This window comes from Podarcis melisellensis (assembly GCF_964234715.1).
Source record: "Podarcis melisellensis genome assembly, chromosome: 2".
In the NCBI taxonomy this organism is placed as follows: Eukaryota; Metazoa; Chordata; class Lepidosauria; order Squamata; family Lacertidae; genus Podarcis; species Podarcis melisellensis.
The window spans coordinates 54926028-55035402 of NC_138529.1; the positions used below are offsets into that span (position 1 = coordinate 54926028).

Here is a 109375-nt window from a genome sequence, read left to right on the forward strand (position 1 = left end):
TATAATCTCTGGATTCAGGGGTAATGGAACCACTTATGAATTTCTAAGATGGGTACATATTTTAGTACTATTGTAACACATGTGAGGTAGACTGTGGAACCTACTGGGTGAAAAATGGCCTTAGAAATGGAGTTGAATAGGAAACAAAAGGCACTGGTCTGACATGTCAAAAATGTAGGTCTCACATTATGTGAGAAAAAGCTGGTTGCATGAGGCTTGTGACACATTCTCTGACCGAGATGTAGGTGGATTCGTTTGTTTACAAACTTCTACTATTTCCTATTTTCTGTCAAGCAACCATATGATTATTATTACACATGCATTAGATGGGGGCCTTTTAGCGCTCATGTTCTCTTGCTGCAAATAGCTGAATAATGAGAAAATAAGTCCGATGAAAATGAGATATACGATTGGCGTTTGTAGCTTTTAAACAGATAATAAACATATGTAAGAAGGAGAAGGAGAAACAGGGTCTTCATAGTCCGAGCAAACATGGTGAAACATATGGTTGTGTCTTTTTATTGTATGGGACCATGCTGTGAATTCCTGAAAGAAAGAATTGTTTCAAGTGAGAGGAAGGGACTCGAGGTCTGGTGAAAGAGAAGCAGATTTGATTAAAAAGAAAACTTTGCATTTCTGTAAAAGATTATAGCAAGGCATATGGGAGGCAGGGCCTCCCATCAACTCCTGTAAAATCATGTTATTGCCATCATAGGGAGAATGCCACAAGTCGATGTTGCTAAAAGTTTGCCAGGGGCAGTCACTCAATAGAATTCCAGGATTACAACTGAAGGCAAAGTCCTAGCTGTACGAATGAGAGCTTTGATATTATTGCCATGGGTTTGCAGGGGGCAAGGATTGCCTAAAGTTCCTGGGTGCCAGACCTTAGATTTAAAATGCACGCTAAACAAGGAAATCACCTGGGGACAAGGGCCATCAATGGACAATGGCCAGTCATTGACCCTCTGCCTGAGCTCTGGGTAAATAGCAAAGATGGGAGGGAGAGGTTACACAGGAAAAATGCATCCTTTTGAAATGTAGAGGTTGGGGAAGAAGGGAGAGGACTCCATGAGCTGCTGTGAAGGCAGAGCCATCTTGGCAGGCTGGGACAGAGGCATGGAGATGGAGGTCAGACTGCCTTGGGAATCCATTGCTGCACTGCTGGGAGAGCAAGCTCCTCAGAGATGTAATGCTCTGAACTCTCTCCAAAGTAGACCCACGGGTAAATATGGGTACAATAAAGTCTCCACTGTGCCTTGATTTCCCATTTGAAACACAACCCTGGGTTAGTGCCTAGAACATGGGTAGGCAACCTAAGGCCCGGGGGCCGGATCCGGCCCAATCACGTTCTAAATCTGGCCTGCAGACAGTCCGGGAATCAGTATGTTTTTACATGAGTAGAATGTGCCCTTTTATTTAAAATGCATCTCTGGGTTATTTGTGGGGGCATAGGAATTCGTTCTCCCCCCCCTCAAAATATAGTCCAGCCCCCCCCCACATGGTCTGAGGGAAAAGGTTGAGGGAAATATAGTCCGCCCCCCCCCGCTGAAAAGGTTGGCTGACCCCTGGCCTAGAACCACCTGGAATCTTGCTACCACTCAGCAGAGATTGGGGGTGGCAAACAAACTTTGTAACATTAATTTCAATGAATCTCTCCCAATATATTCTAGCTCCTACAATACAAGATTAATGAGCTTACTTTCTAATGGCAATGAATGAAAGATGGAAGATAAACTTTAAGGACAGGTTTGCTTAGGAATGATCAGTTACCTCGCAAAGGGAATATACTGTGTATTTGTTATTGAAAAGAAATGTACATAACCAGTATGAAAAATCAGAGGTTCATAAGATGCATTTTCCAGTGCTAGTTAATATAGAAACCCACAAAAAAATAGCTTGGGTCCTTGAGGACCAACAATGTTAATAAACAAAATTAAAACGAATGTTCATGACTGTCTCAAAGAAACATGTTTCTGTTAGCAACCAGTAAATAAAACAGCAACAATATTTTTATGCTATTAATAAATGATAAACATTTATAATTTTTCAGTTCATTTGTACTGATACGGATCCATCATCATCAACAAAAAACCCCTAGACCAGCAAACTTAAACTTCATCGGTGGCAAAGCTGCCATCAATGTGGTTACAAGAATTTCAAAGTAGAATTTCAACCTGACGTTAGATTTGCTCAGACATAATGTGAAAATATTAATGGTTCCAATGCTTAGTAAATCAGTTAGATTAATCGACAAAAATGCTGACTGACTAAAAAGGAATCACCAATTAATGGGTCAAAAGAATTCTAAAAACTGAAATTATTTTTAATAGAAGCACTGTATAACAACTGCAGATGACAAGTTTCACCATAAGAGGAGTCCCTTTTGGGAGAAAGAATGACTTCTTTGAAAATTATCCCTGTTGTGGCAGATGTATACATCATCCAAAGGCAATTACGGTATGCTTTTTTAGATCTAATATTTTGCACAAACTGTACAACTTTGTGCATATTTAATCAATCAATTAATGAGTTGAACCTCATCTGTTTAATTAGCTATGGTAACTGGGTAGAAAACACAGAACTGTATTCACTGTAAAGAGCAATCTGGATTAACTGACAGCACGCAATTATTTTTTAGCTTGTTGCCACATTTTTTCCTCTTAATTAAGTTATATTATACCTGTTCACACAGAGCAACGTGGATTCACACTTGTTCTACTAGCAATGGTGTTTGTGAAATGGATAAGCAATACTGTTTCTAAGCAAAGTACACGTCTTTCCCTTTGGTTTAGGAGTTTATAGTTCCTGAAACAAATGGAACCGTTCTGTTTGCACAAAACCTTAATTGCTTATTATTATTATTATTTTTAATTTATACTTGCAGGCCACATAGTGGAACCCTTGGATAATAATGCTGTGAGTGTTGCCTTTCTCTACCCTGAGTTCTGTTGATGTTCCACTGTCATAAATCTAGTATGGCAAACAGTGAACTCTTCCATCATTCCCATCGGGGGGGGGGGGGATTTAAGCAGTCCTGGTTGAATTTCTTATATTTCTGTGTTTTGAGAAAAAGCCTATGCCCCCTCAAAGAGCCAAACAATATCACTGATACAAAGCTTGATGGATCATTCTTTATATTTTTGGGTATTGCATGTGCCTAGCACTTAACTAGGAATTGGGCTCATAGCATTACTTGTGCAGAGCCTTCCACTGAACAGAATATGCCAATGGTTTCATTAGAGATTTACATTTCTATGCCACCTTTCCTTCAAGGAGCTCAGGGTGTTCTGCACGGTTTACTCCATTCCCACTTTATCCTCATGACAACCCTGTAAGGTCGGTTAGGCTGAGAGACTGCGACTGTCTCATGGTCACAGAGCAAGCTGCATGGCTGAGTGGGGATTTAATCCTGGCCTCCCAACTCTGAACCACAACATCATACTGGATCCGCTTCCATAAGGTGACCGTATTGCCTAAGATGTAATGCATTCTGTCTTTTTAAAAAATGGTGTATAAGCTGTTGCCAAAACGCAGTTGAGGCTTAAACATTTAGACATAGAAAGTTTATTCCCCCCCCCCTTTACACTTAGGATTAGCAGTTTGGCTGCCCAGGACAATCACTGTTTTGGAGAGCACAAGGGCCACTGAGCACTCCACCCTCATTTTCACATCTGGATTGTTTATACTTGAGTTCAGGAGTTGACTTCTGTAAGGTCTCAGTCATATCCTTCTATTCAAAAACTGCAGGGGTTCCCTCCCCCAATAGCTCTGTAATCAGGATTGGTGATGACATAATTCCTCTCAAGAAATGAACAATTTGTGTCTATCATGACAATTTCAAATGTAACAAATGAATAACAAATGTGCAATTGTTGTGCTACACAATGATTGTCTTGAAAGCTCCTAAATGTCTATGATATTTAGGTCTGATGCCTTGCCCTAAGAACAGAATCTGGAATGAATTATTTTTCTTTTCATCCTAGGCTGGATTTAGATGTTCTGCACATAGTGTTGACCAGGTCAACTTCATTGTATCTGAAAGCAGTTTTAAGCAAAGTGTTTATGGCTGGCGTGTAAAGCCCTTTGTTCAAAGTTTTATTTAAAAAAGAAAAAGAAAGAATAAATGCAGGTGCCTAGATGATTCAGTAACCAAGAATATCTGCAAAAGAAGCCATGTTTTCTCAAAGATGAGAGAGAGAAAACCACATGTACAATATATATGTGAAATCTTTCTTAAACATTTTTATGCAGGGCACAACAGTGGTTTACACAGTTATAGTTTGTTGCCACAATGGAAATTATATTAGGGTCCCCTTGATCTGGAAAGACCTGAGGAAACTTAACAGGGTCTCCAGCCTGTTCATTACTACCAGTCAACGGGGGACCATCCATTGGGATTCCCAGGATATTTTCTCTGGTATAACAAGAAAGGCAGTATTGGAGCACAAGTCCCAGTGGATAGCTCTAGCTGCTGCTGACAGATATCACCAGAATGATAAATGGTAATGATTAGTCTTACATGTAATAAATAGTATTGTTTGGAAATGGCAACCAGGACATTACTTTATATATATATATACTGTATCTGTGTTCTTACGAGTCTTTTACCTGTTCATTCCCACAATTCTTGGTGAAACTCATGCAGCCAGCTTCATATTTAAAATTCTCATTACACGTGGCCTCAGTTTTCTATCACTCTGAAAGCCACAAAGCTATCTTTGTGGCATATCTCTATTACTGACAAAAGTAAATGTGATGCAACACTTTAAAATGTAAAACGGCAATTCTTAAAGTGCCTTCTTTTCATGGAGCTTTCATGCAGTCTTCTTTATATTTTATAATGAGACAGAGGCTGGATTTAGACACATCAAAGAAGCGTTTCAGTTTAAAAACGTAAATTTAAACAGGGAAAACAGATAGAGAAAAACTGGACTCCACCTCGCCACCTGGTGACAGAATGTTATATCGCACATACAACACATATAAATTGTTTTTTCTTTACCAGTTGAGCTGAGTCCAGAATAAAAGAAATACTGGTTTTATATGAAACAGTGTTTTAAAAAGCACCCATATTTACACAGGTTTTGGACTGGGGTATGATGGAAACTATGTGCAGTAAAAAATGAAACAAAACAGAACCCACCCAAACAGCAACACAGCAACCCAAAAGCAAGTGTCAAAAGGAAAGAGAAATCCTTTTCAGAGGCCTTTCAGCACTATCCCCTTGAGATCCCAAGTGCAAACCATTTTATCTCTGAAAAGACATTTTACTGAGACTTGAATAATCAGAGTTGATTACAGCCATGCTTTAAAACAGTGCCTGTGCCTGTGGGTGGGTGTGCCACCTCTTGACCTCTCCAGGAAATAAGAGTATCTATTTAGACAAGTTCAACTTTAGCATTGGGATAAACAGCAACCACATCATATCCTTCTGGCGGCTTAACCCTTTCCTTGGCATGCATTTCACAGTACAGCTGTTCCTCAATGAAGAAGTAGCCCCTTTGCTTCAAGTTGAGGCCGCAGTCATCACACATGAAACATTCCGGATGGTAGAGCTTGTCACGGGCTTTCACTATTGTGCCACTGTCGCAGGAAAGAAGATAAGATTAGAATGCAAACATTTCAAACGATTACTATTCGTTTCAGGTTTTTATTAGTGGCTTGCCTTTTATGGGTCCCACAGAAGGGGCTGTTTACACAAATCTCTCCCCATTTGCAACACAGTATTGTTTCTCCTGTATTGTATAACCTGCTTTAAAGGAATCTGGTGCAGATTTAATATATGTGTGTGTGTGTGTGTGTGTGTGTGTATATGTGTGTGTGTGTATATATATATATATATATATATATATATATATATATATATATACTGTATATATAGGAGCTGTTCCATTCTGAATGCCGTAAAATGCTGTGTGTGAAGCACTGCCAGACATGTAAGCGAGCAGGACAGTTCTTTCTTGTATGGAGCTTCCATGTGCACTTTGGAGCAACCAAGTGGCTTTGGATCAAGAGGATAACATTTATTAATATTAAAAGCTCGTTGTAACATGCAGCACAAATGCCATGTTACATGTGTATCTCTCCCCCCCCCCTTCAAGCAACATTGCCTTATGGAATTACATTATAACAAGATTTTACAGTTAAGCAGGTGGTGTGTTCCTTATTTAGCTTTACCAAAAAGTACCGTACTTTTCCGTGTATAAGACGTGTATAAGACGCCCCTATTTTGGGGGGACTCAAAATATAGAAAATGGGGGGAGATTGTCCAGAGTTCTTGAGCTTCTTTGGGGGGAGGATTGCCCAGAGTTGTTGAGCTTCTTATGGGGGGGGGGGAATTGCTGGAAATCACTCACCTGCCTGAACAACGCTTCCTATCGCACACAACGCAAAAAAACACCAAATGTTCGGCTGCTCGTCTCCAGCAGCAGCCAATCAATGCAAGCCCATGTCGCAGCCATCAATCACTCGCACAGCCACCACTGACAATCTCCTGCTCGCGGCAGCAACCATTCCCCCGTTCCAACACGGCACTACCCATGTATAAGACGACCCCAATTTTTACTCATTAATTTAACTTTAACCACCCCCCTTGTCTTATAGGTGGAAAAGTATGGTATATTAAATGTCAAGGCTCTTGGGGAGATTCATGTACTTACACAATTCCATTGCCACATCTGGTGCACTCGGGGAGCATCTGTAAGCCAGGAATGGCTCCACCCAATTTGGATACTGGAGATTTAACATGTCTTGGACTCGTCAGCCTGTCATGTTTTTCACCTGCCAAGAATTTAAGATGGCGTTTTTGGAGTTATCTGTTTAAGGGATGCGGAATGTTGCTAACACACAAGCTTCTCAACTGAAGGGGTGATTTATGCTTAAACTCTGACAAAGGATGCACTCCACAGTATCATTACCTGGAAGTAAATTTTCTTGGAATCAGTGAGATTTATTTCTGAGTGAGCATGGTTAGGCTGGGGCTGTAAGTGCTCTGATCCTAGTAGTGCTAGGTAAGCAGGCTCCATATGCTAACAACAGTACTTGAAAAAATGAAATGATGGAATGACCATAAGAATAATAAAAAGGCATGCAAACATATGAGCTCTGATTTAAATGGATAAACCAGAGATTGACCTTTCAATGGGAAGTATGCCAAGGAAAAAGAATGAGAGCTGGTACAAAAGAGGCACATACATGAAACCATAGAAGAACAAAAGACATTGTCTAACTTAGTAAGATTTTGATATATGCTCAACCCCATGGAAAAAAGCTTAAAACCTTTTGCTGTGCAAGGGGGGAAAAGCCCAGCAATAACACTGCTAAAGTGCACTTTTACTACTTGAGAGATTTATTTGTTTTATTGAATGTCATGACTCAGGAAGACCTTTAAGAGTCTGTAACAAAAGTAAGGCAGCATGTTAGACGCTGGCTCTTTTCTTGGCCTTCGGTTTTGCTTCATATGTGTTCAAAAACAACCAGAAAAAGGGAAGCAATGAAATCTTTATGTACAAAGGGGTATGTTGGCAAGCTATTAATGCATCCTGTAATGTTCATGTATATATTCACACAAGTGCATATATTTGGAAATTCACTGCAGTGCTTTTTTAAAAAGGGAATTTTCACTGGTAGGGAATAAACTCAAAATAGGACACTTACATTAAACTTTCATTTAAAAAGAAATAATGATGCAGCATTATGATAGCTGCATTGTAACATTAAATATGGTTTAAAGAAATGTAGCCCTCCAGCTGTTGCTGAACTACAACTCCCTTCATGACTATTAGCCGTGCAGACTAGGACTGATGGGACTCCAACATCTGCCACACGATCCCTGCTGCCTCCTTTTTTGAAGTAAATTCACTCAACTAATTTGCTTTAGGTGACTATAGTTTCTTGATACATTTACTGCAAAGATTCCCAGAAGCTCTAGTCAATGATAAACAGTGGCGTAGCGTGGGTTGTCAGCACCCGGGGCAAGGCAAGTAATTTGCGCCCCCTAACCCGTGGATTTGCGCCCCCCAAACAGGTGGATTTGCGTCCCCTAACCCTAACCCCCAGATGTTGCGCCCGGTGCGGCCAGCCCCCCCTGCACCCCCATGCTACGCCACTGATGATAAAGGCTTCAAAATGGCAGGCAATTTACAGAGCACTTAGTGAAAAGTCTCTTCACCAGCTTAGGGAGTGAGAAAAGAGTTTAAAAGTAATGCTGGCTGTTTTTCTCCTTTGTTTCTGCATGCCCACACTTCTCGCCCCCAAATTTATGTCCCTCAACTTCTCAACTAGGCAGCTACAAAACTCTGTAAAAAGTGATTGAACAACCCCAAACATTCTTTTCTCTGCTTTGTGGTTTGAGGGCTCATCTTTCACGGCTGAGGGGCACCTACCGAGGTAACTGTTATGTTGCCTTACAAATCCTGTCTGATTCCCTGCAGGAAACATTTCTTATTAAAGACACAGTGTGTTGCTGCTCATTAAAAAAAGAAAAGAAAAGACCCTAGAGCTCCTGGGAGAGAAAAATAACATTCTAAGGAGTTTCTTAACTTCTTTGGGATTGCGCATAGGTACTTCATAAGTGGCTTTGCATCAGAGAGGTTAGACGAATGGAAGATTTAGTTTTAAAGCAACAGAAATGGAAATCCATGTAAGAAAATTGATAAATTAAAACTGAATAATTTAAGTACAAACAATGCATGGGGTGTCATCATTCCAGAAAGCGTCCCTTCCATCATATTTATAAAGCAGATGGAACCCTCTCCCAAGGGAGACTTGGCTGTCCTGCACATTGGTTTCATTCAGGTGTCAGCTAAAAACTCATTTATTTATGCAGACCTTCAGAACATAGAGGCTCTATTTGCCTATTTTATCAATGACTGTTGCATTGCATTTTAATGTGTATTTGTGACTTTAACAGTGTTGCATTTGTTGAATTATTGATACTATTAGTTTCCCTGAGGTTTTTTGTGAGAGTAATTTTCTGTCTCTCTCATAAAAATTTAAAAATCTTCTTTTCAATCAGTTCAGCACAATTTGAAACTGCTTGTAGGACTTGTAAGACATATTCAGAAATACACTGGCAGTATAGAAAGGGCAACAGAAGAGCAAAGTCTAAATATGTGTCCGATCACATTCACCTTTTCTTTCCTTGTCTCTCTCCTCCATCCCATTTGCTTTTAGCTGTGCCCCAAACAAAGAGCAGCCATGGAATCTTAGCCACTTAATAATAATAATAATAAGTAGTAGTAGTAGTAGTAGTAGTAGTAGTGGTAGTAGTAGTAGTAGTAGTAGTAGTAGTAGTAGTAGTAGTAAAATATTATTTGTACCCCACCCATCTGGCTGGGTTTCCCCAGCCACTCTGGATGGCTTACAGCACATAAAAATTGTAAAATATTAGCCATTAAAAATTTCCTGATACAGGGTTGCCTTCATATGTCTTCTAAAAGTCAGATAGTTGTTTATTTCCTAGACATGTGATGCGAGGGTGTTCCACAGAGAGGGTGCCACCACCAAGAAGGTCCTGTGCCTAGTTCCCTGTAACCTCACTTCTCGCAGGGAGGGAACCGCCAGAAGGCCCTCAGACCTGGACCTCAGTGTCCAGGCTGAATGATGGAGGTGCAGACACTCCTTCAGATATACTGGGCTGAGGCCACTTAGGGCTTTAAAGGTCAGCACCAACACTTTGAATTGTGCTCGGAAACATACTGGGAGCCAGTGAAGATCATTTAGGACTGGTGTTATATGGTCCCAGCAGCCACTCCCAGTCACCAGGCTAGTTGCCGCATTCTGGATTAGTTGTAGTTTCCGGGTCACCTTCAAAGGTAGCCCCACATACAGCGCATTGCAGTAGTCCAAGGGGGAGATAACTAGAGCATGCACCACTCTGGTGAGACAGTCCGCAGGCAGATAGAGTCTCAGCTTGCATACCAGATGGAGCTGGTAGACAGCTGCCCTGGACAGCTGCCCATGTGCCAGGCTGTGCACCTGGTCCTTCATGGGCACAGTTACTCCTTGTAAGCACCTTTGAAATTTAAAAAAAAGTACGGGGGGGGGGGGAAATATTAAACATTTTTTTTGAAATGAAGATGTTCTGTTCCTTACCATTTTCCCCTGCTTCCAACATGCCTTGCAGATATCGGAAAGATCCTGACTGCTTGGGTTCTGAAACAGGTCTTTCATAATCCTGCAGCATTTTGTACACATCTGAGTCCATGTCAATTCCATTTCTGTTTCTTGGTAGGGACCTCAAAGGGTCAGCACTATTTAAATACAAAATGAAGGTCAAAGGATTGTTGTACACTAGAGAAATAAAATCAGTTCTTTGGGGGGGGAAGTTAATCCCTTGTGAACTGTGAGGGGTTATTTAAACAAAATTTTCTAGTGCTTCTTGCATCACAAGGCAACAGCACAAGGCAACAGGTCACCCATAAGCAAACCCTATGCTTATTTTAATAGGGATTTAGTTAACAATGCTTCCTTTTCCTGAACTAGCTTTTTATTAATGTAGAGATCATTGTAGAGACTATGAAGGACAAACTTTGTAGCCATACTCTACTTGCCCCTGTGCAGTGCGGTTTGAGTGACCTGTGAACATACGCACCGCAGACAGGCCAGCTGCTGCTATTCATTGTGAATTACTATGCCACACATGGATCTTTTTTTTTAAAATGCATTAAATTAAATTACTGAAGAACCTGGAAGCCACCCAACCATTGAAAAATATCTGGCAGTTAGGGCATTATGTGTTTTTTTGCCAAACATGGTCTCAAGGGTACTTTTTAAAAAATCTTAGAATACTTCCTTGTAGCACATTTCCTCTTGGATTAGTCCACATTTTCTAAAGTACCCATAATATATATTTATTAAAAAGCCTCAAGATTTAAACAATGCTAAAATACCAGGGGTGGGATTCACGTAACCTCTCCTTCCCCTCCAGGCCCCCTGAAATTGGCTTGTGTGGGTCGGGAGAACTCCCAGAACTGTGTGCAGGGGAGGAGAGGGGGTCATTCCAATGTATGTGTTCTGCCATCTCTGAACAGCTTCCTGTGCTCATTCTTAAAATGTACAAAGCAGCCTTAGGGCAAATTTGCCTAAACATGAGATTTAGCACTTTTATTGGCAATCCTACTTTATGTTGATTCTTTAGTTAATGCATTTGTCTTTCCAGTGTGAATTTCATCTATTTGTCCCTATGCAGCCTTTTTTAAAAAAAGTTTTTAAAATCCATTTTAACAGTATGTTCTAGCAAATTAAACAAGTTGTTTTCTTCCAATGAAATGGGTATGTTTTTGCATGAATGGGTCCCTTCTGTGGCAGTGTTTTGGTCCTAATAATCTGATATAGTTATACTGTATAAGCATGTCAGCCTCTTTGTTGCTCCACATGTTTTTCAGTTGAAGCAAATAGCAGCTTTGGGGTGGCTGCATGCAATTTTCACTGAAAGAATAGTTGAAGAGAAGGGATTAACTCCTGCCACAGTGTAGCCCTCTCTCCACCCACAGCAGCTATTCATAAAAATAATCTTCATCACAATGTCTTGTTTGACTCTCATACCTGTGGGGAGATGTGATATGCAGACTACTCATCTGTGATGGTAAACTGGAATCTGCATTGTTGTTTGTATATAGCCGTGTGGGGTTATTGTACTGCACATTTGATATCTGTTTGTTGTCTGTTGGACTTCCTCCAGGTGAAAATGTCGCTGGTCTTCTATTTGGAACAGGTCCATTATCCTAAACAGGGAAAGAAGCAGAGGTTTTGTAACACTAGTTGTCATTGCCAATATTAAGCAACCTCTTCTGCTAAATGCCGCGCCTGTCTGCAACAGTAGTTTGTGCGTAGAGCCTCTCAACGGCTAACAATACTGCTTTAGTATTATGCAGCCTGCTATTGGTAGATAAAGAATATACAGAGAGAAAAGAGAAAAGAGGAGGAAATAAATGTTTGTTGCATTTAGTAGCTCTTGTGGAATGACTGCTGCTGTTTTTGTTGAGGTATTGCATTTAGTTAGGCTTTGGCCTCAATACTCAAGTTTTAACAGCAAGTTTGTATCTGAAGAAGTGTCTTGGTCCTTGATTAATGTGAGCAGACCCATGTGGGATTAGCTGAGCTTCATAAACACTGGGAAGCCAACACAAGCCATTGTTGATATGGGACATTAAGTATGTATATGAGAGACAATTTTATCTTACTATATTTTGAGGAAACATTATGTTCTTCAACAGTGCTAGCTAGTGCCTGTCAGATTTTATGGGTGGAGTGTAGAGAAATTCTTCAATTCATCACTCCCATCCTAACATACCTCCCCCTTGAATGTCCCAATTCCCTCTCTTCCTTCTACTACACTCAGTTTCAGAGGCCAGTTCTCCACACCCATCCCTCTGCACCAACTTCTAAGGCCTGTTAATGCATCGAAGAAAAAATACCAGAAGCAAAAGATAAACAGCAAAAGGGATAACAGAGTGGGCATTGCTTATGGGTGTTTATGGTTGCAATCAGAACTTAGAACACAAGCTTTAAAAATACTTTGTTAACTATAGCTTATTAAACAGAGTGGCTGTGTTTTCAGCCATTCTTGAAAGTACCCAATCAGGACCAGTGCGAGGAGGTTGGAAACTGAGGCACTTTTTCAAGGCCCGCACCCCAACAGGGAACTCACTGCAGACTCCCAGAGCCTCCTGACTCTCTTTCTCTTCCTTGCTGTTGCTACTTGTTGACCTGATCTCTCCCAGTGTAGGTGGTGAAAGGCAGGAGGAGGAGCCAGCATTAGGCTTCCCCTTTTCACCAGAGCAGTGCTGCTGACTGGGGTCAGAGGGAGAGGGAATGTAGGGTAATGGTGGTGACAGAGGCAAAGAGGTGGCTTTACTCATGTTAGGGGTGGTGGTGGTCACTGATAGCATCATGCCCAAAGGAGCCCAACACTGCACAATAATAGAACAGACATGGTTACAGAAAACTGCTGAATTATTATTATTTTTACAGCTGATGTACATACAGCATTTCCTCACATTAAAACTAATCTGACAAACCTCCATACCTTCTGGTGGAATAAAGAAACCCCACAATTGATCCTCATCCATTTTTACATTTTCATTTGCCTCCCAACCACACAGCTTTTTCTTTCAATGAGATATTACTTTTTTAAAAACCTTGCAATGACATTAAACTAAAATAAATTGTGTTGTAAATAATCCAGAGAGTCACATTCTCTGTGGTTAACTTTAATTCTAGGCATTTTGTAAACCACCTAGTATTAAACAAAATGAGTTCTGAATCCACACTGAACAACTACAAAACTATAATTATTGCTTCTATTTTTTTCCAGATGGCATAAAACTTCACTGATATGCATAAGGATGCTAAGATCAGTGCTTTTTTTCCTGGGGGGACGCAGGGGGTACACATACCCCTAAACATGTGTGAATCCTTTGTACTTTTGTCCATTTACTGTATTTATTTTCCCTGATTTGAACTATAAAATGGTGATTTTCTTGAGTCAAAATGAACATACCCCTAAACATTTTTTTAGAAAAAAAGCACTGGCTAAGATTATTTTGGAGTTTTGCTCAAATATGCTACACTGTGCAAATTAAAAAAAACATTTACCTGTAAAGAAATACCAGGTCTTTTTATACACCTTTACAAGGGATGACTTCACCAGTTGTAGGCCTTTTTTGTGGCCAGACAACAGCAAATCAGGATCATTTGAACATGAAAAACAACCTCTTAAACTTTGTGTCACTTCCAATCCCAGAGTCCTACTATAAATAGCAATGGAGCATTTCATCTCAGCAGGTATGGTTAGCAATTTCACATAATTCCCTATTTCAGGAATGGGGCGCCTGTGGTCTTACAGATGTTGTGGGACTCGAAATTCTATCAGCTCCACCCAATGGTCATGGATGATGGAAGTGATCATTCAACATCTGGAAGGCCACTGGTTCCCCTGCCCTATTTGATGCCTCAAAATATCTATTCTCTCTTGTAAAAGTAGCACAGTGTGGTATCACACAATTCCTCTGTTTCTTGAAGCGTACCCTGCTCTTTGCGAAACTATGAAATAAGAAGCATACCGTAAAAGAGATTGGACCTTTCTTGTCCATTGGTTTGGGGCTCAGCTGGAAGAGCTTTGTCTGCCACAGAGACCTTCAGGATCAACAGCAGCAAGCAAAGGGAAGTATTATCATTGCCACCTCTTTAAATAAGTTATTTAAAGACAATGTGCAGTTTGTGAAGTCACAAACCACTGGATACATAAGTTTGTATGGTTTAATGATTTGTTATTATGTTTATTGATCTTATGTGAGCCTCTCTGGCAGCCTTGTTGGCTGAAGAGCAGGATTTATTATTTTCAGATTAATAAATTAATTTTGTTCCCACTACCAAATAGCCATCATAAGCAATCACATAAAAGATCTTAGTTTTACTACTACTGTTTGCTCAACGGTACTAACTTTGTAGAAAGGTGGTGGGAAAAGCAACTATGAGAACTGGTTTATGAGAAGTGATATGATTTCATATTTATCTGCCAGACTTGGAGCTATTGGTTTCAATATCAGCTTTTGTCCCTTCCATTGGAAGTGTCCAGTTTCTTCATGTTTTCTCCCCCATGTGTTCCAGCTTCCAAACCCATTGAGATTTTCCCACTCCCTGTGGCTCTCTTTCAACTTAACTTTGTCTGCATATGTTTCCTGTTCTTTGCCCCTGTTATATAGCAGAGGAGCAGGGAAGGCGAATGGAAAGATGCAGAAAATATGGCTTTTAGTCATGCCTAAATACAAAGCTTTGTACAAGAAAGACCAACTAAGAAATCTATGTTTTTAAAGTGTTTGGGATATCACGTTTGGTACATGGCAATTTGCCTAGGAGTCTAGACTGGTTAGCCCTTACCCCTCATTATATTGGTTACCAAAGTAGACTTCATGAGTCTCTTTTATGATTCATTTTGTCTTCACTGACCATTATAAACTAGATTTATTCCCCCAGAAGAAAACCTTTCTTATGTTTTATCGTATTTCCTGCTGAGTCATGTCAACTAGTACGCAGCACTTTTATAACTGTAATAGCTTTGCCAGATACTTGGCTTCTCAAGTGAAAGTTAACATTTCTTGACTACACAGCCAAAATTCAGCAACTTTGTTTCAAGTTTTTCTTTGCCATCATCATAAGCAAAAACCCTTTTGGTGAGAGTCCCTGATAATCCAAGGTTTGGGATTAATTTAACTTTAAAATAAATTTATTTAATTGTATTAGTATTAGTACGGTAAGCTCTTTTAAATTGTTTTTAATGCTGTCACCCACCCTGGGACCTTAACGGTGAAGGATGGGCAATAAATAAATGGCAGGCACCTGATAATAAGAAAACAATGGCTTTCGAAATATCCAGGGAACCATGTTTCAGAAATGGGATGCCCTGCAGGTTTTCTTATCCATGCCTTTTGCCTATTCTCCTTCGTGACTTCCTTCTTGGATTGTGGTCCCTTTGCCCCCTTCCCATGAAGCAGCTGCAACATATTGAGATGTATTCTTCTCTTGCTTTCAAAGTTTAAAATTACAGACATTTCCTCAGTCTGGAGACTAACTGATCTGACTTGTATAAAATTTCTGGTGCATTTTCCTTTTCCCTTTCCTTTAAAAATGAAAAATATCTTTTTTAAAAAAGGAGTTTGTGCCTTGATTTATTTTGTTTTTAATGCTTTTGAGAAGAAACTTAGCAATGCCATTCTTCAAATTAAAATTAATCTTTTTGCACACAGAAAGGTCAACCCACCACACCTAGCTAGAGAAATGTGTGTGTTTGTCACACACAGGAGTGCTGAGGAGCTCAGGTAATACACTTTCCAGGAACAATAATACAGTGGTACCTCGGGTTAAGTACTTAATTTGTTCCGGAGGTCTGTTCTTAACTTGAAACTGTTCTTAACCTGAAGCACCACCTTTAGCTAATGGGGCCTCCTGCTGCCACCACGCCACCGGAGCACGATTTCTGTTCTCATCCTGAAGCAAAGTTCTTAACCCGAGGTACTATTTCTGGGTTAGCAGAGTCTGTAACCTGAAGCGTTTGTAACCTGAAGCCTATGTAACCCGAGGTACCACTGTACTTGAGCAGTATTACTGCTCAATATGTATTACTGCTCAATATGTATTACTGCTGTGGTAAAAGCAAGCTATATTCAGGAGATCTACTAAGGCCTTGTTCACATTTAACCTCAAAAGGGATGGACATCTTATAACACACACATATTTAATGAAGCTACTGAATGCTTCATTCACACATGGGAACCATTCCTCTTAAAAGTATTAATATGTCACGGTATTGGCTGTTTGCTTTCAGGATCCAAGTTGCCATGCCAGTCACCCTCTGACCTGTTGGAGCTGTTGCTGAATGCCAAGCCTGTCTGCAATAAATCAAAATTCATTGAAAAAATTTTAATGATAAAGAGGTGGACTTGGTGTTCCACATAGAGACCTGGGCTGGTGGAGAAGTTAATCTGACCTCCACTGTTGCCCTTGGGGTATTCATTACAGCATCAGCATTGCCCAGAGGGCTGGGGCAGGGGAAGAGTTGCTGTTGTCTATAAGCATTCGATCACCCTTTCTAGAAGGCACATTTGCCTTGGATATGGGTCAGAGGTTCTGTGCCTTTGGTTAATACCATCTTTGAATGACACCAGAGGACCTGTGACCTGCCAGAAGTTCTTCTCTGCAGTTGGGTCCCACCCAGTTGGGGAAAGGCTGGCACCCAATTTCTCCACCTGTCAGTGTCATCTGAAAATCTTCCTCTCCCGTCAGACATATGAAGTGGAAAGTCTGCACTGGGACAAATGTGTGAGATTCTGGCAGTTTTATCTCTCTATGAATGAATGAAAATAAAATGGTAGTTATCTGTACTAAAAGGTAAACTTACTGCAGAATCAAGAGTTAGAAGTTGTGGTTTCAAATGCAATGTTCCTGAAGTAGTGAAGTTTCCCGTATGAATGCAACAAGCAATTGTTATTTCATAGTGTTTCAAATGAATTAAATGAACACTACTAGCTCTCATGCTTCACCACTAGACAGCTCTAGGCTAACCCTTTACATATCATTTTTGTCTCCCCATTGTTTGAGAAACAGTCACATACTTCTTTACCTCCAAAGGTATAAACTATTCTGTGTAGGAAGACAAACAAAGACACTGAGAATGTTTATAGGAAAACAGATTCCTCCACATCAGTTTATGGGTAGATTGTGCCAGTTTCCCAAACTAACTGTTCCAGAGCAACCAAAACATTTTTTTTAAAGAAATCAATTTTACCACTGCTGTTTACAGCTCAAGTCCCACATAGTGTATAGTCATTGTTTTCTCCTTAAGCAACGTTTAAACTTGTTCACAGTTTTCTTTTTTAAGATACATGCTGTGATTTATTACTCACTCACCATATAAGTTTGCATTCGGGTGATAAAACCTGGGTATCCTGGAGGTGTTTTGTTTTTTAAAAAAAGTTTTGTTAAAAGTTATAGAAAGCAGGGACTACCAAAAATGTGCATCTACTGTTTTTGGCTGTGCACAAAGTACAGTGATACCTTGGGTTACATACGCTTCAGGTTACATACGCTTCAGGTTACAGACTCCGCTAACCCAGAAATAGTACCTCGGGTTAAGAACTTTGCTTCAGGATGAGAACAGAAATCACATGGCAGCGGCGCGGCGGCAGCGGGAGCCCCATTAGCTAAAGTGGTGCTTCAGGTTAAGAACCGACCTCTGGAACAAATTAAGTACGTAACCAGAGGTACCACTGTATATGCATTTTATAGTAATAGCAACACTAGCAGCAAGCAGGTACTGTACTTGTATCACAGGCTGACCTAAATGCTGTCTCTGGAGTGGTACTGTATTGCCTGGTGCATTCAAAGCTACTGGATTTCCTCCCAATAAATCCATTCATTAAGGTCTATGTTCTGCACATTTTACACATGTTCAGCAGCATCTTACTTGAAAGTGTGGTAGGCTTCCAAAAAGGGGGGGGGGGGGAAGGCTCGTGATTACTTGGCCTCATTTCTGTTTGAACTGAAAAAGGCTTTGGGTGTATACCTGCAATTTCCTTTCCTATTAGAGTTAGTGAGGTCATCCAACATCATATTACAAAAACCTTCAGGAAAGAAAGAAAACAATGAATCAATTGTTTTCACTCAATCAACTTTAATGCAGGGGATGTTTCAAAAGGTTCAAAAATATGGGTGAATGCAAGAAGCCTCTTCTTTGTGGCTTTGGGCAGCAATTCGATGCTCACTTACATTTAGTTGGACTTAGGCCATTTCCAGACAGTCAATATTTGTGGGTACGATTCAATTGCATACCAGCAAATTTAGGATGCACCACTAAAGTGAATTTGGTTTTGCACAACGAACGAATTAAAAACAATCAAACTGAAAAGGGACAGGAAGCTGTACTGGAATGTATGGGATAGCAACAATGTCAAGCAATGTCCAGTAACCTCCCTGCAAACAAATCAGAATGAATGTTCAACAAACAGTAATGCTGTATAAACTATACACAAAGTTTTGTGTAAATGAGTCAGAATGAATGTTCAATTATTTGAAAAGGCTATTCATTCTGTGTTGACATGCATAGGATTGAGCTACACCAGTAAAACCTTTAATTTTGCAGAAGTAATTTGTGAGTGAAAGAGAATATACTAAATATATATGTGTATTTATATTGCATATAAACAAATAAATAGATCAAGACTACTTCTTAGTAGTCTTTCAGCAGCAGTTTCTGCAGGTGTATATAACGTCAACTGAAATGCCATTCATTGTGTTGATTACTCGTTAAAAGGTCAGCTGAATCAAACCAGTTTAGCTAGTAAATGTAAGAGCAAACAAAGGCTTTGGAAGCTTCTTTCAGTAATGTAGCACATATGAGATGAGTTAACCACATATAAAAGGCAAATCAGATTATACAGGAGGTGGCTCGGAATTCTGCTCTGTTCAGTGTTTATAGTCATGGAATCTCCCTCCTCTCTCAACTCCCCACCCCAACAAGAAGAAACACACCCTCTGAAAAGCACACAGATCCAGCCCAGATGGCAATTCTGGAGAGTCAGTCTCTCATTCTGTGTGGTATCTCGTGTGCAGACATTCACAAAAAGAACAACTATAAGGGCAGCTGTGTCTCTCAGAATTTTTAGAATCTAAAGCTTGAATAATGTGTATTCAAAATGTGTTTTTGCAGATGATCAATGGAAAAATCAAATAACCAGAAAGGAACTTTGGCTCTAGTAGCAGCATTTAGGCTCAAGAATTTTATTTGTTAACATAAAGCTTTCTTAAATGGTGGCTCAACAAAAATAAAATAAAAAATACCTCATTTCTGAAGCAAATGGAAAGTCTCAAATGAAGAGACAGTGTTGCTGTACAAGTGCTCAGAATGGTCTTATTTTACTTTTCAGAGAGATGACATATTTTTATGTTCTGAATTTTAAAATTAGCCGCAGACACAGTTGAACTTTACTATTACTATTGTACTATTTTGTAAGTATTCAACTTCAGCACTCTGCTTAGGTGCCAATGCTGTTCACTCATAGCATCTTCATAGTCATCCATTTTAGCAGAAGGGATAGGCCAAGTAATAGAGAAATATACCAGAATAATTAAGTGGGGCAGGAGAGGGTTAAAATGCCCAATGAGAGAATATAATCTGGCTCTTATTACATTTTGAAACAAACATCCAAGAGGAATGTGTGTTCGGCTTTTTATTAGACTATTTAAGGTTTTACAATGACCTCTGACCTAGTTGAATGAATGAAGCAAATATATATTTAATAATCCCTATGATTCCTAATTAACATATGAAATCCAATCTTTAAGCAAAGCATTTGCATCAAGCGGAACAGTTTTAATATTAATATCTGGGTCCCATAATTGGGATGGGGGGGTCATCAGCAAGGAATTTGGAAAAGGAGTAGAAAAGTATTCTCTCATACACATTTTGAGAATGGAGTACTTGTCATGTTTTATAGACTTATTTATGTGGAATCAACACAAATATAAAACATATTAAGGTTTAAAAATATCTGACATCGAGAGCCTGAGACCGAAAGACTGTCTGCCTAGGGGGAATCCTGCTGGATTCAAAATTTCAAAAGATCTTAAGTCAGGGATTTGCATTTGAAATCCTTTTCTTGGCAATCAGAGCTACTCTGTCTTCCTAGTTAAATTACTAACAATGAGATGTGGAGGGTGCCAGCATTGTATCTCACCATGTTCATGAACTATTTCGGTGCTATTTGGCATGTGTTCTCCTTGCTTGGAAGGCTTTTTAATCAGATAACTTTTTCTAAAATATTTGGAATAAGTAGCACTTTGCTTTTTTGTCCTCCTAAATCTCTATCAGTACACATATAGCTAGCAGATGGGATAGTCTTTTGAAGGCCTTGTCTGTTACTTCTTTCATAGAGCTTACACTTCCCTGCTACCCCACCCCGCCACCTTGTTTGGCAGGTCAAGCCATCCTCAATGGGACTAGGGGTCATTAGACTGGAAGAACTTAACCTGGGGCCCAGCTGGTTCCTGCCTGTCAGGGCAGAAGATGTGGGTTGGGGTTGGTTGTTGGCCATCCATTTTTGCTGCACTAGCTCATGTGTCACGTCCCTTAGGATCCTGCATGTCTAAAGCTTCCAGTGCCCTCCAAAGGCCCATTCTGGACTTTCTGCTATCTGCCCCTGGTGGGAGGACCTTTGGCAGTCGCTTGCTTGGGTGGAGATGAGATCTGATGAGGATCCAAACTTAGCTACTTGGTGGTGTGACTATACCATTGTAGACTTTGCACAAATGGTGTGCACATTCCATTCTTTTTGCCCACCTGCATTCTTGCTTTAAGCATCGGCCTCCATTCTACCTTCCCTTGAGTTCCCTGTCAGATATAACTCATCCTGCGGCCATGTTGCTAACGTGTGTCTTAAGCAGACATTATACGAAGGCTGGAGAACCTCCAAACTTAGTCTGCTTGGCCGCCCCATTGTGCCAGCAAGGCCATGTTTGGCAAGCCATGCCTGTTCACCATACAGGCAGATAAGAGCTGGGCTTCAAAGGAACATGCAGGACCTCCTGATCATAAATTGAGCGCACAGTTGTTTCTTTGATGTAGCAAGACATGTTCCCAGCACCCATGAGGCAATGGGCAGTGCTTGGAAACTGCTTCTCCCTCTCAGGGTTGCTCCTTGAACCTCTGGTTTTGAGCAGTTTTGAATAGTACTTGAAATCACCTCCAAAACCCTAGCTCATAAAGACTTAGTGCAATTTAATTCTCCTGCAGGGAATTAACTGTGTATATTCTGTTCAGGAAAAATAAATCCTTATAAGAGACAAAACTTGGGAAAGGAAACTACGATGATGTGAGCAGGGACTGAAATGATATACACTCCCCCATGCTTCTGCACTGATGAATTGAAACCTTACAAGCTTTCCCTCAGGCACAGACAAAACGAAAAATGCCCCCAAATTGCAGCAATGTTTGATTCCTAAAACAGAAAGGAACAAGTAACCAAGAGAAAAGCAATTTCTATATGGTTTAGAGAACTTTTTCTTCTTGCCTTTTGAAATAAATGTGCTTCAGCTGTAGGATTTTTCAAAAGGAAATAAATCCAAAACAGCTGAAATGTAAATAGGTAAAAAGCAACTGTACCCAGAAGGCAAAGCTTAAACTGAGTTGTTCTAAAACCTAATCTTCTAATATGGAGGCTGTTCTGAAGTCTTGGCTTTCTCTCTACATCAGGGGTAGGGAACCTGTGGCCCTCCAAATGTTGCTGGACTACCATCACCCCGACCTTTGCCCATGGCAGCTAGGGCTGGTGGGAGTTAGAATCCAACATTCAGAATCTTATGTTTTATGTTCGAGCAGGATCAGTGTAATATCATTTTCCTTTACCCTATCATACTTCTTTACTATATGCTACTGTGCATATTCAAGTGCAATGTAACAAATCCAGTAATACAAAATGAAGCTTGGCTTCCTTTTCCCACCTATACTTCCTATCAGACTTCAATATTCTATTCTAAAGGTAATGATAGCCATAAACTTTAAAAGAGGATTAAATCAATTTATGGAGAATGAGGTTCATAGCTGTCAACGTTTCCATTTTTAAAAGGGAAATTCCCTTATTCCGAATAGGATTCCTCGCAAGAAAAGGGAAAGGTTGACAGCTATGATGAGGCTATCTATGGTTATTAGTCATGGTGGCGGTGTACTGTCACCAGTAGTAGAGGCAGTGTGCTTCTGAATACCAGCTGGTAGCAAACACAGGTCGGGAGAGAAACAAAATTTTAATGGCCTGGCCATCAGTGAACATTACTCCATCGGAATTGTTTAGCTGTTCCCAGCCTAATGAATTCTGAAAAGAAAAAGAAAATTGATGGCCTGAACATCAGAAAAGGTTCAGTATTTCCATATGACAGGGTATAGGAGAAAAAAATGTTCACAGACCATCTAAAAATATTATTGTTAAAATAAGCTGATGGGGTTAGGATGCTGTTATACCAGCCCTGCCATTAGGAAGAGTGAGGCAACTGATTTTTCATGAAAGGGCTGCTTATTTTATTTATTATTATTGTGCTTCTGCTGCCAGGGAAAGGGAAAAAACACTCCTGGGATGTTTAGCCTCCGGTGTTAAAATAACTTGATTTGCCTTGGCAACTCTGCACCTTGAGTTTTGTGGGGGTGGGAAGCAATTTACCGATCTGCCTCAGGCAGCAAAATGTATTGGGCTATTGGAGGTGGGGGGACACGGAAAACTGAACTGCTTCAGATATATCCACATCAAACATTCATAGCTGAAAGAGCTTCAAAATACATTTATAGGACCTTGAACGGCAAAGCCAGATGCATCAGGCTTACATTTTGTAATAAGAATATATAAACAGAGTGAGTTAAGTCCTGGCTGAAGAATTTGATCTGGGATGCTGGGATTTCCCTGTTTAGGCTGGTGTGAAAGTTATGAAATACATTTTTCAGTGATCTGTGGTTTCACCCATGAAACTGAAATCTGCAATGCAATCCTTATGTGTGTTGTTCAGCAGCTTGATTATAACAAAAGTGGTTTCTGCATACTTGCATGTTAGCAGAATATTAGCAGGTCAAGTAAAAGTTTGAGAGGAAGCTGTGTCAGGAGATCAGTCTTCATATACATTATGAAAGTGGAAGCATAATGAAACTAGCTAATCTCAATTCCCCCCCCCAAAAAAAAAGATGCTGTGCTTTACATAAATAAGGACTGTCTTCACTTTTGCTTAAGTTGAGATACTGCCTGTTCTGATAATTACATTCACTATGTGATTTTCATCCTTGTTCAGATTGTGGCAAGGTAGCCACATGCACACTGCTGCCCTGCATGGAACAGAGCATGAGTTGGCCCTCGGCCTGCCAGCACAAGCGTAATGAAATGTGTGTGGTGGCATGACAAAAGCTGGTCTGGATTGAATTCAGCATCTTGCAAACACATGTATGCAATTGTCTTGTCATGGGTAGGTGAAACTGGAATTCCACTGGTGCTGAGCTCCCCCTCCCCATCATTTCCATATGCTGAAATGGTCGGGGCAACACAGTATGCCCATATATTTTCAATAACTTTGAAGCTGCTACAATGTATGAAACATCTGGGTGTGAATTGTGTGTGATAAATCAGTCTTATTTTGAATGCACTTTCTGGTAGAAAAATAATTATTCACAAGAGTTGCCTGCACCTTTCATGCAACTTTTGTAAACATTTTTGGCTACCATACTTGATAGGAACATTGACAAAACCTTTGAAAGATGACCAAGGAAACTAATACTTTGGAAACAAAGAACCAAATAGTGATGTTTACAGTCTGAATCCCTGTAACAGCTGGAATAATCTTTCATCTTTAACAAAAGCTGAAAATACTTATATTAATGTTGTTGTAAATTGAAATAACAATAATAATAATTTTATTATTTATATGCTGCCCATCTGACCGAGTTGCCCCAGCCACTCTGGGCAGCTCCCAAGAAAATAGTAAAAAACACAATAAATCAGGAACCATAAAAAACTTCCCTGTACAGGGCTTCAGATGTCTTCTAAAAGTCATATAGTTATTTGTCTGTTTGACATCTGATGGGAGTTCCACAGGGCAGGCACCACTACCGAGAAGGCCCTTACAACTTCTTCATGTTGTCTACAGGAAAATTCTGTGGCTGAAAAATTATAAGATGCTAACAGTAGAAAACATTGGTCATTATTTCCCATTGTTACCAACTTTCCCACTGTTAACCACTGTGTGTAGTACTGGGAATAATCTCAGCTGAACTATTTGGAAGACCATTCCAGAACTCACTTGGCAGGGCTACCTCTATACTGACATAATGTAAATGGTTGTCCATTTGGATTCTTCAATGTATATATGAACTGGGCTCTTATACAGCAAAAAGAAAAGGAATTACAGTAACACCTTTTCTCAAACAACTTCATTGCACCAACTCATTTCTGGAAGCATTCAAAGTTTTTGAACTGAATAAGCGCTTATTCAGATGAAGCATTCACAGTAAAATAAAATGGACCAAATTATGACATGTTAGGCTGTTGGCACCTTGGGTGCTAGAAGAATATGCATGGCATGTTTTCAAATAACTGTAACACAGTACACAGTGTTTTATTTAGGCTAACTTTTTTGCCCTGTATGCTTGCAATGCTTTCAAACAAGTATTTGATCCATGACGAGATAAAATTTTAGTGGTGTCTCTCTACACCCTTGAAAAACATAATTAACAAAGAATTTTCCATTCCATTTCATTCAAATAGATGTATGGAATGGAACAACCAAAGTCAGCTCATAGGCTTTTCAATAAATATATATAAACCTTTTCTTCCTAAAACATGTTTGAAGATACTAGTATATACAGTTTATTCCCCACCCCCCATGAAGTTGAAAAGCAACCAATAATTTCTCCTATTTGCTGTGCTCTCCTTTTGTTTCTGACAGGAAGCCAACCTTTGCCCTGCACCACTAATAACAAAAGTCTTTTTTATTCTGTTATTTGCCTAGTACTTTATTTTTTTTTACAAATCTTTGCCGCATCTCTAGTGAAAGAATGGTCTCGAAAGAAAAGTCATTCTTCTTTGCTTAAACAATCGTGCTCTGTTGCTGTGCCTCATATATCTTCAGTACTCAAATTCCTGCTGAGAAAACTCCAGTACTATCGTAACATGGGATACAAATCTACCAAATGCTGCCTAACCATCCTTAACTCCAGTAGGGCTTGTGTGGTTGTAATGCTTAATGAACTGTGATTTAAAAAGGCAAAATAGGTTTCACAAGCTTTGAAGTGGGATGGTGGATGATTGGAAGATTTAGACTGATAGCCTTTTTATTAAAAATTATTTATTAAAATAAACTGCATTAAAATATTTCACAAACAAGTTGTAGTAACATTCATATTATATTTTTCTATTTTGTACATCCCAGTGGTTAAAATTATTTTTGATATGCAATATTTCATTTTCAAGGAATAAAACAGTTGGAAAATAAGTTTAGAATGATTTTAGAATAAACCTAGATGGTAATTGTAAAGGGTATCTTTCTATGGATAAAATTATGGTACTATTCACACCAAATCTACAATCTTTACAGAACAATACATCTTATGTCCAAAGATAACTTAATTATCTTTGAATTAATAAATACCGCAAATAATGTAAATGTTTGCTCTAAATAGTTTTGCAGAACACGTTCTATGGAAGAGAATGAAGGCTGTCCCATCCAGTGGCGTAGCGTGGGTTGTCAGCACCCGGGGCAAGGCAAGTAATTTGTGCCCCCTAACCCGTGGATTGCGCCCCCTAACCCGTGGATTGCGCCCCCTACCCGTGGATTTGCGCCCCCTAACTCTAACCCCCAGATGTTGCGCCCGGTGCGGCCGCCCCTCCCGGCACCCCCCATGCTACGCCACTGGTCCCATCCCTTTAATCACTGACTGGAATCCAAAAATGGTAAGAATCATGATAGTAATTCAAGATTGCTTAGGTTCTGCAACCATGCTGAATAAGAGAATATCCCTCCTACTCAACTCCAGGTACTCAGTGAAATCAGGAATACAAAACACCATGCATAAGCATAAGGTTCTCACTTCATTTGGCTCTTAAATCTAGCATATATCACTTCTAAAGCAAAATACTGCCATTTGGACCAATGTTACAGAATCCAAGCAAGCAGGCCTGCACTCATATGTAAGTTTCCAAATGCACAGAGTTGTGCCAAATACTGCATTCCTTGCAAGCATTGCTCTGGATGTGGTCTGGTTATCCTCTGCAAGATGGGACATGACATGCCAAGTCACACCGAAGACACCAAACAAACAAAACAGTAACTTTTCCAATGCTGTACTTTCAACATTTATTTACTAACAGAACATTCAATCTTGGGTGCAACTTTCATGTCACCGGGATGCTTCAGAGGTTTGTTCCTGCATTGAAATGGTTCTAACAACAATCAGCCCATAGACGGCAAGAGCTACTTATATAAGAGTTTTAGGAGGAGATGAAGGCAGTGGTGATCTAGGCCTAACCTCCACTCCCATTGAAGACTTGCAGAACATTCTGCTGCCACCTACAGTCATTGCCTTCCCCACGTACATGTAACGCATTTATATTGACCAACTGCCTCTGTATTGTCAGGTGATCAAAGCCAGCCCACCAATGAGGCAGGGTAAAGCACCCACCTCAGACAGGGGAAGTGCAAGCAGTAGTAGCCAGCAGCAGCACCTTTCCTACCACTGCCAGAGCACCCCTCTCACTGGTGAGAGGAAGGTGTTCTGGTATGCTGTGTTGCCTCTCGTCTTCCCCTCCCCAGGGTAGGGAAGAGAAACAGCAACACCTTGCAGGTTCAGTGAAAAGGGGCGGCATTACAGTGGGGGCAGAAGTGGTGGGGTGAGGCAGAGTGGGGGACAAGAGGACATATTTACATTACATCTCAGGTGGTGAAGCAGAAAGGGGTGCCCCTGTAGGTGGGATTCCTCTGAGGTTCAAATTAGGCCATCAAGCCTTTAGTTACTGGTCCCTATATATGGCATCACACCACCGTCAGTGCCTGGTTCTAGATATTTAATTTTCAGTTTTATAAGGACTTTTCTATTCCATTTCTGTTCAACTGTTTTCATTCTACTTGTACTTCACTGAGTATATATCATTGAGTATATATTTAAACACAAGCACTTTCTATTGTCCATCTGGATCTACCAATTTACTAACATAAAAAAAATTCTGACAACTGCTAGACTGAAATGGCTGAGTTACAAAGATCATTTGTGGCCGTGTTTGTTTGTGGGCCCGATGCTCAGTTCCTAAGAGATAATAAATTCTGTAGTCATATTAAATGAAACTGAATATAGCATTAATTTCTTAAAATCTGCATGTTCATCTTTTGCTGAAAAAGTTGTTTTAATTATATTTTTTCTTCCTTTATCAAGATTGCATGGAATACCATAGCCAACAAGCAGTTTTTATTCAAAATTCAACTATGAATCTGGAATAATGAATAATGAAAAATCTCTATATTCATATTGATAAAGTTTTAAAATTATGGTGTGAGGAACCTAAAGTTCTAAACTAGATTGTGTCAAACAGTCAGAGAAGATAATAGAGTGGCCTAAATGTTAGCTTTCAAGTTTGTATATGATCCTGTTTTAAAAATAAACCACCTCTGTTTTTACTAGACATTCATTTGCATTTTCCTAGGTCCATGACATATATTATACCAATGTTTTATTTCAAGTGACTCTGACTCCAGGTGGTGGTAGTTGGTTTTTTTTTAAAGTCTTAAAATATATTAATTAAAATGTAGCCCATGAACATATGGTAACCTTAATGATTGGATAATTGAAATAATAATTTAAAATGCATATCTAGTAAATAATCATATGATTTGTACGTAGAGCCTACTGTGAGAAACAACTTTTCTTATCTGGGACACAGGACAAATTACCCTTTTATATTATTATGAAAAACAGGATTTTCCAAATGATTCAGCGCCACATTAAAAAGGGGAAGGGGGAAAAAAAATCGCAGAATTTTTTCCCCTGAAGAACAACCAAAGTATTGCACTGTGATCAGAATTATTTACCTACAATATTGGTTGCTTGGTTACAAATGGAGCTGTATGAAAATGGTAACAAATGACTACACAGTGCTTAATTCACAGGAAGTGACTATGTGGAAAACAGAGAAACATTATTAACCAAGGCCTTCATTATGTCTCCCATGGGCTTTGGCCACATAGGTAAAGCACAGCAAAACTAAGGAGCTGAACTTTACACAACTGTAGCAATTTTAGCAACAGAAAGCATACGAAACTCTTCTCCCCAAATCTATTTGCAAGCAGCACGTTTGCCTACAATTCTAGGCCAGTAATACTTGATGAAGTGGCACAGCCAGGACCACATCCACAGCCCTGCCTACTTATTGCAGCCAGGGCAGGAGGTATGGAAGCCAGGAAAAAGAACTGACTACGAAGACATTTCAGCTGGAAACAAGTCTTTCCTGATCTAAATGCTGCAATTTTAACATATACTGTAATTATTTGGCATTAAGATGGTTGATTTGAGAGAAACTGTTGTATAGAATAGATATCAGTTGTAGCAGATTTAAAATGGCTTAAGTGACAGCTTATACAAATTCACTGTAATGTAACTGAAAATCTAACGTTCATGAGATTCAGCCACTCCAGATTTTGCTTATCTGGGGATAGTTATGGTTAAATAAGATGAAAAAACTTGTGATGGTCAACCCCACTGAACCGGGTCTGAAAATAATATAGTGTTGCTGCTCATTATGAAGAATATCCATGGGTGTGGCCAGGATTTTTGTTAAGAGGAACAGGCCTTTTGTTAGGGGGGGCAGAACCTCAGTTAGCTATATTTTTTATTGATTTTTACTGATTTAGGGGAGCAACTGTCCCCCCCCCTTGGCTACGCTCATGAGAATATCAGCTAAAACTCTGGAAATCCTCTAGGAGATATGGATTATTCTAGGACTAGACACCTGAGGTGCCAACCATGTTAATAATGACAATGACAAACCCCTCTTATTTGTGATCATGGTGGCAGCAGCTGCATTTTAACCCAAGAAATGTAAACCCAAGAACTCCCCCAAATTTTCACGTTGAACCCAACAATCTGCTCTTGGGTTTCCCCCCATTTATTTTAGCAACATTCCTACTTATGGTATGTGCTGGTAACAATAGCCATGTGCAGGCATTAAATCAGGGGGAAGGGCAGGGGTGGGCACACAAACCCCATTCCCCACATCCCGCAGCAGACCAGCTGCTCTTGGGATTTTTGAGTGATTAGCAAAAAGGTCTGAAGATAGCTTTCAAGCACATTTACTTGAATGCACTTAGAAATGCTCCCTTCGATGGCTGTGCTCTTGTAGGAGATGCCCTACTGACTTTCATTCAACAGAGAGCATGCCTTAAGGCCCCAAAGAACCAGGTTCCTCAGGAGTAAGAGTCATCCTTGGGAGAAAAGGACTCATTGGAAGCAAGGAACCTGGAAGTCTGAGATAACCAGTTGCAGCTGGGCCCGAGTAGGGTCTGGGTGACCACAGCTGCAGACTTGTTAGCTGCTGGATCAGTGCAGGACCTTAGCTCTGTGCACCCCAGCTTCTTGCTTCTGATGCCTGTCCTAACTGATCCTGTGCTACTGACCTCTGCTAGCACCTTGCTCTTGGAATCTTTACTGCACCTCAGGCTGCTATGCTGTGTTTGGCATTGTCTCACAACCCTGCTGTTACATTGTGCCCACTTTTAAACTGTTTCACTCTACTTGGCTTTGGCCCTCTGTTTCTGGGTTGCCCTGATACTGGACTGCTTCCTCAAACCTCTGGAGTTGGCTATCCACCTGTACAGTATGTGGATATCTAGCTTCCCCCTGGATATCTAGCTTCCCCCTTGGCTCCTGCCAGAGACCAAAACAAGACTAAACCAAAACAAAAAAAATTCCTTCCAGTAGCACCTTAAAGACCAACTAAGTCAGTTCTTGGTATGAGCTTTCGTGTGCATGCACACTTCTTCAGATACACGAAGTGTGCATGCACACGAAAGCTCATACCAAGAACTGACTTAGTTGGTCTTTAAGGTGCTACTGGAAGGAATTTTTTTTGTTTTGACTATGGCAGACCAACACGGCTACCTATCTGTAACTAAGACTAAACCAAGGAATTCAGCTCAACTCACTTAAAAACTCTCTTGCAGCTTGAGGAAGTTGGGGGGGGGGGATACATACCCCTGTCCATTTCCCTATTTAACCCTTCATGAGTCATATGATGCTCAAATATAGCAAAACAATGGGATGCGGGTCGTGATGCAAAAGCTGAATAGCCTAGTTGGTTAGACTAGTGTAGTGGGGATAATGCCACGATTGCAGATTTGATCCCCATTTGGGACACCTGCATATTCCTATATTGTAGGGAGTTGGGCTAGACTAGATGATCCTCAGGGTCTCTTCTAACACTACAGTTCTATGATTTTATTGACATTACACAAATAAAACTTTCCTAATAGTGTCAGCAGGCTAAACTATATAACTGAGATTAATTTAGTGGTCTTGCCAGTACTAGCAAGAACATCATGATATTAGACTATTTATCCTGCTTTGATGCAATATTTAATATGCTTTGCCACCTTTATGAAGAAGCAAAAATCTGTTAATCTTTTTTGTTGCCATTTTTTCACTCTAGCAATTTGATCTGAAGGAATTAGTTGTCTCCAAAAGAGTAGTGCCATTGAATGGTTGTGGTATTGGGGTGGGGGGTGGGGAGAGAACTCTGTACAAATTCCTTCCATTCATGGTTGATTTGAATAACAGTAGCTGTAATGCTTCTGCATGTTTCTACCATTAAATCAGCCCTCAGTCAAGCCTGCAGTTCCCGTGTGATTGGGAATCTAGGACTGTGCCAGGGTATTATCTCATATTTTGTTTTCTCAAAAGTATGAAAACTATTTTTTCTCTTTGGTGATGCATTTAACTGAATTCATTTGGAGATTTTATGCAGTATATGCTGTTTTTGTTTGATACTGTATAATTCCCCAAAAGATTCATATACAATACTACACCACCCCAGCTTGTATTTTATAGGAAGGTCACTATAACTAAGAAAACTATATTTGCCCAGGAGGATGGTACAATTAATATATCAATTCATGCTGGCAATATTCCTAATTCCTGAAGTGCTGAAGAGACCTGGGGCCAGTGCTTCAGGGCACAGTTTCCTTGGAATGGGACAGCTCTTAAGACTTACATTATCTTCATTATTTTATTTACAATTATATAGGTAGAATGTAGTAGAAATGAATGGACACTTACAACATGTAGCACATCCACTGATCCTGCCTTTGATTTCCAGAGAGGTAACTCCAACTAAAAATTATTATTTATTAGAGCTATATACCGCCCTTTACCAAAATATCCCAGGGAGGTGTACAACATTAAGAACACATTTTACAGAGCATAAATAATGAAAACAAATAAAAACCATTCTTCTGTGTTTAGCCAGTCCATGTCACCAAGCCATTCCAAGGTGGCTCTGTTGAAATCTCTTTAAATATAATTTCCTTTTCCTTACTGTCTCCCACTGTCATATCTAGTTGTTCAGTGAGTTTTCACAGGGTCCCAAAGCACCCTAAAATCCCCTAAAGTTGTTAGAAGTGGTAGCAGAGGCAGCATATCCAGTAAGTTGCCTGTCACTTCCTTATTGACAAGGGCTTCTGCAGCACTTGGAAACCTCAGTATGTTGTTTTTCCTGCTGCTTCATGCATTGGCTCCCCTTAGGAACAATCAGGAGAGATCATATCTCTCCATCAGCAACTGGAGACAGCTGATGCCAACCAAAGGAGAGAACAAGCATTCAGAGGCACCCAAAGGGACACTGAACAGCAACTTTTAAATAGCACAATTCAATGTAATTTAAGGTCACTGCTTTGTAAAGTGAAATGAGTAAACAGGCCAGTGCTTTGTGAAATGAATTTAATTATGTGGGTGGGGGAGGTACAGGGTGCTTATAGCTCAGAAGTAAATTGAAATGAAATTAATTGTGTGAGTGAGTAAGAGGGAAGGCAGCTTCCAGCTATGAAGTGGAATTAAAATAATTATTTGTTTGGGGACGCTCTTAGTTTAGTGGCTAGTGCTTTCTTAATAAATTGTTGAATTTAATATTTAATGTTAGTAATGAATAATGAACAAAGTGTATCCTGTGAAGCCTTATGGTTGCAAAGAAATTATGGATGGTATTCAGTGCCACGCCTAGTCAGAGTAGACCCATTGAAGTTAGTGGGCACAAATGACTTACGGTAGGTTTATTGACCTAACGTCAACATTCTCCAACTGTTAGTGCAAAAGTTGTTGCGCTAGCCTAGCATAAGGACAAAAAGAAAGGTTGCACAATATGAAATGCAGGGCAGTGGTTGTGCTAGTGGAGGTTTGTTGTGTGACGTTTTGCTCAACAGAAAGTATCGGTTGTGCAATCAGACACAAGGACCATGCTGACTTCTTGTGCCTTTTCTTCCACAAGCCATTCTGCTGGTGCAAGCCATTCCAGAGTAAATAGTACACTGCTAAGTGACTTCAATTAGTGTGCTGTTGAATTCCTCCAATTAAGTTTAATGGGTCTACTCCGAGTAGGACCATCTCCTACTCAGTGGACTGAAAATTTCAGTCCACCATCTACTACTCAGTGGACTGAAAATTTCATAGTCCTTTCTATGATTATAGTCACCAATCCTGTTTAGATATCTTTTTGGACATATGGACTGTTTATACATTTAAGTTACCACTGGTGGAATATTCTTATTGTCAGTGTCAGCTGGCAATGATTTTTTTTAATCTCCCCTCTCTCCTATTATAGTTGCAAAATAGGTGAGGAATAAGAAGAATGTGTCAGTGGTTGAAATGAAGTCCACTTTAAAAAAAAAATGGCTAAGGCCATGCATACTTATATATGGGCCCTAGAGAGCTGGCCTGAGGTTTACATAGCTCTTGGGCTGAAAAAGGTTAGCTGCTCCTAGTGTACACAGTAGTTAGGCAGTCCTGTCACCTTTGATGGCCCACATATTATGTACTGTAGTGGTTCCTAGTTGCGAGGTTGGCGTAACCCACCCAGGGGGTCCGTGGCACCATTCACATAACAAAAACAACATAGAGATATCAACATTTTCAAAAGTAGGGGTAGGCTTAGTTTTTGAAAAACAAGGATACTTAGCTGATTGGGAACCACTGATGTAGTGTTATGAGTTTAGGCAGGGGAAAATAGGCTGTATACCAAGACCCTTCTAAGCCCTGGATCCAGCAGGAGTTAAAATACATGCTACGCTAGCTTCCTGGTAAGGCAATCACCTGGGTGATGGGCTATTAAGAGGAACAAAGGGGCTCTGTGTGAGATGGCAATTGAGTGGAGCCCCTCTCCCAACTTGCAAATAGGTAGAAAGACAAAGGCAGAGTTGAGACCAGAGTCTGGATAGGAACTAGAGGAAAAGCAAGCTGGAGAAAGTGTAGGAACAATGTTTGATTTGTGTTTGAATCCAAGACTATGGGAGAAACAAGACTCTTTGGAGTGTTAATGCTGTGAACTCCTCCATTGTAGGGTCAGGTTGTATATATGTATAAATACGGTAAATAAAGCATATATCATAAAGATGCCACAGTCTCTACTATTTCTCATTCCAAAGGAAACACAAACCCCTGGAACTCCTGGAATCTCACACCACTCGGAGATTGGGGTGGCCGGCAACACTATGCTGCTTGAATTTGACTCTGTGGGATCTTCTCTATACCACCACTATAAAGTATATCCCCAAAGGGACCACCACCACTTCCATATCATGGGATCATTTCCACATCAGCTAATACTGGAAGGTTGCTAGAACAGAACACTCCATACAGATGGGACATTCTCATTCCAATTGTCAGCTAATAACGGAAATCTGTTCCAAAGCTCCTTAGTGAAGACATGTGGATGACAATCACAATTAACCTCTATGCCTTCCTCCAAATTAACTGCAATGAAAATTATGAAAAGTCTGCTACCACTGGGAAGTAAGAGAACAGAAAGAATAACCAAGGAAGCAATCCTAAGTAAAAGTCCATTCACATAATCACATGGGCACATGGTGACCACTTGGAATTGCTGTGCCCACTGATTCTGTGCAGTAACCATCAAGGACAGGAACCCAGTTTTAGCACACAGCTACTCGTACCCCAGGATGGAATTTTAACTCAAGACAAAGGCAGGCCCCAAATAAGTGGGGGGACCATGGTTCCCCACCCTGCATTCCATCCCATCTAAATATGGATTTAGGGTGGTTTTTCCAAGGTCATGCAGAAAATCTGGTCCCATGTGTGTGGCACCTGCAAAGAACTGGGGCATTAGTGTGAACTGAAATAAACCAAATATGCATTGCAGCTTCAAGTGGTAAAGGAAATCATCCCTAAGGTTCTATGACAAATTCTTTAAAACCAGCTATGTTTTAAAGCCTTGCTTTCAAAATACATCTACTACATATGCAACCAATTACAGTTAGCACAGCAGAATGAAACATACGTTAGATGTAGTATTGTAAGTGCTTGTTTTCATATGAAATGCAGGGATAATTAGGCTTGCTCAATTTTCATGAGTGAAGCAGGAATTTGTTTTCAAAATGGTTTAGTGGCGTCTCCCAACCTGCCATTTATTTCAGAAACGTCATGGCTCATTTATAGCTCTCTCTTTTTTACTCTATGTTAAGAACAACAACTGAAAACATGCTTTAAGTATTATCTCTAAATGAAACATTATCTTCTTTGTCTGTCCAAGAGGAGAAACTGGAGCTACATCTATTAAAAAATAATTAATATTTAACTCATTGTTTCATGGTGCTTCCACTAAGAGAATTCTGTTCCATAGGAAATAAACACAGCTAAGTGGCATGTTAGACTAGTAGAATGACACTAATGCTATAACTATTGTCCTGTAGGACTTCAAAAGGTCAAATGAAAAGAAACTTATGTGGGTGGTATGACTGGCCCAACAAAAAGTAGCTGTTTATTTCACCGGAAGCCAAGAGTGATGTGTACTTTAAGCAAACAAATCTGGGCTCTGTGTACTGCTTTTGAGACCCCAAGGCCTTTCTGATAAAGCTGTAATCAAGAGGAATGGATAGTTAAATACCAGGTTCCATTGGCTGGCTTTTATTAATACTATCAGGGATCTTTGACCACAGGCAACCAAGACTAAATTCACCAACCTTTTGATCACTTTTATTTTGGACTGGAAACGAACCAGTGTCTGTGCAGTGAAAGGCTCTGCAATGTATTGCCAAACCCTTTTTGTTCCCGTTTCAGCCTTGTGAATTTCCACAAAGCTAATGCCCATTTTTCTGCAATCTCTCCCCTCCCCAATTCTCCCTAATGACCACGAATCAGCAACTACTGTCAATTAACAAGAACAGAGTCTGACCTCACAGTTTGAAACATGAGTTTCCAATCTCTGTTATGCCAGCAAGCTGTCAAATCCGGCACTATGCAAGTGGTCAAGAAAGCAAACAACCCATTCTTTTATTAGCACCATGTGGGTGTATTTTGACTAAAAAAAAATCTATAAGAGACAAAGCACAGAAGAGTTTATACTAATGATTTCCTTTCCTCAGTGGCACAGGCATTCTTTCTATTTTAGAGGAGAAAAATGGTTGTGTTCGGGTACAGAGATAGGTGTTGTAGTTTTTAAAGGATAGTTGTTATGGTTACATTCGTATTCCACATTTCCTCCCTAATTTATCCACACACCACCCTAGAAGGTAGGTAATGGCTGAGAGACAGCGACGGACTCAGGGTCCCCCAGTAAGCTTCAGGGCAGAGCAAAATGGTGATTTGAATCCTGGTCTCTCAGGACCTAGCCCAACACTCTAGCCACTACACCACATTAGGAGCATTTATATACAGTGGTACCTCTGGTTAAGTACTTAATTCGTTCCGGAGGTCCGTTCTTAAGCTGAAACTGTACTTAACCTGAAGCACCACTTTAGCTAATGGGGCCTCCTGCTTCCGCCGCGCTCCCAGAGCACAATTTCTGTTCTCATCCTGAAGCAAAGTTCTTAACCCAAGGTACTATTTCTAGGTTAGCAGAGTCTGTAACCTGAAGCGTATGTAACCTGAAGTGTATGTAACCTGAAGTGTATGTAACCTGAAGCGTATGTAACCCGAGCTGTATAGTGCTTTAGAATTCTGAAAGCACTTTACACACATGATTACAACAACCCTGCAGGGTAGGTCAGTATGATCATCTCAGTATTGCAGAATATGGAGGTTGGGAATAGTGGCTGACAGTATAGTGGCTTTCCTAAATCCATAGCAGAAGCAACACACTCCCTGGTTTACAGCTCAGTCTGTTATAGCACAATCCCATGTGTTCAGAACAAAGTGTCGCTGAGTTCAGTCAGATCACCTAATATTCTTCAGTAGGAATTCTTGAGGGATTTGATACTTACAAGTTTCTATCTGGAAAGACCTGATCCGCACCTCTTGTATTCTGGTAACTTTTTTTTTTAGATTGTTAAAAATAATGCAGAAATTGAATGCAGTTATGGGTAAAAATGTGATAAGGACCAGAAGTGGACAGACTTTCCTGTTCCTGCTTTATAACCAGCCTTTCTTCCCCCCACCCTAGGGTGTTACTCCAATCTGTCTGATGGATTAACTCCCATAAATCCAGAGATTTACAGTCCTCACCATCTCTGCTGTTTCCCTCCCCCTTCCTCATTTCAGATTGTGCTGGCTCCACATACAAAGTCATTGTACATATCACCAAAAATACTAAGAGGGAAATGTAAACTGAAAAGCAAGAAATGTAATGACTTAAAGCACACACACCCCATGTACACATCATCATTCAACATCTTGTGCATAATGGCCATCTGATTTAGTGACTAACCCTCTCTCTCTGTTGAGTCCCTTGCGCATTTGGTCAGCAGGAGCTCATTTAACTGAGTGGCAAAATATTATGTTAAAAGGTTGTTTGTGCACTTGGGCTTTTGGTATTCTACTGCAGCTCTGTTCAGGCAGAAATGTTGAGCTGCTTTGGCTAAAGTGTCACTGAAACTGAACTTCCTACTCAGTCTAATTTGCTATCAGACATTCATAGCAATTAGCACAAGATGCACTCAGAACCCCATTTTGGCACCAGCAGTCAAATTCTCCAGTAATCCAGGAACTACAGTGAAAAAGTGAAAACTGTTAAAGAGCAAATCAGTTCTTATCACCACCATTTCCTATGCAGGTAGTAGGTGGATTAATTTCAGCTGTCACTCTAGCCACCACAACATCTTTAAATGCCACTTTGCTTCTCATGTTAAATCACCAGAGAAGCAAACCTGATGAAGAACAAAAGATTTGACTTTGTATGTGTGCGCGCGCACGCCAGTGGTGCTGAAAAAGAGAACTGATAGTATGCCAGGCAAGTTTGTCTTGGGCAGAACTACAAAGACAAGGTGCCACAATGGAAAAGCCCCTGCCTCCCCTTGCTGCCCACCTCACTTCAGCCAGAGGCTTGGAGGAGAGCCTCATAGAACAATGTACCATTAGTCACTGAACTAATTGTGTGTTGTGACATGTGCTTGAGAGAACCACGAATTGATTCCAGTCACACATCATGAGAAAAGCAAGATTTTTAGCTCAGTGTGGCATGGTAGCTAAGCCAAGGCTTGTAGTAAACATGAATGAAATACAGTAAATGTTTTCAACTCCCTTGCCCTGTTAGGGGAAGGATTTCTGCTTGTGCAAGAGGACTCCCCCCTCCTACTGCACACTCCCCAAATCTGCTCCAGAGGGTTGGAGGAATCCAGAACAGAACCCAGACCGGGGGGGGGGGGAGAGAGAGAGAGAGCAGTGGCGTAGCGTGGGTTGTCAGCACCCGGGGCAAGGCAAGTAATTTGCGCCCCCTAACCCGTGGATTTGCGCCCCCTAACCCGTGGATTTGCACACCCTAACCCCCAGATGTTGCGCCTGGTGCGGCCGGCCCCCCTACACCCCCCACGCTACACCACCGGGGGAGAGTCCTGTTGCATAAGTAGAAACCCTTGTGCACAGTCACTTGGCACTACAGTGGTACCTCAGGTTACAAACACTTCAGATTACAGACGCTTCAGGTTATAGGCTCCGCTAACCCAGAAATAGTACCTCAGGTTAAGAACTTTGCTTCAGGATGAGAACAGAAATCGTGCAGTGGCAGTGAGAGGCCCCATTAGCTAAAGTGGTACCTCAGGTTAAGAACAATTTCAGGTTAAGAACGGACCTCCGGAACGAATTAAGTTCTTAACCCGAGGTACCACTATATATGGGATACGAGTGAAAGCACTTTGTACATTAAAAATGTTATCTTTTAAAATTTCATCTCATGTGTCTATTTATTTGTTGATCAGCTAATTGGTGAAAGGAAGTAGTCTCCTGCTTTATCTTATAAAATGGCACAGATAGTATAGTGTCAAAGGGTCACATACCTGTGGCTCTGGTTCTACATTGACTCGATAAGCTTGTGCTTTTCCATCTTCTAAAATATTAGGGGGCCAAGCCTTGCTTTCAGCTCTGCAATAAGAAATACAAAGTCATATATTTATATCACTTATATATTTATATAACAATATAGCTTGTTATTTTGCAGTAAACTTGAAGTTGAGCAGAGTTAAGATATTGGTGTTCTTCTAATGAAAAAAGAGTCAAATCAATAGCCTGGAGGAGACTGGCCCAGTTTACATGCTGTAGTAAGCCATAGAATGGTTTACTGTGAATGTGAGGATACCTCCTGCTTCATTTCCCCCCTAGTGTGAGCAGGAATTGAAATACCCAGAACAGAACCATAATACAACAAACACCAATCACATAGATGTATGGTCATGGGCAGCAGCCCTTTTCCCCCATCCAGGCTGCTGCCGCCGGAACTCTAGCTTTTGCTGAGAAACTGATACAAAGGGTTGGTGAACCCCTGAGAAGAACATGGGAAGGGGTCTGTGGCAAGGGATGGAGAGAGGGATTAACAGAAATTGCCTGGATTTTGAGATCTTTGGGGGAGGCCCTTCTTGGTCCTGCCATCCTCACAAGCAAGCTTGGTAGGGACGCGGGAGGTGGCAGCTCCCAGACTTCGGAATTCCCTGTAATGAAAGGGCTGGTGCCATGCTGTTTGTATTTATTATTATTAATACTGTAATAATTGTCTCCTTTCCCATTCTGCTGATGGAAGTCACCGCTGGATCAAAGAGCTTTATCTCAGACTTCTGCCAACATACCCCCCCCCCAAGACTGTCCTGAATTCAGGGTAGGCTAAGGAGAAAGGGGGATGAGTAGGAAATGGGGAACATTGAAAACTGGGTTCAGGCACCTCCTGTGAGTAGCTCCCACCCACCTCCTTCCAATGGCACTTGTCTGGATCCAAGCCTCTGTATTTCTCATTTTGGCCATGAAAGTGAATCTAGGGAAAAACTGGAATCTTTCTGTGTATAACATGTAACTTTCCATTCATCCTTAGGAGACCTATGCATGTCACTTTGGAAAATATGGATCTTCTTGTTCCTGGTAGGTACAGCTTTACTGTTGTAGCCCATAATCTTTTATTTAGATTTCAGTCCCAATCTGCCCAACACTACAGTTGTATTTAGCATGAATTGATGGCATTTATTAAGCAGAAAGGTTGTAGGACACATGTGCAACTTAAGCAAGGAAATTTTACCGAGGGGCTTCTATTTCAAAACTAATGTGATTTTTGCTTTAACTTCAGAACTCTGAAAAATGCTGAGTCTAATAGAAGTGCCACTGAAACCCATGGGAAGGGTTCTGATGCTTTAAGCTCCTCTTGAGTGAAGTCTAACACAGTTGAATTTTCATTTATGTAACTTATTGAACAGAAACCACCCAAGTGCTTTATCATTCTTGGCATTTAAAAATGAAATAATCAGTTGCAAGTTGCTGCTTTGGTTTCAGCCAGCATTTGCAAAAAGAAAGTCCTTGTAGTTATAGGTAAGCAAGTGTGTGTGTGTGTGTGTGTGTGTGTGTGTGTGTGTAACTTTCTCCTTTTAGACTGGCAGTATGTATATACAGTATTTTCATCCATCCACTTGATCTGGCTCAAATGTAATGCTAAACTATGTTTCAGTGTCATATGTACCACCCTTGGTCTAGTGCCCTCCTCCCTCTCTGGTTGGATGTAAGAAGCTTTCACTTCCATTTTCAATTATTTGTGATTTATAGTTAGGCATGAACCTGAAGACATGATTAACCTTAACGATGGTGTGCTCTGGTCCATGGGGTCACAAAGAGTCGGACATGACTAAACGACAACAACAAATGGTTTAGAAATGCAAACCAGGATCATAAACCATGATTTGAAGTCGGCTTGTTTCCCTAAACCATAGCTAAAACCAACCAGTTTGTCTAGAATGTGGAACACAGAAACTCAAAGCTTGTTTACCCCCAAATAAAGTCCGTGGTTGCAGGCTACATCAGAATGAGCCCAATTAGTTTGATATTTGCTTGTGGCAAGAATCAGTGTTTGTGTTCTGATTGCAATCAAACGGCAAGTAAGTGGTTTTTTAAATAATCAAAATCCTTAAATAAATCTTGCTAGTAAGCAGAACAGGAAATAGACACAATGAAAGATACAATGAAACACACAAATAAACTCTTCCACAGCTGCATGAAGAATTTATGCCCACAACTGAGTTCTAAACAGACGTACAGTATTTGGAAGCAAGTTCTACTGTGATCAAGGAGAACTTCAAATAAATGTAGTCAGTAAATGTATTCAGAATTAGGTTTAAAGCCAGAACAGCAGAGACATTACTGTACGGGTATTATAGAAATTTAGATTTTGGGCTTGCAAAGAATCTGTATAGCTGTGAATGTTGCTGCCAGGGCCAAAGCTGACACATTTTCTCCCCATCAAAATTTCTACTTAGAAGCACTGGAAAACAATCTGATTCAGTGGTATACAAAAATGCTCAAGGAAAGCAAGGACAATGCTTCTGAGTTTTATTACAGCTGTCTGAAACAAACTACTGTACAGTGAGACAATTCTTCATCTCAGTTTGATTGTAAAGTTCTTGGTAAAAATATTACTGATTTACAACACTGTGAAAAAAGCACTGGAGAACAACCATGAAAGTTCTTCCAACCAGACACTTCTGAATCACCAGACAAATGCATTACTTCAGCTTAATTCTATTCCATCATGAGGTCTGGCTATTGGCAACTGCACATCATTGGGGCTGGACACGGAGATCCTTTCTGCCCACTTTAGCAGCCCTGGAAAAATTGGGGGGGGGCATACATCTGCAGCGCTGTACCTTCACATGTGGGGTTTCCAACTCACAAACCCTAAGTCTTGGTCTAGTATAAAATGGGATGCAAATTGGTCACATCATAACTTAGTCCTCATCAGAGAAGAACCACATGTACATGGGAGAGTTCCTTCATGGTAAAAAGAATACACAGAACTATTGAGATTGCTTGTCCAAATCTGCTTACTATTTGAAATGCCCATCAACTTTTTAGAAGGTAGTATCTCTTTTTCTCCTAATAATAGGTTTTAATTAAAATGGTTGATTGATAGCTGCCTATATTGCCCTTAGACCATTAGTTGCATACTTTTAACACACACACACACACACACACACACACACACACACGTTTATTTGAGGAGTTACAAGAAGAAAATTGTGTGATTCACTTTTTCAGTGGCACCTTCTTTGGAAACTTGAGACTGTCATGCATAGTAACACTTTCCATACTCGGCACAGAACGAACATAATATAGGGCATCCCTGTCAAAGGAGCCTTGCTTTATACCCAAATGTGCTGCAAACACACTGCCCAAATTAATGGATTGGGCCTGTGGTTTTCAGCTGCCATGAAGTGGAATTGGCTCCTGCCTCCTGTGCTCCTTCTGCCAGGAAGTGGGCTGGCAAGGGCACACAGCACAGAGTGCGGCATTCCCTCTACTCATCCCAATGACAAATCACTGCCCTCACATACTGCACCCCTTCTGCGCACTACACATCATTATTATGTGACCACTGTGCTCAGTAGTACCCTTCAGAGTTTCAGCCTAAGGAAACTTGGAAGGTCAATTCCTAAACCCATATTGTTTCAATTCTCTGCATTATATCATGCATTCTTTACTGGTTTGGAATGCTTTTCTTTACTTACTGATGAAAACAGCTTCAGTTGTCCATAAAGCTGACATGCAAGAAGAATTATTAAAGAAAATGTTTTCTTAAAGTCCCCTGAATGCATCATTAACAGCTAAACAGCAAATATCTTTACATCGCATTTCTGTGAACCAGGATTCATAGAGAATCGTGTTAGAAAACTTTCCTTAAACATCTGCTATAAACTTGACATTTTAGTCTCTTTTGGCCACATCAGAGTAATAAATGAAACCATGTTCTACGCTGGCTCAAAGAAGACACAGAAGCAAATAAGTTGATTTATAGCCTAAATTGCTCTGCTAAAACTTCACCTACCCCCATCACTTACTTTCTCCCACATAAAATGGTTGATGTGTGCTACTCCTAGCTCACCTTACTACTGTATTGCCTTGACGTTTTGCCCCTGCGTCTAAAAGGACTTTAGACCTACCATCTGCTAGCTTTCATGGTGATGTCTAGGTAATTCCTCATCTATGTCAGTTACCACAAATGAATCACTTCCATAAGCTGGACGTGTTTGGAACTGGTCAGAATTTTCCACTGCCTCATATCTGAACAAATGGGCTACTGTCTTACCCTTATTCAGTCAACACAGTAGTCTCACATATCTATGGCTTAATCCTTATGCTTTGAAGTCAGTGGGTGTTCTACCTGTGGCCACCTCACACATTCAGATGTACACCAAGGATGCTTTTAAGCGTACACCTTTAAATATAATGTATGAATACAGCAGGTCTCTGAGATTTGTTAGTCTGGCGTCTGTTTAATGCTTGCATTGTCCCTGCAGTGCTGTTCTCATTATTCCTAACTTTAATGTTTATAGTTTCATTGTTTATAGTTTCATTTACACTTAAACGAATGTGTGTTTGGGTGGAGAGAAAGAGAGAGAGAGAGAGAGAGAGAGAGAGAGAGAGAGAGAGCGCTTCTCTGAGAATCCTTGAAGAGCAGAATATATGAATAAATACAATTGAATTTTATTATATGAAAATATATCAAAATGATAACTAAGGCACACTTCTGAAATTAGAACAATGATTCTGGTGTCTAACGCAGCCACTGTTCAAAACTAAAATCCTTATTTTACTGGTAACATGGAAATATTCTGTCACTTTGCTATTTTCCTACTGAACTTTCCAATGGGAGTGAAAGGGCATTGGCTGAACATAGTATGAAGAGGGGCCGCGGGAGGGGCGATTCTTACATATCACAATGGGAATAATTCATTTAATGAAGGATAGTGGATGGAAAAACAATTGCCAGAGGATGAAAGATGTTCATTGAGACATGTCCTTTCTCTTGACACAACCATTAATCACATGGCCATAGCTGGGTATCCATGGAACCTTATTTGGCAAAGAGTGAGCAGCAACAAATTCCATGAGGATTCACTCAGCATATATAAAGAGAAACAAAATCATAAACAACTAGGCTATTTGAATTGGTCTACAGAAGTCCCCCCAGCGCTTTTTCTTAACTCTCACTAAATGGAAAATAAGTAAAGTGGGTTTTTTTATTATTATTTCACTTCTCTTCTCCCTTCCTCCCTCCCTTCTGTCTGGTAGAAAATAAATTAAGAAAATAAAGTAGAACATGTCAAGGACACAAACAGGAAAGCAGAAACATAATTCATTGATAGGAATGCATGTGTGTGAAAACACAGTGTCTCAAAACTACAGGAACTACTTATCCAAACTATTAAGAACAGCCAGCCTCCCTGTCTGTGTTTTCTTAGAAGTTTAGCTTGAATCCAAACCTAAAGGGTACATATGCAATCAGTGAAAATCTTAGTACCAAGTAAGCTATCCTAATACATGCCAGCTGAGAATTTGGCCTACAGGACTAGCCTTTTTAAAAAATATAAAAATATAATCATCCTTCCAACCTGAAGGAAAACCAAAGCATCATACTTCCAATTGGCACGGGAACTTAATATCTCAAATCTCATTGAAGTCCCTGAAGTCAGTCAAGGTAGGAAATAACAGAATTTAAAAAATATAAAATGAGAAGCTATGATATCTGTTTTGTGAAGTACTAAGAAGAACAACGTACTTCATTAAGAGGCATCCACTAGGTTCCAGAAGGCTATTATATTAAAACATAAACAGGAATCCTTCAAAAATCATTTTTTGAATCACAGAATATAAATGACAGCTAACTGTTAATGCTCTTAAAACAGTAGCCCCCACTTTATAAGCTGTGGAATGTGTATCGCTGAACTCTTAAGTACTTGCAAGTTTTATTCCTTTCAGTGAGGTCCAAACTGAATAGAGTTTCTGAAGACTGGGCCTTAAATTATTTTTTTACAATGATGCAGCCAAGGCTGAAGTCCAATTGAACTCAACAGGACTTACTTTGGAGGGAAATGCAAGGTATTTGTAGGTTACGCCAGTTCCTAACAGTAAGCTGAACATTTCTCCTAATCATCTAACAAGTGAAAGTCAGCTCAGTGTAAATGCTAAATCAGTTTTATGTAATAGAATGCAATATTTTTTCTGAAAGTAGGAAAATGAAAGCAAATGCATTCTGTGCTTCTGATGTCTGAACATCACAATGCAGGAATTTTGTGGACATAAAACACATATGTATTTTTTTTGTAAGGAATGGATGTTAAACATGCTGATTTTATAGAAGTATTTGGATATGGGAGGTCTAGATTAATTATCAGAAGGGTAGCTTCCCATTTCTTTTGAGAAGCGTTGCTATGCAAGGATGACTCATTCTCAGTGACAAAATAGACCTGGATGTGGCTTGAATAGTGACTAACTTTTATTGGCCAGACAGAATGGTTAGGAATTCAACAAATTGCTAAATGTTGAGTGGAGAAATAAAAAAACCCACGTTACCCCTATGTTTAATTTGGTCCAGTCTAAAAACAGAATCAATAAAAATGTTACTGTAGTGCTTTAGCTGAAGCACAAAATAAACAAATTGAGTTTCCCCATCAGGAAAGACCTTGCTTTTTACAAAGAGGCAGTTGTTCAGTTTTGGAGGCAAATATATTTTAGATTTAAATTCTTTATAAAGCATTCATAAATGCAGCAATGACCTGCCATGGAGAAGTGAAAGGAACAAAAGAAACCCCAACTGCTGTATCATCCAGCAATGTTAGTAGGTCCTGGACAGTAATCAAATCCTTACAAAAAAGAGCAGAGTACAATGGTGAGGAACTGCGGAAAAGTAACAGCTCTATTCTCCAACAGATTGGAGCATTACAGAGCAAAAGATTTGTGATCAAAATTAAAACTATATTGAATTTTCATTCTCACACATTTTTGCGAATGTGTACATTCCTCCAAATTCTACTTTCCAGTTTTAATTATGTTTGCAGTCATTGTTCTTTGGTTGCTTTGGCACTTTAAAAAAATACTTTAACTGGGGTTAGTCTTCCTAAATACGTAAGAGTCTGCTGGATCAGGCCAATGGCCCATGAAGTGCAGCATGCTGTTCTCACAGTGGCCAACTAGATGCCTATGAAAAGCTCCAAAGAAGGACCTGAGCACAACAGCACTCTCCCCACTCATGACTCCTAGCAACTGGCTTTCAGAGGCATACCGCCTCCAAGAGTGGAGGCAGAACATAGCCATCTTGGCTAGTAGCCATTGATAGGCTTGTCCTCCATGAATTTCTCCTTCAATAATTTATAAAATTTTCAGAGACCATGTAATTATTGTGATGACTTCTTGGGGCCATAGAGCCAACCTGATTTAGCTACTCAGTGGTATCTGGTCAGTGCAAATGCAGGAGGCACTGGGTAGCAAAAATGTCAGATGTTCTGGTTACCAATCGGCTGGAGGTCTCCTAGAAAACATGGCTGCGTAAGCACCTAGATTTTAGTTCCTCACAGGCCAAGACTTTCTCACTGGTTCTGAAGGCAGATGGAGCAAAGATGTTAGAAGCTGCCCTCCCAGTTCTCAGATATTGCAAGGGTTACTCCTCCCCCAGGGCAAATGCTTTGATATCCTTTCTAGGGTGGTGGTGTTGGGATGAAGCCAAAATGGGAGGCAGTTTCTGAGGGGTGCACAAATGTTTACAAAACTCATTTCCCTGGTTCAGCTAAGCTTTTATCAAAAGGGCAGAAATCTACTTTAGCCACAATAGAGTTTATTTTGGTGCAGAAATATGCTAGTTAGTTATGTGAAAACACATGTGGTGTTGAAAGCATTACATCATGTTGTCTCTGAACAATGTGGTCTCATTCAATCACAGTTATTGGAGACCTGCTGCACTAGAGATAAACACCCCCACATAGCTCATTGTCTTACAATATGAGAATGATAGCAAGGAACAGGGCCCCAGATATCATCTGGCGTATCTGTAGACTTGCAATACTCAAATTCACTGAAACTGATGATAATTCAGTTTGCATTTTAAAGCTTCTCTATTGAGTATGTTCTATTGCTAAGCTATCATTAGAGTTGAGACGCTTCCCTATAATATCCTCTGTCTACTACCGCTCTGATCTTTTCTACATTTCTACAGAGCCAGCCCTACCAAGAGGCAGAGTGAGGTAGATGCCTCAGGTGGCAAATATTTAAGGGCAGCAAGTGGAGATCTGTGTGTGTGTGTGTGTGTGTGTGTATGCACGCACACACACACACATGCTATGCAACCTGTCCTGCACCCATTAAACTAAGCCGCTGCCTCTGGGGTGCAGCAGAGGATGGTTTCCCTTGAACTTGAAGAATTGAGTGCTATACACACCACCATGGAATATATCAGGTAGGATGACATGGAGCTCAGGAGAAGTACCTATCTTCATGAGGGTTGTTGCTTTAAAAGACTTGGAGCAGATCCACACTGTACATTTAAAGCACATTCAACATACATTTAAAACACATGGCATCCCCCAAAGAATTCTGGCAAGTGTAGTTTCCCCCTCACAGAGCTACAGTTCCTATCATCCTTAAAAGACTACATTTTCCAGGGCTTTTTTTCAGCTGGAACTCAACGGAACTGAGCTCCAGCACCTCTTAGGTGCGTTCCAGCAGCCCTTTAGGGTTTGACTGTACAGTGTGACAATTGGGTTGCTGCGGTGATCGTGTTGGCATAGTGATTGTAATTGTGGCTGCGTGCTGGAGGCGGAAGTCAGCAGCAGGGTTGCCAAAAGTGGCTGTTCCCCCTAAAAAAAAAGCTCAACAGCTTTGTGTGGGTGCTCAGCAAGTTCCAACACCTCTTTCTAGAAAAAAAAAAGCCCTGACAGTTACCATGATTCTTTGCTAGAATTCATGCGCTTTAAAATGTGCATTGAATGTACTTTAAAAGTATGGTGTGGATCTGCTCTAGTTCTCCAAAGGTGGGAAGAGTCTAGGAGGCAGAGGCTCAAAAGGCCTCAGCTTCACTTCCAACCCTTGTTGGGGCAGGTTGCTCACTTGCCCTGAGAGCTACTCCTCGGGGTGAGAGGACAGGCTGCACTTGAAAATGTAGTGTGATAAAAATCCATTTTACAACCCACAAGTGTGTATCGTGAACATTAGGTAGGAAATGACCGACTGATTGTGCTCTGTCAGTTGCTTCATACATTCTGATATGTCTATGCACCCTATGCATGTTGACTTTTTTTAAAGGGTTATCTTTACTCCTAGAAAGTAAAAAGTTGGACATTTTGAGAGAATGGGCAGTATTCAACTAAGTCTTACTCAGAGTGGAACCATTAAAATTAATGGGCCTATCATGTTCATTTATTTTAATGGGTCTACTCTTGAGTAAAACCTGCTTGAATACCACTCAATGGATGTAGGAATGTACTCTCCAACATTTAGGGTACTACACTTGGCACATTTGTGAGTGAGGTGCAAGCAGATGCATAATCCCACTGTCCAGCCACAGGTTCAGTACATACATTTTGGTGAATATGTGCACAGACGTAGTGCATCAGCATGAAGAGGCAAGCACAGATAGTTTACCTGTTCACAGATAGGGTCAGCTGATCCAGGCAAGCTTTGATCTTGTTTTGTGCTTCTAGATGTGTCATGTTTTCTGTGCTCTCGCCATTAATTGACAAGATGACATCACCTGGGCAAAGGCTGGCAAGGGCGGCTTTACTTCCAGGATTAATCTGCATGAGAGAAAGAAAAGTTTAATTACTATGAAGTTTTAATAGCGAGCGACTCAGATTTGTTCCTCAACATAAACTGCATGTGGAGAAAAAGCAGATGCAGGAAATTTATTGACTTTTATTCTTGTTGGGGTTGTGAGAGTAAAGAAAGCAGAGTAGAAACTGGTAGAACAGTTTTTAGAGCTTCCCTGAGCAAGCAGCTTTGAACTGAGAGAGCCAGCAGAAAAGAACAGAGAAACCCACAGGAAAACTGCTGATCCATTACAAACGGCCAAAGTCTCTCTGCAATGATTTCCAGCTCATTAGGATTGTAACTAAGGTTAAAATGTATGGGCTTATTTCTTTCTCTTTAGAGTACCATATGTTATGTGGCCAGCATCATGCCTACTTTGAGTTAAACAGCTCGGTGAACTTAGTCTCCATTGACAATACTTCAGGTTAGAAGCTTGAAACCCAGGCCATGATTGTATAGCCAAGTATCACTGGAGAATCACTGGAGTCAATAAAGAGTGTTAAGGATGCTTATGGAATTTGCGTCTGCTGGATTTTTGAGATTTTACTCTACTGAATTAGGTTTCACCCAACAATGTTCTCATGCTCTTTGATCCTGTAGAGACTTCCAGCACCATGTATTCATGCTCCTTGTTTGCGAGCACATCCGGCGGTTGCCATACAAGAGTCCACCAGTGCAGCATTTGTACTCCCACACAGTTCCATGGCCTGGTGAATAAGGACCATAGAGTAGTGGGAAGTCAATGCTGCATTATGGGGGAGGTGTGTACTAGCAGAGACGTGATAAAGCATATTTTCTGTCCAATATGTAGCTGAAGACAAAGTATGTAGATGTTCAAGTTGGGCATTCCAGCACCAGACAACAGCCACAGGGATAACTTGCACCTTGCTAACTTATTAGTGATATTCTGGGGGGAAATGTTACAATTGAGACTCATTCAGAAGCTAGATAAATCCAAGCTGAATCTTATACTGTGAGCAGACTGCAAATGCATTTGGCCCTTGGAAACCCCCGTTTTTATTACCAAGGTTCACTGTTTTGTCACATGCTTTGGATCAGCTCATTCAGTTCAAGGGACAAATGAGAAATTGTTTCTGTAATTGAAAGAAACAGTCAACATGGTGGCAACTATTCTAATAGCCTTCTGCCAGGGTGTTATCTTCCACAACAACTTTCCCTGACTGCTGTTCAGATTACCTGTCACTTTCCAGTCATGCATGAAATATCATGCTGTTTATTAAATCTTTATCGCTTCCCCTCCTGCTGTTTTTGTATTAATGCCAAAATCTTGCAAAGCTTGTAACTCCCTTTGAGGGAGGCTAATGACACATCCTGTAGTTTGAATTTGTAGTTTGAATTTGAAAGAAAAATGGGGAGTGGATTCTACACTCCAAAATGAAACAAAGTTTTCCTTGAACCACTGGGTATCAGAACAAATAATCTATTATGATATAATGGAAGTAGATCAGTGGCCAATGAATTTGTGAACAATTTAACTCCATGTTTACCCTCTAGCTTTCTCCACAGTCATTCACAGCATCTGTTATTGCTTCCAAGCACAATTGCCATGAAAAGCTAGACTCCTATGGTAATAATAATAATAATAATAATAATAATAATAATAATAATAATTATTATTATTATTTTATTATTTCTACCCTACCCATCTGGCTGGGTTTCCCCAGTGTTAGCTAATGACACATTTCTCTGGAGTTTTGGTTAATTATATCTTGCTGCATTAAGAGATCATTCTTATTGCAACGACCATAATTCTGTTTCCTCAAGAGATGTGTAACTTCTTTTAAATAAGCTGAGAATGATTTTCTTACAAATAAACAAGCACTTGCTGCTTAATATGGATCATGGATCATGGATCACTTGCTACTTAATATGGATCATGGATCAAAACTTTCACTACAGTCGTTTTTAGTTAATAGCTTACTGTAACTATATACGACTTTTCTGTTAATTCACAGAAAGCCAGTAATAATTTAAAGTAACAGAACAAATAAACAACAAACAACAATAAAAGAGCAGAATTCTCTGAAGCAGGCTTTTCAGAAACGAATTGCATAGCACATGAATGATGAAAGATTGGAAACCTGTTTTCTTTAGGTTAGATGAGTGTTTTTTATATACAAATGATTGAGGGTGCCATCACAAAACAAAATTAAGTATAAAACAGAGGTAAGGTCCGAGCCACAAAACAAAAACCCAGCGTTTTCTGTTTGAATTTAGCAAACCCCTCAATCCACAGAAGGCAAGCATCCTCCTTGTCTTTCAGACCATTCCCCTCATCTCTCTTTCTTCCCCTCCCCCATTAACATCAGCACTCAAATGTGTGCAAGATTGGCACTGCAGAATTGTCAATTAGAACTGTGTCAGGTTAGGACTATAATCCTGCCCAAGATTAAAAAGCCTTTCTATCCATACCTTCAGGTACTCCTAAGGCAGTGTTTCCCAAACGTTTTTGGGCAACGGCACACCTGTTTACTGAAAAAAAATCTCGCGGCACACCACCATTAAAGCCCCGCCCCGTGACGTCAGCGCGCAGCGTCACGCCGGGAGGGACGCACAAAAGTGAAAGTTTTTTCCCTCCCCCTTGCTGGGGAACCTCCAAGCTTTGGGGGTGGGAGGAGGCAGCAGAGCGAGGGACTGAGGGACGGCGGCAACTGAGGCGGCGGCGGCTGAGGCAGAGCTGGGAAGGGGGTTTCCAGGGGACACGGCAGCTCCTCGAAAGGCTTCTCTCAGCTGCGCTCAATCCGCCTCGGAGAGGATTTCCCCTCCGGTCCCATGCGTTCGTTTGGGGCATCGCTCCGGCTGCTCCCTCTCCCGCCGCGCAGGAGCGATGCCTCTCTCTGGCTCTCCCTCCGCGCAGGCTGAGGGAGGGAGGGAGGGGCGCGTGTGACCCGTCTCTGCTGGGAGACCAAACCCAGCGAGGCAGAGTCGCGCGGAGGCGCCCAGGCAGCGCTGCCGGCTGCGAGGAGGAGCGCCAGGCAGCAGCAGGAGGCGCGGCCTCTCCTCGCCGCCGCCGCCCCGCCTCTCGCCGCCCGACTCGCCCGCCTCCCTCCAGGCATCTCGCGGCACACGAGGCAACGTCTCACGGCACACTCGTGTGCCGCGGAACACCGGTTGGGAAACACTGTCCTAAGGTGACAATACTCTACAGGTCCTTTTCTGTGATGGCCCACCACCTCTGGAACTTTCCCCTGTTGAATAGCTCCCTCACTCCTTACATTTAAAAGGTAAAGGGACCCCTGACCATTAGGTCCAGTCGTGGCCGACTCTGGGGTTGTGGCGCTCATCTCGCTTTATTGTCCGAGGGATCCGGCGTACAGCTTCCAGGTCATGTGGCCAGCATGACTAAGCCGCTTCTGGCGAACCAGAGCAGCGCACGGAAACACCGTTTACCTTCCCGCTGGAGCGGTACCTATTTATCTACTTGCACTTTGACGTGCTTTCGAACTGCTAGGTTGGCAGGAGCAGGGACCAAGCAACGGGAGCTCACCCTGTTGTGGGGATTCGAACCGCCAACCTTCTGATCGGCAAGTCCTAACCTCTGTGGTTTAACCCACAGTGCCACCTGTGTCCCATTCCTTACATTTAGGAAGGCACTTAAACCTTTTTTTTTTTAATCAGGCTTTGGAACTCCCCTAGCTACAGTATTTTGGCTGCTATCTAATCTGCTATGGTTTTGGGTTGTCTGTTATATTCCTACTTTATATACACCTCAGCAGCTGTATAAGAAGCATTTTATTCAGCTTCTCAAGCTTTCTATTTCATAAAAAAACACTCTCATGCAGCAACCCTGGAAGTATGTACTGAAAGAGTCACTTTTCTATTCAGATGATGTACTACATAACTTAACAATATTACATAGATGCTGTGTCATGAAACCTAAACATTCAGCCTGCCCCTTCTAGCCATTGCCTTTTATTAAACCCCTTATAGGCCAGTTTCTTTCAGAACTGAGATGGTGATGAGAGGAAGTTGATGAAATAGCTTATTGATGACTTTTAAAGAATTAGATTTTTAAAAAGCATAAAAAGAACACCTGTGTAGCAACATATTTTTATTAACCAAAGCACAAACACTAAAATGTCCCATAAAATGGTTTAAGTTTAGAATTGTCCCTAACTAGCAGTTCCTTAAGAAGGAGATCAGACAAAAACTGTACAGTGGTACCTCGGGTTACAGATGCTTCAGGTTACAGACGCTTCAAGTTACAGACTCCGCTAACCCAGAAATAGTACCTCGGGTTAAGAACTTTGCTTCAGGATGAGAACAGAAATCGTGCTCCGGCGGCACAGCGGCAGCGGGAGGCCCCATTAGCTACAGTGGTGCTTCAGGTTAAGAACAGTTTCAGGTTAAGAACGGACCTCCGGAACGAATTAAGTACTTAACCAGAGGTACCACTGTATATAAATGCTCCTAATGTGGTGTAGTGGCTAGAGTGTTGGGCTAGGTCCTGAGAGACCAGGATTCAAATCACCATTTTGCTCTGCCCTGAAGCTTACTGGGGGACCCTGAGTCCGTCGCTGTCTCTCAGCCATTACCTCCAGCCTGGTTCCTTGCTTTTCATCTGTTTGCGTGATTACTGCGGTTGGGTTGACACATGAGGGAAATGAAGTCATGACCTCCGAAGGTAAGATATATTGTTTGCATTTTCTCTGGTTTAGCATAGTGTTAGGGACTGAACTATGAATCAGAAAGAGTTTACTGCGTGTCAGTTAGCAGACACAGGGTACCCAATCTGGATTGTAACCACAATGAGGGGCAAAAGGTTAGAGCCACCTACTATCCCTTTAGGGTTCCAGCATAGATCAAACCCTCCTACACATGCTGTTTACTGTTAAAAAGCCCTTCAACAATTGCTTGTTTTGAGAATGGTACTGCATCTAGTTTGGCTGTCAATGATAATACAATTTTCTGTGCTAATTATTGCTGTAATTTTTCTCCTTGCTTTTTTTTTTTTACAAAATATAGAAAAGAGTCCTGAGTAAATCATATTTCAGTACAATGCATGGCTGGTATTTTATACTGGTTTGTTTGCAAACACCCTGTGCTGTTCCAAAGGGTCCCTCAACTCCCAATAATGTCTTTTTGCAGGGTGCATGTGGGTACAATGGTGGAAGGAGCCAGGAAAGCCTTACTGCATGAGTGGAGTTCTGCTTGCTCTTCTTTGAATCCAACCCAATGAGTGGCAAAGGAACACTAAATATTTCCAGTTAATTGTGCGAGCTTGGTAAAGGAAAGGCAAGAGTTAGGGTTGTGTTTTTGATTTTTTTTATAAGGTCTTGTAATCCCATTATCCCTCCAACCTTCTGAACGCTACTACCCACAACTTCTCTTCTAGCCATGAATGTGGGAGAACAGGATCAATGACTGCCTTTGTGAGGGCTGCTTCCATCGGCTGATGTGTGGAGTGCTCAGCTCTGTCCCCTGGAGACTGACACATTTCCTTCACATTCACAGTATAAAGCTATCCCTCTCCAGAGATTGCAAGAGCCTGCTGCTAAAATGTATGGTTTTAGTTATGAATCTTGTTGCCAGCCAAGAAGAGCTGAGTTATCTCACGAGTGAGGAAAAGGGAAGCAGAGCACCACAGTGCCTGGCTTCCCCCATCCATGTCATCTTCTAATGGTAGAATTATATGTTTCGGTTACAGGAATCATATGGCTGTTGCCAAAAGCAGCAGCCTTACAGCTCTTTCTCCCTCCTCCCCCGCAAACATTTAACAGTACAAAGCATATAATGTGCCAATCCCAACCCTTGAAAGCCAAGGGAATCAATTGGAGAATGGATAAAGAGACTCTCAGCTCAGTGACATCATGTCACACATTTTGTACCAAAGGTTATGGGAAAGATAGGAAGTGGAGACATAGGGCTGGTGTTTTTGAGGGCCGGTGGCAAGTATGAGGGCTGTAACCAGGGCTGGCCCAAGACATTTCAGCTCCTCAGGCAACCCCAGAATGGAGCTACCCCTCTCACTGCCAGTGAAGGAGTGAGTGAAGGTCAACATTAGGAATGGATTGGGGGAAAGAGAGGAAGATCAACATCGGGATCTACTGGCCCTGGGTACCTTGCCACCTGAAACAATCGCCTCACTTGGCTCCATGCGTTGGCCACCCCTGACTGTTAGGGAATGCACAAATGTAGAGCATTTTCCTTTCTCAGTGGGCCTTCTTCTATTCAGGGATGAGCCCTAGTGGGCCCATCTGGTGACTGTGACAACTTGTTACAAGAACTTTTCAAACCCATCTGCCAATCTCAAAAGCCAAAGCAGGGGACCCTTATTTACAGGAATCTCTATTCCTATTAGAGTGTTTACCCTGTGCCACCCAGTGCTGAAAAAATATTTTTAAAGAGAGCCCAAGAGGTACCACATGCACCCAGCCCAATAAAGCCATTGTGCTTGTCTAATTAAATTAAACAAATCTCCCTCATTTGTGAATCATAAAATTAGGACCTCTTGATGCACTCACTCAGATGTCTCTAACAATATAAATATATTTGTATTCTTTGTGTATCAATTTATCACTGGCAATTATATATATATATATATATATCTTAGTGCCATTTCTGTAATTCAATTCACTGCCTTCTGTTTATTCCCTTTTAGAGCTTTTGCACAACAAATGGTTGAGTATGAAAACAATCCTTTTAAAACTGGATGTTGTTGTTTTTGCTTCTTTTGAATAAATATAAGCAGAGTAGCTGGACTGATCTGATTACTATACCAAGCTATTAAATTTACATATTGTAAATATACTTATGTGTTAGCAGCATCACTGTCATAAACTGGGAACCTGTCCTATTCCCATTTTATTTCAGGTACAAGGTTTGGACTCAGTGACACTTTCTATTTTAAAATGTTTTTGGTTGTTTTTCTGTTGAAAATGTCAAATCATGACAGTCTACTTGAGAAATGGATGAAATGGTTTCAGGCCTTGGTTCAAAGTGGGAACCTTGATGTTTGCATATTATTTCCACAGAAACTTGGAGCACCTGCGTCAGGAGAACAATAGTTTAAACTTTGTTTTTAAAATACTGATGTCATTACACTAACATTGTAAAAGTTCTGTAAATCCCCTCCATTAGGCTGAATGTGTTTTGTTTTGTCCAGCTTGGCAAAGGCTGAAAATGTTTAGGGTGTGTGAGGTTTATTTTGTTAAGCTTCCACCAAGGTCAGACCTTGAAGGAATGGAACAACATGAATCATTCCTTCCGTCTGATTTCCTATCCCAGATTATCAGTGGGGCTGATTAATTAAAGTAATTCATTTTATGCACAAAGTCAAGATTATCTTAGTTTTCTGTGGGGGGGGAAGCACTATTAAGTGCATAAGGTAAGGGTAGTTCATGATGATGTTCAAAAGCAGGGAAATTTAAAACTGAGCCATAAAGACCCGCACATTGCTACTTAAGAAATAGAACTGAATTTTCTACAGTAAATCCAAAACCTAGTAATTTATCAGGAGCCAACCACTGTTAAATAGAGGAAATAATAACCATTAATGCAGCTACACCGTTTTTGTTGAGAAACACCACCCATGCTGTATTGCATGATTAAATTATACACATGGATTACATGATAGTGCACAAGTAGATCTACAAGCATATTCCAGCTATAAGACACAAAGGCTTCTTTTGTAGTCTCTACAACCATAGCAGGCGCTGTAACTCTCCAACAGTTTGACTTCACCCCTGTCTCCCAAGACAGATGGATGTCAGCCAACCAATATTTTCCTTGCTTCAAATTAACACTCAAAAGCTACATTTGCTCTGGTGTATATATCTGTAACGTTTTATGGCATTGATAGTTGTTGGCATATGTTCCCAACCTAAACACAAATGACTGTGATATTCATGAGCTGGAAACATCTCCCTTTAGCACAGGGGGTGCTCATGGGCATCAGTGTGCCCACCAATATATCCTATGATACCCATGAAAGGTTTCAGTAAATATTCCCTCAAAAATCCACATGAGAGACTGCTTGGACTTCCTGCTCAGCTCCTGTTTGCATTAGTTCAGCTCCCTTAAACATGATCACATTTCATGGATGCCAAGATTGGACATTCATCCTACCATCTCCTCTGGCAGTGGCTGATGTACGCGCATTTCCCCCATTGATGGCGAAGGGACAAACCTGCATTATTTTATGGTTCTGTCTCTTTTTGTGCTTTCTTTGATGAAGCAGCCATTACACTATGCCACCATGGCAGCCATGTTTGTGCAATGTCATGTAGTGGGGGGTGGGGCCAGGGAGACCATGGCCCCAGGCGCAAATTTATGAGGGAGCGCAACCAGGCACCTCCACATCAGGCTCCTATCTTGAGCCCAGAGCTGTAGGGAGGCAAGCCACACCTGGACCAGGCCTTTGGTGCTGGGCAGTGGCAGTGCCTCCTCATGGCTGGCAGAGGGACAGCTGCACTTGTGCCACCACCACCCACAGAAGAGCCAGGGAGGAAGAGGAAGGCGGGAAAGCTATGCCAGAGCCACGTGTGTTGCCCAGAGTGCCTAGCTGCAAGGACAGGAGGTCAAGGTGACACAGGTTGGCGCTAGTTTGCAAGGAGAGGCTTCCTTGATTAGATGCTGGCCAGCAAATGGACTGATTGCTGCCCAGTCCACCAGGGTGTCAGGGAGCCGACAGGGAGAGCAGGTTGTTCATAAGTCAGAGAAAGAGAGAGAAACACTTGAACAAAGAACACACAGAAGGTAATTCTGTCCTAACAAAGCAGTTGTTCAGTGGGGCACAGCAAGCTGTCAGCGGAGAAACTGCCAGAGTAGCCTTGAAGGAGAACTGCAGGTTCTATCTTCCCTCTGTCATCACTATCAGCACCTACATCAAAACTGGGAACCTCCTCACCCTGTCCTGTCTCTTTGCTATCCCTCAAGCACTCTGCTTCTAGCAGATCCCTGCCTGTCCTCTCCTCTGAGGTGAGACCAGAGTCCCACCACTAGTCCGCAGGCTTGAAATCCTCTTCCTCTGTGCCTTCCCTCTTGGTTGAGTGGATTCCACCACTCTTCCTCATCCAGCCAGTTCTTAACACAGGGGGATGCAACACTTGCCCTGCCCCAGGCTCCAGCTACCTGTTCTACACCTCTGACACCATGCTCCAATTGCAGCAACTTTGTGACTAGCCCTTTGTCCAAATTCCAGATGTGCCCACTGGCCTAAAATTTTCACAGTGCCTGGTTAGTGGGGCTTAATTCTGAGTAAACATTTATAGGATTGCTCTGTAAGGCTGTGGTCCAATGCACATTTGTTGGGGAATAAACCTCACAACACAGTGAGACTAATTTCTGAGTGAACCTGAACAGGATCACACTTAAAACCGCTTAAGAATAGGTTATCTGATGGTTCTCTGGATATGATAAATTCCATTAAGACCAAAGGGTGGCAAGGAGAATGGCAGAGAGCTAGCAAACATTTTTTAAATAAACAAAAAGTTTTGATGCCTAGAGACCAATTGCTTTCCCTCTGGGCATATCTATTATGTGCTTGTTTAACAGATGTCTGTATTATTTTACTCACTCCTCATCAGTACCTTGTCACATGTTCCTTGCCTGCTACTACTCAAGGTCTGTGTTATTAAAATCCCCCCATTAAAGTAATGGGATTTGGGGAAAGCCTATCTAAATTAAGAAGAATATATAGAGTTTTGCAGCCAAATATATTCAAATTGACTGTAACAATTACAAATAGAATAGTTTTGAAAAGTTATTCATTTGCCTGTCTTTGACATTTTGTTTTAGGATTGCTGGATGTGATTCCCATTTACTGCAGCGACTTCTTCCAGACTGAATGCAGCTAAAGGGAATGAATTTTGCAGGCTGCATGGGGGGAAACACCTTTTAGCAGCTGTTTCTCCTTGCAATGTATGTGACAGCTTTATGAGCCATTATGTATACCTATCCCAAACACAAAATGGCTACAAAAGTGATATAAAAAAGGCAAGTTATCTATTTGGCTTCAAAGAGAAATGTTCAGTCCTTTAAGACACTCCCAAGATCCAAAGTTCACAAACTTTTGCAATGAAAAGACAAAGGAGGTCAGTATTTTTGACACAACAAATACTCAAAATGGAATGGTCTAAATAGTATGTCTAAGTACCATGTTTGCTAACTCATTTACCAAATTCTGTATTTTTGTGATAAAATACTGTTTTAATACTAAAAAAAAATTCCTCGCTGCTTTGTAATATACATAAGACTTTTACGTATCCATTTTTCAAGGCAGCCTGAAGAAGAAATGGGTAACAACTTATTGTAGGATTACTTTATATTTCAATTTGAGATTAAATGTTCCCTATGTCTCTGGGACAGTAGCTGATGTTCTATATTAGGAAAAGAGCTTGGGATGTGTTGAATAGCTTAGCTTGAGCAGAGTAAACATTTTGTTGTTGGGGGAGGAGGATTCAAAGTTGATTTTTATTAACTACTAAAATGGTCATAATCTCAGATGAAGTTGCTTCAAAAGGCCTCTCTGAAAGGCAAAATGCAGCCCTACTCTTTAATTACTAACCATTGGGTTAAATCATAGCAAGGTTAACTTTGTATTAACAAGCCTGTACCACACAACGTGCCAAATTCTGCACTGTCTCCTCTCCCTGAAACTCAGTTTATGAAAACAAGATTTCAAAAGTGTTGCTGCAGGCGGAATCTAGTGCGACACTGGAAAGCTGCTGGCCAGGTGGTCACATGTCATGTGCTTTGTGTTTCCAGGTGAATAAGAAATAGTACCTCAATTGTTTTCTTATCACATGAGATTATTGTACTGATTCCCTTTCTCAAGCTGAGGTGGGGAAGAGACTTTAAAATATAAAGCTCGGTTATTTTAAAACAGATGATTTGTTTTGTATTCGAAAGCACTGTTGTTTTTCTCCTTAGGGGAAAAAAAAGAGTGCTAGGATTTGAAAAAGATGGCATGACTCCAGCCATGACTATAGCCACCACAATGTAAAGTCTGCCCGGGTTCCTTGCATAGCTTGCAGTAGGCCTACAAGAAAAATCTTTACAACTACCCAACCATTTGGCACCCTCCTAAATAGTAAGGGAGCATCCCTCCATGCTTAACAGAAGTTGAACAAGCTTTGATCTGATTAACAGGACTGGCAGGTCCTGTTGATCACTGACTGGCAAGATGGCTCATGATGGATAGCTCGGTCAGTAGAGCAGGAGACTCTTTATCTCTGGGTCATGGGTTTGAGCTCCATGTTGGACCAAAGATTCTGGCATTGCAGGGGGTTGGACTAGATGACCCTCGTGATATCTTCCATCTCTACAATTCTATTACAGTCATTCTTCAGGTTAAAGTTGCTTCAGGTTGAGCGTTTTCAGGTTATGCTCCGTAGAGACCCAGAAGTAATGGAATGCATTACTTCCAGGTTTTGCCGCTCGTGCATGCACAGACGCTCAAAATGATGTCACGTGCATGTGCAGAAGTGGTGAATCGCGACCTGCAGATGCAGGTTGTGTTCCGCTCTGGATGCTAATGGTGCTCCAGAACAGATCCCATTTGCATCCAGAGGTACCACTGTATTCTATGGCTCATTCCGTTTCAAAGTGCTCCAAGCTGCCCTTTTGTTCTCATTAGCCCCAGCTCTGTTGACATCACCTGCTGCTGGTCTTATCACATGAATTTCTATCCTCCAGCACAGTGAAATCACCTTTGAGATAAGTTCAGGTGTCTAGAAGTTTCTTGCTTTTAAGGCCTCCCTTGAGCTTTTCTTCTCATTAGATCTGGCTGAGAGCCAGCTTCAGTCTCCTCCGACCTGAAATTTTCAGCTCACAGAAATTTCATTCATATTCTGTTCCTCTCTCATCTCATCTTCAGGCCAATATGCCTAGGAACATCTGGTTGGCCTCTGTGACACTAGGATGCTGGACTCACATGTGGCCTCAACAATAAAACTAAGGAATATTTCTAGCACCTATGACCCCCATACTTCTGTAACATCACAACAGTTCAGTTCAGGGGGCAAAAGTTGGTCAGCGGCTGGCAACTACAGTAGCTCAATAGAAACTTCATATTTAGAAGTACGGAATGCTGGATCCTGGGCAGAAATGATAGATATCCCCCATCAGCTTTCAAATTTTCATATCACAGATTTATATGAACCCTGGTCTGATCTAGCAATTCATATCTTACTTTTTAGCTTCCTTAATATCTGTGGAAAACTCAGTCTGACAGGTATTGCTTAGCCTGGCTGTACCTTTTCTTTCTTCTCCCAGCAAGCCCTGTTACATTTTCCCCTTGAAAACTGACAACAAATACATATTCACTGCTTTTAAAATACCGTTATAGTAGGCACCAGGAATGGTTTGCAGAAAGAGTCAAACAGGGAATTAATTAGCTGGAGTGGGTGGGAGGAGTGCCTGAAGGATGCTGGTTGGATACTCTTTGCATTTTTATGTAGGAACATAAGTAGAGCCTGATGGATCAGGCCCACCCAGTCCAGCATCCTAGTGTCACAGAGGCCAACCAGATGGCTATAAGAAAACATGCAAGCAGGCCATTTGGCTTGTGAGTGGTGTATATGTGAAAAGGACAAATGTAAGAGCAAAAGAGAAAACTACCGGTACATCCACAAATTTGCATGGGTCTCTATTTATGTATTTCAAATTTGAACCACTGAAAATATTTACAGCATTTTGAATTGACATTTGCATCCAGAGCCTATGCATTGTTTACTCAGAAATGTATTTAACTCTGTTTAAAGGGGTTTACTTCCAAGAAAGTGTGTATAGGATTGCAGTCATTGTGTGGGGGATGGGGGAGAGGGAAAGAATCAGATGCTCCCTAGTATCTAAATATATGGTTTCTGTTAGAGGCATGTTTTGAAGTAGGCACTTCAAAAATTCCAAGAGAGTAGGACACCTTGCCAGTTACTGGACTCCTGTTGGAAACAGTTTCCTCATTTCTTAAAACCACTGTTTCCCTGTGGTACATTCTCTTGCTTCATGAAGATCAATAAGGGTTCATATATCCATATCTGGGAGAGGGATTTTTGATTTACTGAACTGTGGGCCAAACACAGGACATTTTTCATTATAATAAAGCAAAAAAATTAAAATAAATGCCATTTTCACAAGGAAATCCAGAGATCTTGTACGGAGCAAAAGAACTAGGAATACTTCAGGACAGGATCTCCAATATATAACGCCACAATCCTAAAGGTAAGTATTACATTGATAGCTCAGGAGTAGCTGTGCCAGAACAGAACATAGTAGGAATAGGGCCATGCTATCTACAGTACCCAGATGTGGATGTTTTCACAGTGGCCAAACTGACTGAAGTGTAATGCTGCCTTGGGATAAATAAAATTAAATGGTGAAATAACTATCCCTACCCGTTTTTACATTATACAATGTCAGACCTGTGTTTTTCTGAAACACTTCTAGTAATCAAACATTCTGATCAGTAGGCGCTTTATTGGCATTTCAAGCCACCCTTCAATCATATTCTGTTGGTGGTTAATAGTTAGTAATGGTTATTATGCATATGAGTCCAGAATTATCCTAAGCTTGTTTCTCAGACATTTTAGGACGCTGCCCTGTTGTATGCTTAGGACTGTAAGCTGAGGTGAACAGCCCAATCCAAAACAAGTTAACTTCATAGCTAAGACCCACGACTGTCAGGAAAACTTACTTCCCAGTCAACATGAATGGGATTAGCTTGTCTAAACCAGATATTAAAGTCATGCACCCCAGGTATAATTTCAGGAGAGCCATTCCTGATAAATGACTGGTCCAAGGATTGCCTTGCCTACACAGCGCTGGAAAATGCTGAGACCCAAGCAGAAAAGAGATAAACAGCAGATAAACCCAATCGCTTCAAAGGCTGGAGGTTCCCTGCTCTGCGCTGACGCGCTGCATTCATTGGTGGGCCAAACACAACACCCAGTCAGACCACTTGGTGCAAACTCTTTCACTTGCTTCACATCTCAGGCGACCCAGCAGCAACCCATCGCTGTTAAAGGAAAACATCTTTTTCTGGCCCTCTCAGCAGCCCGCTCTTGTTTTTAAAGATCCACGGTTCCAGGTTCTCCTTCTCCTTTAAATCTAAGTCGCTACCCAGCTTTGCTTTGCACACACTCCGATCCCAAATAATAGCCCTCTTCTCCACTTACAGCACCGGAGAGGAAACTCCTGAGTTTTGAAACCAAAGCAGCTGGGCAAAACCAGCCTCCTGCCTCAGCACCCCTGAAGGCGGGTCTTGATCCTGCCTCCTCCGTCGTCTTAAGTTTTCACAAGCCACGCCACCCTCCCGCATCCAGCAGCGACGAGCGGAACTCGAGGCGCGCAACAAGTGCCTCTGCGGGGAGCGATGCTCCACGGAGCGCTTGGCGTCCCAGGAATGCCGCCTTTGTTGCTGCTGCTGCTGCTCCCCGTCGCGACTCAGTTGCCTCAGAGGCTGCGGCGCCCGGGAGGCAAGACGACGGGGCATCGTCGTCTCCCCACCCCGCGTCGGTTGAGAGCCCAATGGCGCAAAAGGCTTGCTGGTTTCCCTCGCCTCACGCGCTGCCCAAACTGACCGAGTTCCCCCCTTCGCCTCGCGGCGCGCAGGTCGTCGTCCCCTCAGAAGGCAGCCCAGCCGAGCCCAACGCGGGTCAGGGCATGGTGACAGCCTCGCGCCGGCCGGTGCCTGAGAGGCTTCTCAAGGCAGCAGCCAGCCCGTTTCCCCCCACACTGAAGAAAACGAAAGGGATGCGGTTTTCCCCCTCGGGAGACTTACCCTGGAAATGGTCAGCGGGGTGCTGAAGTCCTTGCCCCCGACCAGCCGGAAGCCCCACGGCGAAGGGCCGCTCAGAGCCACTGTCTGGGGCATGGCGGGGCGCCTCAGTACGAGAGAGAAAGCGAGCGAGCGAGCGAGAGAGAGAGGCTGAAGCCTGAGGAGGGGGAAGCGGCGCCTGCTCCGCTCACTCTCCGCTCGCTTCTCCCAAACTCAGCTGCTTTCTAATCCACTTAAAGCGACTGCTAATCTCCGGTCCGGCCTGACGTCTCTCTGTTTCTCCACCTCGGGGAGAAGAGGAGGAGGAGGAGGCGGGAGAGGAGAGGCGGGGAGAGGCGGGTCGCTTGGCGCGCAGGGCGGTCGGGGCTTCGGAGTCCGACGGGTCGCTCTCAGGTGTCCTCAGGATGACCCTCCCGCTCCAAGGAGCCCTGTTGGAGAAGCTGGAGAACTTCTCTCCCTCAGGCTTTCTACTCAGGGCCCTTCTCTTAGCTATAGGAGTTGGATAGCAACACACACAAGCCCGCCCTACCTGTTGTTTTCTCACCAAGGACTAGTGGGTTGCTCACCAGTTCTCGAATTACACAGATGAAGAAATGAGCAGCCTGGGCTCAATATAGAACATTTCTTACCTTCACCTTACATGGAAAACATTCCCCAGGGGCCTACAAAAGTGTGATTAAAACTGTCTGCAGGACAGATAAATGCTGGATAAAACCACCCGAAAGCATACAGTGAGGCAATGTCGGACTAAAAACATAAAACGAAAGAGCAGAGCCAGGGAAAATTCTAACGAAAATGGCTTCTAAAATAACTTGGCAAACAGTAGCTCACCTTCTGTCAAAAAAGAGAGATCACAATAGGGGCTGGGTCCTAAAGCCAAGGTCTAAACCCCACAGGTGTCCCCATCTGCTTTGCGAATACGTAAAGCACCTCTGCTAAAGGAGATACTTGGATAAGGTAATAAAATCCACAAGCCCCATCCCCTAACCAGCACCCCCAAATTAGCCATATCATAGACTTCTAAAAACAACAGCATCACTTCCCCCACCCGTGTGCACAGACCTATTTCTGATTAGTTGTCTACTTGCAAAATAAAGAATTTTGTGTGACATGCCTTTTCGCCTGCCTCTTGGAATGTTGGAATAATTGAAGGAGGTCATGAAAAGTCTATGCCAGGTTTTTTGGCAGGTTGGGAATCACCATGTCTAGGGCACAGAACCAAAAGCCAAAGACATGAAAGGAGATTCCTTAGATGCCCTCTTGTTTCAATGTGGACAGGAGAATTTGCATGCAAACCTGCTCCCTGCAAGCACATAGACTTGTAGGCTTGTCTTCACTGGTGGCTGTTGTGCAAATAATGGATAAGGTGCCAAATGCTCCTGAAACCAAACTCTGTGACCTTCACTTGACCTGGTCTCTGTGCATTCTCAGAGGTAGCATGGCATAGAGTCTATCTGGGTTGCAGTTGTGAGAGGCAAGGGAATCAAGTGCTCTAACATTTCTTTATCTGATCCTTTTTGCAGTCTCAGAGTGTGGAGGAAAGGACTTGCTCCCATGAATTTCTCCTTTGCAATACAATGAGTTAATAGAGAAAGCAAAGGCAGAGAAAGACAGAGACACAGAGAGAGAATAAAATAGAATACATGATCACCTTCTTCTGAACATTGTCTTGGTGAGTTAAATAATTCCTGGCACCTGTAACTACAATTAGCAGGAATCATGGAAGTAACCTGCATGGAAATTATGGAAAGGAAATACATCAGCATGCCAGTGAAGTGGAAAACCCCTCATTTTCCAGTAAAGGCAGGAACAGGAAAGTCATTCTTGCAAGGAAGTCTAAACAAAATTGCCTTTGTTTGAAACATGATTCTATGAAAATGGACTTGGAGAGAGACACAGACACACACAGAGAACCCGATATACCAAGAGATCTACCACTGACAACTTGTTCAGGCACAGGTGTCAAAACTGGACTTTCTTCTTATCTGCTCATTTGATTTTTATCAGATTCGGAACACTTTCAGCTTGCTTGTATCAAATGTTTTAATGCAATTTCCAAACATATATTATATAGTCATGCATTGAGGAACCTCATAATTAGTTTAGGAATTCACATAATTTGGGAATTTCACCTGAACTCCCTCACATTTTCACCCCTCTGATAATGCCCATTGAAATCAGTAGAACTTAAGTTTCCATTAAAATCAACAGAACCTGCCATGACTAAACTTGATTTCATTTATTTCAGTGGTTTGATATTCAACCCAATTTCAACTAGTGCTGTTAGCAGACATTTACATCAAATTGCCTTTTCCAAGACAATGATGTTAAAAAAAAAAAAAGCTACTTCCTCATATGTTGTACTACTTAAGTAAAACAGTGCTTTAAATTGATGCCGTTTCATTTTCCAGTTCTGTCACTTTCCCCCCTATCTAGAGAGAGGTGCAATTTTTGTAAAGAAGTGGCTGTGCTTTTGTGACTAGTGGAATGCTGTAACATATAAAATTCCCAGCCTCTGCAGCTTTTGTGAGCCACAGTGCCCCACTGGCAATCACATTTCCTTTCATTACTGAAGTTTTAAAGGCAACTCTGTCATTGACGTGAGATAGGGCACAGCATACTATTAGAATAAAACAAAATAACACAACACTTTAAAAAAGTCCTTACACATAAAATTAACACCATGGATATTCAAAGGCAGCTGCCTAGTAATAAACCTTTCCCAAGTGAGATTGCAATCTGATTGATTGACTGGATTTATAATCTACCCTGTTGTAAAGGCCCATATTGGGAAACAGTATACTAACTATTCTAGCCTACCTTAGGCAAACCTCATTACTAAGATATTATTGCTGATGCAATCACAATAGTACGCCTAGTGTTGTCAATACACATTTCAACATTTTACATGCTGATTGCCCAAGGGAATATATTGATTCCATATATCACTGCCACTTGCATGACAGTTCCTATAACCACTGGTTTAGCAATACTGGGACACATGCAGAAATGCAATACTATGCACTGCTTCTCAGTGTATTGAATGAAACCAGCATGAAATGTGTCAATGGATTTGGGATGACAGGATGTGTAGGAATTGTAATTATGTGGCAGAAGATTTAAAAATGTGGGGAAATATTTGTAGTTATAATGCAAGCATTGTGCTAAGCAAAATGGACAAGACTATGGGGGGGGACGACCCATAGCCATTTACCTCGCAGTAGAATAGTAAGAAACCTTATACTGAGTTACACCATTGGTTCATCTAGCCTGGTATTGTCTGCAGCAGGTGTGCCAATCTCTGGGGGTTCAGGGGCACATTTGCAAACTGAAGAAACTCATGGGCAACCACACCCACACTGCAAACAAGCACACACCACATCCTATATTATTGGCCTCAATAAATTCTTTATTCAATCCTAGTTTCAGCTGGAAACAAGATAGGACCCTTTGGGCACCTCGGAAGGTCTCTAAGAGTGCTTGTGCATCCACAGGCACCAAATTAGCAACCCCTAATCTACACTGATTAGTAGCAGCTTTCCAGAACTGCAGCCAAGATCTTCAGCCTCCCAGGAGATGCTGGCGATTGAACATACCGTACATCCTGCATACACTGAGCGGCAGCCTCCCCCAATGATTTCTTTTTTGGTAGTAGTTCCTTGTCTATGTCACCCTTTGTATGGGAGTGCAAGTCATTAAAATAAGTAATTGAAGTCTCAGTCCCCTTTGAAAAGTAACACCTGTCTTACTTGAGAAGAATCAACAGCGTGTGAAATGATAGGCTGTTAAAGACTTTACTGAAATATAATTCTCCTTTATTACTAGTTTAGCCCTATTGTGTGTTGCCTCGATGTAGAAACTGCAGGCAAAGCTTACACATTTGCTCATTCATTTTTATATTTGCCATTAAAACAAAATATAGAATTTATTAACAATTCTGACAGCAGATGGGTTCCCCCCCCCACACACCTCTTGCCTCCCCAGAATTTTGATAAACGCTTGTTTCCCATTCCCCTTTCTACTGCAAGGCTTTCATCTCTTTATCTGAATGCTCCATTCTGGTCTTCTTTTAAAGCAAATTATCTCCCTTCATCTGTCCACAAAAGGCATGTGTTTAATACAAAGTTCAACTTCATTTACTATTTTTAAGGCGAACTATTTCCATTTGCCACCCACATGTTGAAGTAAAGGTTTTCTTTTTCTCAGGCAAATGGCTAAAGACCAGTCTTAAGCTAGCATTTCCCTCCATTTCCTCTGTTGGTGTTGATTCAGTATGGAAGCTCAAACTGACAGCTATCATCCTGACAACAAGAATATGTTGCCCCATTGGTGGCACTTCCATATATTAAAAACATTCCTTCAACAGCATCAGGATTGGAAGTCAGCTATGAAGTCTGAGGCAACACCCTGAGTTCTGAGATTAATCAAGATTAACTGATTTCATAATGTTATGAAAATCACAGCTATATCATTTGGTACCTATAATTATAAGTACAGACAGAAAGTCGTTGGCCTTTGTATTGCAATTCCACTCCATCTCCTTAAATCAACTGTATCATAGTGGGCTGGAGGTAAGTACGAGAACCTATTTTCCCATTTGGCACACCATTCTGGTAGGGTTGCCATACGCCCGGAATTTCCCGGACATATCTGGAATGCTGCAGTCAGCAGCAGTGTCCAGGTGGAAATGGGGGAATGTCAGGGAAAATCCAGACATATGGCAGCCCTTGTCAGCAGTGATGTTTTTGCAGGTTATCCATAAAAATACATTTTCTGTCCAGATTTTCACTGTTTGGAATATGGCAACTCTACATTATGGGAATTGTTGGTATTGTTGGTTCTCTCAACAGTGGTGTTGCCTAGCAAAGTTAAAGTTTGCTTACAAACACACCATACACTTAAATACACATTTAAAAACCATGGGTTCCAGCTAAGAATATCAGAAACTAGTTTACCTCTCACATGATTATAATTCTCAGTATTTCCGGCCTGCCCAGGCCTCCCCCAGGAAATCCACACTGCTCACTCCCAACAGGCATTTTGTCTGTTTTACCTTAAGTCCTGCCGCCTGGAAGCGTTGGAGCACTATCCGTAATCTGGCGGCAAAGTCCTCTCTTGATGATGCGGCAATCAGCACATCGTCGAAAAACGGCATGACTCCGGGGATGCCTTTAAGGAGACGGTCCATTAGGCTCTGAAATAACCCTGGGGCCACGCTAACTCCCAACTGTAGGCGTTTGACCCTGAAAGCACCCCATGAGTCACGATTGTCTGGGCGTCGGCAGTGGCCTCGTCATCGGTTAGCTGCTGATAAGCTTGCACTAAATCCAGCTTCCCAAAGATCTTGGCTCCAGCCAGGGTTGCTAACACGTGGCTCACCACCGGAACTGGGTACACGTGGTCCTGTAAGCCCCGGTTCAGGGTGCATTTGTAATTGCTACAGATACAGACTGAGCTGTCCGGCTTAACCGGTGTGACGATTGGGGTTTCCCAGGTTCCCAAAGCTACCGGTTCTAAGACCCCTTGGGCGACTAAGTGATCAAGCTCCTCATCTTGGGTTTAAGCGCAAACGGGACTCTACAGGCCTTGGCCCAAATGGGTTGCACCGTGGGGTTGAGCCGTAGGGAAATCAGGGGTCCGTTGTACAGGCCCAGGGTTCCATCGAAGACTGATGGAAACTCCTGGCAATTTGATTGGAAATCTGCCCCTAGGGAAATCTGATTAAGCCCTGAAATACCTAAGCCTAACAGCCCGAACCATGCTAGGCCTAGAAGGCTAGTGAATGGGCCTTCAGTTATGATGAGGTTCAAGTTCTTGGTGTACTTCTTAAACTGGACCTTGAAGGTGCCCATCCCCTTTAGCTGGATTCTTTTTCTCTGGAAGTCCCACAGCACTACGGGGGCCGGGCGGAGAGGAGGACCACTGTTAGGGCAAAGCTCTTTCAGAGTCTTAGCAGATATTATGGAGTAGGATGAGCTGGTATCCAACTCCATAGTGCATGGGGTTCCCTCTATCTTGAGTTGTACCCTAAGCTTATTGGGCCCCGGGGACGGAAGTTGAAGTACCCTGACTGGAGAGATGGACTTTAACTCCTCCTCTATGTAGGCCTCGTGGACATGTTGCTTGGGTCGTGCTCTGGAGGTCTTGGAGCGGCAGACTCGACCAATGTGCCCAGTCTTCCCACAGCGGCGACATGTGGCGTCCCAAAACTGCATGTTCGATGTTCGTGGTTTTCTGTGCAGCTGACGCAGTTCACTCGAGGTGCATCAGATGACATCCTCATTGTGGGAATCTACAGAAGATGACTGGTCTTGCTGGATGCGGTGAATTCTCCTTTTGGTACGTGGGCTGTGGGCCGCCTCATGGGCGTTACCCTTCTCAAAGGCCGTGGCCATATTAATTGCTTCCATCATCGTGATGTCGTCTTTTGCCAGCAGCTTGCGGCGGAGATGGCTGTCTCGCACGCCACTGATGAACCTTTAGAGGAGTCATTCCTCGATGTCAGTGAACTGGCAATACATCGCAATCGCCCGGAGCACTGTGATGTATTCACTCGCTGACTCTTGCGCTTGTTGCTCTCTGTGCGCAAAGTCGTAGCAGCGGTGGTTCTTAGTTGGCTGAGGCGCAAGGACTCTTGTCATAGCCCGTGTCAGCTCATCAAAAGTGCATGCCTCTATGTCCCTGGGTGCCACCAGACCTTCCAGTAGAGTGATGGTGGAACTTCCCAGCACTGTCAGTAGCATTTCCACTTCCAAAGCATGGCAAGGCACTTGGCTGTCTGGAGACCCCTCAGCCTTTTGCAGAAGATCTAGAATGGTCAGAATTGCTCTTGGTCCCATTTCCATGACTGCAACATTGCTAGTATCATCACCAGCTCCTGTCATGAACTCTGCCCCACCCTGTCGACAAGGTGTTCCTCATTCTTGCAGTCCTGGGTTTCTTTTTAGGCCCAGCCATGCTGTTATGAAGGTGCATGGCTATCATTGTCCCTATACTGTAGTAGCTGGAAAAATAATAAACTTGAAAAAGAAAAGTTTCTGAGCACTGTAAAACAACCCTGTTTCTTCCATATGGATGAAATGATTGCAGCTTTCCAACTGGATCTGTCATATATCCCTTTCATGTTTTCTTTCGCAAGTAGATAGCAACCTCCAACATTTCAGAGAACTGTGCTTTCCTATTTAATAAGAAAAATAACAGGCTCTGAAAAGTCACTTTTAAAATGACATCCATCAAGTTCAGCAACATTTGTTATAGTTACTTCACTCAAAGGTTCCAGCTGAATGAGTTTTCTGAAAGAGCTCTTATTGCACTCAGATGTAATGTGGCAGACATGAAACACCAAACTATATTTAATTTTATCTCTTGAGAGTTCAAACAGTCTGCTTGCAGGCCAAAGGGGAAAGGAGAATAGGAGGGGGATATTTTTACAGCCCCGCTGCATTATGCCTTACCTTTGGGTACAAGAGTGTGATTTTTCTTCTTCCATCGCAATAACTATTTTGTATACTTGTGGTTATTATGTAAGCATCATTAAGGATGATGGAGCATATTTTAATAAGAACACAATTTTCATATTTGAAAAGTTGGAAATATCTTTGAAGGAAGCAGCTGACTACACAAAAAAATTAAGCACATACATTTATCAGCTACTTTTATGCTGTTAGTGGTGTTAATATTGCTTTGCTCCATTTAACACTGACACATTTCCCATCAGTGGGAAGCAAGCTGCCATTTCAGATCATTCAGTAGGCAGAAGTAGGTAAAAAGGTAAAGGGGAAGGGAACCCTGACTATTAGGTCCAGTCGTGACCAACTCTGGGGTTGCGGCGCTCATCTCGCTTTATTGGCCAAGGGAGCCGGCGTACAGCCTCCGGGTCATGTGGCCAGCATGATTAAGCCGCTTCTGGCGAACCAGAGCAGCGCACGGAAACGCCGTTTACCTTCCTGCCGGAGCGATACCTATTTATCTACTTGCCCTTTGACGTGCTTTCGAACTGCTAGGTTGGCAGGAGCAGGGACCGAGCAATGGGAGCTCACCCTGTTGCAGGGATTCGAACCGCCGACCTACTGATTGGCAAGTCCTAGGCTCTGTGGTTTAACCCACAGTGCCACCCGCATCCCAGGCAGAACTAGGACTGGAAAATAAAGACAAGGTTTGCAGGTCCTTTCAAAGCCAGTGGTGTGGAGGCCTAGAGGGCAGGCCACACAGCTCTGGGACATTTTCAGAACAGGAGTGATGACATGACCACTTGGTCCACCAGGGTAAGTAATAGACCCTCCTTGCTCTGATAAGTGAATGAGGTGATAACAAAGCTTTTCATGTTTTTACTGTTGTTTGTAACAGCTTAGTAGAGGATATGGGAGAACGAGGAAAAGAATCAAGCAGAGGCTGGATACTTTTTCCTGGTTCATGGGAGCAGTTTAAATGGTAATATTTATTTGCAGTTTGCATTTCTAATTAAAAGCTAATGGCTGCATTTCAGATGGCAGAAGAACTCTCATGAAAACCACAATGTGTTTTATACAAGTTGAACCTATGCAGTCAGAAGTAGGGGTCGCGGAGTTCAATGGAATGTATTCCCAGGTAACCATGCACAGGATTTCAGTTTTGCCACACGCGGGATGTGAAGGTAAGTATCTTCAGCGAAATTCTAACATGCCAACCACTACACTAACTAGCTCACTATTATAACGGAGTTCATTTTAAATTTTAAAAAATTATATCCTTCCCTTCCAGGGGAGCTCAGGAAGGCAAAATAACAAGCAATAAAACAATACAAACCACTTTAAAACAATTCCAATACAGATGGGGGCTAGGAAAGACCTTTGTTGAAAGCCTTGTTGAAAGAGGAAAGTCTGAAAAGAGATACTGAAAAGAAATGGAGATGGTGCCTGCCTGATATTCAACAGAAGGTGCCACAACATAAAAGGCCCAATTCTTACATTGTGTAGAACAGGTCTCCTGCATTTGCAGGAGGAGGAGAAGATCTACTAGGCTTGTACATTGAGCACTCTGTTTTATGGTAGTGATATGTGGGCAACTTGCACTCACCAGGGGAGACACCATATGCGCTGTGTCAGGAAGATTTCGGGCATCACATGGCAGGACAGAGTCTCAAAGATGTGGGAACATTCAGGGATGCAGGAGAGGATATGTTGTTTGATTATATCCTTTCCAACTTGTGTTAACAAGTTCTACAATTTAGCAGAGTAAAATTCCCCTTTTTAAACTTGCACAGCTGATGCGTTTGCTCAGGCTTGCTAAAGCCTCTAAAATATGTTTCGTTTATAATTTCCCCTTTAAAGGTAAAGGGACCCCTGACCATTAGGTCCAGTCGTGACTGACTCTGGCGTTGCAGCGCTCATCTCACTTTACTGGCCGAGGGAGCCGGCATACAGCTTCCAGGTCATGTGGCCAGCATAACTAAGCCGCTTCTGGCGAACCAGAGCAGTGCACGGAAACGCTGTTTACCTCCCCGCCGGAGCGGTACCTATTTATCTACTTGCACTTTGCCGTGCTTTCAAACTGCTAGGTTACCAGGAGAATTTCCCCTTTAGTCCCTCATAAAAAGATAGACGCGACACAGTCTTCTATAAAAGTATAAAATGAGTTTACTCACACATTCTGTTCACAAATGGATCCCAGAAGGCAGACTTTAAGTTACAAAAGTAATATACACCAGGAAACTATCCCATAAGGAGACAGTCTCTTTATCCTAAGCAGATGTTGCTTCTTTGACAAACGTGGTCAGAGAGAGAGATGGCTGACCAGTCCTGCTCTTTTGTTACCTGGGCAGGTGAGGTCATGCTCACCTCTAGTCACATGCAGAGGAAGTCTGTCCCAGCCTAGGAGAAACAGGAAGTTCCAACTGGCTGGTCCAGACATCCTCTTTTATGTCCACTCTAGGGGTGTTGTACTTGACTGCTCTTGTGTTTCACATCCCACAAAAGATGTGCTGTCCCAAGTCCACATTCCCAGCCTGTTCACACTCCTGTTTCAGCAACGTCTACACCGGCTTGGTCACTTCCACAGAATGGAAGGTGGCAGGATCCCCAGGGACGTGCACTGTGAGGAGCTGGCTTCCGACATCAGACCCATTGGCACTCCAACTCTGCATTACAAAGATGTCTGCAAACGTGACGGCTGTCACACATCAGGCCTGCCATGTGGGAATCCCTTGCAGACGACCAAAGTGCTTGGAGACAGTCAGGTCATGTATCCACAGCAGTGACCAGAGGAGGAATGACCACTGGGAGGAGTTCAGAAAGAAGCCAGTGCAATTCTTTCAACAGTGGGGTAAAGTGGGCAATATTGTGTTCCAGTGAGCAGTCAAGCCATCACATTTTATACCAACTTCAGCTTCTGGTTCAACCATCCTTCCTTTTGTATAGTATTTTTAATTCTTTGTTAGTTGGTGGTCTTTTCTTTTTAGATTATGTCCACTGTCCGACCAACAATAATGTTTTTATTACTTAGTATAATTCAGTTCATCCCCATATACCTCAGTAACCCAGTCCCAAACTCAGCTGTTTGACAATAATTCAACCTAAATGAACAGCCTGATAATAACTCTTTCAAATTATGGCATCTTTGCAAGAGAGTTTATAGACAAATCTTTGAATCTCATTGTTTGGACTATGTCCCAGCAAACCTGAACCCTAAGGCAGAATTTACTTGAGATTTGAAAAGGATTACTTAATTTATAGGCTTGGCTCTGCAGAAACTTTCAGCTTAGAGTTATTTTGCCTTTTGAAAGATTTTTGGAACATCCTCATGTGCCGAGAGCTGTGGCTGCACATGTGTGTTTAAAACATTTATAAAATGTTTATAATAATTTACATAAGACTGATATATAGCAAAAAAGCCAAGTGGTAATGTAAAAGATTAAATAACTTTAAACACTTATATACCACATTAGAATTTCTTATGCTATAAACTAGGAGTGGAGAACTTCTGACCCACAGGCAAGATGTGACGCTATAGTGAAAAGCAAGGTATAATTTCCTTAAATCAATTAATAAGAAACGTAGCAGGTTACTAAGGACCTCAAGGAGGGGGAGGGTCTTAGGCCTGCATATCTAACAACAAATACAAAATTTGTGCCTCTCCCTATTTGGGGTGGAGCCAAGGAAAGTCCCTTGGGAATACAGGTTGGAATATATATTGTCACATCCTTGATGGGCTTCAGTGAATTATGCTGTTGATTCAGTACTCCGGGTGGTATTCAGGTACCGTATTTTTTGCTCTACAAGACTCACTTTTTCCCTCCTAAAAAGTAGGAAATGTGTGTGCGTCTTATGGAGCAAATGCAGGCTGCTCAGCTATCCCAGAAGCCAGAACAGCAAGAGGGATCGCTGCTTTTGCTGCACAGCGATCCCTCTTGTTGTTCTGGCTTCTGAGATTCAGAATATTTTTTTTCTTGTTTTCCTCCTCCAAAAACTAGGTGCGTCTTATGGTTTGGTGCATCTTATAGAGCGAAAAATACGGTAAGTTTGACTCAGAGTAGACATGTTGAAATTAATGAACCTAACTTAGTCATGCTAATTAATGTCAATGCATCTACCCTAAATAAAACATAGTTGAATACTTGTTGGGTCAAATGTGCCCTTTGACCTAGGGTCTTACAGGCCCAGTTATATACAGAGGCTCCTGCCCATGCATCTGCTGAAGTTCAGTTTTGAAGGGCTCAGGCTTGTTATATTGACAAATCCATGCTGATGTGCTGTTTCACCAGCCTTTAAATGCTTTAGTGTGTTTTTGGAATGGTGCCCAAGGATGAAAACAGGCAATTAGGCAGGTACATGTTACTTGGACATTTTCTTACTTGCAGGGCAAAAGGGAACGGGTGTCTGTGCAAACATGTTGGAGGCATGCCATCAATCAGCAGAGGAGTCAAGCGTTCTTGTAACCCATGAAAATATGGAGCAGCTGTAACCAGGCTTACTTCCTGCCAGTGGAGCTGGAACATGTAGGAAATTCATGATTGTCATGTGACAAGCTGCAGGTTTTGAGGGACTTGATCAAAACGTTGGAGGAAAACATCCTTGGGGAATGTCTAGGCCTTCTCAGGACACCAGAACTTTGCTTGTTGGTTAGTCATGCCCTGTCCCAGAATAGGATATGCTTCTAATTATGTGGCTTACATTTGAGCTATAGTTAACAGAAATGAGATATATCCAGGGCAGGCCCAGCAATAGGTTTGGGGCTGAGCAGGTAGGTCTACATATTTGTCCATGTAGTTATTCATATTGTACATATGGAAGCAACAGGATGAATAAAAACAGACTCCTCTTGAGATAAAAATTATCCAGACCAAAAATATGGTACCAAAGCTTTATGAACAGAACTTATTCCAAAACAGACTTTCAACAGTCTGTTGATACATCCAAATAATCCAAGCACAGAACATCATAGAAATATAAAATTATTTCAAACAGAACTGAAATCAAATTTCTTTCTCTCCACACAGACGCCATGACAGCCCGAGGCTGTGTTCTCTCCAGGAGAGACATCAATAGCACACCCTTTGTCTTTGGTGGCTTGAGAACAAAGACAACGAGCCGACACAAAACGGAGATTTGCTACTGAATAACTCTCCCATGTGATCTAAGTTAAACACAACATGAGGGAGCAGCAGAGATACATTCTCAGTTAATTACCAACCCATTAGGCACTCAGAGAGCCCCACTTAGCTCCACTGGAATTTTCCATGTTCCCTTTAGCAATACACATACAGAGTTATTCTCCATTTCAATACTCAACAATCTCCACCCCTCCCCCATTAGTTCTAAACCCAACTGCTCTTATATCCAGGTAATCACCAAAAGGATCAGTATCAGCCCCAGTGGTGCTCTTTAAGCCTTTCAAACCTTCAGACAAGAAACTTACTGGCCACACATCTGGCAGTGTACAAAAGGAACAACTGTGGTTCTTCCAAATTGCCATCAGACCCAGCTGAAGAACTTGAGAAAATGAATGGTTGGGAAATGAATTAGCTTCTGGCTGGCGGTGGGGGTGGAAAGGGACATGTGGTCCTATCTAGCCTCAATTTGATGAATAGCAATGTTTCATATTATTGAGTTTCTAAAGTGCTCTGGCCCCTGAGGCATTTTAAACAGTACACATATAAGTCAAATGAAAATGAACACAAATATAATGAACACAAATCTAAAACAGGTGACCAAATATATTTTCACGTACCTATCTGCCTACAGAACCATATTTTCAAAAACAAGTCAAAGCAATGAGAAGCAGGCATTAGTTAGGAAAATTTATGTGTTTACGCAAAATGGAAAAAAAGAGGTATGTTATTAAACATGCTTAACTTGACAGTTACTTTGAAGATATTCTTTGTATAGTTGCTCAAGCATTTTTTTCTACCTGTCAGTCAATGTTTTGCATTGTGTAGCACTTAGAACTAAAGCTGAAGGGCTTTTACTTTTTTATTTTTTTAAAAATTCCTCTGAATGTCATTAGAAAAAGTCAAATCCTTCACAAAATGCTTCCTTAATCATTGATTGTAACCCAAAACTGGGCTACCAGAGTGTATGTAGGGGTCAAAAATGGTCGCAGATTTCATTGTGTGTGTATGTTCACACCAGCAGTACCAGGCAGGGTGTGATAAGTCAACAAGGCTGGTAAAAGAAGGCATACAGAACAATCTTATGCATGTTTACTCACACCACCTCACTTCGGTCAATGGTGTGTATATCTCTCTTGAGTCTCTCAAAGGAGAAACCATTTACAGTGTAGCAAGTTTATTTTACTGTACATAATTTTAATTTTCATCCTAATTTCCCGGAGGTTCCTAGCACTACTACCTATTTAGGATGTAGAATGAATTGTCTGGTCAGTTTTTGCTCTTTTTTGGCTAAAAGGCCACTGAACTGAATAAAGATGTGGATAAGGAGTTACTGTTTACAGGTTTCCACCTTGTCCTGCTTCTTCTCACATTCCTGAGATATTGAAATGAGAGGGTAAATGATCATTTAAAACATTGGTGCTGGTTAATTATATCTATCATCTACTGCCTGTGGTCAGATATTAAGGAAAGGTCCATTAGTGTTGCCACCTGACAAAATTCTCACTTCTACCCATTTATTATTTTCTAGTTTTGCAGCACATTACAAATCAGATGATCTGCGTTCTTATCCTGAGCCCAGAATGGGGAATCTATAGCTCTACAACTCCCAACATATCTGACTATTGGGAATGCTGGTTAGGTCTTTGGGGAGTTGGAGTCCAATAAGGTTCGGAGGGCCACAGACTCCCCACTCTGGCCTAAGCTCCTATTGACTTTGCTTGTTGACATCCAGGATGGGCATAATTTATAAGCTGGTCGTGGATGCCTGGAAAAGTAGTAACAATGCTGGCACATTCTGAACAAGTCCGAGAAACAGACACAGGAGGTATTTACAGGGAACTCGGCTTTGGGGTCACCAGGTCATGAGTTACCATAGGAAGGTCAGTTTGACAAATAAGGGCACAGCTTCCATAAATTATGCAGCTAACCAAACGATTGCACACATGCAAAACAGGCCAAGAAAATGCTATTGTCATTTTCAAAGTTGACAATATAATTATGCCAGTGGCGGGTTTTTCTGGAAACATTAATTACTCTTATTATGGGATTAAACTGATCCATTTCCTGTAAGAAACAGTAGTTGGGTGAGGAAAGTCAAAACTTCTGATGTGATATAAATTGCAGGATAGTACTGTGCTGAACAATGGTTCTCTGTCCTGTTTTGTTCTATTTCTGTTTCAGACACATGTATTACTGTTGTATTTTGTAAGCGAGAAATTTTCTAAACCTCAGGAAGCATTTTGTTTCTCTGCTGTGTTAGCCACACTTCATACATGTCTGAGGATCCCAGCCTTGGGGATTTGAGTGCTCCAGGACTGGAGAAATAAAGATAAACACAAGTGTGTTTGGACATGTGTGGGCATGCATGTGAATGTTCACACAGATATAGAGTGACCTAAGTACAAATCTAGAGCTACCAGGTCAAATAGTCCTTCTGTAATCAGTCTTGTGTGTCTTCTGGTTTAGGGCTAACCTAAATAGGGCTAAACCCACATGGGTGGCGTTGTGGGTTAAACCACAAAGCCTAGGGCTTGCTGATCAGAAGGTTGGCTGTTCAAATCCCCGCAACAGGGTGAGCTCCCATTGCTTGGTCCCTGCTTCTGCCAACCTAGCAGTTCAAAAGCACATCAAACTGCAAGTAGATAAATAGGTACCGCTCTGGTGGGAAGGTAAACGGCATTTCCGTGTGCTGCTCTGGTTTCCCAGAAGCGGCTTAGTCATGCTGGCCACATGACCCGGAAGCAGTACGCTGGCTCCCTCGGCCAATAAAGCAAGATGAGCTCCGCAACCCCAGAGTCATCCTTGACTGGACCTAATGGTCAGGGGTCCCTTTACTTTTACCCTTTAAATGTCACCTCAAAATGTTTGATACCTTGACAGCTCTTTAGAAGAGGAAATTCTGCTTCCAGAGGCTGTGATTGGGAGTGAGCGAGTAGGAGCTTTTACTCTTTCCTGTGTTATTTTCTTCCCTGCTCCAAATACTTCCAGACTGTTTTTGCTTTGATCAGCTTTCAGAAACATTTTGCAACCTTAGCTGGCCATCCCACGGAAATCACCACCTTACCACTCCCATACCTCTCACTAGGCAAACCTTTTCCAACCTGGCTTGGGCTGATGGGAGCGTTCATCCAAAAACAGATAGACTGAGGGAAGCAAGTTCGCAAAGGCTGCTCTAGATCTTTAGTTTCACAGCTTTTATTAGTCAATTTTGACTCTTCCATCAAATTGGAGATAAAAGAGAAATCTAAATCAACAATGAGGCATTCTTGGAGAAAACTAAAAAAACACACAGATGCGTCCAGTCTAAAGATAAGCAATTCTAAGTTAACTTAGTGTTGAAGATGCTTGGAATCAAATAGTCACAAATCAGTTTTCAATATGACTGCCTTTCATAGCCATGAAATCGAGGAAAAATTGTAATTAAGTGTTGCTTTCCATTTTGGCTGGGATTCAAAGAAATCTAGTTTGTAATATATTAATTTCCTTGCACGTATTCCATGTTACTCTTCCTTCTTTCTAGTTTAAAGTTGGATTAAGGGCTTTTGAGGCACATGCTGATCCTGAAAATGACAACATGTTTAATGCATTAAAGGTGAGAATTGCTAATAAATTAGGAGAGATGTTAGAACATAAAGAATTCTGTCTTTTATTAAATGAGCAACTTATGCTTTGGAGAATTGTCTAAATGTTTATATTATTTCTCACTTGAGGCAACAGAGGAAAGACTTAGGTTTATCCAGCTGTAACTCCAGTCCCTCATGCCTCATATAAATCCTAATATTTTAAGCATTTTATATTTGGCTTTTGTGTATATAGATTTTCTAAAAATTGAACTGTGAAAATGAAATGTTTTAACATTGCACTGTATATCCAGGGACTGTAGAATATAAGCAGTATTTTTAAAGAGTTTACGTAAAATAACTTATACTCGGGCATAGGTCTCACGTAGCACACTAAGTTGGCAATCCTGAGTCCCACAGGTACCACTTCAGTCTTCAGAAATTACATCAGGCTGGGGGACTTTTAGATGTTGCTGGACTACAAACCCCCATCCTCCCTGTCTCTTGGCCATGCTGGCTGGGGCTCCAGTGCTGGAGTCCGTTGACCTCTGAAAGGTTGCAGGTGCCCCACCCCCGGTTTCCATAACTGAATGCTGCTGCTGCTGCTCTTCCTCCTCCATAGTCCTATACATAGAAAGCGAGCACTTCATGGAAGCCCTTTTCCATTGTACCTGCACATTTTGTTTCTTAACTGTTTTCGTAGAAGGGATAGAGATTTACCTTGTTTTTAAGTTGTGAATATGGGCCGTGCTGACTACGGAGCCTGGTAATTAATACCCCATGTCAGTGGCCTGAAGCAAAAAGTAAGTAAAGCAGCAACAGAGGAGACTTGGTCAGTAGAGGAAAAGACTCTTTTTCTTTCTTTCTTTCTTTCTTTCTTTCTTTCTTTCTTTCTTCTTTCTTTCTTTCTTTCTTTCTTTCTTTCTTTCTTTCTTTCTTTCCTTCATATTTAATATTTTATTTTTTACCAACCATCAAAACACAAACAGTGAAACCCCCCAGGTGACTGATACATCAGGTATACAATATTCAATAATATACATATTCAATAACATACGTATTCAATAATATTCAATAATAACATATTCAAACCAACCATATGTACACTTCTATATACCTTTACACTCTTCCTTCCACAAGGTTTATTTAACTTTTAACATTTTAATTACCCCAGATTGTTCAAACCTACTCAAATGATTCAATATCTTCTCAAACCAATCCTCCTCTTTCTCACTGACCTTAAACCCTTTCATTTTATGCATCTTCACAGTTAGGTATTCCAAAATTATAATATTATTCAGTTCTTTCCTCCACTGGTTCACCCCTAGCTCCTCTTCTTCATTTTTCCAGTTACTCGCTATAATCTGTTACAGACAGGAGTACAAGACTCTTAATCTCAAGGTTGTGGTTTCATGCCCCATGTTGGGCAGGGGGTTGGACTAGATGACTGTCATTATCTGTTCCCACCCTACAATTCTATGATTCTTACCCTTGTATAGTAGGGTGGATTCCAAACAGGCAGAGAGTAGAGGTGTTCTCTCTCTCTCTCTCTCTCTCTCTCTCTCTCTCTCTCTCTCTCTCTCTCACACACACACACACACACACACACACACTTCTCCTCCTTCTTTTATCCAGGCAAGCAAGGTTTTGCACACATGATACAGGGGCTTAAATGAACATATGAGGAGAGGAGTGTGGATGAGTGTGCTAGCTCTTCCCCTGGTCACCCTGTGTAAGTTCCAGGAGGAATATTTGCAGCAGAGAAAAGAACTGGGACCAGATATGGTCAAGGGCCAGACAGTTACCTCCACAGTGTTTCACTTCTCTGGGAATTAATCAAAACATGCCCCACAAAACGAATTAATCCAAACTCACTTTAAAGGTCTTTAAAAGAATTCCAGTGTTGTACAAAACTAAGTAAAAGCTTTCTTTATAAGTTCTAAGGCTAAGGAACACATCTCTATTAGCTTTCATCTTTCGTTGAAGCAGAGTGTAATGCACATCAAAGGTTATATGCCAAGTGTTTTTCCCCTGACATGACCTACACAGAAAGCCACTAATTTGCAGTACTTGAAGGGATCTTAATTCATCAAAATAAATATTGTATTATATCATTAAGATATGGAACATAGGAGAAGATTGCTAAGGAATATTGCTTTTTATGGTGCTTATGAATGGTAAGGCGAGGGGGTGTTACAAAGATCAAGCAAAAGCTAGTAATTTTGTGTCTCATAAAATGGCAAGCTCAAATAAGTTAGGTATTTAATTCATCTCGGAAGCTTTGAAGATTAAAGTTTCAGCATCGCTTTAATGTTCTTTTAACGATCAGGTTACCTCCCTCCCCCCCACTTTCCAGAAGGTTTATGTCAGTGTACCACTGGCTTGAATGTTTCTTGAGAGTAAAATACTTGTAAACTACCATATTTTGTCATTGCATGTGCTATGAATGCTGCAACATGAAAGAACTTGGCAATTTCCCATTTTACCAGTGGCCTGGTATTCTATCTGGAATTCTAAAGAGACACCCCAAATAATGAGCATCATATTTCTCAATGAGGCTTCATTTCACAACTACTTTGATAGGTATCAATTTTGCTACACATTGACAGAGTGAGAGAGCGAGAGCGAGAGAGGGAGAGATGGGCAGATAATGTTGTCATTTGCTTTTGTTATGAGAGTATGCATGCTCTGAACATCTCAGGAAAAAGAGTAAGCCTTTGAAACATATGTAGGAGGATATTTTCCAGCTTATTGATCCATATATATATATAGGCCTTTAAAAACAAATAAATTACTGCTTACTCTGCATCCATTGTGTTCCAATTGCTAGTTTTTGAAGCCACGTTCACACAATGTTGGCCACAAAACATAGCGATCTTGTTAGCCTCTTGGCAAATACTGCTATTTGTTGCATCCTTCTCAAACCAGCTTCAGTCCAGCTAGAAAACTGAAGCCACATTCACTTCATACTTTGGAAGAGAGTGAACATTTGAGACGGCCGTCATACATGCTTAAACAAGTGCAGACTTAACACAACGTTTCACAGCTTCATGAAGAACAACAATTAGTGGGTGGTAATGTTTAGCTCCTCCTGTTAAGTGGGACTTGTTGGTTGTGTTAAATCAAATGGCAAAGTGCAGGAACAGGCCAGGTGATAATCATGTGTACTTCCAATGACAATATTTGATTTTGGCCAGTTTTGCAAATAAGATGTAACTTTTTATTAGCACACAAAGGAAACACCAAACACATCAGCACTCTTTAAATATTACCTGGTGTGAAAGTTTCTAGTCAATACTTACCCTTCAAGGTCAACTTTTCAACTGTTCCTGGAATCCGACTACTCTAAATTTAGGAAATGCCTCATCTTCTGAACTTCTTCAAAAGCTCCTTATTTCTCTGGTCCTGTTCTTTATCACCCTATTCCCTCGTGTTCTTCAACTCATTTAGTCCTTCTCTGTTGTTTCTTCATTGCCTGCAGTTTTCTCTTGTATTAGAACCAGAAAAAGGATGCTTTGCTTTCGTCAGTTTGAATAAAATGCCCTCTGGCCTTATGGGATAGACAGATGTCTATGTGGCTCAGTACTTCAAGCAAACTTTTGCTTTGGTGCAGTCCATGTCCAGTCTTAAATATAGGTTTGGTTCTGGCTTGGCTTAAAATCATCCTCTGTGCTGGATATTTTGGATAGTTGGCTCTTGTAAAAGTTCACTGGATGCTGCAAGTCAATTTTTTCCATGAGTTTTCTTGGATATAAGCATTTTTTGGGGATGCAAAGCCCTGCTTCCTAAAGGAAGGGTGGGCAGGAAGTAAATCAGATCTCTGGGTGATATGAAATCATCAAGGATTTATCATTACCAGTGTTTAACAACGGTAGCAGCAGAGTGATTCTCCTCCCCTAAATTATATACCTTCCTGAAATAAAGAAAGCTGGAAGATGGTAACAATAATTTGATTTTTGTGTGGAAGGCCTGTTGACTCTTGTTTAGTTCTGGCACTTGAATAATAATAATAAAAATCTTTGGCTCAGAATTCTTTAATTCTAAGTCTATGTCTTTTGCATTGGGCTCCAGCTGGTGGATCTTCAGATTCTAGTGAAAAACAAAGCAGATCTTGCAAACCTGAAATTTTCCCACTCCTGCACTGTTCCATAAGGTACCCCTGTCCGTACGGGCCAGTCGTGTCTGACTCTAGGGTTGCGTGCTCATCTCGCTCTAGAGGCCGTGAGCTGGCGCCGTCCAAAGACACTTCCGGGTCACGTGGCTAGCGTGACAAAGCTGCAGCTGGCGAGCCAGCACCAGCGCAGCACACAGAAACGCTGTTTACCTTCCCTATTTATCTACTTGCACTTAAGAGTGCTTTCGAACTGCTAGGTGGGCAGGAGCTGGGACCGAACGACGGGAGCTCACCCCGCCGCGGGGATTTGAACCACCAACCATACGATTGGCAAGTCCTAGCCACTGAGGTTTTACCCACAGCGCCACCCGCGTCCCTGAGGCACTGTTCCATACATTAGCCTAATTCAATGCTTCCATAAGTGCACTGTTTCAGGCTTCACAGATATCTTGAAACAACATGCACTTATGTAGTAGCTGCAAGTAGTTGAAATAAAGGTAGGAATTTCCTACTAGGAAACATTACTTTCTAAGATATACCAAGATGGATCAAAGTGATATTTCTTTTTCTTGGTGACTGCCTATTTGCCAGTCTGTCATAAGCTATTTCCTTTTTGTTTATGCTGCTACTCTGTTAATTATTTTCTATAAATGTGTATGAAAGACACAGAACATAATATCTCAGCAAGAATTCTGAGGGTTAGAACTTTCTGGAGCAAGAGAGCTGCTCTCTGGTACTTAATCACGGTATGAAATATTCAGGGCTCAAAGCCTATGCAAAACCACAGAGCTGATTTTGGTCTGAATTTCAACTCTTGCTAATATTTCCATTTATGGAGTTCGTTTACTTCAGCACGGATATTGCATTACTTTGTGGCGGTTAGAGATGAGAGAAAATTTTTATGATAATCCAATCAAGTTAGGAGGCTCATTTTGTACCCCCCAAATAACTCCTTAAGTGCTAGGTTTATATGCAGTTTTCCAGCTGGGAGACTACTTAAAAATATCAGATTCTCAGTAGTGACTTTGTTAGATTCACTGAAGCTGCATTTGGTACTGCTTGACCTTCTATCCTTATACACTGTTATTTCAAAAGGGCTAACCTCTAACGTCTCCACTATTAGCTGCTAAAAACCCTTTAAAAAAAAGTTGAATGAACAAGAATCTGCCTCTTATGCTATCCTACTCATTGAACAGTGTGATGCAATCAAATCACTTTCTAATTGAAGATTAGTGATGATTTCTGGGTGCAAAGACCTGGTTTTGCTGGAACTGTGTGGCTGCCACCAAAAGCCACAGTCTTATGTCTCTTCTTCTTATCTCCTCATAATATGCATTCAAACAAAGGATGTAATATGACATCAGATCTGACGTATTTTGTTCTACCACATCTTTCCAACGAAAGAGGAGGATGGGAGGTGTAGGGTGAAGCTTTTGGACACAGCCATGAATCTTTATAGTCTCACAGAGTTGGAGAAGGCCTTGTAGCTCATCTAAATCCAGCCCCCTGCTTGAAAAAGTATGATATCCATAGCTAGAATACCCATTTTGCATGCCCTTGTAATAAATATCACTGCATGAAATCACCTTCAACTTATCTGATATGCAAAAGCTATCCTCATTGAGATTAGCTTGGCACAGTGCATTAAGAAAGCTGGGAGTTTGGAGGTAGTACTGTCTCAGCTCTTCATTCCCACTGAGAGCTGAATGTTGAATAAGAAATGTCAGGCTTTGACCCCTTGCCCTCTCAATCCCCATTCCCAGTCTCCTTCGACCCCTTCAATTATGCTTTCTGTTGCTCTCCAACTAATGGAGGGAAACCATCACAGAAATGGAAGCACTCTTAACTAATGAAGGTACCCCACACCTTTTAGTTGAACCCTGCTTTCCGAAGGTCTAGGAGGCTCCTGGCTTCAGAAAGTTGCCCTCGCTGTGAGGGAGGGTGAATGAAATGATGATGAGTGGGAGGGAGGGAGCACATCCATTCCCACTTCTTGCCCCTCACTTGTTTGCTGAATACTGAAAGGTAATCCTGAACACAGCTATTATCTATAACCATTTTGGATTTTTCTCAGTTTCATATTAGACTGTGCATGGTTTGCTTCATGAACTTCTTTACTGGAAACAAAGTAAACAAACATAGTGGTGTTTTAGATCATAATTAGATCATAATCTTCCGCCCCCTTTGTGCTTTTAAGCATGCCGAGTCATGCCTTTGTTTTTCTAGTTGCGCAGACTGTCAAAGATAGCCATGAAATGACCTGTAAAAGTCTAGGTCTTGCCTCTTATTTCTTTGTTTTTATAGGAAATAGTCTTCCTGGACCACCAATGGGCAGATGTTATCAAGGAATTCAGCTATACAGATCCCAGACACAAATGAATATCCGCCAGAGGTTCTTCTGGACATCTGGAATGGTTTATGCTATAGCAATGTGTTAGTCCAGTGGGATCTATGTGCGCTCTCACGCGTGTTGACCTTTGACCTTTCAACTCCGTGTAAATGCTGCTCGGGCTTCCTAAATATTTTGCAGCAATTACAACAGAGTATCATGTCTCTCTGTCATTACCACTTCATGGAAGTGTCATCAGCTTCCTGGGGTCTGTGTTTTGTAGTTCTCCCCCTACAGAGCTTGCCGTCTTGGCTAGACTTCATCAGATTTCATGCTCTAATCTGAGGTGCTGTTTCAGGCTGGGGGGCAAAGAAATTTTTGTTGAGGCTGCAGGCAAACAACAAACAAGCAAAAAACAAAAAAAACTGATTACATAAAACAGTTGAAGACCATGTTTTGTGATTCTTTCATCATAACTAGCATTGTGTGTTCCCAAAGAAATGACTAATTAGATGCTCCTTGAATACACAGAAGATGGCTGTCCTCTGCCTTTGCTGAATGGTGTGTTCCAGACCATCATAGGCGTGTGTAAAACAATAAGGAATTTGTGAAGTATGCAATCAGAATGCTATTAAGTTTCCAGCTGAGGTGATACTGATCAATAATTCTGGTCTCCAAGTTCATACTCTATCTACTTGTGCAATTAAGGAAAGCAAGAAGTTGATCGCGTGTTGTGCCATAATTTTTCCATCCCGGAGGGAGGAAATAATAACATGCATGTAGCAGTAAAGAATGGTTCCACTTGTTTTGCCAGATATTTACAAGATACCAACAGAAAAACTGTAGTGCTGCCATAGCAAATGGCTTCCGGGGTTCTGTTTCTTGAAAGAAAAGAAGTCAAATTATCCAGATGTAGCCTGCAGTTTCCTAACCATTGCCTCTGCCCACTTGGTAGAAAAACCCATTTCAGATCTTGGACAGCAACTTTTTATGAGTCAGTGCTTGCTGTTGGAGCAAAATACTGCACCAGTTTGCCCAGGTAGGGATGGTGTGAGTTACGAATGGGGTTAGCTGATGAAGACAGCTATAACACAACTCCGTTGCTATTGGGCTACATTCAGACAGCTGAAATGGCATTTTATTTTCAGCTGCTAGCATGATGTGTCTTTCCAGCTGTTCTTTTTTTCAGGCCTGCTGACGCTGCACCCTAGAATTAAAGAAAACATGCCCATACATCTCTCAGATGGAAGACAATGAGCTCCGGCCTGTCTTCTCACAGTTACTGCAGCTGGGAGGTTTGGCTTTGGATCTTCTCAACTCTTTCCCAAAAAATGAGTAGACATGGAATAGGAGACACAGCATTTTTTATTAGGTTTTTCTTAAGGCATTTGGAAGCTGTCCTCTAAATCAGTTTCTGCCTCATTGACTATAAACTGTCAAGTGGTCTTTTTCTGTGGCATAAATTCTCATCTGGTGTAAGTCAGAACACCATGTGGAGTGTGTGAATTTAGCTCGGATGAGTTGCTGGACGTGTTGAATGAGTGCACTGAGTCCCCACTCAAGTCATGAGGTTCACTGGGTGACCAGCCCAGCCTACCTCATAGGGTTGTTGTGATGATAAAATGGGGGTGGGGAGAGAACCATGTATGCCACCTTGACCTCTCTGGAGGAAAGATGCCATTATCATGTGTGCACAGCCTATGACTTCTTTGGGACTGCAATGGTGGTCCAGAATTTCAGCCATTTGTTCTAACACTTCATTGCTTCCTGACCACTCAGTCCTAGGCATGCATATTCCAAAGTGAGGCCCATTGTGTTCAACAAGGCTTACTCCTCATTGCAGTCTAAACCTGCTTACTCTCCCTGAACCCAACTTCTTTTTCTGTTTGAATATGACCTCCTTGGAACTTGCACATTCTTGCTCCAGGAAAAGGTACCGCCTCGCCTGCTTTGCCTCTCCCATCACAGGCAGCTGCACTATCTTTGCTGTATCAGTGTTGTAATAAGGTGAAAAGCTTCCCATGTCAATTCTGGAGGTGCAAAGCACAGAAACATCCCGTGGCATTAAGAGGAATTTGGCCCTCCCAACATAAATCAGACAGAAGAATCTTACGGACTTCTGGATAACATAGTGCACCGTCATTTTGAATTACCTCAGGGGAAACCCCCTATTAAAGAAAATTAAAATATGTTGATTCTGATGAAAATTTTGTTTCTCCAAGCAGAGAGGAATATTCACATGAAAAATGTTGTGCTGTCAATACGAAAGCATATTGCTTCTACAAGAAGCATCTAGGAGCAGACGTTGAGTCTAGTGTCAGGCTGACAGCTCTTTCTTAGAAGTTCTCTGCAAATTTGTCCCTGAAATAAAAACCTGCATGTGAGATATAGAAAGGTGGTTGCATAATGCTCTGATTTAATAAACCTTATTGGTGAAATACTCATGAATGTGCCTTGAGATGATTCTATACCAGAGCCTGCAATTTTCTGCCCTCCAGATGTTGTGGACCCTGCTTGCTGGGGTTGTAGTTCACAACATCTGGAAGGCACTACTTTACCTCTTTACCTATCTAGTAAAGATGAATCTTCCCTACCAGTGTTTCTTATACCGTTTGGATTGTGTGCCCTAATTCAAGCTGCCAAGGCTGGCGATTTCTTGACAGAAAGGCCACCGGACTTTGTTCCATGAAACAAATGAAAGTCATGCAGAATTTGGGTTTTGACGTTCCTTGAAGCACAATTGTGGCAAATGGCAGCTGTCAAATATCTGTATAGCCAACAATAAGTTGAGCTCTGCTGCGCTTCACATGCATATTTGACCACTTTAGCTCTGAGTATCTGCTCAAAGAGGTCTGGTCCAACCCTGGCGGGCTGACAAGGAAAGCCTGATGTTCAGCATAAACAAAGAGTGTCATGGTGGTAGGGAGATCGATTGCACACGTGCTCCAGCTGTTTTAAAGGATTATGCCCCACTCTCTAAGCAACACTATTTTCAAGTGCAAACAGCACTGTTTATTCCATTTTTTCCTGGTGCATTGGCAAAGTTCCCAGGAATGCTAATGGGAGTTACGTGCACTCAGAGGACAAGGATTTAGCTTGGGATGGTTCATTAGAACTCTCTTCCATAGTAAATCTCTTATAACACCTTCTTAGGCTTCTCTCCCAACGTATTATTTATATGAGCTCTCTTTTTAATTATAAAGAGAAGTGCTGCCTTTGTACCACATATCTATAACCAAGCAACTAAACAGGAAACTAAACACAAGTATCTGGAACCGAAACAAAGGCTAGAGTCTGTTGGTTTCCCTCCCCAGCTTAAACTGGGGCTTTCCATGCTATTCCATTGCTAAGTGCCAAGTTACAGATATTAGCACCTGGGCCTAGCAATTATAGGTATCTCTAAAGACGCGGGTGATGCTGTGGGGATGCAGGGTGGTGCTGTGAGTTAAATCACTGAGCCTAGGGCTTGCTGATCAGAAGGTCAGCAGTTCGAATCCCTGTGACGGGGTGAGCTCCCGTTGCTTGGTCCCTGCTCCTGCCAACCTAGCAGTTCGAAAGCATGTCAAAGTACAAGTAGATAAATAGGTACCGCTCCGGCGGGAAGGTAAACGGCGTTTCTGTGTGCTGCTCTGGTTCACCAGAAGCGGCTTAGTCATGCTGGCCACATGACCCAGAAGCTGTACGCCGGCTCCCTCGGCCAATAAAGCGAGATGAGTGCTGCAACCCCAGAGTCGTCTGCGACTGGACCTAACGGTCAGGGGGCCCTTTACCTTACAGCTAAAGAAACAGATGTAATACAATTCTAAAATTCTCTAACAATTAAGGTGCTTGCAAATTCACTCCTGCACCCCAAAACATAGAAATAGCAAGTTAAAATGCCGGATTTAATTTCCTTCCTGCAGTATAAGTAGGATACTTCTTCTCACGTCATATTGTGATTGCTTAATTACAACTTAACCTCCATATAGCCACACTTTCCTTTGGTTTCCCAGCCTCTTCAGCCTATGCTATTTCCCCAATAGAAATCACCTTTAAAAGGTGCTTATTTACCTATACTGGTTTTTTGTTAAGGAAACCATATAGTGTTGTTCAAAACAAAGGTTTTTTCTTCTCCTATACTACTTGGAACCTTTCCCTTATGGAGAAAAAAGCCTCTGGTGGGTGTTTTTTTTACTGCAAAAATAACAGCAGGGAGTGGATTATAAAACCCTTCCCAGCACATTAGTTCAAATCCAATGGATTCCTCTTCTAACTTTTTAAAGAAATAATGCAGGGAGCCTTCAGAAGTAGATAAACCTCCCCACTTTAGGAGACTGCCTTTCAGTTTGTAACAAGTTGTGTGGAAAAGTGTGATGATCCAGTGATCCGATTATCTCAAGGTCTTGGCTCACACATATTGGGTTAGTAGGGTACAGCCATCATGAGTAGTAGCCAGGAAGGCATGCAACTGGACAGATACTGGACAATAGCAGAGCAGGGGTGGACTTTGATACTATGGCTCCTTGAGCTAGGCCAATATTTGCTTCCCACCCTGCCAAGCCCCTTACACCATGTCAGGCGTTGGGAAGGAGGTCTGACAGCTCGGGCAGGGTCCTAGAGCTTTCCCATCTCCTTCCCAAAGTTGGACAAGCATTAACTAGGCCAGACTTCCTCAACCTTGGCCCTCCAGATGTTTTGAGACTACAATTCCCATCATCCCTAACCACTCGTCCTGCTAGCTAGGGATCATGGGAGTTGGCCAAAAGCATCTGGAAGGGCGAGGTTGAGGAAGCTTTGGGAAGGGGGAAGAGGGACTCTAGGACCCTGTCAGAGCCCTCACGCCTCCTTCCCGTAGCCAGGAAAGTGCTTACCGGACACTGACTCAGTGCCTAGTGTGAGGGAATTGCACTACTGCAATGCACTGTGCGTGGGGCTACCTATGAAGGTGACCTGGAAACTACAGTTAATCCAGAATGCGGCATCTAGACTGGTGACTGGGAGTGGCCACCGAGACCATATAACACTGGTCCTGATTGACTCCCAGTATGTTTCCGAGCACAATTCAAAGTGTTGGTGCTGACCTTTAAAGCCTTAAACGGCCTCAGCCCAGTACACCTGAATGAGTGTGTCCAACGCCATCATTCAGCCACTGAGGTCCGGTGCCAAGGGCCTTCTGGTGGTTCCCTCACTGCGAGAAGCAGAACCAGGCAGAGGGCTGTCTCAGTAGTGGCACCCGCCCTGTGGAACACCCTCCCATCAGTTGACTTTTAGAAGACATCTGAAGGGAGCCCTGTTTAGGGAAGTTTTTAATGTTTGGTGTTTTATCAAGTTTTTAATATTCTGTTGGGAGCTGCCCAGAATGGCTGGGGAAACCCAGCCAGATAGGCAGGGTATAAATAATAAATTATTATTATTATTTCTTATAATCGGTCGCACTACCGTAAAACCGCCTCTGAGCAGAGAAAATAAAAAATGTGCATCTCTTCCAAGCAAAGCTGCTTTCTAAACTAGAAGAACTTCAGGCTTGTTGGGAAGAAGAAGTCTTTCCAACTTCACACATTAGATAGGCCTGAGACAATATAGGCATACATTCTGAAATAAACACTTGAATCCATTTCTGCATACTGAGAGGGTTGAGAGGCAAGCTTTTAGGTGGGTATAAAAATCTGTTGCCTGGATTTGTTTAAGATTAGAAATCTTGTGGCATTTCTCTTACCAGGTTCCTGAAGACAAAAATGAATTGTGCATAAGGAAACAGATGTTCAGCCGGGGAAAGCCAGTTTTGAAGCCAGTGTGTTGCTATGTTAATTTATATTAATGGAAAACATGATCCAGGAATGATGCAAAATGACAGGAATGTTCCAATTGGAAAACAGAGACAACGTAAAGACATCCAGGACCTCATGTTACATATACAAAAGCAGAAAAAGCAGGGGCAGATACTAATTTAGCCTTCTCACAGCAGGAAACCGAGGCCCAACTTTAAGAAAAGCCCACATTTACTTGTGTGTATGTGTGTTTGTTTATATGGGCATCCTTTATTTTATACCACCTTTCGTAAATTAGCAGCATGGTGAATTACAATAAAAATATCAAAATGCAATAAAAGGAAAAAAGACCTAGAAACAAACAAACACAACAACCCCAAAAATCATATTCTAATGAAATATTGAAAGTGCTAAATCAGTGCCTAACTGCAGTAACTGGTGGGCTAGAGGCAACTAAACTGAACCTCAATTTTTAAAAAAGAAAGAAGGCACTATGGGACGTTGGTTCGTTTTCCCCAAGGAGTGTGTTCATCCTCTATCAGAAGGTGCCACAGTTTCCCTAAAGCAACAGGTTGGCCCTTGAGGGTGCTCCATGATCCATCTTTGACACCGGAGGCACATTTTCCTTTTGTGATATGGAATACCCTTTAACAGTCTATGCTGGTGTGCCATATGCAATACTCCCTGGGCAGAGACTTCCATCCCTCAGTGATCCATGCTCTGATAACCTCCAGGTTAGATTGTGCCAGGAGCAAGCCAGCCAGCAGTGAATCACACAAAGTAAGTGGAGTTAACTCTTTATTAGAAAAAAAAGAAAACAGGATCTGCACAGGAGTGTCATCCCTAACAAACACAGCAACTCTTCTTCGGTAGGTCTTGCCTCTATGAAGGTCCTCACCTCCTCATAGCTGTCTAAGTCCCCTCCTCTTCAGGGTTTGCCCCCAAGCAATCTGAGACTACACCTGCATGTTAATCTTTGCTCCTCCAGCTTCATGTCTCTTCTGGTTCTGGGAGACCAGCAGGGAGGCGACACCTGTGCCTCTTCACCACCCAGACACATCTCTGCCTCTTGGCCTCCCTCCTGTTCTCCTTCATCTTCTGCCTCTGATAGTCTGCTCCCTCTTCTCCTTCTGACCACTCGTCGTTGTCCCACCACCAATGCCCTGACTCTGAGCCTTCTTCCCTTGGGGGTTTCCCAGATGGTTCCTCCCACCATTACTCTGCACCCAACCAGTCCATAACAGATTGCTATAATTCACACTATGTGGGGCTGTCTTTGAAGCTGGTACAATAAATTGTAGTTCAGAACATGATAGCTAGATTGCTGCCCGGGTGCTATTATCATATTATACCAGTTATACTGGTTTTGAGCCCAATGCAAAACCCTTTATGGCTCTGGACCAAGATACTTGTATTGCTGCCTGTATGCACTTTCCCACTCATTAATATCTTCAGTAGAGGGATGTAAAATATTCCTGTCTCAGATTCTGTAGAGCCACTGTTTATAATGCTAAGTGAGATGGACCATTGGTTTGACTCCATATAAGGCAGTTTTCTGTGTTCCAATAGACATATGCACTTCCCCATCACTTTGTCCATATACTCTCTGGTGCATATGTGTCTCTTTCAAAAGATATTGCATATATTTGAGTGACTTTCTCTAGAATCTCATTCCCATCCCAATTAAAGGACTCAGCAGCATATAGCACTTTCTGCAACCACATCACAGAGGTCCCACCAGCCTGGATGTCAGTGCATCAGTGGTGGTTCTGGCAGGTATTAAACATATTGGTAGCAATGGCAGGACCAGGTCCAAATCTAAACCATGGGAATGAAGTTAGCAATGGCAATGCTGATTTCGTGCTGATGTGAACCATCTGACTTGCCACAGTGCTACAACAGTTGCTCTCTAAAATTAAAGCATGTTTGAGTGGATCAGATCTGATTATTGTGTGAAACAACCACAGCATTGCTTGCATGCCTGCTGCTAGCTGTTTTGGCAGTCTGTTCCTGCAGAAGGTTGATCACACAAAATATGGTTTCAGCTGCTCTGAACGATTTGGCATGGTGTCATTAGTTTTCAGGAGACAATTCGGCCTGAGAATTCTATGCTACAATTGTATAGAAAGGGATGGCAGTGTAAAAACAGACAAACACTGTCAATAGCCTTCCTTCCAACCCCCTTGCCCTCAAATAAACCCAACTCTTCTGCCTCCTCACCTTCTGCCTCCCCCCATAACAAATGCCCTAATTGAAAAATCACTGAATGCATTGTGAATGACTGTTAGCTCCTAACTCTAATAGTCATCTTCACAACAGTCTTTGAAATCCTCTTACCTTAGAATGACTTCAGCTTTAACTCAGTAGACAGTGATATGTAGTGTCAAGGGATTCACAGCATCTGAAACCACCCCGCCAAAAAGAACCCCAAATCCCCAAACATAAACATGTTGTTGGACCAGAAAGTCTATTTCTGATTCTTGTTCCTTTTTGGCCGTGGGCCAGTTTCCATATTAACTGCCTTTGTGTAGAATAAGCATGCTCAACGAAAGGATTGCAACGGCCTCGGACCACAATAAATTGCCTTTGGCTCATCTCATATTTCAACATTATTCCCTGAAAATGCCTTTGGTGTTAGGGAACTATCTTCCTGGGACTGTGTGAAGCACTCATTAGCTGTCTCTGGAGCAGTCTGAGCTCAGTGGGGAAGTAGAAGAGAGGAGAGTTGCTGATTGGTTCTAACTCTTCTCAGTTGGCAAGTTGTCTACTTCTAAGCTATTCATAATGTGGGCATACCCAATTAGCTGGACTGCACTGGGTGTACTTTTCCCCTTCAGAATCCTGAAGAAACTAGCAACTACCTTGGAGCTATCGTTTCAGACATGGACTTCTGGGCATCAGATACCTGATCTTTATTTCTTGCATGTTGCAGTGAAGAGAGGGAATAATAAAATCTGTAGAATCTGAATAAATTGTGAGGGTCATCAAGTCCAACTACCTTTAATGCAGGAATCTTTTGCCCAATATGCCCTAAGATTAAGAATCTCGTGCTCTACTGACTGATCAAGTTGTAAGTTGTCAAGATGTAAGCAAGTATATGATTCAGGAACAAAACATGCTCTAAAGATACCCAGCCAATCCCACAATCAGGGGAAATGGTACAGAAGGACCACAAACTCAATGTTGTCTACAGCACTCTGGTATCCTCCAAATGTTCTTGGATTACAGCTCCCATCATTCCTCATGATCTGGATCTGGAGTTTAACAACATAAGGGTGAAGCTGGTCCACGCTGACTTGCAGCGACTATCCATGATTCTGGATAAGTGTCTCTCCCAGACCTTTTCATGCACTGATCTGCATCCCTTCATGATCTGGCCAATACCTAAGCAAGCTCTTGAAAAACTTGTTCCATTTAGTATTGTCTTTAGTTTCCATATTTCATTGCCGTCACATTGAATAGGAACCAAACCAAGGTGCTAGAAATCAAATTTAGCATCTGAGTATTCAAATGAGTTCCAGCAGTTTATACCTGGTGAGGGTCTGACTCAGCTTCCTCCTGAGCTCCTTTCTTTGTGCAAGCATTTCAGATCCTGTATGCAGGCATGCTTCTTCTCTCACAGACATGGTGACATAGGTTTCCATTCCAAAGCTTAGTGGAAACTGTGTGAGCAGATGGAAAAAAACAATAATGGCCCAATGTCTGTTGCTGTGGGAACACCAAAAATATCAAAGGGTTACAGTGAAGAAGGCTGACATCTTGAGCCGGCCACATAGTGAGCTCTGGTCTTGGAAAACAAAGTAACTAAGAAGCTAAATATGAATGACTAATTACCACTTTCATTCACTTGCTAGTCTCTTAATTCACTCTGACCTTTTCCATATAAATTGCTGCTCTCATCAACTTCTGGCAGACGTTTGACCTGCAGTCTGCATATTTACAGTTACCCCTCTGTTTATAAGCAAGACAACATACACTATGCTGCCTTCACTTTTATTTTGTCTTTCTCTGGTGTGTCTTCTATGAAATAGTGCCCTTTCCCAGAAAATAAAGTTGGAAACTTGGAACAGGAACCTGATAAAAACAGGCACACTTAAGAGCATTGTGTCATTTTAGCTTGCTATGACATTAGAAAATGTGGAATTCCTTGGCACGGCTGATTTTTTAAAATAAAAAAAATGCCACTTTTTAGAATATATTTAATTACTATACATCCAGCCCTTCAATTTTCCTGCACAAGTGATATCTGATATACACATAGTACAGAGTCAATGGTTTATTTACAATAGGGTTGCTGCTGTTGAAGATTCCCCCATCAAATAAAAAACAACAACAGGATTTTGGCAGGGAGGGATCCTTCTGAATTTGCTCTCTTGAATACATCACAATCGCCTGGAGCGCTGTGATGTATTCACTCACTGACTCTTGCGCTTGTTGTTCTCTGTGAGCAAAGTCATAGTGCCGGTGGTTCTTAGTTGGCTGGGGCGCGAGGTGTCTTGTCATAGCCTGTGTCAGCTCATTGAAAGTGCATGCCTCTATGTCCCTGGGTGCCATCAGACCTTCCAGTAGAGTGATGGTGGAACTTCCCAGCACTGTCAATAGCACTTCCACCTTGTCTGCCGCCCTAGTGAAGCCTTGTAGTCGGACATAGCTCCTTATTCAGCGGAGCCACTGTGGCCATTCTGCAGGATGGCTCATATCGAAGTCCGGTGGCAGCCGACTATGACTGATGGCCATCCTCAGACCCGGAGCAGTCACTTGTGCGATTGTGGGTGGTTGCGAAGACACAGCAGGTGCAGTCTTGTTTCCGGGACTATTTGGTGAGTCCAGCGGGACGGTGAGGTCGCGCTTACTGCGAGGTGGCAGGCGGCAGTGCTGCGGTGCAGTCTTGGGCCTCTGGCAGTCGGCGGGAGCTCATACATCCCATCCTCATTGCCAATGTTAAATGTTTGGAAAAGTCAGAAGCCCAAGGCAGTATAGGTTCCTCAACTACGTTTATTCAACATTGTCAGTGACAATGGCTCACTCATAGGAAAACAAAACCCGAACTCACAGGACTACACAATAAAAGCCCCAACATGAACTGACCATTGACAGTTGAAAGTGCATGCGCTTACTTGCCATTAGAACGTTCGTCTACCAACACTTATATGATTGGTTAGAACGCACCTCGTAACATAAAAAGTGTTAAACCCAATACATAACAGTGATGGTAAGGGAATCATATGTGCCAGGAGTTGCCAACCTTTTTGAGCCAGAGGAGTATTGAAAAAGTTCTAGTTTTAGTTACAAATGACTGCCATGGGCACCAGGCCAGATAGATCACAAAATGGCTGTCATGGGGGAACTGCATAGCACAAAATGGCTGATGTGGAGCATGTGGCATGAGAGAAAATGGTTGCCATGGGATAATGGGTCTACAAGAGCAGAAAAGGATACCTCACCAACCCTTAACCCCACATCAGCCACCCCATCAATGCCGTTGGCGGGGTGGGGGTGGAGAAGTACCTGCATCAGCCACCACTGTGCAGGCCCACAGAGATAAGCTCTTTGTTCAGAACAGATGGGAGGGTGAGCATTCAATCCTGGCATCCAATGAAACATAGGCATGTTAATCAGACGTGTTCAACGTAAGAGCAACTGAGGCAGTGCAGACAAGAAGTGAGCAGGAAAAGCAAACAGTCTCTTGTGTGCTGTGGATTTCTGAGGAAACAGTTACTGAAACCTTTTGTGGGTGCCACTGGAGATACCGGTAGGCCCAGCTGTGCTTATAAACCTTGATAATAAATAATGCTTAAATGAAGAGACTTTTTTTTAAAAAAAAAAAAGCTGGCAGGGAGCCTTTTTTGAATAATTTACAGTGTACAGCAGGAGGCAACGGAGGAAAAAACAAACAAATCCTTTAACTGTTAGTTTGGCTTGCACCCTGGAGGCTTGTGTCAACAATTAGAGCTGGGCACCAAAATAGTAAAAATATGTCTGGGCTGTTCTATTTGTGCTGGGGGCTCACACAATTATGTGCTCCTCCATACAAAAAGGTATTTCAACACCAACAAGTTTCTGTTCACTGCTTCTCACTAAGGTTGTTGCAGAGTTGGAAAAGAGGCATAAAAGGCACCTCTGGGTGGCATACAATCAATCCGTATGTGTGAATTAAGATGGATGTATTGGTGTTTATTGTATTTACGGTCCCTTACAAGGGACCACTCCGCCTCCACCAGTATCAGAAAGTATATCAAATTGCATTGCCTATAAGCCTACCATAGTTTGGTCTGAGATTGAAATGAACCCAAAGAATTCAGCATGTACATATACCGTACATTCCCATCACTGTCAACCACAGACCTCATACCAAGAGACAGTCCTATGCTAGAAATGTATGCTGCTTCATCTGCTAAAACTGAGAGTCTCCCTCAGAATTTGGCCACACAAATTTATTAACTCATTCTGTGCCTTCTTGCAGATGTGTGCTTAGTATTTCCTGCCTGTTTTCAAATGTTTTTTGAATATTCTATCCCATTCCTCAACAAGAACTCAAAAGGTCTATCCTGTTACCTGTTGTACTGGTTTTCCAAGAGAGAACAAAGTCAAGTCATCCACAATACACAATGGTTGATATTATCTAGAATACAGCTTCTGTTTATTTTCCTCGATAGCTCTTGCATTTGATTTATTAAGCCAAATGACACCTTTTTCCTGTTCGTGATAGAAAGGAAGATAAAAGCATCTTCATGTGAAATCTTATGCCATCTACTTTGTGAGTGCTCTTTGTACTTTGTACAGACTTTGGTATTAAATGTACACTGTACCCCTTGTGGGAAAATAAAAATGCAATAACAGCATACAGGTGCTTTCAAAACAACAGCAAAGGCTAACCAAGGGGAACATTCAGAAAGCCATGCATGGCAAAATGCTCTTGGACCTCTACTATCATGCCTAAAGTCATAGCTACCTGAAGGGGTCCAGCACTGTGTGTGCAGCTAGTTTTTAACAATTCTAATAGGGGATTTGCTTTCAATATGTATTTCCCTCCATCCAGCTTTTCCTGCTGTTCAGGTTGCACTGTACTGGCTTCCACCTTAGTATTTTCAGTTGGGATGTTCTCTGTTCCTGGATATTATCTGGTAGGAATTTTTCCACTTAGCAAATTGGGATGAGCCATTTGGTTTTCGCCTACCTTGTAGCAATCGTCACAGCTTTGTCAGGTTTGGTGGTTAGGCATTGGTTGATCTTATGATGGGGGAGGGGAGGTGTGACCATCACCTGCCCCTCCAAGCTTAAGGGTATTCCATTAAAGGAATCCAGGGGTGTGGATCTTGCCCGAAGTCTGGGGCTGGGCTAGGGCCATGCCACGGGAACCCGAGTTGGTTTGCATTGATGGGGCTCCCCCTACCTGTGGTTGACCCTTACTGGACTCCCTGCATGACGGGCAGGAGTCAAATATAGCTGGGTCAATTCCAGTGCCTAAGCCAATACCGCTCACATTCTGTAACCAAGAAAGTTGTCGCCTAAATTTGGTCAATAACATTAACCTAATATCTGTGTCCATGTGTCTTATTCATCAACAAGGGGGTGGTCTCTGGGTCTCGACACGCAACTGGCCTTCAAGGAGGCACTGATAGTTGGGCTTGGCAGCCATTTTGATAGAGTTAAGTGTTGTTTCCAAGGTGAAGAAAATATTGATTGAGGCCCATAGGATTTATCCAATAGTAAACATTAAGAGACAAAAGCTTAATGTTTGTGAGGTAGGATGGAATGTAGCCATTTTCAAAAAGCTGGGTGTGGTGTTTGTTTCAGGACTCCCACAACTTTCAAAGAGAGTCCCATGACTTGAATCTCAGGAAATATTTCATAAACAAACCTGACAGTGGCATGCAAATAACAAGTGAGACGCAATGCCAAGGTTTATAAATGAGCTGTCAGCCACATCTCAATGACCTGGCTTTGTTTGTGTACTCATGCCACAACTCCCTGGCTTAGTTCCACAAAGAGAGGTTTTATGAGAGTGCACTTATGAGAGTGCATCAAAGGCACTGATCAGCATCAGGGGAGTATGTCAGAACAGCTTATGTGTCTGCATTGGTGTAATTCTCTATGGCATATGAGAGAACCAGTTTAAATGCAGTGGCTGTAAATCTTTAAGCTTCATTCATACCAGTGGTGGTAAATCCACATGATGCCTTGGAATTCTTTATGAAATGAGTTAAGTTCTCAATATTCTGGAAAAGCCACTGCGCGGGATTCACCCGACAAGCCCTGTCAGTGGAATCCCTGCGCAAGGACTTCTGCTTGCCCGGTGGGGCTTTTCTCCATCTTTCTCTCCCCTCCCCCATGGACCCTGTACCAACATACCCCAAAATTGTTTCAGAAGGGTGTGAACAACTCCAGGACTGTACAGGGGTAGGGCAGCAGACCTGGGAAACTGGGATGCTTGTGCAGATGGAACAAGCGGAAGCATGCATCCTTGAATTCCACCCGCTAGGTTTCATTGAAAGAGACCCACATCTTTTTAAAAGTGCTGCAAATGACTACCATTCACCCACATGCTAATATGTAGATAGCCATTTGTGGCTTTCCCAGGAGGGAATGCTTCCTAAGATGGCGCCTCCTGCTTTACATGTGGAAGAACAAAATGCAGTTTTTCTTTACAGCTGTTGCTATTCATATATACATCTGCAGACGGAATCAACGGACGAATCGATTAACGTGTTGATATACACACTACTAACCAACATTTCTTCAGCTGGGTGTCAACCCCATTCAGCCCCTTTGCGCACACAGAATACAAGTCTGTGTTGGTTCCTAAGAGATTGGGAGAGATAGCTCCTGGATAATGTATTGGCATTCTTTGTTTTGTTCTCATATTTTTATTGTAATTCTTGACATTTTAGAAACTGGGAGGTCCAAACAAGCACATATTAGGCAGGCTTTGTACTGCTAAAGCAGCATCCTAAACCTGACGTGCTGGGCAGGGACACCTGGCTCTGCTATCTGCCAGAATAACCCAATATCTGGTCATTTATGTTCAGGGCAGTTATACTTGGAAATGTTTTGGCTTCCCTGCCTTGCTGGCAGGACAGTTGATGGGCGCAGGCCCATCTCCTCTAATACTACACAAGTACCCATTCTGTGGAGAGCATAGCTTTCTGGTAGAACACACACTCCGCATGCAAAAGAGTCTCTGACCTCTCCCAGGGTAGGAAGATGTTTTTCCGAAATTCAGAAGTCACAGTTGGCAATACCGGGCTCGATGAACAAATAATCTGGTACATGGCAGCTTCCTATATTCCCTTGCATAGCTGTTCTGCAACAGGAGCAAAATGCAAAACTGTGTAGATGGGTTGTGTTGGTGGGAATCAGCTATATGCTTTCCTTAGTGCCCTCCTCACTCTGTATCAGAGATGCAAACACAAATCCCAGATGCAGGGAGCTGCTGCACTGTTTCAACATCCCATACCCTTTTAAAATGTGGCTCTTTTTGGGGGGAGGGTACTATTGAGTTATTGTTTTATTTTAATTTTATATACTGTGATCTTTTTATGTGAACCGCCCTGAGGCCTTTGGGCATAGGGTGGTATATAAATTCAAATAACAATAACAATGATAATAATATACATACACTGCAGTAGCAACATTAGTAAGAGCCTGCCAAAGGACCATCGTGGCCAACCAGATGTCTTTGGGAAGATCAAAATCAGGACCCGCGTACAACAATAGTCTCCTCTCTTGCGCTCCCCAGCAACTGGCATGCTACAGTGATGCCAAAAGGGCAGTGCTGCCTACATTGCTCCCCTTTTGGTCCACAGTGTTTGTTTGTATTCACTGAATTTATATCCCGCCCTTCCTCCCAAAGGAGCTCAGGACAGAAACTGCAGATCTCACTATTGCCAGGAACTGCTGCAGATCTAAACAGTGTCTGCCCATCTTCCTGTTTGGAAGGTAGAACTCTCAGAGAGGAAAAAGTACCTGCATTTCCCAGGCGTGCGTCCCATGTCTCCAGCTGCATTCACTGGACAAAACTGAGAGCACATTAAAGAGCCTTGAGGGGGTTACCCGAAGTAATATTTTAGTATTATTGTTGGTAGGCATTTTTAGTAAAGCCTTGCTCTTTGCTCTTTGTTCCTTTACCATTTCATAGTGAAATGTTTGCAGATGGGAATCAGTAATGCCAAGGCTCCCCCTCATGGTCATACTGTTAACATCTCCTTGTGTACATTGTATAAGATGCAACAGAAACACTGGTTGTTCTTTTTTAATATAAAAAATAAGCAAGTCATATATGGCTTAATATTGGAATGAAAGAGAACCTAGCATTTTAAATTCACACGTCAAACTTGTCGCAGTAGAACGACGAGTCATTATTTGACTATCAGTCATTATTAATACATATAATAATTAAAATGCTTGACTGGTTTCTGGTGTGATCCTTTGCCTACCTGCTCAGAGGTACACGCCGCGGAGTTCAGCAGAACAATTGTACAATTGCAGCCTTAGGCATAGTATGGCACTGTTAAGATCCGGTAGTTTGTTCATTCTACTTACATCCCCATGACCAGCAGGGGTCACATTTATCACCCATCCACTAAGGTAAACAGGGCTCTGACCCACCAACCTCCGTTGGCCCTCAGTCAGCCTCTACCTCCCTGCCTTCTTAGTTACATCCACAGTAGGGGCTGGTGGACCTGACTGCTGGCATCTTCCTCCTTAGGCTCAGTTTTGCCCTTGTAGAACACAGTACGGAGAAAGATGGGGACAAAACTAAAACTGGTTCCACCCACTGTCAGATTCCCTGCCTTCAGCCCCACAAGTCCCAGCCACTACTGCCTATGACTTAAGTTATCGTTATTCCTCTTTTATAGATGGGGAAAGAAAATTGGACAGAGAACAACTTTTTTCCAAGGCTACCCAGACAGCATGAAGCTAAAGATGGGGTTTTAATTCAGGTGTTTCAGATAAGGATACAGATACCTACCTATCTCTGCTGGTTTTTGTTCTCTTCCTGGCCTCCTCTGACTCATTTTTATTCTGTGTCCTTCATGTAGCCCAATATTGCCAGAACATTCCTATATATTCTTGATTACTCAGCTGCATGTTGTGCTATGCTGCTCTGATACATAAAACCTTACTATGATAATATTTTAAATTCCACTTGTGGAATGCACAACCATTGTTATTCACAACATATGACACTGAAATCACCTGTTTTTTAAATTGAGCATGTGATTGTAATTTGTGACTGCCATCTATTGTTTCTGTTTGTTCAGTACCTTGCAATATTGTTACTCAGAGCACTGGATTGGAAAACTCACTGTCAGAATCCACACCCTTTCCCTTGTCTCCCCCCCCCCCCCCTGGATGGATGCTCTCCCCATCATCAAGGTCTGCAAGGAAAGAATACACATCCATCAAAGTCCTGTAGTGACACAGAAAATATAAATCAGAGCCCAGGAAACTGCAGTAGTGTTCTGTATTCTGGTCCTATTCTTAAACAAAATACTGAATAGAATGAATGTATTTTGCCTATAATCTGAAGAGAGAATAGCAACTATTTCCCAAGCAAGAAAGAGTTAATATTTAGTTGTTTCCCTGTTTTAGCTACCGTATATCAGTGGTACCTTGGGTTACAGATGCTTCAGGTTACAGACTCCCCTAACCCAGAAATTGTACCTCGGGTTAAGAACTTTGCTTTAGGATAAGAACAGAAATCGTGCGGCAGCGGCGCGGTAGCGGCGCGGCAGCGGTGGGAGGCCCCATTAGCTAAAGTGGTACCTCAGGTTAAGAACAGTTTCAGTTTAAGAACTGACCTCCAGAACAAATTAAGTTCTTAACCCGAGGTACCACTATACAGTATAGTGCCATATGTTTTGGTGCCCCCTTGTGGAAAAATCATGCTGTATTTACACATAGCTCATTCCTTGGGAGGATGCTTTGGGCCAGCTAACCACCGGTTTAGAGCAGCAGTCAGTTTCAAGCTGAAGTTCAGTTAAGTATCGTGATCAGATGGGAGTTTCTAAAAGTATGACAACTTGTTTTGTTTGTATATAGGCAATACATAAATAGCATAGAGTGCCTGGGTGTAGCCAAGGGGGGCAGGGGAGCAATTGTACCCCCCTGATCAAGTAAAACAATACAATGGTACCTCGGGTTACATACGCTTTAGGTTATAGGCGCTTCAGGTTACAGACTCTGCTAACCCAGAAATAGTACCTCAGGTTAAGAACTTTGCTTCAGGATGAGAACAGAAATTGCACGGCAGCAGTGCAGCACCAGCGGGAGGCCCCATTAGCTAAAGTGGTGCTTCAGGTTAAGAACAGTTTCAGGTTAAGAACAGACCTCCGGAATGAATTAAGTACATAACCAGAGGTACCACTGTAGAATACTTAACTAACTGACCAATCACTTTGGTTCTGCCCCCCCAACAAAAGTGCCCCCACCTAATTAAAAAAACCTGGCTATGCCCATGATAGAGTGATACCCACAAGGAAGCCAAGCTCTCCTACTTTGTTTTAGTTCAGGAATATTTATTTATTTACTAACTACATTTCATAGAATCACAGAATCATAAATTGTGGAGTTGGAAGGGACCATGAGGGTTACCTTGTCCAATCCCCTGCAATGCAGGGCTCTTTCACCCAGCATGGGGCTTGAACCCATGACCACGAGATTGAGAGCCTCTTGCTGTATGACAACAGCATGCACATTCAGTGAAAAACTTATTATCATTTTCCACTCTAATTTTGTACTGTGATTGCGCTGTAGGACCTTTAGTTTTGCATGAATGTTTGACTGAAATGGCATCGTGCAATAAGCATCATCCCAGTGGCTTCATTTCACCATGGGCTTGTCTCTTGTGTGACACTGAGGGCATGCCTGGGTTTGCCACCACATGAACCCTTGACAGGAAGCCATATCCTATCCCACTCCTCTGTCTAGTGCATTTGCATAACGCTGGTGTTTGCAAAGACACTTGTGTTGCATTCACATGTTATATATTTAGCTGTGTACATGCAGTGGCCCATGGGGGGGGGGCAGAGCCACCCTTCTGACACAGCTCCACCCCTACACACAAGCCACTCTTGGTACATGCTGAAAGCATGAAGCCCTTGGTACAGGCCAGAGGTGCCATCTTCTCAAGATGACTGAGGGGACCTAATGTGATATTTGAAGTCATGCTAGTGTTAGTGCGTGAAGCCAGAGGCAGAGCCAAATGTCCTCTGAACCATTGAGGGGCCCGGCCCCCTAAAAAAACAAACACTTGGTGTGGGTATGTGAAAGTGCCTCGACCCTCAGGAGCTGACATCTATGGTACAGGCAGGATGTGCTTGCTTCTGTGGTAAAGAAAACCTGTATTACCCCTGCATGTGTGACTGTAGTGTAGTACAGGGAAAAGGAACCCCAAAGGGGCTGAGGATAATTATTTTTTGGGGGGGAACCTTCAGTCCCTGGTTGTGTATGCACTATACCTTTAAAACACATTCAAAGCATGTGCTTTCCCCCAAAGAATTCTGGGCACTGTAGTTTACCCCTCACAGAGATGCAACTCCCAGCAACCCTTAACAAACTACAGTGCCCAGAATTCTTGGGGGGGGGGGCAGTATGTGCTCCAAGTGTGTTTTAAAGGTATGGTGTGTGTACAGTCCCAAGGGAGAGGAAGGAATTATTCCATTTTTAAAAGTTTTTTAATTGGTCTGGAAAGTTATAAACTAACTTTCTAGAATGTACTCTTAAGTATTAAGTACAATGGTACCTCAGGTTAAGAACTTAATTCATTCCGGAGGTCCGTTCTTAACCTGAAACTGTTCTTAACCTGAAGCACCACTTTAGCTAATGGGGCCTCCTGCCGCCGCCACACCACCGGAGCACAATTTCTGTGCTCTCATCCTGAAGCAAAGTTCTTAACCCGAGGTACTATTTCTGGGTTAGCGGAGTCTGTAACCTGAAGCATCTGCAACCTAAAGTGTCTATAACCCGAGGTACCACTGTACATAACTATGAAAGAGTTCAAACGCTGATTTATTTTTTACAAAGTATGCATAAGTCCTATGATTAACATAAAAATAAATCCCTTTCAAAATAATCCAGAAACTGTACGTGTATTGATGTATGAACACTAGAGGGGGGAAATCCCTTTCTCGTATTCTAAGAGCCCCTGTGAAGTGTGCTGGTTAATTTATTTAATAAATCAGCCCTCTGAAGAGTCTACATGCTCCGTCATCCAACTATTTGTTTCTGCTGTGCAAACAGGGCCCAAGGAATTGCCGACAAGGAATAAGGCGTTATAGTTTAACTCCAGGAAGTTTGCTTAAAATCAAAAAACACTTCAGCAAGCGCTCTTCGAACTCCATCACTTAACCATTTCTCGAGGAATCTCCCTCATCCCCTTCCCCTGCAAATGACTGATAAGGCAATGAAGAAAACCTACTGCTTTAACCTTGAGGATATCTCAGCAATAATTTCTTTTCTATAATCAAACTACTAAAAATGTTACAGATCTGAGGACAAGGATATTGAAAGTATCTTTTTTTTGTGAGTTTTGGGTAGCACATGTATGGGATTCTGCTCGTGTGTAGAGAAAGAAAAGTGCTTTTAAAACAGAATCACAGTTGTACCAGACCAAAACTGAACTTCCTTTCCAAAGCCAAAACCACCAACTGCTCCCCCATCCCAGAATCAACTACACCTCCAGACTACAGCATTCCACAGAGAACAGCTTTAGTGCATGACAATATTTCAGCATGACTCATGGAAATAAGTATTACTGTGTGGTCAGGAGAAGGGAAAGCCAAATCCCGTACGGTTCTCCATGTTACACCGTTGTATCAGATTTTGAGCTAATTTAAGGTGGGGAGTGATGAGTCACCGCTTCTGACCATATGGACTACATATAGCCATTTATAATAGTAGTGTTACATGTCACCCCAATCTCTGAGCTGTGCAGGATTCCAGGGGTACCAGGCTTGCTTAGCACAGTCTGTGTTTCCTTTTGGACAATGAGGCACAGCGGACTCTGTGGTGTCTTTATGATATACAGTTTATTTGCACATATATACAATCTGTGTCTAGATGGAGAAGGTACAGAGCATTCACATTGCTGCAGCCTCCGATTCCAACCCCCCCCCCCAAATCATGTCTGACCCTCTCTGCAGAATAAAACAGTCAGCCCACCCACTGGTGGAGGAAGAGGAGTGCAGGGGGAGCGTACTGCTCCTGGCAGCGCAATCCCAGTGGGGTGTCATTGCGGCCACGCCCCCAGTACATGCACCACGCCCCCAGGATGCACCCCAGCCCCGCCTGCTCTCCACCCCCCCTCCATGCCAGAGCATGAAGTTCTGCCACTGAGCCCACCTTCTTTCTTCCCCCCCACCAGCTTCCCAAACTGACATTTGTTTCCTATTCGCTCACATCATCCAAACTGAAACCCTACCCCCTTTAAACCCTTTTGTCTCTGTCCACTAGCACATTGTTGGAGGAGGAGTACCGGTACTACCCCTCCTTGTCTGGCATAGTCTTTGCTCTCCTAATGGCTTTCTTGATGGGTTAATGGCTCAGCCATTATTAGCTTTGTTCCTCCAATGACCCACACTCAGCAAGCTATGCCAGGCTGGGCTGGATTGTTAGCATGAACTGAATCCAGCAGAGTTTGGCACAGTTTAATCAAACCTTGATTCATTCTAATTTTTATTAGACCAAGGAATTTAGGGGGATTGCCCCCCCCCCAAACTAATAGTGAACTCAGTCTCCAAGTGCCATCCTTATGTGGCCAAAATGGCATCCCTCATGCACAATATGAGGTGTGTATTTCTGGCGTGTTTATGAAATACTGTTAAAATATTATATAGCTGGCAGCAAAGAATAGACTATGACCTTCAGATATTCCAAAATCTCTTTTCAACACAGAGTAGCGTGTAACTATAAACTGAGAAATGTAGTCATGCCTATTTTTAAGCAGCAGCTGTAATTTACATCGCTTTGAAGACAATGGGAAAATTCCATTTGATATATACCTTCAAAAATTGTGGAGCTCAGCTTGGGGATCTCCTGCAGAAGAGAGAATCAGATCATGTCTCAATTTTAAAATGCAGATCTATGACCTTGTACAAAACAGGATATGAACAACGTTGCTAAAGTTTTGCCAGTGTGGAATAACAATAAATGCTAACATTTGTGATAACCGTTTAAGCTATATTTGTTGCACATAAAAAGACAAATCAATCCATCTTCTCCTTACATGCACCGTGGGTTCTGACCTCTCAGAGACATGTCTGGCCACATGGTAACGTTTAGACATTTTAAAAATAAAGCAAGCCACAGGCAATTGCTGGGGCTTTCCGTATTCCAAATGTCAGTTTGGTGCCTTTGCGAACGTGCAGGAGGGCATGCTTTCTAAGGCTGCCAGAGAATCATTTGCTTTTACCATAATTACATTAAATGAGCCACCAAAACCATCCCTTGGGTTTGCTTCTAAATGCTTCCGTTACTTTGCAGCCAGCCAATACTTGGTTTCTTAAATTTAGCAGAAGCAAAAGAATGTTATTGTTGAACAGGGCTTTTTCCTATCGTATATGAGTTTGGTTTTGGTCAGTTAAGTTCTTGTTTCTACCTGTTAAAAGGGGGAAATGTAATTCTGCTGCTGTAATTTCTGCAATTTGATTTCATGGTTACATCTCTGCCATCAAGGAATGAAAGCACATGAAGACAATTACCTTATAGATCACTGAGGGCCAAACTGAACATGACAAGGGAGACCTGTGAATAGGATTTCTAGTGGGTTTGTTTTAAAAGAGTAGCAATTTACAATAAGTTGTAGGGGCAGGCAGGCACCTGATTCAGAGTAGGATCATGGTATGAGGGGAAAGGGGATTTGAGACTTTCCTCACCACTATTTGCCCAATTGAAATTGCCCCATCTAAAGCTGATATTTACCTCATTGGGCATTTCCCATGGGTCACATCAATACACAAACTTGTACTTAACAGAGGGAGGGGGGAAAATGTGTTAAGAGAAATACAAAGGAGGAGATGAATTGCAATAAAAGAAAATTAAAGACTATTAAACGAAAAGACTAGAACCTTGAAACTCATTCAGAGCATGATTTGTGCATTGTTCAGTATAACCAGTATGTTTTAAAAGTGATTGTTCTAGGAACAGTGCCCGCTGTTGATTAGTAATTCAAAATCTAAAACAAACCAGGCAAGTTTGAAGGATGATTTGCAAACCAGATGCTCTTCTTGTTTTGTAATTTAACATGAACACAACCCTTAAGAATAGGATCTTTTAGTAAGAAGAATTCTTACCAAGAATGCTTTTCCTCTGGCTGTCAGTCAACATGTTACTGACAGATTTAATAATAGTACACAGGTAAGTGTTTTCTTCTTGTGTGTTGTATTGCATAGTAATCTGAAAGCAGCGTAGAGGAAATACTAATCCTTCCACTTAAATGCTCCCATTGCAATATATCTGCAGGTAGCAGCACAATTGTTTGTTGTAAGTCCACCAACAAAGCAAGGCTGTTATGTGGTTTGACAAATAGAGAAGGTGCACCAAAAGTTGTTTTTCAAGACCACCACCACCCTAGTTTCAGAGCAGTGTGAGATTCCAGGTGTTCCAGGTGCTCACCTACGGATTGTGTTTCTTTCTGGAAATGAGACACAGCAGAGATAGGTGGAGGAAACAAATCAGCAGTAGCTCCTTAGCTCCAGGCAGCTGGCCCTTCTTTGCAGTACTTCCCTCCTGCACCCCCTTTTTCACAGCAGGCTCCCAGGGAGTAGAGAGCTCATTGAGAAGGAGCTCCTCCACTCCAGCCTGCACACCCTTCTCTGAGGCATCGCCTTCCCCCTTGTCTTCAGCTTTTGGGAATGAGGAACAGTGGAGACTGATGCATTTAAGATTTTTGGTTTATTTACACATATGTACAAACTGAGCCTATTACGATCTGCCCGCAGGCTGTCTCGCCAGAGTGGTGCATGCTCTAGTTATCTCTCACTTGGACTACTGCAATGCGCTCTATATGGGGCTACCTTTGAAGGTGACCCGGAAACTA

At 42.0% G+C, this 109375-nt stretch overlaps 1 protein-coding gene across 1 annotated transcript; it reads right to left on the minus strand.

The window, feature by feature from the left end:
* Positions 1–1774: 1774 nt before the first annotated feature.
* On the minus strand, positions 1775–63304 carry PDLIM4 (PDZ and LIM domain 4). The gene is made up of 7 exons (XM_081894421.1): positions 63003–63304; positions 48098–48249; positions 38497–38581; positions 11548–11726; positions 10096–10253; positions 6660–6780; positions 1775–5583 (listed from the first exon to the last, which is right to left on the minus strand). The coding sequence occupies exons 1-7, from the start codon at positions 63093–63095 to the stop codon at positions 5379–5381; spliced, it is 993 nt and encodes a 330-aa protein (XP_081750547.1). The 5' UTR covers positions 63096–63304; the 3' UTR covers positions 1775–5378.
* Positions 63305–109375: the final 46071 nt, after the last annotated feature.

Coding starts and splice junctions, on each gene's coding strand:
- PDLIM4 (XM_081894421.1), bottom strand. CDS start 63,095: ATGCCCCAGACAGTGGCTCTGAGCGGCCCTTCGCCGTGGGGCTTCCGG. Junction 48,250..63,002: donor CCCCGCTGACCATTTCCAGG/GTAAGTCTCCCG, acceptor TCTCTCATGCAG/ATTAATCCTGGAAGTAAAGC. Junction 6,781..10,095: donor GTTGGAAGCAGGGGAAAATG/GTAAGGAACAGA, acceptor AATTCTTGGCAG/GTGAAAAACATGACAGGCTG.